The sequence below is a fragment of the Letharia columbiana genome (assembly GCF_014066305.1).
Source record: "Letharia columbiana isolate WasteWater2 chromosome Unknown Sc0000001_s0, whole genome shotgun sequence".
Taxonomy (NCBI): Eukaryota; Fungi; Ascomycota; class Lecanoromycetes; order Lecanorales; family Parmeliaceae; genus Letharia; species Letharia columbiana.
This window is the reverse complement of record NW_023501037.1, coordinates 1,280,209-1,402,104: the sequence shown is the minus strand read 5'-3', so window position 1 is coordinate 1,402,104 and position 121,896 is coordinate 1,280,209. Positions and strand designations below refer to the sequence as shown.

The 121,896-nt window shown below is 44.4% G+C and overlaps 40 protein-coding genes and 1 non-coding gene across 41 annotated transcripts in view; 23 read left to right on the top strand and 18 right to left on the bottom strand.

The window, feature by feature from the left end:
* Window positions 1-261: 261 nt before the first annotated feature.
* On the bottom strand, window positions 262-1,184 carry HO173_001016 (uncharacterized protein; the record flags this gene model as incomplete). Its single annotated transcript, XM_037302962.1, has 5 exons — window positions 262-457; window positions 606-692; window positions 741-825; window positions 880-923; window positions 1,060-1,184. 5 exons carry the CDS (start codon window positions 1,182-1,184, stop codon window positions 262-264), a joined length of 537 nt encoding a protein of 178 aa, XP_037170469.1.
* Window positions 1,185-1,520: 336 nt separating this feature from the next.
* On the top strand, window positions 1,521-3,904 carry HO173_001015 (uncharacterized protein; the record flags this gene model as incomplete). The annotated part of the gene is made up of 3 exons (XM_037302961.1): window positions 1,521-1,539; window positions 1,589-1,736; window positions 1,786-3,904. 3 exons carry the CDS (start codon window positions 1,521-1,523, stop codon window positions 3,902-3,904), a joined length of 2,286 nt encoding a protein of 761 aa, XP_037170468.1.
* A 243-nt stretch (window positions 3,905-4,147) lies between these two features.
* Window positions 4,148-4,256, top strand: HO173_001014. Its single transcript has one exon. It is a non-coding gene; the product is annotated as a tRNA-Ser (tRNA).
* A 300-nt stretch (window positions 4,257-4,556) lies between these two features.
* HO173_001013 (uncharacterized protein) lies at window positions 4,557-6,198 on the bottom strand (the record flags this gene model as incomplete). Its single annotated transcript, XM_037302960.1, has 2 exons — window positions 4,557-5,162; window positions 5,215-6,198. 2 exons carry the CDS (start codon window positions 6,196-6,198, stop codon window positions 4,557-4,559), a joined length of 1,590 nt encoding a protein of 529 aa, XP_037170467.1.
* Window positions 6,199-6,817: 619 nt separating this feature from the next.
* Window positions 6,818-7,420, top strand: HO173_001012 (uncharacterized protein; the record flags this gene model as incomplete). Its single annotated transcript, XM_037302959.1, has 1 exon — window positions 6,818-7,420. One exon carries the CDS (start codon window positions 6,818-6,820, stop codon window positions 7,418-7,420), a length of 603 nt encoding a protein of 200 aa, XP_037170466.1.
* A 468-nt stretch (window positions 7,421-7,888) lies between these two features.
* Window positions 7,889-10,778, bottom strand: HO173_001011 (uncharacterized protein; the record flags this gene model as incomplete). The annotated part of the gene is made up of 5 exons (XM_037302958.1): window positions 7,889-8,863; window positions 8,920-9,603; window positions 9,656-9,784; window positions 9,857-10,577; window positions 10,624-10,778. 5 exons carry the CDS (start codon window positions 10,776-10,778, stop codon window positions 7,889-7,891), a joined length of 2,664 nt encoding a protein of 887 aa, XP_037170465.1.
* Window positions 10,779-11,265: 487 nt separating this feature from the next.
* HO173_001010 (uncharacterized protein) lies at window positions 11,266-12,510 on the top strand (the record flags this gene model as incomplete). The annotated part of the gene is made up of 2 exons (XM_037302957.1): window positions 11,266-12,004; window positions 12,161-12,510. The coding sequence occupies 2 exons, from the start codon at window positions 11,266-11,268 to the stop codon at window positions 12,508-12,510; spliced, it is 1,089 nt and encodes a 362-aa protein (XP_037170464.1).
* A 193-nt stretch (window positions 12,511-12,703) lies between these two features.
* HO173_001009 (uncharacterized protein) lies at window positions 12,704-14,910 on the bottom strand (the record flags this gene model as incomplete). The annotated part of the gene is made up of 9 exons (XM_037302956.1): window positions 12,704-12,967; window positions 13,032-13,529; window positions 13,583-13,765; window positions 13,926-13,953; window positions 14,111-14,159; window positions 14,209-14,269; window positions 14,338-14,638; window positions 14,696-14,748; window positions 14,797-14,910. The coding sequence occupies 9 exons, from the start codon at window positions 14,908-14,910 to the stop codon at window positions 12,704-12,706; spliced, it is 1,551 nt and encodes a 516-aa protein (XP_037170463.1).
* Window positions 14,911-15,268: 358 nt separating this feature from the next.
* HO173_001008 (uncharacterized protein) lies at window positions 15,269-17,369 on the top strand (the record flags this gene model as incomplete). Its single annotated transcript, XM_037302955.1, has 10 exons — window positions 15,269-15,310; window positions 15,362-15,456; window positions 15,506-15,527; window positions 15,587-15,628; window positions 15,679-15,699; window positions 15,747-15,920; window positions 15,976-16,671; window positions 16,731-17,034; window positions 17,089-17,279; window positions 17,328-17,369. The coding sequence occupies 10 exons, from the start codon at window positions 15,269-15,271 to the stop codon at window positions 17,367-17,369; spliced, it is 1,629 nt and encodes a 542-aa protein (XP_037170462.1).
* A 699-nt stretch (window positions 17,370-18,068) lies between these two features.
* Window positions 18,069-21,403, top strand: HO173_001007 (uncharacterized protein; the record flags this gene model as incomplete). The annotated part of the gene is made up of 4 exons (XM_037302954.1): window positions 18,069-19,138; window positions 19,190-21,001; window positions 21,056-21,313; window positions 21,367-21,403. The coding sequence occupies 4 exons, from the start codon at window positions 18,069-18,071 to the stop codon at window positions 21,401-21,403; spliced, it is 3,177 nt and encodes a 1,058-aa protein (XP_037170461.1).
* A 379-nt stretch (window positions 21,404-21,782) lies between these two features.
* HO173_001006 (uncharacterized protein) lies at window positions 21,783-23,446 on the top strand (the record flags this gene model as incomplete). Its single annotated transcript, XM_037302953.1, has 5 exons — window positions 21,783-21,834; window positions 21,893-22,161; window positions 22,211-22,430; window positions 22,488-22,588; window positions 22,640-23,446. The coding sequence occupies 5 exons, from the start codon at window positions 21,783-21,785 to the stop codon at window positions 23,444-23,446; spliced, it is 1,449 nt and encodes a 482-aa protein (XP_037170460.1).
* A 463-nt stretch (window positions 23,447-23,909) lies between these two features.
* Window positions 23,910-25,158, bottom strand: HO173_001005 (uncharacterized protein; the record flags this gene model as incomplete). The annotated part of the gene is made up of 4 exons (XM_037302952.1): window positions 23,910-24,131; window positions 24,186-24,806; window positions 24,868-25,028; window positions 25,077-25,158. The coding sequence occupies 4 exons, from the start codon at window positions 25,156-25,158 to the stop codon at window positions 23,910-23,912; spliced, it is 1,086 nt and encodes a 361-aa protein (XP_037170459.1).
* Window positions 25,159-25,459: 301 nt separating this feature from the next.
* Window positions 25,460-26,188, bottom strand: HO173_001004 (uncharacterized protein; the record flags this gene model as incomplete). The annotated part of the gene is made up of 4 exons (XM_037302951.1): window positions 25,460-25,539; window positions 25,591-25,785; window positions 25,835-25,954; window positions 26,008-26,188. 4 exons carry the CDS (start codon window positions 26,186-26,188, stop codon window positions 25,460-25,462), a joined length of 576 nt encoding a protein of 191 aa, XP_037170458.1.
* Window positions 26,189-27,019: 831 nt separating this feature from the next.
* On the top strand, window positions 27,020-31,417 carry HO173_001003 (uncharacterized protein; the record flags this gene model as incomplete). The annotated part of the gene is made up of 9 exons (XM_037302950.1): window positions 27,020-27,727; window positions 27,781-27,985; window positions 28,043-28,100; window positions 28,157-28,542; window positions 28,599-28,687; window positions 28,802-29,339; window positions 29,387-30,630; window positions 30,682-30,832; window positions 30,885-31,417. 9 exons carry the CDS (start codon window positions 27,020-27,022, stop codon window positions 31,415-31,417), a joined length of 3,912 nt encoding a protein of 1,303 aa, XP_037170457.1.
* Window positions 31,418-32,246: 829 nt separating this feature from the next.
* HO173_001002 (uncharacterized protein) lies at window positions 32,247-34,053 on the top strand (the record flags this gene model as incomplete). Its single annotated transcript, XM_037302949.1, has 3 exons — window positions 32,247-32,279; window positions 32,343-32,426; window positions 32,503-34,053. 3 exons carry the CDS (start codon window positions 32,247-32,249, stop codon window positions 34,051-34,053), a joined length of 1,668 nt encoding a protein of 555 aa, XP_037170456.1.
* A 1,564-nt stretch (window positions 34,054-35,617) lies between these two features.
* HO173_001001 (uncharacterized protein) lies at window positions 35,618-36,958 on the bottom strand (the record flags this gene model as incomplete). Its single annotated transcript, XM_037302948.1, has 2 exons — window positions 35,618-36,830; window positions 36,885-36,958. 2 exons carry the CDS (start codon window positions 36,956-36,958, stop codon window positions 35,618-35,620), a joined length of 1,287 nt encoding a protein of 428 aa, XP_037170455.1.
* Window positions 36,959-40,859: 3,901 nt separating this feature from the next.
* HO173_001000 (uncharacterized protein) lies at window positions 40,860-42,104 on the bottom strand (the record flags this gene model as incomplete). The annotated part of the gene is made up of 4 exons (XM_037302947.1): window positions 40,860-40,910; window positions 40,967-41,460; window positions 41,521-41,767; window positions 41,826-42,104. 4 exons carry the CDS (start codon window positions 42,102-42,104, stop codon window positions 40,860-40,862), a joined length of 1,071 nt encoding a protein of 356 aa, XP_037170454.1.
* A 536-nt stretch (window positions 42,105-42,640) lies between these two features.
* HO173_000999 (uncharacterized protein) lies at window positions 42,641-43,327 on the bottom strand (the record flags this gene model as incomplete). The annotated part of the gene is made up of 6 exons (XM_037302946.1): window positions 42,641-42,648; window positions 42,702-42,740; window positions 42,794-42,842; window positions 42,895-42,975; window positions 43,028-43,045; window positions 43,103-43,327. The coding sequence occupies 6 exons, from the start codon at window positions 43,325-43,327 to the stop codon at window positions 42,641-42,643; spliced, it is 420 nt and encodes a 139-aa protein (XP_037170453.1).
* A 165-nt stretch (window positions 43,328-43,492) lies between these two features.
* HO173_000998 (uncharacterized protein) lies at window positions 43,493-44,241 on the top strand (the record flags this gene model as incomplete). The annotated part of the gene is made up of 2 exons (XM_037302945.1): window positions 43,493-44,045; window positions 44,111-44,241. 2 exons carry the CDS (start codon window positions 43,493-43,495, stop codon window positions 44,239-44,241), a joined length of 684 nt encoding a protein of 227 aa, XP_037170452.1.
* A 1,217-nt stretch (window positions 44,242-45,458) lies between these two features.
* Window positions 45,459-48,360, bottom strand: HO173_000997 (uncharacterized protein; the record flags this gene model as incomplete). Its single annotated transcript, XM_037302944.1, has 5 exons — window positions 45,459-45,730; window positions 45,877-46,734; window positions 47,183-47,388; window positions 47,533-47,711; window positions 47,818-48,360. 5 exons carry the CDS (start codon window positions 48,358-48,360, stop codon window positions 45,459-45,461), a joined length of 2,058 nt encoding a protein of 685 aa, XP_037170451.1.
* A 294-nt stretch (window positions 48,361-48,654) lies between these two features.
* On the top strand, window positions 48,655-51,513 carry HO173_000996 (uncharacterized protein; the record flags this gene model as incomplete). The annotated part of the gene is made up of 2 exons (XM_037302943.1): window positions 48,655-49,307; window positions 49,392-51,513. 2 exons carry the CDS (start codon window positions 48,655-48,657, stop codon window positions 51,511-51,513), a joined length of 2,775 nt encoding a protein of 924 aa, XP_037170450.1.
* A 1,899-nt stretch (window positions 51,514-53,412) lies between these two features.
* HO173_000995 (uncharacterized protein) lies at window positions 53,413-53,988 on the bottom strand (the record flags this gene model as incomplete). Its single annotated transcript, XM_037302942.1, has 1 exon — window positions 53,413-53,988. The coding sequence occupies one exon, from the start codon at window positions 53,986-53,988 to the stop codon at window positions 53,413-53,415; it is 576 nt and encodes a 191-aa protein (XP_037170449.1).
* Window positions 53,989-71,121: 17,133 nt separating this feature from the next.
* HO173_000994 (uncharacterized protein) lies at window positions 71,122-72,393 on the bottom strand (the record flags this gene model as incomplete). Its single annotated transcript, XM_037302941.1, has 3 exons — window positions 71,122-71,452; window positions 71,820-72,016; window positions 72,217-72,393. The coding sequence occupies 3 exons, from the start codon at window positions 72,391-72,393 to the stop codon at window positions 71,122-71,124; spliced, it is 705 nt and encodes a 234-aa protein (XP_037170448.1).
* A 9,836-nt stretch (window positions 72,394-82,229) lies between these two features.
* HO173_000993 (uncharacterized protein) lies at window positions 82,230-83,869 on the top strand (the record flags this gene model as incomplete). The annotated part of the gene is made up of 4 exons (XM_037302940.1): window positions 82,230-82,425; window positions 82,911-83,151; window positions 83,201-83,242; window positions 83,293-83,869. The coding sequence occupies 4 exons, from the start codon at window positions 82,230-82,232 to the stop codon at window positions 83,867-83,869; spliced, it is 1,056 nt and encodes a 351-aa protein (XP_037170447.1).
* A 522-nt stretch (window positions 83,870-84,391) lies between these two features.
* HO173_000992 (uncharacterized protein) lies at window positions 84,392-87,259 on the top strand (the record flags this gene model as incomplete). The annotated part of the gene is made up of 3 exons (XM_037302939.1): window positions 84,392-84,415; window positions 84,469-84,612; window positions 84,665-87,259. The coding sequence occupies 3 exons, from the start codon at window positions 84,392-84,394 to the stop codon at window positions 87,257-87,259; spliced, it is 2,763 nt and encodes a 920-aa protein (XP_037170446.1).
* Window positions 87,260-87,721: 462 nt separating this feature from the next.
* HO173_000991 (uncharacterized protein) lies at window positions 87,722-88,592 on the top strand (the record flags this gene model as incomplete). Its single annotated transcript, XM_037302938.1, has 2 exons — window positions 87,722-87,892; window positions 87,942-88,592. 2 exons carry the CDS (start codon window positions 87,722-87,724, stop codon window positions 88,590-88,592), a joined length of 822 nt encoding a protein of 273 aa, XP_037170445.1.
* Window positions 88,593-88,947: 355 nt separating this feature from the next.
* On the top strand, window positions 88,948-89,629 carry HO173_000990 (uncharacterized protein; the record flags this gene model as incomplete). The annotated part of the gene is made up of 2 exons (XM_037302937.1): window positions 88,948-89,148; window positions 89,198-89,629. 2 exons carry the CDS (start codon window positions 88,948-88,950, stop codon window positions 89,627-89,629), a joined length of 633 nt encoding a protein of 210 aa, XP_037170444.1.
* Window positions 89,630-90,017: 388 nt separating this feature from the next.
* HO173_000989 (uncharacterized protein) lies at window positions 90,018-91,703 on the top strand (the record flags this gene model as incomplete). Its single annotated transcript, XM_037302936.1, has 1 exon — window positions 90,018-91,703. The coding sequence occupies one exon, from the start codon at window positions 90,018-90,020 to the stop codon at window positions 91,701-91,703; it is 1,686 nt and encodes a 561-aa protein (XP_037170443.1).
* A 355-nt stretch (window positions 91,704-92,058) lies between these two features.
* HO173_000988 (uncharacterized protein) lies at window positions 92,059-96,919 on the bottom strand (the record flags this gene model as incomplete). The annotated part of the gene is made up of 13 exons (XM_037302935.1): window positions 92,059-92,346; window positions 92,396-92,490; window positions 92,536-92,997; window positions 93,060-94,194; window positions 94,245-94,336; window positions 94,432-94,465; window positions 94,523-94,615; window positions 94,677-94,705; window positions 94,820-94,835; window positions 95,219-95,247; window positions 95,297-96,183; window positions 96,232-96,763; window positions 96,823-96,919. The coding sequence occupies 13 exons, from the start codon at window positions 96,917-96,919 to the stop codon at window positions 92,059-92,061; spliced, it is 3,789 nt and encodes a 1,262-aa protein (XP_037170442.1).
* Window positions 96,920-97,077: 158 nt separating this feature from the next.
* On the top strand, window positions 97,078-99,045 carry HO173_000987 (uncharacterized protein; the record flags this gene model as incomplete). The annotated part of the gene is made up of 3 exons (XM_037302934.1): window positions 97,078-97,233; window positions 98,508-98,620; window positions 98,775-99,045. 3 exons carry the CDS (start codon window positions 97,078-97,080, stop codon window positions 99,043-99,045), a joined length of 540 nt encoding a protein of 179 aa, XP_037170441.1.
* A 516-nt stretch (window positions 99,046-99,561) lies between these two features.
* Window positions 99,562-100,227, bottom strand: HO173_000986 (uncharacterized protein; the record flags this gene model as incomplete). Its single annotated transcript, XM_037302933.1, has 1 exon — window positions 99,562-100,227. One exon carries the CDS (start codon window positions 100,225-100,227, stop codon window positions 99,562-99,564), a length of 666 nt encoding a protein of 221 aa, XP_037170440.1.
* A 723-nt stretch (window positions 100,228-100,950) lies between these two features.
* On the bottom strand, window positions 100,951-101,686 carry HO173_000985 (uncharacterized protein; the record flags this gene model as incomplete). Its single annotated transcript, XM_037302932.1, has 3 exons — window positions 100,951-101,025; window positions 101,180-101,350; window positions 101,504-101,686. 3 exons carry the CDS (start codon window positions 101,684-101,686, stop codon window positions 100,951-100,953), a joined length of 429 nt encoding a protein of 142 aa, XP_037170439.1.
* A 945-nt stretch (window positions 101,687-102,631) lies between these two features.
* Window positions 102,632-103,378, top strand: HO173_000984 (uncharacterized protein; the record flags this gene model as incomplete). The annotated part of the gene is made up of 3 exons (XM_037302931.1): window positions 102,632-102,663; window positions 102,741-102,939; window positions 103,160-103,378. The coding sequence occupies 3 exons, from the start codon at window positions 102,632-102,634 to the stop codon at window positions 103,376-103,378; spliced, it is 450 nt and encodes a 149-aa protein (XP_037170438.1).
* Window positions 103,379-103,601: 223 nt separating this feature from the next.
* HO173_000983 (uncharacterized protein) lies at window positions 103,602-105,237 on the bottom strand (the record flags this gene model as incomplete). The annotated part of the gene is made up of 5 exons (XM_037302930.1): window positions 103,602-104,213; window positions 104,264-104,324; window positions 104,370-104,482; window positions 104,532-104,878; window positions 104,943-105,237. 5 exons carry the CDS (start codon window positions 105,235-105,237, stop codon window positions 103,602-103,604), a joined length of 1,428 nt encoding a protein of 475 aa, XP_037170437.1.
* Window positions 105,238-105,505: 268 nt separating this feature from the next.
* HO173_000982 (uncharacterized protein) lies at window positions 105,506-109,425 on the top strand (the record flags this gene model as incomplete). The annotated part of the gene is made up of 6 exons (XM_037302929.1): window positions 105,506-106,328; window positions 106,379-106,502; window positions 106,558-106,699; window positions 106,753-108,110; window positions 108,167-109,202; window positions 109,255-109,425. 6 exons carry the CDS (start codon window positions 105,506-105,508, stop codon window positions 109,423-109,425), a joined length of 3,654 nt encoding a protein of 1,217 aa, XP_037170436.1.
* A 95-nt stretch (window positions 109,426-109,520) lies between these two features.
* On the bottom strand, window positions 109,521-110,184 carry HO173_000981 (uncharacterized protein; the record flags this gene model as incomplete). Its single annotated transcript, XM_037302928.1, has 3 exons — window positions 109,521-109,727; window positions 109,776-109,958; window positions 110,008-110,184. 3 exons carry the CDS (start codon window positions 110,182-110,184, stop codon window positions 109,521-109,523), a joined length of 567 nt encoding a protein of 188 aa, XP_037170435.1.
* Window positions 110,185-110,429: 245 nt separating this feature from the next.
* HO173_000980 (uncharacterized protein) lies at window positions 110,430-113,214 on the top strand (the record flags this gene model as incomplete). Its single annotated transcript, XM_037302927.1, has 9 exons — window positions 110,430-110,741; window positions 110,816-111,113; window positions 111,261-111,273; window positions 111,327-111,392; window positions 111,441-111,586; window positions 111,717-112,143; window positions 112,291-112,622; window positions 112,790-112,906; window positions 113,072-113,214. 9 exons carry the CDS (start codon window positions 110,430-110,432, stop codon window positions 113,212-113,214), a joined length of 1,854 nt encoding a protein of 617 aa, XP_037170434.1.
* A 742-nt stretch (window positions 113,215-113,956) lies between these two features.
* On the top strand, window positions 113,957-114,859 carry HO173_000979 (uncharacterized protein; the record flags this gene model as incomplete). Its single annotated transcript, XM_037302926.1, has 1 exon — window positions 113,957-114,859. One exon carries the CDS (start codon window positions 113,957-113,959, stop codon window positions 114,857-114,859), a length of 903 nt encoding a protein of 300 aa, XP_037170433.1.
* An 87-nt stretch (window positions 114,860-114,946) lies between these two features.
* HO173_000978 (uncharacterized protein) lies at window positions 114,947-118,153 on the top strand (the record flags this gene model as incomplete). Its single annotated transcript, XM_037302925.1, has 9 exons — window positions 114,947-115,571; window positions 115,622-115,740; window positions 115,788-115,859; window positions 115,907-116,131; window positions 116,178-116,281; window positions 116,331-116,589; window positions 116,646-116,788; window positions 116,841-117,442; window positions 117,495-118,153. 9 exons carry the CDS (start codon window positions 114,947-114,949, stop codon window positions 118,151-118,153), a joined length of 2,808 nt encoding a protein of 935 aa, XP_037170432.1.
* Window positions 118,154-118,346: 193 nt separating this feature from the next.
* On the bottom strand, window positions 118,347-119,097 carry HO173_000977 (uncharacterized protein; the record flags this gene model as incomplete). Its single annotated transcript, XM_037302924.1, has 4 exons — window positions 118,347-118,395; window positions 118,528-118,680; window positions 118,867-118,973; window positions 119,047-119,097. The coding sequence occupies 4 exons, from the start codon at window positions 119,095-119,097 to the stop codon at window positions 118,347-118,349; spliced, it is 360 nt and encodes a 119-aa protein (XP_037170431.1).
* A 1,834-nt stretch (window positions 119,098-120,931) lies between these two features.
* Window positions 120,932-121,896, top strand: part of HO173_000976 (uncharacterized protein) — a gene marked incomplete at both ends in the record, with an annotated part of 1,737 nt that continues 772 nt past the window's right edge. Inside the window, 3 exons of the mRNA XM_037302923.1 lie at window positions 120,932-121,223; window positions 121,278-121,647; window positions 121,700-121,896. The exon at window positions 121,700-121,896 is cut by the window's right edge and continues 174 nt beyond it. Of these exons, the coding sequence (XP_037170430.1) occupies window positions 120,932-121,223; window positions 121,278-121,647; window positions 121,700-121,896 (859 nt within the window). The remainder of the gene's footprint in view (window positions 121,224-121,277; window positions 121,648-121,699) is intronic.

The following is a 121,896-nucleotide window of genomic DNA, read 5'->3' as shown; positions in this document are numbered from 1 at the left end:
CTGCTATGCACAACCGCCAATATTGTGGCAAGTGCCATCTCACGTATGTTTTCGATGAGACTGCTGCTGGAAAGAAGTGATGGGATAGAGTAGGACGCCATGTCATAGCATTGAGGTTTCAGTACAGCTTGTGTATGTTGAACTCATGCGAGATAAGAACAAGATCTATGCTTCCGATGATCCCCCATTACCATCAATCGAATGAACGTTGAGTGAGGACACAATTGGGCCACTATTGTTGGACCAGATGATCATATTGTGTCAGGAAAGGCCCTTCGGAGGGAAGCTTGATTTCCGCATTGTGCCGTTTCTCGACAGCCTAACATACTTGAACGTATTTAGTGCAGTATACTGTCCGTTCCATTCGCGCAGTATCCTAAGATTCCCCTCATCTTGCATGTCTGGAATCCAAAATCCTCCATTATATTCTTGGTCCTCCGTCATCATGAACTGCTGTCTGGATTATGATCTCAGGGTCAGTACCGCTTGCTTGAGGGGGGTATAGTGAGCCTTGGAACACGTCGAGAGAGTGAACACTCGCAAGACATGTCTCAAGACTCAGCATTTGGTTCAAAAGAGGAAACACGGACTCCTAAGATACGCACAGTAGGTCTTCTCGAGTACTGGAAGGTCGGCCGGGTCTTCGCTGGCTCTTAATTTCTGCAAGCTCTTCGTCGTGACGACCAAGAAATCTGGTATTCATCAGCGAGAAACCCCAAGCTAGAGATATGTAGAAAAACCCCTTAACGAGACCATGGAGTTTCTCCGCCTCTAGGGGTGCAGTAGCTGCTCTTGCTGCTCCCTGGAAGTAGGCCACTCTTTTCACTTGGCGGAATCAGCATCTCGCATCGCATATTCATCTGGAAAGGGTTCCTGGACAATGAGGTTGGTTTGCCTTCGCTCTCGCTGCTGCGAGCTTATCCCTGGAGGATTTTGGAGTCAGCGTTGGAATTCTGAGTCGCGTGACACATCTTAGAAGCAGAGAACTATTTGAGACATGTCTGACGACCCATAAGACAGCATGAATGGGGAAGGATTGCTTCAGAAAGTATAGCGTACAGCTTCTCAGATCTGGCGCCTGCCCTCCTTAGTTTTTGAGCATCTCTGCTATTTTCGTGCAAACTGGTAGAGTTCCCCTTCTTCTTGGCGACTTTCTTCTGTACCTTGGCCAAACTTTTCGGCATCTTGACCCTGACAAGTCTCTTCCTTTAATTCTGGTGTGCTTCTTGAACAATGGAAAATTATTCGCAGGGCCTTCGGCGAAAGGTATCTCCGCTCACAGAACGCTAGAAGCGCGACGCGCTCTTAGCGCTCTCGAACCTCGAGGAAAATCAGTGTTGACCACGAAAGCACTAATCCGTGTTTGATAGACTTTTTTCCTTTACAAAATGCTATTTTAAGGATCGTGGCTCTCGAGTTGGCTACAGTTCCCAGGAAGCATACATATCTGGTCCCCTTCATGGATCAGGTAAACACGAGGAGGTGGGGACGTTGCTAACTTTATTGCTCGTACTTTTGCTATGAAAATGGGGATCTCTGGTATGTTTGGGAGCTCAATGATATACCGTACAGTTCTGACCTTTCTAAGGCTTGCTCCCACTCCTGAAATCCATCCAAAAGCCTTGCAATCTGAAGAAATTTGCCGGCCAGACCATTGGAGTTGATGCATATGGCTGGCTACATCGAGGGACGGTGGCCTGCGCCATTGATCTCGCCCTGGGCAAGCCGACAACCAAGTATACTCGACCATCCTGAGATATCCTTCCGTAGCTGACCCTGGTCTAGGCATATCGACTTTTCCATGCACCGAGTACGAATGCTGATCCACTTCGGTGTGATTCCGTACATAGTTTTCGATGGTGACTACCTGCCCAGTAAAGCAGCCACAGAAATTGAAAGGGCAAAGAAGCGTGAAGAGAGTAAGAGAAAGGGACTCGAGTTATACCGGCTCAACAAACCCTCCCAAGCGCACCTTGAGCTCCAAAAGGCAGTCGATGTTACCCCGGTAATGGCAATACAGTTGATAGAAGAGCTCAAGAAAGCTGGCGTTCAATATGTCGTTGCGCCTTACGAAGCAGATGCTCAGCTGGCTTACCTCGAGCGGCAAGGAATCATACAGGGCATGCTGTCTGAGGATTCGGATCTACTGGTATTTGGCGCCAAACGGCTTTTGACAAAACTTGACCAGTATGGTGACTGTATCGAGATCAATCGGGCCGACTTTACGGCTTGTCGAGAAATTAGCCTGGTTGGGTGGTCAGACGCTGAGTTCAGACGCATGGCCATTCTCAGTGGATGTGATTATCTGGCTAGGATAAACAGAATGGGCTTGAAGTCTGCTTACCGGCTTGTGCGAAAGCACAAGACCATAGAGAAGATTCTCCGAATGTTGTCATTCGACGGACAATATCATGTACCCCCAGGGTACCTCGAAGCTTTCTACAAGGCCGAGCTGACATTCCTCCACCAACGTGTCTTTTGCCCATTGAAAAGAGACGTTGTGATGATGAACGATCTTCAGGCCGACGCACAGCCTAGAGACTTCTCGTTCATTGGTGGCGAGGTAGAGCAAGAAATTGCCATTGGAGTCGCGAAGGGGGACCTTGACCCGATGACCAAACAACCCATTCGTGTCAAGGAAACAGTCAAGACCACCCCCAAAAACCAATGGGGTAATCCACGTAGGAGTACGGTCGACAAAGGTCCAGATACGAAAGCCGTCAAATCGATAGATTCATTTTTCAAGCCAAAAAGAACACCACTGGCAGAATTGGACCCCAACAGCTTTACGCCCTCGCCAACACAGGAAAGACTTCTGCGGCAAGCCAATGGATTGACGTGGGAGTCGATTTCAGCACCGGCCGGGCTGCCATCTCTCAGGCCGAGTGCTTCAGTGCCTTCTGGACCTCGATCTGCTTTGGCAAACAGAGTTACAGAGACTGTGACCAACGTAGGAGCTTCTCCTACTGGGCTCACTCCCTCAAAGCGACGAAGGCTTTGCATTGACCCGAGTGATAGCCTGGATCCGGGGAATGTAGTCGCATCAGAGTCCGGACGAAGCCGATTCTTCGCACCCAATATCACAGATCCTAGCCCATCAATAAAGAAAAGCAAGAAGAATCGAAAAGGAAAGAGCGCAGATATAACCATTTGGTCAGACGACTCCATCGAGGATGTAATGGCCGATTTGCCAGATGTGTCAGAATGTCCACAGCCATCGAGACAAGGAAGGATGGAAATATTCAAAAATGATAGTCAGGAGACGGCAGAGGACCCTCGCCGCCCGGGAACGCGGGATGAAGAGATATCGAGAGAGGATTCGCAACGTTCAACGTCCTCCAGAGGAACAGTAGAGTCAGGGATGCCTTCCAGTACATCCGCGACAAGCTTCAAAAGCTCCGCGCCATCTGTTGCTGCAACTTTGGACAAACATGTCAGCGCCGAATTGAAGGCCTTGACTCAGGAGTATACCTATCGGCCGGAGACAGAACGGATGGCATTACAAAGAAGTCAGATGGAGAACCCAAAGGAACATCCGGCGGCGGTCAGTGCAAGCCAAGCGATATCGAAGCCTCCAATGTTTAGACAGCGGAATACGACACCTCTAGAACGGCTTGGCTTGAGTGCCATGAATCGATCAAGATCCTGCAGCAGCCTCTTCAACAGTACTGTAAATTGCCCAGGAAGGGCTGAGGAAAGCGCGTCGATCCAAGATAGCACACCTGTGACAAAACCTATTATCGGGTTGCCGTTAGCTTACAGCATCGGACCTGACGCTTCCATCACGAAAGGTAGTGAGGACGCCATCATCCCGGATTCAGAAGACGAAGGCGGGACCGCAACCGAGGTAGAAGAGCGGGCGAAGCCAAGACTTGACCTCGGACGTTTCGCTTTCACAGGATAATTGCTTCAGCGTTTCGCATGTTGTTCTGGTAAAGCATGAGGGTTTGGGTCTGGGGATAATGTTGGCATAGCGTGTGGAGTCTCAGGCAAGAGGCAAAAATGAGTCATGGAGCCGCACGTCTTCTGTATTGTTCTCTGGTAGCATTAAATGTCCATGTGTCTAGCGAACGGATGAATCACAGCTGGCTTTCGATCTTGATCCATTGCCAAAATAGGTGCAAATAGTTGACAAATTATTCTCCAGGACACTTTGGCCGAGTGGTTAAGGCGACAGACTTGAATTTTATCTCCTCAGATATGATTTTCGACATCTGTTTCATTCGTGAGCGCAGGTTCGAACCCTGCAGGTGTCGTAGCAATTAGTTGTATTTTTTTTTGCTTTTCTTTATGGACATTGATTGTTGGTGAACTAAGTAAGTATTTGATCTTTTTAAACAAAAGAAAAAAAGGTGATGGAACTCTTGGGTGGGGAATATTATAGTGCTTTCGAGACAACAACCATTGGAAAGCATTACTTGGCATGGTGGAAAATCAACAATAGAGACAACACGAGTACTCCCTATGATTTCATGCTACAAAAGCGACTATGATTCTTCTCAGCTCTATTCGAGCGCTTGAGACTCCAAGCAATGTATGCACTCAATGCTTTCCGTTCAAAAGCCAAATCCATCAGGAAATTGGAATCCTCCTCCGCCTCCTCCACCCTGAAACTTGAACCCTCCACCTCCTCCACCACCCTGCTTGAAAAAGAATTGTTGACCCCCGGGCCCTTGCCCGAACGGACTTCCATGAAATGGTTGCCCTTGCTGTTCCGGATTATTAGGATCGTCACCCCTGTCAAACCTCGCCCTCAACTCCGGATCGCTAAGCACTTCGTAAGCCTCATTGATATTCGCCATCTTCTTCGCCGCCTGCTCTTCCGTTACGCCCAGGGAGCTTGCCTTGTCGGGGTGGTACTTCTTCGTCATTGTCCGATAGGCCTTTTTGATTGTGCGGTCGTCAGCGTCCGTAGAGACGCTTAGGACTTTGTAGTAGTCTTTTGTCTTGCTGCGTTTGAGCAGAGTGTGGGCCTTTTGCAGGAGAGGCTGTATATCTTGGGCAGCAGGGTGGTGTTCTTTTGCGAGATTGAGGGTGCCAATGGCGGCTTCGAAGTCTTCGGCATCAACTTGGCTTTGTGCTTGAGCGATGAGACCGGGGAGCGAGTGGACGTTCAACGTCAGAGCTTCGGTACAGTAGGGAGCAGCTTTCTTCTTGTTGATCTGGGATGTGTTAGTACAGATGTCGAACAACTTTTGGAATAAAGATCCGTACTTCTGTGTAGCATTCACAGGCCATCTCAACCAGACTGCTGTAGAGCTCATTCGGAGAGTTCTTGTTAATGTAGCCAGCCTCCTTAAAACCCTTGACGTCCTCTTTCACATCTTGCATCAGCCCTGGATCCTCACCTGTCCCCACCAGAAGCTTCACAGCGCTGTTGAATTGGCGCTTCTCCTTCAATGCGGAGGCTTGCTTCAACACCTTGTCGAGCTGCTTCTCCCGCCTAAAGAGCTTACTGCAAGCCTTCGAATCCGGATCCGATCTCAAACACTTCCTCATCTGCTCAATGCCTTTGTCTGTGTCCGCCACTGAGTAGAACATCATCGTCGATATCTGCATATGAGGCTCGATGGCCGAAGGCGATATCTGCAGTGCATGTGCCAGATCGCTGACCCCTTCCAGCGCTTCGCCCCTCTCAAACCGACACCGTGCCCTCAATTGCCTTAAATTCAAAGCGGTGCTTGCGACCATTATTGCTGTACCGGCGTGGCCAACACAACTCTCCCAGTCACCAGCCTTTTCCGCATCCGACGCTAGTGATGCGGCTCCCCATGCTTCCTCGAGCCGTATGAAGTCTGCGCTTCCTGTTTTCTCTGCCCTCACATAGTCCTCCTTTGCTGCCACCCAGTCCGCGTTCCGACTTTTGATCTTGGCCCTCTGTAATAGCGCTCCTTCAAAGTCAGGTTTGATGCTCAGTACCTTGTCAAAGTCCTGACTTGCTTTATCGTTCTTTCCTAATGAAAGGTACGTGGCACCACGCTGGAAGATTGTGAGGTAATTCCGAGGATCTCGCGAGATAGCAACGTCGAAGTATGTAAGCGCGTCATTTGCATTGCCTTGGGCGAGGTGGGATTTAGCGGAGGAGACGAGGGAGGCGATGGGGGTATCCGAGGGTATCTCTGAAGGGGATGTGCAATCAATAAGGGGCGAGGACAAGAGAACAGCTCCCAGAGCCAAGAATGATAATCGTGTAATCATTGTGAAAAGTTAAGGAGCATCGTGTCATCGAAGAGGGTGCTCAGAAAAAGAAGACGATACTTATTTGAACAATGGAAGAATTGGAAAGCCAAGTGGCATTATTCCCATACTCACCTTACTCATTACTTTACTTTACTCGGAAGATACAAGCGCCTGCCGCCTGCCGCCTGCGCCAAGCCTTTCATCCCGCTCGGCCAATTTTCCCCTTCTCCACATTCCTCGTTTTTCCCAAGCAATCATCCGCAAGGCTGCGGAGCTCAGGATACGAGTACTCTACAAGCTGACATCCTTTGCCATTCATTATCTCTACTATACTACACCACGACCACTCAAATTATCATCCACTCACAAGCGTCCTCCTTCATCTCGTCTTGAGATTGCTCACGTACATTGTTGGACGTGCTCCACTTGCCGTTGACATTGCCTTCTGCGTGCTATCAAAGCTTCGTGCGACGTGACGATTGCCTTGTTGCACCGGCGACACTCCTCTCCATAGGCACCGCCTCAACCAGTTGGCATCTTTATTCATCCTCTTCTGAAGCCCGTTAGAGCCTCGTTGAACGTCATACCCCCATAAGAACCCCACATCTCTCATCGCCTAACGGCCTTAGCCAATCCAATGAGCCCTATGGCTTTCCCTCTCACTCCCTCATCCGCCCCCGAATTCACTGCCCAGCTCCAGCGGGTTGAGATCTTGCACCAGCAATTGAAGACCGAACATGCACGTGCTCAAGAATTTCTCGCTAAGCTAAGACGCGGAGAAGAGATACAAGCACAAGCGCTACACTCACAGGCACCACCGCAGTCTGTGCAAACCCAAGCAACAGGCGGCCAGCAGAGACCGAAGCCAGCAGCAGTGAATGGGGCTCACTCTGGGCAGGAAAGCATGTGTTGCTGTCAACACCACCAGTCTAAGTCACTCACTGAGAAGGAGAAGAAAATGGCAGAGGAGTATAGAAAAGCGAGGTTGGGGTTACCGATTCTGCCTCCTCTGCCTACACACGTTGATGAGCGCGAGGTGCGAGATTTGGAGAAGAGGGTTCGGGGTCTAGAAGGCCGCGTGAGAGGATTCGAAGGGCTACCGCCAGACAGAGAGATGGCATTGCTAGAGGTAGAGAGACTGAGGAGGGAGCTGGAAGGATTGGCGAGAAGGAGAGAGGGACTGTTTGCGGGCTTGGGACAAGTTGAAGAGAAAGGGAAGGCCGGAAGAGGCAAAGCGTAGCGCATATGATGTAAGAGAAGGGCAATTGGCGCTAGAGGCTGCGGGATCAAAGGCTACCTTAGTGTTACGGTACTTTTCGACACTGGTCAGTGGACTCGATGAGTACATAGGCCAGTAATTGAAGCACGGGACGTTATGTTGTTACAGCGCTTTCCTCATTGCTGTGTCCGTCACCACTTTTATCAAGGTATATAATTCTATCCATAATGACCGAGGGCCAAAGATCTCCATTCGCCTTCAACTTTGGGTATCAACGCTGTTCAGCAGTGTAGCTCTGGACAGAAAGTCTGCAAGATGCCTCGGAGTCAGGCCAACACCTTTGGCCAGACCCCAGATGGATAGGGTATGAGAAAAGGAACATTGCTAATAATATCCTCATTCTGGGCAGAAAGGCGGGTGATGCTGTCACCAGAAAAGAAGTAGATATGGCCAAAGAAGCTCAAACTAGTGGCTTCAAGAACACTCTCCTCAAAACCTCGGATCCCAGTCGTCTTTGTAGATCCCGGTGTCACTGCATGAGGCTCTCGCTGCGTCCCAGCAGTTACTCTTGTGCTTAGTCTTCGCAATCTCTGCCTGACGCCTCTTCTCATCCGCTTGCACTTTAGCTAGCTTTTCCATTTCATACTTCTTGCCTTCACCCCAATGCTGGCCGTAGAGAGTCTGATAGATCTTGTCGGTGCCTTCCTGCATCTGTTCGTTCCATTTCCACAGTGCCTTCACGGTCAAGTCATTGACCTGCTGTTGCAAATCCCCAGCAACGCCATGTTTGGCCTTCTTCACTAGGAGCTGCGGCTGCTCTTCCTCTTCTACTGGGAGACCTTCCGCCTTCCGCTTTTCCTTCAGGGCCTTTTTCAGACGGATTTTTTCCGCCAGGTATTTGGCGGTGTGCCCGATAGCCGAGTGGGGTTTTGTGGGCGGTAGCGTATCCACTGGTGGCGAGGTGAACCAGAGCACATGACCATTGTCATCTTGTTGAAATTGATCGCGCGTATCTTCGGGAATGGCTAGATTTGCGTTTTCTGGTAAGTGGCCGACCTCCGGGAGACGCTGGGCAGGGATGCTGGGCCCAGCGACGCGCTGGTTGACGTAGCGATTTGGCGTGGCATAATGGTCAAGATGAGATGAGGTCGCGGCCGCAGGATGAGGCTGCGTATAGGAATTGGAGGCTTGCTGGGTGTACTGATGTGGATGATGGACCGGAGCTGGGGAGGCCGAGTGTTGATGGTACAGTGGTACAGATGAGCCGTAGGCTTGGGCGAGGTTGCCTTGAGGTTGGTTGAAAGATGTTGCGGGTGGTTGGTTATAGCCACCCATGATAGCATCACCCTGACCATCTCTTGGATAGCTGGGTGTATCGTAGGCCGTTGAATTATTGACAGGTTTTGCTACCGATGGTGCTGGTTGTGGGGGAGGTGATGGGGTGGGTTCTGGAGGTGGAGATTGCTTCAAATCGTGTCAGTGGCCGCAGTGATTCAAGTCAATGTATTATTAAAACTCACGTTTTCGTCGCGCGGCCCTTTGTACACCGCACCTACAGCAGGAGGAGCATTGTCAGCTCCCCATCTTGGCTTGGGTAACTCGTCCGTCTCCTTTGCATCCTCCTTGAGTAGATGCAAGATTGGACTTGGTACTTTCTTGATTTTTTTGACGCCCCCATCGAACATATCCATAGGATAGTCCTGGTCTCGAACCTCATCAGGTAAGCAGCTAGCCCAGGTCTTGATTTTGTTCAACTTGTGTTTCTCCTCATTGTATCTTGAGTCGCACACATAAACATCTTTGTCGGCTGAAGATCCTCGTGGCCTACCCTTGCTGTAACGCGTGATGAACATGACAAAGCATCGATCGATAATCTCGTCAACACGATGATCTCGGTACTGCCCTGTCTTGACCACCTCGTTGGGGTAGAAGTGCTTTTCATACTGATGGACAGTTTGTTCTGGCCGGTAATACCAGCATGCATTCACCCACTTTTCTCCGTCAGTATCTTGCCAAGTACGATAGATCTGGGCGACGATCGGCTTTGTCACGTCGTTCGGATTCTGTATGTGAATCCAGTCGCCAACTTTCCATAGCTGGCCATTGTGCAAGATGCCGCCTGGTAAGGGCAAACGACCTTCTTCCATTTGGAACTCTGTGTCTGGTTTTTCTTTCTCTGCATCTGCAAGCTTGTGTGTTTCGGTCTAACCAAATTGTCAGCATATATGGTGCTTGACTAGCGTTACAGAGACACACCTGGAGATACACAGCGTCTTTGTAGATCTGGCTCTCGTCTTGATTATAGCTCTTCGCGTTGTTGAACATGACATCGATATCGCGCATGAAATGATCAACGGATTGGTACTTCTTCCGCTTTTGTTTCTTCTGTGCAATGTTAGAAGTTGTCACCCTGTTGGGCTACCTGGGCAGCATCTTGGCAATATCCTTCCTACGTACCTTAATCTGCTCAACTGCAATTGGTTCTTTGATTTCTATGTAGTATTCCGGCATGGCGACCTTGTCCGGCAATTTCTCGAATTGATGGATGATGATGTTTCCATGCTCGTTCTTGTACTTGCGAATGGCTTTCAAGACCGCCTTGATTCTAGACTCCATCGGAGTATCCACACGAGGTGGTCGACCTCGCCTCTTCCTAGACTCGGCATCGTTGCCCTTCAGTCCCCCATCGTCCTTACCCCCTTCGCGCTTCGTGATGGCGGCCGTAGAGCGAGGACCACGCTTTCGCTTTCGCTTTGGACCATCCTCGTCAGAGTCTTCTTCGTCTTCCTCATCGTCTTCCTCGTCGTCCACATCGTCATCTTCCTCCTCCTCGACTGGTAAAGGAGACTCAACAGGAGGCAGCTCCCCTAAGTCAGGATAAGTTGCCACCTCTTGTGAGATAACACCCTGGTCAGCAAGAATTTTAAATTCTTTTTCAAACTCCCGTCTGAGGACCACGGCATCCTGGTATGCTCCCGACTCAGCTCTGTTGTACGTCTGGGCGTTGTGTGAAATTAGGGCGCAGTCACGAACGTATTCGGAGAAGCTTTTGTACTCTTTCGTCAAAAGTTTAGCCTTCAGCGTACTCAGGGCTACAGGCTCCTTGATCACATCGTAGTAGTCTGGCATTGATCGTTTATTAACTTTGCGGTGAAACAGCTTCGAAGGGTCGTAGCCACTGCGAGGTGTCAAGACTGTCACGGATACGAGGTGAGAATCCTTACTCTGGTTCCCTATATGCATAGATTCTTTCAGTGATGTTCTTCATCGCCCGTACTTGCTCGGTCGTGAGAGCACGGCCTTCTGGATTGCTATGCGCCGGGGTCTCGGTCGTCTCTATGGGCGTCTGGCTACTAAGAGAATCATTGGACCCTGCCATGGTCGTCGCGATCGGCTATAGGCCGTGACTGCCAGAGCGTCTTTGCGATTGAGTCTCGGTGTCGCAGGCACTCTGTAGGCTTGGATATCTTTGGCCTGATATCCACACTTGGTATGGGTTGACTTGGTTGCTTGGACTCGGATACTGTGTTTCTCGCAAGCAAAAGCACTTCTTACAGTCTGTTGTCAGCTTTGCAAAAAAGAGATTCGCTCGATAGATGCCAACTTCGAAGTTGACTGTCCTGAACGTCTCTTTGCTTGCAGGTCTGCTTCACTCCCACGGGAGGCTCACTTTTGGAGTTTTGCCCTAAACTCTTTCGGAACAGACGCTGAAGCGGCCTGGCGGGCCGCTGCGCTGGAGCTTCGATTCTCGGATCCCTCGGAATTAAAGTATTGTACGTCTGGAAGCGCGAGTTGACCATACAGATAGATCTCCGTACGAATTCCCCAACTCTTCCCAACACTTTTTATACTACTTTGCCAGACGGATGAGGGTCAGGATACGTGGACCGGCGGGCCAAGCTGCGATATCACTGTCCGAAACTGCGACCGTTGAAGATCTAAGGACTCAAATTACAGAAAGGACATCAATCTCCAAGTTTGATTTGAAACATGGCTATCCACCAACGCCGTTGTCGCTCGGCGAATTCGCAACGACGGCGAAGCTGTCAGATATTGGAATAAACCTGGATGGGGAACAGCTGATTGTCAGCGAGACTACACAAGCTCCCTCTGTCAATGGACTACCAAAACCCTTGGATCCAAGCCCCAGTCAAGTATTCGCAGACAAGGCTTTGAACCCGTCCTCCGCAGACACACCGTCCTCATTCTCCTTCGCAGATGTAGGCACTGCTCCTCCGTCGTCAACTCAAAAAACCAGCAAGCCCTTGTCTCTCACCCGCAAACCCACCTCCGCCTCCCTTGACGCCCCAGAGCTGCCTCTCCCTTCGCACGCTTCCACTTTAGTCCTTCGGATCATGCCCGATGATAATTCCTGCCTCTTTCGTGCCTTCAACACCGCTTTCTTCGGCGCCATGGATAACATGACTGAATTGCGCTCTATAATCGCTCAGAGTATTCAAGTGAATCCAGAGACGTATAGCGCCGTTGTGCTGGATCAACAGCCAGATGACTATTGCAGGTGGATCCAGACTGAGGATGCATGGGGTGGGGCCATTGAGCTAGACATCCTGAGCAAGCACTTTGATGTCGAAATTTCGTCCATCGGTGCGTACATTTCCGAGCTGATCCTTCCTATTTGGTATTTGGATTGAGTAATACGACATCTTTCGGGAGCAAAAGAAACCTTTGCGCTCCAGAAACTTATCTCGCAACTCCAATATCTGCCTCGAATACGCAACGCTGACCCCAAAATCTGCGTAGATGTGCAGACCTTACGGACCGACCGCTTCAATGAAGGAAGGCCGGAACGGTGTATATTAGTCTATTCCGGCATTCATTATGACGCTATCGCATTGTCACCCTCAGATGCGCCACACAAAACTGCATACGCGCCACCCGAACTTGATACCAAAATCTTTGACGCTCAAGATTTGGTTGTCCTGGAGGGCGCACTAGAATTGTGCAGGGTGTTGCAGGAAAGGCATTATTACACCGACACGGCAGCGTTTACTGTCAGGTGTAATATCTGCGGAAAAGTGAGCGTTGGTGAGAAAGGCGCGACCGAGCATGCAAGTGAAACTGGACATTACGACTTTGGGGAGGCTGCGTGACGCATAGCCAAATTATGCGTTATGGAGCGAATGGAACCATGGTCTGAAGCATAGCTTTTTGAAAGAATGGCCTCGTCCGGCATTTGTCAAAAGCCGCCTATCGATAGTCTGCAAGATACACTTAGCCTGACAGCGACGGTGCATCGTCTCATAGCACAATTAAACAGACTCATTGCATTAGGCAAGACTTGAGTTAACGCTTTGCTTTCTTTTCCTTCTTCCGTTCCTTGTCTCCGTTGACTTCACCGTGCTTCCGCTTCTTTTTCTTCTCGCCTTCTACGCTCTCTTCCCCCTTATCTCCTCTTTTCTCTTTCCTCTTCTCCTTCTTGTCTTTCTTCTGTTTCTCCTGCTTCTGCACTGCCCTCGGTGCCACATCAGCCATTTCCTCGTCACTGTCCACATCTGCAGTTGGATCCGCCAGGTCGATATCCGCAAGCACGCTGTCCATTGCATTACGCTGAAGCTTATGATTAGCACGACCTCAAAGCAGCTTTCTTACGATTGAGCAAGGCGATACGCACCATGGCCAGTTCGTTCTTCGTAGGCGCAGCTCCTGAGTCGTAGAATTTCAATCTCTCCTCAACTTGGCTCTTCAGCGCCTCACCAAACCTTGTGGTCGGCGCTTCACTAAAGTTGTCGATTCTAGATGCGATGGAACACTTGTTCGCCAGAAACCGAGATATCCTACCCTTGTTCTTCTGCGAGGCTCTGCCGATGGCAGACGCGTGGTAAATCAAGCCATATTTTGGTGTATTGCTTTTGGTCTTTAATGCTCGAAATAAGGCTTTTTCTGCACCAAGAATCTGAACCGTGGATGCTGGGTATTTGGATAAATTTGTAAGGCTACCGGCGTGTGATATCAATCGTGCTCCAACCATCTCACCAATCAGTACTCCCAGGTTAGGTGCTACTATGCCCATCTTTGAGACCAGGTAGCTGTGAAGTGTCTTCCGGTAGTTCGCTAGACTGACCACTTTTGATGCAAAGGTGGTGACATTGTCCATGTCAGCATCCGAAATCTAGACAAGTGAATCAGCATATTTGAGCTTACAGAAACTCGTGGGAAACTTACTGCCTGACCCATGCTGACTTTAGCCACGTCAATAATGCTTTGGGCTATCTCAGAATCGTCGTTCACTTGGGCGGCTAGCTCATTCAAATCTGCGTCCGATAACCTCTCTTTGGGTCCGATGAAGAGAGCCAGCTTTGCGTAAGTATGGTTATCGCTTACGATCCTAATAAGCTCTGGGAAATGCTAGAAAATTTTGCCGAATCAGCTCTTCCGTTGATCAATGTCAGGTGAGACGAGTCTAGTAAGTAAAAATGGCAGCCAGAATGCTACAATGTTCCCAAAAAAGCTGGTGCGACTCGAAGTGCGGTATTGCAGATGGGAGAACCACTCATGAAATACTTACCCAACTATACCACTCTCTGACTCTCATCCTGCAATTTTCGGAGTCAGCATGGCTTCTTTAAGGCGAAACACCTAGGTTATAGAACAGTTGTGAGGGTTGAGACCCGCCTACTGCTCGCGAGACACGAAGCGCGGCTCGAACCAAGGATTCGATTACAAAGGGTTTTCTCTGAAATGTGCACTCACGAGAACAAATTTACTGCCTTGTCCAGATTGTCTAACGTAGCAATAGCCTCTGCGAATAAGATTAGCGACGCAGTGACGGCGAAGGTGCGTTTACTGACGTATGATATGATTGTCGTTTTTCTGTACACTGAACTTAACCCTCGCCCTCGAATAGGCGTGCTGTAACACCATCACACTCCATCAGTCCATGTCTTCAACTGTCTTGGATCACATATAGGTAGCCTCACGCCCAGTCCCAAATTTGCGCGCTCGACATCTCCTTCCTGCAGTTGCTTCAAGAGCTTGTGTGCGTGCTGACGAATGCCGCGAAGCATTTCCTGTACAATCTCCGAAGTCTCGCCTGTTTCGCATTCGAGTCCAGGAAATGCACCCTTTATGGCACCAGCGAGGTTCTTGTCCGCTACCCCGAGCGTAATCTTGCTCTTCTTCCCCGACTTCGGTAGATTGACTTCAAGCAGTGAAAGTAGGAATTCAGAAGCTATGCCCTCGCTGACTTCGTTCGCATTTTGCAGAGCCTGAGCTGCACCTCTGAATAATGTAATTAACTTCTGGATTTTCAAATCAGGTCGTCGCTCGGCCGCTTACTGGAAGGGCGCGAAAGAGACCAGCTTGACCATCTTGCCGAACTTCTCAAGAAACTGAGAGGTCAGTATGTTTCTTACAAGAGCAAAGCAACAAGGGAGTACCTGGACTGAGTCCTGAACCTCTTTCAATCGAGCGCCGACAGTGTCCGGTTGTAGCATTGTACGAAATATAGCATAGCCAACAGAGCTTTCATGCAGAAGATAATCGACAGACATGTTGCATAGACGGTATTCGGACTCCCAAAACTTGGAGAAAGTGTGCGCTGGAACTCCTGAGAGGATGAGAAATCCTGTTCAGAGTTATACAAACGGTATGCGGAGTCCAATGCCTATGAGAGAGTGTGCGCATGAGCTTCTTAAGAGAATCGAGGTCACTGTTCAATCTTCATATTTTTACAAAAGCTCGTTCCTCTGTCAGTACTTTAATCTCTCGCCTAATTTAACCGCGTTTGCCGAAACAGGTGCCCGCGTTCTTGAATATTAGCGGCGCGTTGATACTTATTTGTGCAATCCATCTTAACGAAAATAAATTTCTCAAGGGTTTTTCTCTGTGTATTTTTTTCTTTCCATCACAATGTCTGCAGCGCAGCTCCTGAATCCAAAGGCGGAGTCACGGGTTAGCCATCTCCGCATTACTGAATCAGCATGCTTGCTAACGTGTATTTAGAGACGAGGTGAAGCTTTGAAAGTCAACATTTCTGCTGGAGAAGGCCTGCAAGATGTCCTCAAATCCAACCTCGGTCCGACGGGGACCATAAAAATGCACGTGTCTCCTTACAACCTCTGGAAAAAGAATACTGACACATCTCAGGCTGGTTGACGGAGCTGGAGCAGTATGTGTTGACCATCTGGCTATAGGGCCTTTGGAGCATATTAGCTCATGTGTTCATAGATCAAATTGACAAAGGATGGAAACGTACTGCTAAGAGAAATGGTATTGCATTGTTGATCACCTTTTACAGGGTACGGCTAAGAAATTTTCAGCAAATACAAAATCCTACCGCAGTACGTATGCCCGTTTCGGTCTGCGATTGAAACGCTTATTCGAAAAGGTTATGATAGCAAGAGCGGCTACTGCTCAGGATGACATTACAGGAGACGGCACAACCTCGGTGGTTCTGATGGTAGGAGAGCTACTCAAGCAGGCAGACAGGCATATATCTGAAGGTCTGCATCCCCGGATTATCACAGACGGCTACGAGATTGCGAAAACAGAGACTTTGAAGGTGGGTTCTGTGGCGTCTGCTGGAGAGGAAGGGGCTAAGTCTCGACTCGTTGCAGTTCCTCGACACCTTCAAATTGCAGAAAGAGGTTGATCGAGAGCTTCTTCTCTCCGTTGCCCGCACCTCACTCGCCACCAAGCTGAATGGTACACTGGCCGAAAAGCTTACTCCGGCCATTGTAGACGCAGTTTTGTCTATATACCATCCTCCTGCAAAACCAGATCTGTTCATGATTGAGATAATGAAGATGCAGCATCGGACAGCTTCAGATACATCCCTCATCCGTGGGCTTGCACTAGACCACGGAGCACGACACCCAGACATGCCCAAGCGCGTGGAAAATGCGTTTATCCTGACACTGAACGTCAGCTTAGAGTACGAGAAGTCAGAAGTAAATTCAGGCTTCTACTATTCGAGCGCAGACCAACGCGAGAAGCTCGTGGAGAGCGAAAGGAGATTCGTAGACGATAAACTTAGAAAAATCGTTGAACTCAAGAAGGAAGTTTGTGGCAATGACCCAAAAAAGGGATTTGTTATCATCAACCAGAAGGGGATTGATCCATTAAGTCTCGATGTCCTGGTTAAGAACGGCATCTTCGCACTTCGGAGAGCGAAGAGGAGGAATATGGAGAGGTTGCAGCTTGTTTGTGGCGGTACAGCTCAAAACAGTGTAGATGACCTGACCCCGGACGTCCTTGGATGGGCTGGACTTGTGTATGAACATCAGCTTGGGGAAGAGAAGTACACATTTGTCGTAAGTGGCCAATGCTTTGCTTGCGCGCACGAGAAGGTTTCTTACCAACCAATTAACAGGAGGATGTAAAAGACCCAAAATCGGTTACGCTCCTCATCAAAGGTCCCAACACACATACCATTATGCAAATTACAGATGCAGTCCGAGACGGACTGCGAAGCGTTTACAACATGATTGTCGACAAGAGCGTTGTGCCAGGTGCAGGAGCCTTTCAAATAGCGTGCGCTGCACACCTCTCAAGCGAAGCTTTCAGGAGGCAGGTAAGAGGAAAGGCGAAGTATGGAGTCTCAGCATTCGCAGACGCTCTTTTGGTAATACCAAAGACTCTTGCCGCAAATTCCGGTCATGACATCCAAGATTGTCGTAAGCTCAGGAACCCCACGTCCCCTACCTGTCAGTGCTGATCCTATCCAATAGTGGCTGCACTGCAGGACGAGCAAGTGGAGGGCAACATCGTTGGCCTGAACTTAGTGACGGGCGAGCCAATGGATCCAATTCAAGAAGGGGTATACGATTCGTTCCGTGTTTTGAGGAACTGTATTGCATCGAGTTCCGGCATAGCTTCCAACCTCCTACTGTGTGATGAGCTACTGAAAGCAAGGCAGATGGTGGGTAAAGAGGTGACACCGTTGAAAACAAAGGCTAATCGCACACAGGGGCGTCAACAAGGTCCTGGGCCCGGAGAAGGCGAGGGCTAGTAACTATTACAGAGAGCTTTCGGGTGGGAGTACTTGCATGTCTTCCATCTATGCAGCTACTTGGGATGACAGAAAGCATCAGCGTTTGTATTCTAGACATGTTCGCAATGCACCTACGCGGAAGCGAACAATAGATAGCAACTGTCAATGAAGATACCCCACATGAAGCCTCGACTGCTACAACATCCTTTTTTGCATGGAGTATCCATATACAGAGACCTTACCTCCAACGGACTGTATTCTGTTCCATAGCTTTGCTCCGCAATACCACCCGCCATGACCAGAATCGTCCGTTGAAGACGAAAATGCAAAGAAATCGCTCTGATGGATCATGGAGTGCCTGGTGAAAATCTGGCATGGGTGGTGTGGGCCTGGGGAAAGGTGAGTGGTAAGGTAGCCAAGCCCTACCTTAAATAACTTCCCGCAACTCTAGTCCTTCTGCGGCGCTGCGTGAAAAGTAAAAGACGTTGAAACTCGAAAAGGAGAGGAGATATCTAGCCAATCAATTTAGATCATTCTCATCTTTACCCACCAAGGTCTTGAGCAAAGTTGATCCCACTATCGTACTTCCATCTTTAAGTAGGCCTAGGTGTTGTCAATGGAACTTTCCTGTCCCTACCTGAAGGAATAACGCTCCGCGTGGGCGACTTTTGAGCCCGCCAGAGCTCAGGGGACACGGGACCACCTCCGGCCTTCAACATGTTTAGAATGCGCCGATACCGGGTTTTCCTGGTCTTTGCTGTCATTGCAGTCGGTGCATTATACCATTTCACAACCTTAGGCGGTCTCGAGAGCGCGGGTGCGGCGAGCGTCGAGGGGCTTAAGAACTTTGGCCAAAAGATTGAATCTTCCTCTCCACCAGCTTCGAAATCAGAGCAAGATTCAGATAGTGAAGAAAGATCGAATGCCAAAGATATCAATGCGCCCATAGCTGTGCATAGTCTCGCAGACTCGGGGACTGCAAGGCCATCTATTGCCGCAGCACAGGAGCCGGAGTCCCGAGCCAAACCAACATCTCTCGTGAAGTCAGCTTCTAGATATGGCGATTCGGTCGCTGGGGACAAGCCTCTATCAGCAGGCAAGGTTGCCCCAACTGCTACGTCTACACCCGCCAACAAGACAACAAAAGTCGAGACTGGCCCAGCAGACCCCATCATTGAACCCGAGAGTGGGAAAGGCAGAATGGAGATAATTGCGGAGACAGGCATCCCCAAGATTCACTGGAGCCAGCAGCCAGAGCACTTCCCTATCCCGACCGAGGACATTATACAACTACCTACAGGGAAGCCGAAAGCAATTCCACAGATTCAGCACAAATTCACAGCCGAATCTGCAAGCGATAAGGCAGCTCGAGAAGACAAAAGAGAAATCATCAAAAAGGCCTTCTCATTCTCTTGGGATGGATACAGATCGAAGGCGTGGAGGCAAGACGAGTTGTCCCCAATATCTGGCAAGCATCGCAACCCATTTTGCGGATGGGGCGCAACACTGGTAGATACTTTGGATACATTGTGGATGATGGACTTGAAGGACGAATTTGAGGAAGCTGTAGACGCTGTCAAGGAGATAGACTTCACTACAAGTGCGAGGAACGACATACCGCTGTTCGAGACCGTTATTCGATATCTTGGAGGCCTTGTTGCTGCGTATGACATAAGTGGTGGCACATATAAAGTACTTTTGGATAAAGCCGTGGAGTTGGCGGATATCCTCATGGGTGCCTTTGACACACCAAACCGCATGCCTATGACCTTCTATATGTGGAAGCCGTGAGTCTGCAAATGAGCTATTGCAATGTACATCCACTTACATTTTCGCAGCACCTTCGCCTCTCAGCCTCACCGAGCAAAAACGAGAGTCGTTCTTGCGGAGTTGGGGTCTCTATCAGTTGAATTCACGAGGCTTGCACAGATCACGAAAGAGGCAAGGTATTATGATGCAGTTGCTCGAATTACCAATGAGTTTGAGATCTGGCAGAATGACACCAGAATGCCTGGCCTATGGCCCCTGAAAGTCGATGCCTCGGGATGCAAGAAACCAGAGCAGGCTCCACAAACGAAATATGACCATCCGACAAGGAAAGGACCCACAAATTTGAAACCGCTGCTAATTGCCGAGGATAAAGCTGCAGCGGCAGATAGTCCGAGTCTCTTAGATGAAGGCCCGGCGAGGAGAATCAAGGCTGAGGAGGATCTCCAGTCAAAAAGTGAGGGTGGTCTTGTGGACGCAGTGGATGAGGTGAGGAAAGCGGGAGCAAAGAGTCCAGCAGAATCAAAAAGCGCATTTTTGCCTGAAGCTCCTGATAGTAGCGTCGAAGCAGCCACGCATGTCAACCACGAATCGCATGATTCCGCTCAGAAGTCTTCTGCCGCCAGTGCTTTGGTAAAGAGAGAGGTCTCCACGGACCCTGTTTCAAAACCCGCAGAGTGTGAGCCGCAAGGCCTCGCATCACCGCCGTACACATCGAGCGAAGAATTCGGAATTGGTGGCCAGGCGGATTCTATGTACGAATACCTGCCAAAAGAATACATGCTTCTTGGAGGCTTGGAAGAGAAGTATCGAGCTATGTACGAGATGGCGGCAGACAGCACCATCAAGAATCTCTTGTTTCGCCCCATGATACCCAACGAGAAAAGACATATTTTACATGCAGGTTTAGCCAAGGTCGCCGAGAGAAAGAATCCTACCGACGATAAGGTCGACCTAAAGCCGGAGGGAACACACCTCACTTGCTTTGCCGGGGCTATGTTCGCCATTGGTGCCAAGGTCTTCGATCGCGAGGATGACATGGACATCGCTTGGAAGCTTACAGACGGATGTGTGTGGGCCTATGAAGCAACGAACACAGGTATTATGCCCGAAAGCTATTTAGCTATTCCTTGCCCAGATGTGGACAGTTGTCCATGGAACGAAACGCTGTGGCATGAATCGCTCGACCCTTTCGGTGACTTGCGTGAGAAAAACCGAATCTCGAGGCAGCAAGCTGTCTTAAGCTCCAAGAAAAAAGCGCCCCTCGACGAACCTGTAGGAAAGGGAGATAAGACATCTCAGACTAAAGTCACCAAGGCCTCGTCCATTCCGGGACTGATCAGCTCTCAAACGAAAGGGTCAATTGGTAAGAAAGGTGATGCACAATTCGTTGAAAGTGCCATCTCCGAATCGAAAGTAGACAAGTCTATAAAGCCAAAAGCTGCTCTCTTGGAAGGAGAGATTGATGAGCTCATGACCAAGGCCGGAGAAGCTGACGCTTCTTCAAAGTATCTTCACAAAAGGCAACTTGGAGACTTCAATGAAGAGAACCCAATTGCCTCTGCAGGAGGAAAGGCTGTACCAACAGCGGCAGCGATTCCCAAAGAACCGAAGGACACAGTCACAGAATCGACTATCAAGACAAATGAAGAGTCCATGGTTGAGGAGACTTCCGCGGAACAACACTTGGACAAATCAAAGGCGCCTACCCTAGGTCTCAAGGACAAAGCAACAGGGTTGAAACACTCCAACGGCACAACCAAACCTACGGTTTACACCCCACCACCAATTCCTACACGCGAGGAGTTCGTGAAGGCTAGGATCAGCGATGAGAGATTACCAGCAGGGATGACCAAGGTTACGGGCGGCAGATATCTCCTCAGGTGAACTACCCTTCTCACTGTAAAGACGAAGTGTAGATGCTCACCAAACCTTAGACCAGAGGCGATTGAATCCGTTTTCGTCATGTACCGCACCACCGGCGACGAGTACTGGCGCGAAAAGGGTTGGGAGATGTTCAAGGCCATCGAAAAACATACCATTGCGACCTATGGCGCTTCCGCGATATCAGATGTTACGAGCAAGAAGCCAGTGGCCTTGGATGAAATGGAGAGCTTCTGGTTGGCGGAGACGCTCAAATATTTCTATCTCTTATTCAGTGAGCCTGATGTGGTCAGTCTGGATGATTATGTGCTGTGAGTACCGACCCTTTTCCCTCCCAACTCCTATTTCCTAATCTCTTGAGCAGGAACACAGAAGCACATCCATTCAAGAGGCCGACATGATAAGTCACTGTGTGATATGAGTAATGTCATGGATGCGTTGAAAGTATATTGGCATAAGCAAGCTATGCATTTGATGGCGTATGGTTTTGGTCTGAGCAAATTGGGCTGTCTCGGAGCCTGGAGGTTGTCATTCTTATGAGTCACTATACCAAGTAGATATGCGTATTTGTACTCTAGGACCCAAAGAATTCACCGAGAATTGAATGGCGAAAGAGCTGTGGACCGAATTTACTAGAGCTTTCATCCACGTTACTTAGTTCGTCGTGACCATTCGCCTGCCGCGCTTGTGAACCATGACACTAAGTAATCTTCCTGAGTCACGGAGACTGAACGACAATTGCTCCTTCAGCCTCTGATCATGACAGTCGTCACTTGAGCAATGGAGTTTGAGGTGTCTTACACCTTAGACAATGAGCAGCAGTTCTGGGATGGTGTGTAAGCCAGCGCCTCCACCATTCCACTAACGCACGCATTGACCCTGCTTTTCAGAACTTGAAGAGATAGTCTCCGTACAATGCCAGTCACACGAGCTCATAGACAATGCTCTACGGTCATACTTGACCTTTGTCACCAATTACAAGGGTCTGCGCTGTCCACTGTCCACAGAGAAAATGGGCGAAAGACTGAGTATCGGCACAGGAGAATACGTACAAACCGAATATGACATCGCCCGCTGCTCATACAGACTCCTCGAGTCCTCTCTCTTCATCGAGAATAAAGACTATGTCCGCAGACAGATTGTCTACAGCCTGCTGCAGGTATGGCGCGCTCACTCTTAATCCACAATCAGCTGCTCATGTGCAACAGGAAGATTCCCCAGACACGTTACACCTAATCATAGCATTTCTTCTCTTCGATGGCCAGCAAAACGACATCACGTTCGAGATGATGAAAGAGGAGGGTGGGTTCCCAAGGCTGCTTGAATTAATACAGGAGGGAAGAGACGATGATGCGGGCTTGCATCGAATGCTGCTTGAACTGCTTTACGAAATGTCACGAATACAGCGATTGCGAATAGAAGACTTAAGTCAGCGTTGTCCTCGGCTTTCCTCACGGGCTTGAGAATTCTGACGAGAAGCGATAGTACTAATCGAAGACGAATTCGTTGCGTACATGTTCCAGATCATCGAGGGCTTATCCGACGATGTGAACGATCCCTATCACTATCCAGTCATACGAGTCGTGGTATGTGGGTCCTGTTGAGGACAGAAGCGACCGTCTTGCTGATATGTTCAGCTTATATTGAACGAGCAATACATGTGCTCGGCTCACGACCCAAGCCCAAATCAAACCACCTCGCCAAGTACACCTCTGACAAACAAAGTCATGAAGATCCTTTCCGCTCAGGGGTCCGCTTACAAGACCTTCGGTGAGAATATCATCCTCCTCCTGAACCGAGAGAGCGAAACTTCCCTCCAGCTGCTCATTCTCAAACTTCTCTATCTCCTCTTCACCACACCGCCTACGTACGAGTACTTTTACACCAACGACCTCCACGTCCTCCTCGACATCATACTGCGGAATTTGCTCGACCTTCCTCCTTCCTCTACCGCTCTACGCCACACCTACCTCCGCGTCTTATACCCCCTCCTCGCCCACACACAGCTGAAGCATCCACCGCATTACAAGCGAAATGAGCTGGTCAGACTATTAGCTATGATGGCAGAGGATGATAATCAACATTTCGGGGCTGTAGACGAGACGACAAAGAGACTTGTGGAACGTTGCGGCAGAGTAGGATGGTTGAAGGATGAGGAAGCGTCTGGCTCGAGTCCGACTTGGATGAAGCAGCGATTGCTGAGTGTCGATCTGCCGAGCGCGATGAAGAGCAGTCTCAGCGTTGTGGAGGTGACTACTCATAGGGAGAAACCGGGGGTGAAGACTCCTAGTCGAATGGACGATGACAGGGCGAATGAAAACACTGGGAATATTGTGGACAGTTCAGGAACGATCAATAATGGTGCGGTAACGGCCGGTAATGATGGGATCGGGAAGGCAATGGGTGTGGAGAAGAGCCCGTTCGAGGTTGAGGGAGAGGCGTAATGCTCTCTATGGAGGGTAGGCTGCAATGCTAAAAAGCCAAAGGGAATTTGCTTTGGAAACAACCATCAGCTTATCAGCTTCCGAGTCCAAGGTTCCTAGCCTTTCGGGCTTCTTGTACACATGTTCACTATTCATATGTCTATCTTCCTGACTTGCTGCTTGTACATATGGCTCCCAACCCAATTCTAGGACGAGTGGGAATCCAGGAATAAAGAAGGAGTCGTACCATATTTCTTGGAAGTCTTTAGTGTGAGCAGGCATAGCGGGATATGTATCTGGGAAAGTAAATTGCTCTTTTCTGACAATGCGGGCTCTTTTCACTGGAGGTCTTCAGGGCATACTTGGTTCCAGACGGTTGGATCACTTCTGATGATGGCTGCTAACCCAGCGCCTTCGGCGTTCGAATGAACCATAAGGGTTAGCAGCTGCCAATCATACCCAGTCAACGGTCGAAAATTCCTTCTCATATCACCTTCGCAGCTCTGAGCAAGTCATCAAGCTCCGGGAGGGTACACCCAGTGGAAATGAACGATTTGATGGCCTCCCATGGCCCGCTCCCTATTGTACCTTCATCACCTGGCTGCAACGTACTCCAATTCGGACTATGCTCCGCTCTCAGCCACTTAAAATCATCGACTTGATCCCACATATTTGGAGACTTTGGCCGTGATGATTCAGTGGTATTCTAACGTCAAATCATGAACGAGAACAGCTAAAGTTTAACGAAGGGAATACTTACATAGACGGGCTGAAACGGCGTGAACCGTATACCCTTGCAGTCTTCGATGATCGGTCTACTGCCGCAACGCAAATACACAAGACAGCTCTTGCACTCATGCATACGCATTTGACGACTCCAAACGATCAGAGTGCTGTTCTCGACGCCTGTGATATGCGCGGCGCCACTGGTTCTGCCGCAGATTATGAGACTTTCGGTCACAGAATTGATGGCTAGCGTTGCAAAGGGTCTTGATAATGAGTCGGAGAGGTCGACGGCGCTGTGGTCAATTTTTGTGATTGATATCGATGAGCCCGGTTCTGAAGAAGCAGATTCGAGTCTGTGATGAGTGGATGAAAGTGATGTGATCGTGATAGCACCTGCAGCCCCTGAAACGGGCCCAGCATCGAGACTGTCCTGGTTTCCTTTCTGGTCGCTACTATCGTAATCAGGCTCGTTCAAGAAAGCTATCTTAGCACTGTCGCCAGTAGCTGCCCGGCTTTGGCCTGAGAAGTCTTCCGAAGGTTCATTGCTAGAGTTGGCGGAATTTTTCTGCGCAACGTTTTTCTTAAATGCAAACCTGCGCTTCGGAGCAGAAGCATTGCGTATTCCCTGTAATTCTTCATCAAGAGACCTGACCGCCTGTTAAGCTGCCCGCTCTATTAGCATCGCTCGAGGCTTGACAGAGAAACACTGTAAAGACCGTAGAATAAGTGCGTTGGTCGTAGGCTGGGAGATAAGCTGAGGCATCCTTGACCTCATTGGAAAGCTGGGATATGCTGGCTAGACATTGATCCGTTATGTTCACTCGCTCGACTGGCTGTAGGGCGGTTTCCTTCAAGCGGTTCATCTGCTCTTGGAGCGCTAGATTTGAATGTCAAAGACGTTCTTGAAGATGCGACTGATACTTACAGGTTTCCTCTTGCTTGAATCGGCGGCAGAAGTGCTCTTTGACATTTGAATCCGATGATCCTTTTCCAGCCTTGATTGACATGATTCTTATATGCCGAAACCGAATGAGTCTACTGGGAAGACTTTATTGCGGTGTGATTGCAGAGACTTTTGGATTTTCACGCTCTAAGGGATAATTGAGTTATCAGCGGGTTTGCTTTTCCTCATCTACTACTGTCTCTGCTATCGAAAGGCAGGCTCTACGTACTATCAATCATACCATAGACTTTCATGATTTGAAAGACTTTTACGTGCAGAGTAACCCGGCCTTAAACAGCCGATGAAAAACCATGATTTTCTATGTACAACTCTAGCAAATCGAATGGCGCCTGATACTGCATCAGTCAAGTTCGAGGTACATCTAAACCGTAATTCTGCTTAATTCTCTCGGCTCGTCTTTCTCGGTAGCCGGGACCATATACGCCTGCGATCATTAGTAACACTGACCCCCGTGGGAATTGAACAGGTGCCTCACCTCTGCCCTCGCCCAATTCTTCTAGCGTTTCTTGTATGGGTCTCCTCCTGTTCTTCTTTAATGCCTCCTTTCGCTCATACTCGTCGACGTTTGGATCCTTGTCGTAGCCTGAAAACTTTCCACCAGTATAGTCAAAAGCACCTTGCACGATTGCCAGACCAGCACCGAAACCCAAGACAGCGGGAAATGTTCGGACTGTGACTTGATCAGGACGTTTATCCATTGACAAAAAGGGCCGCCTAACATCTTAGTCCTAAGACACTACCTGACAGAAAGCCACCAATAGCAGGGTTCCAGCTGTCATCTTTCTCCCGAAGGTTCGCAGCCGCGGCTTTTGCGAATCCATAGGTTCCTCCCGATGCAGCTATATCTTATATTAGTGCTATGAATATAGGAGTAACACCAATAATAGCCTACCAAAGATTGCAATTATTCCCCCACCCCGCGTAAGAACTCCCCAGCCTGATACGTTTTGCTTGGTAAGAGTGTTTTGAATCGCAGCGACTGCAAGTCCAGCTGCCCCAGTGATCAATGTGGCTTCAATTGCAAGACCGACGGCGTCTTTCGGCATGTACGCTGCCTCATCCTCAGAAGCCATGGTGCAGTGAAGCAGAAGGGCTTCCCTTGCGCATGCAGCTTACGTTGATGCTGTCATAAGGAACCCTGATGTGGAGGAAGTACAGTATTGGTATGAGCTAAGAAGGTAAGCTCTACGAGTCCCCAAAAAGCGCTTGCCAAGCCTCGGCGAAATCAAATTCCGGTTCCGATGCATGTTCGGCCTGGCAGCTAGCAGCTGTTGATGATTGAAAACTATCTTCAAATTCAAGTTCCCATTCCTTTCTTGCAAGCCGGCTACTGTTGCCTGTTTTTAGCCACGTATATCCTCTTTGTTTTAACCGCCTGTACTCTACTCATATACGGTACCCCATTCTCAAACCCCCCAGCATCAGATCTTCCGGACAGAATCCACAGAGCTTCGCAGCGCTTTTTGCGGGCGCCATCTCCTCCGGCTACCCGGCCAGCATTGGAGCCTTCGTTGTCTTGCCTCTGTTTGTGGAGAACGAAGGTCTCACTATTGGCGCCCGAGACCAGGAAAGGACAAGACGGCGAGGAACTCCTTAGCCGCTCCAGCTTGAATGAAACACATAATGTCTAGATGGAATAGATGAGAAAAGGAAGTCTGCTTTAGGGCAGTTTCTAACACCACTTTGTCATACAACTGCGGCCTTGCCCCATTGCGGAAAGCCAACATCCGTCATCGAGGATGCTAGCCTGCCCAAAGACCTTACACACGCCATCATGAGGATCCTTCTTAGCGGAGGCGAGTACCACGAAAGCACTGAGAGAGTGGTATACTGATCATCCTCTTCTTTCAGGCAAGACCGCGCCCAGGCTCCTCAGCGATCTCTACGATTATGACCCTAGATATATGACACCGACAGCCTACAATATCCTCACCAGTCTTCCGTACTTTGACGAGGAGGAGCCAGAGGACCTCCCTTTGCTTCCTCCGGGGAAGAGCTGCAAGCATAAGTGGTCACTGAAAAAAAATCAGAGCAACCTCCCTGGCGATGGCTATAAGCCGGATTCGTCGACCGTGTGGAAAATCGCGCTATATTGCTCAGTATGTCGGTCTCATTTGGATCTCTTAATAGATTTTCAGGAAGGAAGCGCTTTTTCTTCACCGTGCCCGACTAGCTCTAGGCCGTTGCATCATTTCATACACCGACCAGGTTTATCGAAGCCTCGACAGCATGGCTTCCTTGCTCCAGATCCAGATACCGGGTTCCCATGGGTCGATGAGCAACATTTCCAATGCTCTGCGGTCGAATGTTCTGCAAAACTAGTTATTTGGTTCAAGCCACCCAGACTTGTCCCGGATTGGGTGAAACAGCTTACCGACAAATTTATGATCAAGACTCGAGCCGAGAAAGCAATGGCAGAGGACCCGAAACGGTTTGAGGGTCATGCTGTTCCACTGCCAATAAACGTCCTCAGCAATCTGCGGGTTTATATCTGGAACGCTGTTCAAACTCCAGAAAAGAGCAGGAAAATTCCAGGGCACAACAAACAGTTCCTATTGAGCTTAGGAGAGTCTTGTGCTGATTTGCTTGAGTATATTGGATTCACACGTGAGGTAATGTTTACATGTTGTATATGAAATTGACGGAGTTGATTTGGTGACTGTAGGGAGAGGATTGGCTACCACCAGAGCCTGAAGTCCCTTCGCCAGACTATTTGTCAAATTCACTCAACGTTCGCTTGGATGATCTACTTAGGGAACTGTATGTCCTTATCTTCGAGAGACCGGACGATGAGAGGATTACTATGAACTATCAGTACATCCCCGAATGGGCGAAGAAAGATTTAAGTGCCGTACTAGGTTGTCTGGACTGTAAGTGAAGCATTCTCTATTGAATTTTCGTAATTGACCAAAGCTCATCAATCTTAGTCCGGCAAAGCACACGCTCTCGGACCGTTGATCTGACCGAGGCCAAGGAAGAGCACCCGTAAGTCCAGGTCTGAAAACCAAAGTCCGTACATTCGCAGGCTTATGATTTCCAAGATGGCACGCCGGATTAGGTGCTACCGCCGACTTCCATGACGAGCTCATAGAATTCTCTTATGAGCGACAACTAGAAATCGATCCTTATAACACTCCATATTACTTGGAGTGTCTCCAGGGAATAGCAAGGGGGCGTCACAGCGAAACCCTTCACACTAAAGTTGCGATAGAGGCTTCCGAGAACCGAATTAGCTTGAAGGACGTCAGGGCCGCCTTCAAGGAGCTTGGTCTCGATTCTCGGTCTGACTACGAGGACGACACTATCATTGGCACGTTCCAGTCAAGAGTTTCTGATGCCCCTAAACAAGAGACAGAGATGCGAAGGGCTTTAAAGATAATTGGCCAAAGCCGCAGAAGTGAAAAGATCGAATTTGTAGCCTCCCAAGGTACGCTAAAATCTGCAATGAAATGTCTGGCCAATGAGTTACTGAGTGAATCATAGCTGTCACGAATTATGAACAAGCGCTTCTCTACCTCGAAGCGTCCGCCGATTTTACCGATGACTTTATTGTCTCGATGTACACTGTCAAGGTAAACCCGGTTGACTTTGTCCCCTAACACATGATTCACACTCACCTTCGCCTCGATTCAATTCTGAAATTGACGTCAATGCATTTGCTGATCGCATCCTTCTTCCCTACCTAGATCGATCAACCATCGTCAGAGGAATCTATAGCACGCCACGCCGTCGCCCTGATTGCCGATCACCGCAAGAGTAACGCTCTCAAGCATTGGCTTGAGACCGGTGCACTGGGCGAGGTGGAGATGGATGTGGGTCAGGCATACGTTCGCCTGGACATCAGTGACCGAACACTTGACGACGAAATTATTCTTGCTCAATACGAGTCCTTGATCGCAGACAGCCCATCTCAGGTTGGCGACCTGAAGAATGCTCTCGCGGCAATTGCAAAAGCGAAGAATTCTCGACGCCTCAAGGGCTTCCTGAATCTTGACATGAACTCATCGGAGCATCCTATATCCGAATGGCCAGTAGGACTAGAGAATATTGGCAATACATGCTACCTCAACAGCTTGTTACAATTTTACTTCACCATCAAGCCGCTAAGAGACCTTGTCTTGAAGATTAAGGAGTTCAAGATGCCGACAGATGGAGAGAGTCTCAAATCAAAACGAGTAGGATCTAGGAATGTGTCGAAAAAAGAAGTCGATCGTGCGCAGCAATGTGAGTAATATCGTTGACTTTGAATGAACGGCCATTGACTTGCACAGTCGTCGATCAACTGAAGAAACTTTTCGAAGATATGATCGCTTCTTCCAAAGCTTCAGTAACGCCAGAACCAGAACTTGCCCGCCTCACTCTTGTAAGTTCTTCCAAGGAGGAACACATACGTCGTCAGTCGATGCTCAGTCCTACCCGTCCTTCACTGGGGCAGATCAATGGCAGTCCTGTCTTTGGTCCCCTGGGTCCTCCAAGTCTATCTCAGAAAGACACAGAGATGTCTGATGAGGCCCCACTCGAAGCTAAAGACTCGAATGCCGTCAACAACGATCCCAGCGGCGATGACGCGAGCGATATAACTTTGGTTGATGGTCCGTCTGCGACAGAAGATGATGTTATGATCTTAGATGATGACGATGGTGAGAAAGGCGTACAACAGAAGTTCTTCGAGGATAAGGAGAACATGCCGCCCACCAAAGAATCAGTCAGAGAGACCTCGCCAGAGACATACTTGAGACCGCTTGGCGAGTCTTCCCCGTCCCGTGTGAATGAGCAGCAAGGCTCTTTAAATCTTTCGAATGGGATGGAGAGTGAGCCCCAAGATTTCAATAACGAAAACTCAAAGTCATCCGAGACTGGACAAGGTGATTCTGGAGATGAAAAAAAATCGATTCCTGCAGCGCCGCCGAACAGACCTCCGCCAGTCCCGCCAAGGCCAAAGCCAATAGAAACGAATGCTGTCCAAGAGGCCGAGTATGGCGCTCAACAGGACGTCACTGAAGTCATTACAAACGTACTGTTTCAATTACAATGTGCTATCAAGGCCGAATCCGTTGACGAATCTGGGGAACAGATTGACCAAGTCAAACGCCTATTCTTTGGGAAACAGAAATCTTACACGACTAACAGACAAGGGAGAATCAGGACCAAGGAAGAATATATGTCCGACATCAAGGTCGATGTAGCTACCGGTTCCCGTGATATCTACGCAGCTTTAGACGGCGCCTACGATGTCCAGGAAGTTGAAGTACGTGGAGACATCGAACCACAGTACACATCAATCAGTCAACTCCCGCCTATCCTGCAAGTACACGTTCAACGGGTCCAATTCGACATGGTGAAGAAGTCCGTGTTCAAGTCGAATCATCATCTGGAATTGAAAGAGACCATCTACATGGATAGGTACATGGATTCCTCTGATGCAGATTTAATGCAGAGACGTCGAGAATGCTGGGAATGGAAGAAGCAGCTCACTAAATTGGAATCGAGGAGGGTCGAGCTTGCCACTTCAGATGTAAGTGAGCCTTGCATCTCAGATTAGTTCATGACTAAAATGTGACCATAGATGGGGATGGACATGCCAGAAATTCTAGAAGCCACAAGTGACTTCTTGCGCCAAATTCCCGACTTGGACGACAAAGATCCCATCGAGGTTCCGCCCGGTTTACTGCAAGTGCTCGACAACGCTGCAACAGAGGCCAAAGTGGAACTAGAGTGTAAGTTTACAACATGGGATAGCGAAGCTCAAATGCTGACCCGTACTCCTAGCCCTTGACTTGCAGATCAGGGACCTGAAGTCCCACATTGCCAGCCAATTCAACGATCTTCAAAAGCTCCCATATCGATTGCAATCAGTTTTCATCCACAGGGGTTTCCATAACTCTGGTCATTATTGGATATACATCTACGATTTCACAAGGCAATTGTGGCGAAATTACAACGATGGTTATGTAACGGAGATCAAAGATACCAAGGAGATCTTCGAGCAAGAACCTGGGGATCGACCTGCTACGCCATACTTCTTAGTCTACGTCAAGGACGAATCGAAAGAAGACTTAGTCGATTCTGTATGCCGAGACGTCGTCGAGCCGCCGGCAGAGGAGCAGCAGGATACTGTGATGGAAGACTATAGTCAAGCTCAAGAAAGCCAAACAGATGGCAACACCTACAGGCCGGTCAATTCATCTATGGACTATGGCACAGTAGAATCCTACAATAGTCAAGGCTGGACTCGTGGTGAAGGCTGGGTAGATAGCAGTCCCTGGAATCAGAAGGAAGCTCAGGTGTATTCGAATTGGTAAAGGATCCATGTCCTAAAGGATCAAGGACCCAACGCTTATCGAGTGCAGACTATCATAGTCTACCACCGGTCCACCGGTGTTCTCCAATCCCAGTCCGCATTCTCGGGCGTTGTGGTGTCCATTCGATAATTTCTCTACGTGGGCAAACATATGTCGACATCACCAACGTACAGCAACTTTTTCGATTGGTTGCGGAGACACATGGATCCGGTACATTTTACCACGGCTCTTCTACAAGAAATCTTCACGAAGAAGCGATCTGTGATCTAAGAAAACCAAACAGCAGTGCAGAGCGGGGTTTGGCACTGGTGTTAGTCCACTTCTCTGTAAAGAATTAATATCAGCGTTTCAGCCTTTCCAGACCTCAGTCGGTCTGACTTTTTTATGCAAGTCAGCATAATTACCCAGCATAGCACCGGAGCCTTGGACCAGTGGACTCCAGGGAGTCAGATAGCACGGGTGGTTGTGCGTAATGATACCAATACAAATCGTTGATTTCTGTACCAATTCGATAATTGTCCCCGATGCCAATTGTAGAAATTGATCTCTTCAGCACACTTATGCTGGAATGACTGTATAGTCAAGGGCAGAGCATCGAAGAGAGAGACGGTATACCTTCATGTAGATGGACATCAGATACGAGTACACTAAAGACAATATAGCTAGCTCCAAAGAATGCCAAGATTTCACCCACTGGAACAATTTTGGAGTTCACCGCCATCCACATCAAAGATTTCTCTGGCTTTTCAGTGTCCTCTCCAACAAGCGGCCTGGCATGTGATAATACTCATGTTTCTAGTTGATCTCTCAAAATATTTCAGCAAGTACAATGGCACAAGAGTCTAGATCTGATAGCCTGGAGGTTTGTGCACGCTCAACCCCACAATATCCTGGTGTTTAGATTAACACTCACCGAAATCGACAGGAAAGACTCAAGAGCCATGCTAGATCATTTGATGGCCTCCTCTCTTTGATTCCTGCCAAGTACTATTACGGAGAAGACAACAGTGTAAGTTCCGCACCTTCAGGCTTTGTCGACTTGAGTCTTTGACCGGCTCCGAGCTGATCGTATACTCCAACTCTAGGACCAATGGCAGAGGAAAAAGCAAACAAAAGAAGAGGCACGAGCTGCTAAGCGTGCAAAGCTTGATCCGGACAACGCAAAGAGTGCAAAAGATGTGTTAGATGAGCAAGCCACAAAAGCTCGGAAAAGGAAGCGAGAAGAGGAGGGCGAGGTTTCAGAAGTGGATGATATGGAGGTCGAGAAGCCGATACCCAGTTCAGTCAAGAAAGGTAATCAGACGAAGAAGCAGAAGAGGGAGGAGAAGGAAACAGCCAGTGATCGCGCCGAACGGAAGCCGGTCAATGACACTGCAGTGGATGAGTATGAACCAGATCCCGAGACCCTGAGAAAAGCTACGGCAGAGAAGAAGAGGCAGAAGAGAGAACAGAAGAAGGCTAAAGAGAATGGAAAGGCTGCAAAGGCGAAAGCGAAGAAGGAGAGAAAGGCACAAGAGGCTGCGCTTGAGGAAGACTCTAAAGATGCTGCAGCCGGTGCAGACTTTAGCGATGAGGATTACGAGGCCGTTCAGAATGCGGTGATTGATCGGATTGAGATGGAAAACATCACAGACGAACCACAGATCGATCTTTCATCTACAGCTACACCGTCGACAAGCCACTCTCCTGCCTTCGACGCTTCAGCAAACCACTCGGGCTCCTCCTCCATCTCCTCAATCGCACTTCCCACCGCAAGAGAAGACCCTCAACCCGCAAAGCCGTTACATGAAGAACCACAAGAAGAACCACAGGAACCAAAATCCACCCCTGAAGATATCAAGGCTCGCTTCGCAGCCCGCATCGAAGCCATGAAACGAGCCCGCAACGCCGACGGTCTCAACGGTGCACCCGCTCGCAATCGACAAGAACTAATGGAAGCTCGCCGCCAAAAAGAAGAGCAACGGAGAGCCCAGAAGAAGGAGTTGCGTCAAAAAGCCAAAGAAGAAGAGCGGCGGAAACGCAACGAGACCCTAGCTCGCGGCTCTCCACTCCTTTCAGGGTCGCCTCTGCTCTCCCCAGATTCACCTCTTAACGCACCCTCATCACCAACCAGCAACCTCGCCTTCAGCCGTGTCGATTTCGCCGACGGCCAACATGCCTCCGCCAATCTGAATGCCATCATTGAGTCAAAGACCAAGCCAAAAGGCCCATCAGATCCCCGGACCGCACTTCTAGCGGCCCAGAAGAAGCAATCCCGCCTCAACGGCCTCGATGAGAGCCAAAGGGCCGACCTGGCGGAGAAAGACACGTGGCTCAACGCTCGTAAGCGAGCGCACGGTGAACGTATACGCGATGATACCTCTCTGCTCAAGAAAACGCTGAAGCGCAAGGAAAAGCAAAAGAAAAGGAGCTCAAAGGAGTGGAATGAACGGCTCGATGGCGTGAAGAAAAGCCAGGACATGAAGCAGAAGAAGCGAGAGGCCAATTTGCAGAAGCGGAAAGAAGAGAAGGGGAAGAAAGGTGGAAAACCGGGTGCGAAGAAAGGGAAAGGGAAACCCAAAGGAAGGCCAGGATTTGAAGGAAGTTTCAGAGCCAAGGCGCCGAGTGGAGGAGCGGACGGCGGGAGGAGAAGGTGACGAGCTTCCGGCAGCGATGAGGCGGCGTTTGACGCAGCGTTGACGACTCGGGCTCGATGGCATGGGAGTTGGAGACGCGCACGTGACCCGAGGGCTATGTAGGTGATTTCGAGACCGGCCAGCTCCATTGCACGGCTTTCTGCAACAGATCAGACGTCCTCCATGAAATCTGCAGCTGCCCGGCATGACGCGGACCCGAGGTTTCGAACCAAAGGAGACCGGACAGGAGCGGTGACGGGAAGTGTGTTTTTGAGCATATAACCTCGATGCCACGAGCATGCCAATCCTCTCATCCCCTCGCTCTTGCGTTTCCCTCCCATCCCAAGTAGCTGGCCGACATCTCCCCCATTCGACCCCCGAACCCGCCAGCTGCCCGTGGAAAACCCGCCTTCGCACTCCGGGGTGGACGACTGTAAAGTAGAGCTCATCCCAGTCATCGGCAGTATCGGTACTCTGACCAGCGATTGAAAACGTGAGCGACACCGGGGCCGGAAGGGACACCGCGCCCCCCCCCCAACCAATGGGGGGAAGGACCCGATCGATCGATCGAGTGGGCCGGACGAATCCTCGAGCCCAGCGCAAGATGGCCATCGTCGTCCTTTTCGTCCCGTAGTCCCCGACTCCGCGAGTTGGGAAAGCGGCACGGAAGCCTCCGATGAAGTTCGCATCGTTGGGAAGTTTGTTCAAATTTGGCGGTACGGACAGACTGAATGAATGACGGCTGGCTAATGAGACGGTAATCTAGGTTTCTGCTATCGAAAAGCACAAAGGACGGAGGGGCGGGAAGGGATTGGTATCCGGGCTGCTTTGGGAAGAGCTACAGTGAGGTTCGCGGCGATTGTTCAGACGGAGAATACTTAGTGGTAGCGAGGTAGCTTACGCGAAATGTCAATCAAAGCAGGCATGATGCTTGAAGGATGATGTTGATGACACGGGTAGGGCTCAGGCATGGGAGTTGCATGGATTAGATCATGTCAATTGATGCGGCGTCAGAAGGATCGAAATGGGACTGTGACAGCGCATGTGGTTTTTGCATGGCTTGATAGGCTAATCTGTATTGCTATCGTAAGATCTGACCACCCAAGCTCGCGCGAGGTTCCCAGATCACCTTCCCTGCCTCGAACCAATCGCAAAAATGGCCGAAACATGATGCGATGCAGCATGTCAAACTTCAGGTAGCCGAAACGTGCATCAAGATCTGGGGCTAGGCCCGGTCGTGGGTTGACCGACCAACGACATCCCAACAATGTGTGGAAGTGGAGACGGGTTTCCTTGTTTAATCAACATCTCGGAACATTGTGGTAGGAGAGGTATCGCACGCTTGCACCGAAAAGGTAGCAGGGGACTTTGGGTCGAAGCGATGATCGATTGATTAGGCTGGCAAACACGGAGCAGACCTCACCGGCCACAGGCTTTTCGGCAGATGGGAGGCCTGGCAGCGTTTCGCAAGATGATCTGCAAAGCGAGAAAGTAACGCCATGCTCATGGAGCTATGTACGAATGACGGTAGCTAAGACCAATGGAGGGTATCATATTTCAAGGAAAGGAAGCGACCGAGAGATGCTTAGGTGGTATTCTCAGTCCACGATGTGTCGTTGATGAAAGCATCCCAGCCTCCGTCGATACCGACAGGGGTGACTGTGCCGCTGCCAGATGCGCTGTTCCCACCGGCATACATCTGACACTTTGAGAAGTCATGGAGTGAAGCATCGTAGGGAAGCTGAAATGCTGGCGACGGTGCTGGCGATGCAGATATTGTCGTAGATGGCTGAGCGTAGATTTGATGGCGAGGTGACATGTCCAGAGCACTCGGTGCGAGCGTGGCGCTCATGCCATCATATGACTGATTGAAGCTTCGCGGCTTCTGAAAGGTAGATGGAGTCGTGTTGTAATTGTACGACTGTGGCAGGGTTTCGCTTCCAGCCATCAACATGGATGTAAATGAATCATTAGGATCCAAGGCCGGTCCTAAGAGCATTTGTGCTTCGGTCGGAAGCGATGTAGTGAAAGGGCTCATATTGGAAAATCCATTCATCGCACCGAATGAGTGCTGTCGTTGCACTGGGGAAGGCTGTTGGGGCGCCCTCATCTGCTGTGAGGTCTGACCTTCTTGTTTCACGTTGGACGTGGATGATGTTTGGGGAAGCGCAGGCATTGCATGCATGGACTGTGGTGTCACTGGTTGCCCCGTTGGCGAGTGCGACGATGACTTGGATGATGCTGATGTACGACGACGATCCATCTGGGGTACAGCCTGGATCGGACTCGGTGCAGGGATGTTCGGGGAATAGGTTGGGGTACCATGGGAACCGGAGGCTGAGCGTGCTTGATGGCTAGGTCGGTAACCAGGTGTTCCTGGTGTGGGATATGGCTGAGCGAATGATGGTGATTGCTGCTGAGGCATCTTGTGGGCCATGAATGGAGAAGGATATATGTTCTGATTATGCGCGAATTGTGGAGCGTTGGGGTATTGCTGGGCGTATGAGTTCGTGATGGCCTGATCCAAAGCAGACCTCATGGCGACATGGTTTGTGAGATATGCCGACAGGCGTCGATTAAAGTCGGCTGATCCAGTTTGCAGGTGGGCGGTAAGTCGTCGGTACTGCATGGGTAGGTCATCATCTTCCTCTTCATACATCTCCTCGTTGACCACATCTTGTTCGGTGACTCGTAGTGAACGACCGGTGCGTCTCTTGTGAATCTCCGAGGCTCGTCGTGCCGACTCGACCCTAGCCTCAAGACTGCGGTCACTTCTCCTGGAGGCGGCAATGTAGGCACTGTAATTCAATAAGAAAATGGTTCATAGAATGAGGTAAGAGAGCATGCCATACCGCTCTTGATTTTCCTCATGGGTCCGTTCAGTCTTCAAAGCCTTTGCAGGCGGAATGGTACGCTGGGGAGGCATGTTGATATGATTTGTTGATCGCCTTGCCTTGTGCAGAGAACAGAATCCGACAATACAGCTTGTAAGTAGAAACCGAAGCTCAGGCTCTGTCCGAGAGGAAAGGTGAGAAGGAAGAATCTGGGGGAAGAGAGGATTGTCGGCGGTTATGTGTTGCAGGCAGCGACCAGGCGTCTGGAATAATATCGCGTGTTTCGGAGGCTTGAACTTTATGGGTCCAGGGCTTTGGCGACAATCGAGTCGCACGGGCACAGAGCAGAGGGCAAAGGGTCGACGCGGGCGAGTGATGAGACAGCAGTTGAGGGAGAGTCGAAGAATAATTGGAGGATTGCTGTTGGGGGATGGAAGGAAGAGAATTGAAGAACTTGTTTGGTGTGAGGTGGGAGGGGCGGGCAATATCGATATAGAGACCCTGCGATGGTCAGGGCAGCGGACCGCGGGGATCGATCTGGAATTGCGGATTGGACCTGCGCCAAACTGCCGAGGGCGGGCGTTTCGTACTCGTGAGTGATGGGAAGAGTGATCGTCGGCTAATTGAAAAAGAGGACAATGATCAGATGTAAAGTATGGTAGAGTAAAGAGGAGTTTGGAGATCGGATGATATAGCGGTTGGGAGGAAGAGTGATTTGATGAAAGCCGGGAAGAAAAAGAGTAAGGGAGGAAGAAGAGGTTTTTTTTTTGATTTGGGAGGAGAGAATTAAGTCCTTAATTCATGGAGGAAGAAGAAAGAAGGAGAAGAAGAAGAGGAGGAAGAAGAAGTAGAAAGTAAGAGAGATGTGGGATGTGGGGATTTTATTACTTATTAATGGAAATCAATCAATCAAGTAGCGTAATTGAAGGAGGAAGGAAGAGGGAGTGAGGGAAAGGGTGAGGGAGAGGGAGAGGGAGAGAGACGCGACTACGTTTGATAAGAGACCAATCTATTGAGAGATGGAAGTACTCGGCTACGGCTCCGGTCGGGAAGCTAAGAAGGTAATAGGCCAAAGAAAGGAGAAGCAGGAGTGAATAATAAAGGAAAAGGTAAAGTAAAAGTGAAGTAGGGTCCAAGGCTTGTCAGTTGTCACTCACTTCAATCGTAATAATCGTAATCGTAAACAGCGACACGATACGCGACAACTTCTGACAAAGTCCCCTATACCCGAAAGGGTAGGCAATCGGATGATCGGGAGATCATTTCACGGAGCACACACCTGAATCTTGAGGAGCTTGCCCCACCAAGAAGGCTAAAAAGGTGAAAAGGAGGACTACACCCGGGCTCTTTTCTTTCCGAGAAGAAGAATGGAACGATGATTGGTCCATCTGAGATGAGAAACTTTCACTGCCAGATTAGCGAGACTAGCGCGATCTGAGGAAAAGGGTTCACAAGGGTTTCCCAAGGGTTCCCACTTTCTTAGGCTTTGGACCATGGCTTCGCTTGCAAGCTTTCTGCAACGCCTTCAAACGAGGTCAACCGCCGATTTGTCAATCTTCTTTCCTCTGCCTCATTCACCTCTGCCGGTTAGTTGGCTAAGTTCAAATTCAAATTCAAATTCAAATTCAAATATATGGAAGGCTTCGGACCCTGCACGTCACAGCGCAATCGCCCACAATTCCATCTCTCATCAGAATTCGCCGCTGAACAAATGCCCTGCTCGAGGGCTCATCTCCGCAACGCTAAAGATCGGCTGGCCAGCCAATGCAGCCCGAAGCAAGGTGGTGCAGCCATGCGTACCTCCAATGATTGTCGAACCGCAAAGGAAACGTAGTCAGCTGCTTCCCGATTTTTGGTCTCGGGTTTTCTCCATTCCACATGTCAAGTCAAAGGCAATAGGTAATAGGGACACTGTTCGTGGGCACATACCCCTTCTCCCTTGGCCTCAAATTGTAGTGGGGGCGAGCGGAGAAGAGACCGTGACCGTGTGTCAGGCTACCAGCAAGATAACCAGACGAAGCCAATGGAGAAAGCTAAGACACCCTACCGTTAATTTAGCGGTTGCTTGTTCCCTAAAGTACCTTAAGGTAGAGTAGGTAGTGCTACTGCTACGACGGAGGTAGCTCCTTTGCCACGACCGGATCGACCGATGGCAACGGTACTGCATGGGGAGCACATCGGACCTAGCCACATGCGATCAAAGCCACTGTGAGAAGAAAAGCATTCCGATTGACTTCTCCGAGTGCCGTAGATCTGACACTTTGGGTCGATCTGGATTCCTCTACTGACTCTACATACGAAGCACAGATTACGGATTCGATACAGTAGTAGTACGCATGCGATTGTGCTTCTGACAATCAGCCGCTTGTTCCATCTGGTGCAGATCCAAGGCCTTGCTCGGAGAAGCTGATTGGATCAATTCTCATTATTATAGTACGGTGTAGAGTAGAGTAGCCAACAGAGCTTGACTCGCCTTCGCTTCTTTTCGCCAGCTGGCAACTCCTGACCATTCATCGGCTTTGCTGAGAGTACCACGCAATAATAATGAATGGGTCTGACTTCCTCGGGCTCGCACATGGTGCCCTGCGTCACTGTAGAATCAAAAACCGCAAAGACGGGACATACTACTGTGAGAAGCATGATCAAAAGCGGCATCCTCAGTTTCAAGGGTCCAGAACACGATACGAGCATGGGTACTCAGTGATGCGGGATAAGGAAAATCTGCACTCTAAGGTACCGAGTGCGAGCGCGTGAATATGCCAGATCGACAGGTGTGCATCATGATCCATCTTAATCCTGGTGCATATCGCTTTCGGGCGAGACACATGAAATGATAAAGCCCAGGCCAGTCCGCGCACATTGCCGTTCCAATTATTCACCAGCAATGTATCTCGTACTCGACCGCTCCAAGCCGCCACTTCTTGCTCTGGCTGCTGCCAACTCCTTTCCTGCTCCTGGGTGAGTGCTGCGCTTTTCAAGAAAAACGACAATCCCTCGACATCTCAACACTCGGACCCTTCCTCTGCTTATTTGTCATCTGACGCAACTCCAGCGTGCAGATGCCCGGTTGGCAAATCTCTACCGAATGCAGGAGAAGCTCGTACAACTCCAAAAAGCAGTGAGACCCGCGTCCCTCCAATCAGAACCGGTCCGTCGAGCGCGGACCCCAAACGGTGAGACGGTGTTCTGGCGTCATACCGCGACGCCATGGCCAGATTACCGAGATCTTGCCCTTGGAGAAAATATGCCAGATGGACAGGTGCTTCGTGATCGGTACCCGTCCGTGGTCCATCCGTGGTCCCTGCATGACGCATGCCCTTTTTCTTCGAGGGCAAAGGCAAGGCACTTTTTAGCCACCTGCCCGATCGAGCGGACATGTTCGGTGTCGGCAGCCTGGCAACCCTTCCTCAGACCAACTGGCCGTTCGAGACGTTCGCCCAGCTGAAAATTTCCCAAGACTGAGCGGTGTTTCAGGGGGCGCAATGTGAGATCAACGTTCGATGGAGCGATGGTGAGTAGCCCCCCCCCCCCCCCAATTCGCAAGTCTTGAACCCGTCAGCAACAGCGAATCAGTCCTTTGAGATCGAGGGGTCGAGCCCAAAACACATCGTCATTGTGGTCAGGCACCTCAAAAGGGACGAATCCGCGACGTTTCGGCGGTTTGAAGGGAAACAATCCCACGCGAACTATGGCTTTGAGAGCTCGAGTGTGGAATCATCGTCGGCTTGGTAGGGATGGACTATTTTCATCATTTCTAAGTATCTCACACTGGGTTACATTATGCCATTCTGGACTGGCGTGTTATTGGAGTCGCTCCGCCAAATGTTTCAGGAGAAGCAAGTCTCTCGGCATCTGGGCATCTGTTATGATACGCAGACAATTTCCATCCGCCTCGTACCTGGTGAGTCGTGATGCGCCATGTTTTCCGCGAGAATACAGTAGGAACCGTGCAAAGAAATTCCCGTCCCTCTGCGCTTTCAAGTTTATGCGACCTTATAACAACGAATCCAGCCGGGTGAAAACGCTCAGGCAAGCAGCTACGACCTGTGTAATTATAAGAATCAGTATCCGTATAAAGTGTCAGCGACGGTAGAACATACCTCAAGCTGTAATTCTCTGTCCTTATTCTTATTGACCTCATCCGTAATCACTTGCCCCAAGTTTGCCCCTATCCCCTGGGCGCCCCCCGTCCGCTTCCCAAACGGCCACTGCGAGTATTCCGCCAATAGTTCATCGACCTGCGCGAACGCCCTTTCTCTGGCCTCATGACCTAGAGTTGCCAAAGCGTTCTCCAACACATTTGCCGCATAGGCCGCGCATACCATCGCAATCGTTCTGATGTATCGGAACTCCATTTCTTCGGGGAGGAACTGGCTGGGTGGAAGGACGACCGTCCGGTTCGTCAATACGTTGCGGACCCGCCTTCGAATCTCGTCCTTCGCGCCTCCATCCGCGACTGGGTGGGTGGCCATGTCGAAGAGGAGGAAGTTGCGCTTTTCGGTGCGCAGGATGCCTTTGTCTACAAGACCTTTGGCGAGGCGCTCTCGTACTTGCTTTAGCTGGTAGCCGATCTTCATGAGATTCCATGTCTCCCCTAGTGAAGACGTCAGTCCTAGGAGCTCTGCATGATAAGCGTAGATTTGCTGGCCCATACCACTCATCAGATCTATCCACGAACTAACGCTCATCTTCTCACTCGACTTCATCATCTTCAATGCCTCATCCAGGAGGACTTCTCCAGTCAAGTTGTCATCAATAACCTCAATGACCCTGTCTGCCAACGGGAAGCGCCGCCTCGACGAGTCCTTTTGCATGCTCACGCGGCCTCTGAAAGCTAACTCGATGACTATGCATCCTCTTAGAGCGTAGGAGATGTTATCGTTCCAGAACGACAGATAGCCCTTGCACACGGTCAATGTCAGTCTCGAATCGTCGAAAGCTCAGAAAGGCCAATTGTACCTGCTTGTCCTTCAACCCCATCAGCAGCACCTCCTCCATGAGCGTCAATTTAGGCTGCTTGCTCCGCTCCTCACTCTCACTTATATCCCGTGGATCGAAAGCTATCTTGTGTCCATTCTCTCCGCCTGTGTAGGATGTTTCTGGTGCACGGTCGTTGTAGGCTTTTGGCGCTGGGGAGCTGACTCGGCTTGCGTCTTCTCCATCCTCAGCGGTAGACGCGGAGGCTCCACCCCCTCCCCCAGCGCCACGGCGACGAGTCAAGCCGCCGGCTGACGCCATGGAGCTGTGACCTCGAGCTTAGGAAGAGTGTTGTCGATATTCTTGCAGATTGGTGACAGGACTGCGGAACGCGGGAGGTGAAAGCATCCGCTCGTGTCACCTTGGGTTCGGCGGCAAGAAATCTTTGATTCCTGAGCTGCGACTGAAGTCTCCCTTTACTTCGCTGTCAGTCAAGGCGCTGATATTTCAGATTGAGAATCCTTCGAATTCCTTTGCGGTGTTGGGTTGGGTACTCCGTTGCATAGGCTACGCTCCGTTTCAGGAGCTCGCTTACGCTTGCCGCAGCATTGGCGCCTACAAAAGAATAGTACTAGTAGTCCCATCCGAGATATGCCTCTAGGCATTCCGGGAAGCAAATGAAGTCCAAATTGTAAAAAAGGATTGGTAGAGTGTTTGTGTTTATTTGTACGCCAAAGTTAGACATGATTGGGCTCTAGAATAGTACAGCTACCGGGGCCTTCGAAACAAAACCCTCGGAATTGACAGAATCCCCTGGATGCTCCTCCACCTCCCATTATCCGGGATACTGATTGGCTTCAGTGAGCTGAAGGAATGTATCAGCAGCTGTATGTCATTCGTATTCTTCCACGTGCTTACCGTCTGGCTGGCCCAGTATGTAGTTTACTGCTTTGTCGACTGCAAAAAGATTAGCACCCGAAGAGCCATGCCTTTCCACAGAGAAAACATACTGCTCAAAAGCGAGTCTGCCTCCTTGTCCGGAATCTCAATGCTAAATTCCTGTGCGAAAGTCAGACCGGGCAAATCCGCTCCCTACCATATAGCATCTCACCTCCTCAATAGCCATAACCACCTCCACAGTGTCCAAACTGTCCAGACCTAGGTCATTCGAGAAGTGTGACGTGTTCGAGAGCTTGCACCAAGTCAGACATGCCGTTGTGACCCAAAATTATTGCCCACCATACCTTCGACGCATCTTTGACCTGAATTGTAATCATTTAGCCCACTTGTCCATATCTTAAAGCCACAGCCAGCCATACCTTGTCAAAGTTCTTCAGCAGATCCATTATTCTCCCCTCAACCTCTGGCTTCGACAATCCTGCTGGTGCTGAATAGTATCTGATGCCTGGGTATCGTGGAGCTGGAGTCGACCGGGTGGATGTGACGGAGAAGCAGGGAGCAATTGCTCGCGACGCTGGAAGCTGTGTCCTTGTCACGGACCTCGAGGCGCATCGGACGGACTGGATTAGAGCGGTACGGATCATCTTGATTTTGAACGTTCTAACGTCGGGTTATGGTCGTTGTAATGTTCTTGGTGACGAGCTCCGACCTCTTTCGCATCACTACACTAGCGACCGTTAGCGCCATTTCCATCACCTCCACCTCCCAATTCGCACCTCGCCACAGCATTCTTCTCTATACCCGCCACCATGGCTTCAGCACGCTCTCTCATGATGCTCGCCCGCGCGCGTCCCACCTCCATTCCCCTCACCTCCTTCCTCGCCACACGTACAACAATGCCATCCGCCACCTTCACCAGCACCTCCCGCCTAGCCGCAACTCCAGCTGGCCCACCACCCCAAGGCTTCCGGCTCGCACGAAAGGAGCGTTGGGATGAAAGCAAAGAGTCTGCCCTCGACAAAGCCGGTAAATACTTTCTCCTTACCGAGATGCTGCGAGGCATGTACGTTGTGCTAGAGCAGTTCTTTCGGCCGCCATATACGATCTACTATCCTTTTGAAAAGGGACCAATCTCTCCAAGATTCCGTGGGGAGCATGCTTTGAGGCGATATCCGACCGGGGAGGAGAGGTGTATTGCTTGCAAGCTGTGCGAGGCTATTTGCCCGGCGAGCGCTATTACGATTGAGGCCGAGGAGAGAGAGGATGGGAGTAGGAGGACTACAAGATACGATATTGATATGACAAAGTGCATTTACTGCGGGTTTTGTCAGGAGAGTTGCCCAGTGGACGCAATTGTCGAGTGTAAGTCACTTCCCTGAGATCACGGACTGTTTGTACGGGCAATGGCTAATTCGTCACTTTTATAGCTCCCAACGCAGAATACGCCACAGAGACGAGGGAAGAGCTGCTTTATAACAAGGAGAAGTTGCTGGCCAATGGGGATAAATGGGAGCCCGAGCTGGCTGCTGCTGCGCGGGCTGATGCTCCATACCGGTAAAACTCGAGAAGAAAACTTCAGGGAAGAGGGGGTTGTGTTGTATATAAAGGGTGTTTCAGCGTGTATACGGTTCGAAGCGTTGCGTGGCTCAGTGTCACAATTTTCAACTTTTGGGAGCATGCGCAAACACTTGCAGACTGCTGTTATGAAACGACTGAGGCTAAGCAGCAGCTATGGGCAATAATTTGAATTGATGACTACCAGTGTCCCTATCTATTCGGAAAGCCGTTCGATGAACTGTCAAAGTTTGAGTCCGGATATGATAATGTGTTGTTGCTACGATCATTCTTACCAAGCGCATGGACCACCTTTGATTCAAGTCAGCATTGCACTCAGAGAGACTCGTCTCGTTCGACGACTCACCGTCCCAATCAGGCTTTCCTCTACCTTCTTACCCCCGCTACTCTCCCACCAGATGGCGCTTCCCTCCCAGATTTTCTCCCTTAATGTATTCCACTCTCTGTACCGGCCAGCTCAGATAGCCCTTCGGGCTTCTCTTCACATCCTGGAGACCTAGCAGTGCACGAAGTACACGATAGCCTTGTGATCAGTACCGGCCCCCATGCCGAGCCTCGTGGTCGGAGAGATACGGTCGCTGGGAGAAACGGGTACGCTCGTGAGGTATGATATGAAGTGAAGTGAAGTGAAGTGACTCGTCAACAGTGCAAAGAAAGAGGCAACCGCGAGAGTGCAGTTGAAACAGAGACGGAAGGAGCGATCCAGCGTGAAGCTCCTCGAAATGAAACCCGCTTCAAGACTATTACGGGGATGATGTACTCTGGCTGCAAATGGGGACGCGAGTTGATTACAATGAGCTGAGCAGTTCAATTTTGCCAGTTCAAAATTGGCTGGTCGAGAACTTGCTAATGTTGTACACTCAAGTAATGCAGGTCACATATCTCCCAAATGCCATGACTTGTAGCGGTCTTGCTTAGAATCTTACAGGTCCACGATAATCTCCCCAAATTCCTGCAATCTGGGTGGTCCGGGTTGTAGCCCGTGGCATACTTTCTTTGCACAGTTCGAGCATGTCGTCCTGACTGCAACGTTCTTCCGTCGATCAAGATATCACAGTCGCCGTGTTATCAACGTCGTTGAGAGAATCAGTATGGTCTTAGAGCGTTTGCTCCAGGCCTACACCCCAAGGCAGAAGCGATATTGCAACTGCTAGCTTCTCACTCGTGCTTCTCCTCACGCCTCCCTTCATTCCCATCTTACTAGTTTGCATCTTGCTTGTTCTCGTACTTCTTTTCTTGCTTCTCTTCCGAATTCGAATCCTCCCCATGCTCACTTGACTTCTCAGACGATTCCGCTTCACCCTGTTGTGCATCAGACTGCTCTCGAGCCTTCTCGGCCTTCCCGCCGAACGGGTGGTCGACTTTCCAGGAGCCCTTGAAAAGATGCTGCACCAGCGCGGTATTTTCATCTGGGCTGCCGCTCTTCGAGTGCGCTTGACCCGATCCGAAAGCATTGATGGGCAGTATAAGCACTGTTAAACATTTCGGAATTAGCATTGCTACGTAAGACGGGACTTTCCAGCCTCGAAACATATCGGCAAAATCAACACTCCCAAGACAGGTCTCCAGACCCAGAATACGGTCCAGAAGAGGAATTCTGGTCTCCGAAAATACGTACCGTCACCAACAAGCTTCGACTCTGTGATACCAGTGATATTATGCCATGTGAAATTTGTCCCAGTGGTATGGGCCAGACCCTCGATAACGGCTCCAGTAAAAAGAGCGGGACCGGTTGTATTCAAGACCTCCATGAATGATGGGCGGATGCCAGAAATTGTCGTCTCCTGCTGTCGTGCTAGCGCCTTCAGACCAGCGACTACCCGGTCCACAGCCATCTCCATCAACAAGTGCCCAGGCTTTGCCAAGATTGTCCAAGTACAGAATTGTAGGTCAAGGCTCCAGTCTCCCCATCGCCCTCCATCGAGCGTATCGTATTCAACGCCAACAACTAGATTTACCTTATTGACGTAAGCTGAAGGCACCCAGTCCTCTATCGGTATCAGCGACGTAGTATCAATGTCACTATATACCCCGCCGTCTCCCAGAAGCACCAGATACCGAATGAAATCGGCGCGTAAGATGGGATCCTGGAGATCAACAAAGATCTCTTGGATGTCAGGCCTGTGCGAGAAGCGGTCTTTGACGTAGCTTTCGGCGCTGTACTGTGTAAGGATTTCGTATCGGTGCTTCTGATTGATCTTCACCCATGACTGAATGGCCTTGCGGTCCTTCTCATCTAATCCTGAAGGACCGGTTCTCGAGGTCTGCCATATTTTCCTGGGGAAAAGGGGGGAATGCTCCGAGGCATTCAATGCTAATGAAGCGAGAGGATGCGGGCAGTCAACTGGTGCAACAGCGTTGACTTTGGCCAAATGAATGAGGCGAAAGCAGAAGAGTGTGCTAATAACGCAATAGATGACCAAGAAGCGAGAAGATTTCAAATCTGGTGGTGATAGATATGGGATGGTACCCATGGCTGGTTGACATTAATGAGAGCAAGCACGAGAGGAGATTCAAGAGGATGTTCCATAGAGTCGAGAACAAGGGGATAGGTAGATAGCACATGGCCTCGTTATTGTTGGAGTCCTAGCTCACGCTTAGATATAAGTGAAACTGACGACTCGCAATTTGTCCCGGAACCTTGTTATGAAAGTCATTGCAAGTTGCAACATTATGATTGAAATTTGATACAAAGTTCGCAAAGCCGACTGGTAAGTAGTGATGAAGATGGAGGAAAGTGAAACAAGATATGCCATGAGATGTGGAAAGCCATCCTCAACGAACGAGACCAGCCCAATTACGAAGGAGCGTGGTAAAATACTTTACGCCCAAGAAAAGTATCATCGAAAACCAAAGATCGTGAAACACCAAAAAGCCGCGTTGTGTGCGCAGTTTTGATCCTGCCTGCGTAGAATTCGTCGGACCGCTCATCACCTTCCCCTGACCCAGGGTCCAGGGGCCTCTTAGGGTCACCGTCTGTCCCACATGGCCAGTCGTTTCATCTTGTGACATCCGGCGTCGTGGCGACACTCCACCTATTGCAGCGTCTGCTTTAACCACATAAGCCAATCGAGTCAAAGGTGAACCAGAAGCTGCAATAAAGCCAATTGGTTTGGAAGAGAGAAAAAACCTGTAGCCAAAACAGATTAGAGGTATCTGATCCATTAAAGGTTCGATTCCTATTGGCGCTGGTACAATGGTGTAGGGGTTTTTATCTTCAAAACAGACGTGGTGGGGGATGAGAATCATCGAATTATGCCTTTGCTACACAAACTCGAGTGGTCGTGGCTTGCCCCAGAAGTCGCACGGTGCAAATCGCCATGTGCCGGCATACTTGCAGCTGAACCAGTAGTGCACAATATAGGGTATGAAGAAAGGCACAGGCGGAAACTTGTGTCTGCCGCCTTCATATGTCGTGTCGGCCAGACCCAGTGCGAAAGGGAAGACTTCCTTCTACAGAACAGAGTCAGCCGTCTTGCGTTGTGGCTTCCGGTTCGGTGGGCGATGCCTTCGAGGCGCCAGTTGAGCGCGTCTTCGCACGGGCTTCAGCCTCAGATACCTTCCAAACTTGCATCAATCCCTCACTGTCATATTTTTTCAAAGTCAGCAAGGTATCGATCTCATCTACCAGATGCTCCTGCAGCGTCGGGCCAAAGCCGTCGATGATACTTTTCCTTTTGTCGCTGCTGTAGTCCTCCGGCGCTGTACTAGAAGCATAATTCTTGAGTGTCTGCAAGCCGGAATGAAACGCATGATGCTGCTCCACACTATGTTGCATCAGTCCTTTATCTCCCGTGAAGTTCTCGAGATCTGGGAAGATGGATTCTTCTTCTGTCTCGTGATGTCTGTCGACGAAATTTCCCCATAGTATCACGAAGTGTAGGAAGTCCTTGATGTCAGACGGGTTGCGGACATTGGGAGCTTGGAGGTAGATGCTGTTGACAGCGCATTCGCTGGCAGCGTGAATGGCGGCATGAGATTTCTGCAAAACACTAGCTGCGGGAATATCAGGATTTGAGGTAGCCGTTACTATATCTTGCGTTTTGGATGGAGTCCCGATGAGAGGATATGGGCCATCAGCCAATGGTTTTCCAGCGGCCATGATGCTTGGTTTCTCGGAATGTAAACGTGGTAGTGGGGGACAGGTTGTGGGGACATACGAGTATAAGCGCTTAAAGCAGGCCAGAAGTGAAGTTCTTTGATAGAGCGAGGACACCAAGAAATCCTTCCACTTAGCCGAATATCGATTAATCTCATTGCGTGTCCGAGTCACTCTATCCTTTAAAGAACATTCAACTATTGAAGCTTTACACAGTTTTAAGACAATGCAACGACAACTATCTTTGCCGCCACCCTTTTTTCCCCTAAAAATTTGTACAAGTTAGCCGAGTCATAAATGAGCGGCGCAGAGGCTCTTGTGGTCATCAACATCATCACAAATGTCGTAGCTCTAGTCGGCTTCAGCCGCAAAGTCGTCTCTCAAGTCAGAGAGTATGGCGAGAAGGCCGATGAAGTCCCAGAAGCTTTTCGGGATATTGAAACTACATTGCCGCTCTTCGCTAATACCCTAAGTCAAGTTCAATGGACAGTTGAACGCAAAGATGTTGGCGAAGACTCATGCAGGGCCCTGAGCCCCGTTCTGAAAGGGTGTGAGAGAAAACTAGAGCAGTTGAAGGCGATTTTTGAGGATGTCCTCGTGCAAAAGAACGCCTCCAAACTGGAACGTGGTTGGAAGGCAATCAAAAGCGCCAGAAAGGAGAAAGAGGTCAAAGAGATTGTCCAAACGCTTGACAGATTCGCCTTGCATTTAAACCCCTACAATCTCAGAGGACTAGTCGGTCTGGAAGATATGCAATTGTTGACATCGGCTATGGCTTCAACGAGTGTCGAGCAGCCGGCTGCAAAGCCTCCAAAGACTTATTTTATGGTCCCAGTCCAAGTTTCCAATGAGTTCACTGGTAGACAGGAGGTGATGGCATCTTTAGAAGAAAGTCTTTGCCTTGATGACCAATATTCTCGACTGGCCTTGATCGGCTTAGGTGGTATGGGGTAAGTGATCGAATAGAAGAGGGGAACCTGCGCCTCAGAATCTGCCTTCAAGCTCAGTCTTAGCTAATCAATCGGATCGAACAGAAAGACGAAGATCGCCTTGCAGTATGCTCAAAGATTTAAAAGCCATCTCAAGGTATCAGTGTTTTGGGTATATGCTGGAACCGTTGAACGTTTCAAAAATGCCTATCGCCAAATAGCACGAAAGCTAGGCATTCCAGGATCGGAAAGTCCAGAAGCCAATATCCTCGAGCTCGTGAAGGAAAGACTTGAGAGCGCCGACTTTGGCAAGTGGCTGATGATTCTCGATAATGCAGACGATGAAGAAATCATGTACGGACAAGGTTCTGCTCGTCTTTGTCAACATCTACCGCGATCATATCAGGGTTCAATCTTGTTGACTTCTCGTTTCGGCCATGTTGGGAGGAAGTTCGCGAAAACAAACATCATCGAACTTCCGTCAATGACTTTAGCTGACTCCACATCCCTCTTGATCTCGCTCCTTGGCAACAACTTTCCTTATACACCGAAGGAGTCGTGCATTGAGCTCGTAGAAGAGCTTTCGCGCACACCTTTGGCGATCGTACAAGCAGCGTCCTTCATGCTGGAAAATGACGTGTCTCTTAACAGCTACCTGGACATGTTCCGCCAGAGCGACACCTCACAAGTGCGACTGCTGAGTGAGGACTTTGAGGACGAAGTACGAGATTCTCAATCCAAAAACCCCATAGCAACCACCTGGGTCATCTCTTTTGAGTGTATCAGGTCGCATTTTCCACAAGCCGCAGAGTTGCTGTCAATGATGAGCATGGCTGATGCCCAAGCAATTCCCGAATTCTTGATACAGCGGGACGGGGAAGACGTCATTTCTTTCAGCAAGGCTATTGGCACTCTCCGAGCCTTTTGTTTCATTACTGAGAGACAGAAATCTGAGGACGCTGATCTACAAAGCCGGCTCTTCGATCTACACCGATTGGTTCGCCTTGCAATGCGGAATTGGCTCAAAACAAATCATGAGTTCCATCAGTGCTTACTACGGACAGTGGAAATTTTCACTTGCAAGTCCTACCACCGAGAAGAGAGCTTGAAATATAGCATCTCATCTTTGATCATGCCACATATCATGGAAATACTAAAAGCGGATCAACTACAGCCTTCCAATGGCACATTGCCTCTATCAGAAATACTTTCGAATTTGAACTTGTGGAACGATGGTCATCTTTTCGGGGATGCATGGAATGAAGATATGGGAATTGATGACAAAGACGAGGATGACCACTCTGAAAATGGTGATTCTGCGGAAGGCATCGACGACGCCGAAAACGACAACGACGCCGACAATGGCAAAAGCGACGACGACGTGGATACGAAGGCTCTCAATCATGCATCAGAACTACTCTGCTATGCTTCTCGGAGGCTTCTTGAGATTTCAAACCCTGCACAAGCGAAGATCTACGCGACCAAAAGCTTACAAATTAGTACTCAAGTTGGCCTTGAAGGTAGTGGTGCGATGTCTGACAGCATAGGGAGCTTAGCAAATATCTTAGAATACATGGGTGGGCTAAACGACGCAGAGCAGCTTCGAAGAATACATCTGCGATTCTCGGAAGCCAAGTATGGGAAATACGATGTGAGATCGTTGAGAAGTCTACGAAGATTATATCTCCTGATCACTATCAAGTCGAAAGAACAGGAAGCCTGCAAGGCTAGGGATCTTTTGCTAAAACGGTTGCAGAAGTATTTACTTCTCAACAGTGGTAAAGAGGATCCATTCATGCTACTGAATGCTGGAAATGGCCAAATCTTCTATGGAAACCTTGCCGAGGCTGAAAGCTATTTCGCATTGTCTCTACAACGCTTCCAGGCAATCCACAGTGATAGGGGTTACATGGCGCTGGACGGTCTGGCTGATACATATCGTCGTCAGTCCAAATTTAACGAAGCGGAAGGAACTCAAAGGCAAGCCTTAGAAGCTGCAATCAGGTTTAAAGGGCCAAAGTCCCTCTTAGCAATATTGTACAGAATTTCTTTGTCCAAAATTTTGGTTGCGGTGGGGAAGAATGAGGAAGCAAAAATCGAAGCATCGATCTCCCTCAATCTGACTCAGGAAATCCACGGTCCGACAAGTAAGAAATACCTGCTGGCATTGGATAAATACAGAAGTATACTCCAGACGGAACCCTCGGCCGACGAATCAGGGAAATAATATCGTAGGGCATAATCTCAATTGACCTTGGTAGCTCATCCATTTGCCGGTCTCGGCGAGTATGCCACATCGCAAAGCTGCAAATCTTACGATAGACAACAGAAGTTCTAGCAAAATTGCAGTCTCAGAGGCTGAAGTCAGAGGAGAACATCGAAATCATGCTTGAGGATCTCTCAAAGCTTTTCCAAACGCAGCTGTGAGCGGAAGGCCGAAGTCAGCGCTTGCCAGAAGTACAAAGATGTACTGTGTAGGGTTTGGTATTTTCATCTGAACAACCGTCTCACTATGGCAAAATGCCAAAGTGCAGATTTATGCCTCGAGTCTAATTGCACATGTTCTTGGAGCGGGGGTCTGGTACGGAGTGTATGAGATCACCAGATATGGTATTGTAGCTTTCGCGTGTACCGTCAAAGTCAATGTCGGACTTTGGGCTGGGCTTGGCCAGCTCCTAGCTCTTCTCAATGTGCTATGTGTTGGCAATATGATAGGCTATGTTCAATACAATTAGGGCTAGGGCTATATATGAATGCTATGTAAATAGATCGCATATATAGATAGGTAGAACATAAGGAAAGAACTTCATGCAGTGGGCATGGGCCTGATATAAATGCAAAAAGTCGCTTGCCAAATCACTGGAGATTCGTTCCTTCGAGTCATTCGAATGTTTGCCTATAGCTATATAACTATAGCCCTCAGCCACATTGTAACTAATGGTCATAAGCTGTGGCTAATGGTTATAAGCTATTAAAACTAATACTCTCTCTTTATTTAGCTATTGAAAAGATAGAAATAATAAAGTAAATAGTTAATATTACTTTTCGAAAAAATCTTTATAGAGAAAGTAGAGAAAGTAGAGAAATAACGTAAACTTTTAATACGGCTCTCTAGTTTATTCTCTTAGAATACGTAATAGCCCTTATATATAGTAAGATTATTTTAAGAAAGTAGATTTAAGTCTTATATAATATCGAATTTTCTCGATAGCGATCTTCTAATTAATTAAATAGCTATATATCTTAAATAGTTCTTTATACTATTTAAATAGCTTCTTATTTAGCGATTTAGTAAGAATATCTACTATTATTTAAACTATAAATATATAATCTATATTAACTATCTTATTCTTAACTAATTAATAAATATAATAATATTAAATATCGATATATTTAATTCTTTAATAATACTCGAGATTCTTTATAAGACTAATAATTCTCTTATTATCATCGAGTAATATTATAGAGCCTTTATCTAATACTCGAAAATAAACTTCTTATAATCACCGTATAATTTATACGATAATCTTATCTTCTTTTATTAGAGTTATATACTTAGCTTCTATAGTATATATAGCTACTTCTCGCTATTTTCGACTATATTATAAATATACTACTTATTTATATAGTAAGACGAATTTATAAATAAACTTATAATTCTTCTAATTATTATTATATACTAAATCCGCGAATTCTTTTAGTATTTCTATCTCTTAATAGCGTAATTCTAGAGATATAATATCTTATATATACTTAAATACTTAATTTATAATATTTATATAGTAAATAATAAGATTATTATTAAGGAATAGTTCTTAATATCATAATATTGGTGTGGTGTAAAGTTGTTCTATTAATCTATGTGGTCTGCAGGCACATATGTGCGGAGGGGAGGCGCGCTAAGGCCTAATGAGGAAGGTGTACCGAGTGTGAAGGATTGATCCGTAACAATTGCCCACAAAAAACAAGAAAAATGCCATGTCCTCATGGCAAGAAGTATGCATGCATGAATGAGTGAGTTTTCGAAATGCCGGAAAGGAATGGAGACGCCAGGCTAATTAGTGGTGTGCATCCCACGAGTTCTCTTGCCGCAGTGAAGCCCTTCGAATAGTACCGGAGCAAGACATCAGACGGTTTGATGTTCCTCCTGCAGAGGCCCAATTGGCTGTGATCGTCGCAGTAGATCCTTCTCTTGTGTGCTCATTGCAGTGATGTACCACAATGTGATATTGCCCAGGCATGTGGAGACAGTAGGCCAAATCGTAGTGGTGTTCTCCGCTTGCTGAGTGATGATTTGACGCGGGATCGTGGAGAGCTGAGCCATGTTCTTGACGATGGTGGCCTTGTTGCCGCTTGGTTTCTCCGCAGTGTTCTCCGTAATTGCCTGTAGTGGTTCCTCCTCTTGCTTTGACTGAGTGATTGGCTGAGGGGTTGACTGAGCGGCTGGCTGAGTGACTGGCTGAGTAGCTGGCTGAGTGGCTGGCTGAATGGCTGGCTGAATGACTGGCTGAGTGACTGGCTGAGTGATTGGCCGTGATTGAGGGTGTTCGACACTTGGAAGGATTTGACTTGGTTGCTGGCGAAACTCATTACGTAGTTGACCCATTTCAGTTCTTATTATGTCTTGAATTTGAGCTATTAGGCCCTGAACCTGATCTTTCGAGAAGCCGGGGATGAATGGAATGGAATCGAAAGTAGGCATAGTGATGGCCTATTGAAAGGTTCACTTGCTTGTGTGCTTGTTTGCGTGTAGTGACTCTGCGTGACGGGCTGAGTGCTGATAGATGAGCGCTATGGATGTTATTTGCGTGTAGTGACTCTGCGTGACAGGCTGAGTGCTGATAGGTGAGCGATGTGGGTGTTGAGGTAGGTAGAGGCGTAGCGTGATTGGCCAGCACTGTGGATGAGCGAATAAATTCAATAGACTCCTGTTGAGTGATCTTCAGGTGTTGCTACCATTTGTTAAGGAATAGTTCTTAATATCATAATATTGGTGTGGTGTAAAGTTGTTCTATTAATCTATGTGGTCTGCAGGCACATATGTGCGGAGGGGAGGCGCGCTAAGGCCTAATGAGGAAGGTGTACCGAGTGTAAAGGATTGATCCGTAACAATTATAATAGAATTAACTAAGCTTTTCTATAATAAAGACTAAGTTAATTCGTATATTAGTTATAAAAAATATAAAACTTTCTATCTACTTTTAATATTATAGCTAATTTATATATTCTTCTTCTAATTAATCTAGTTAAAGTAACTTATATTTATCGATAAAAATATAAATAAAAATCGCCTAATTTATTAAATATTCTTTAAGTATCTTTTTAATATACTATGCTTATTTAATAATTAAGATATAAGATTTTTAGTTATAGTAAATTTAAATATCGAGAATATAATTAACTAAGCCTACTTCGATAGCCTTAAATTCTTTATAAATTTAATACTTAATATAGTTTATAGTACTTTATAACTTAGCTTTAATAAGAATATCGTTTATATAAAATATTATAATAGCTATTCTCTTTAATAATACTCGAATAAAGATATAGCTATTAGCTATAGTAATTATAAATCTTATTTCTTAATAATATACTTATAAGAGCGTAGTTCACTAACGATTAGCTAGCGGGCATAGACTATAAAAGACGTAGTGTCGTTATAGAATTTAATAGTATATTTAATAGTAGAACTAATCTCTAAGAAACACCAAAACTCCGAGGTATACAAAGTAGACCTATGTCCGCCAAGCCCCTAAGCATATGAGATATATTATTAAAACTAAATTCTAAAAGGAACTCTAATATAAAATATACGATGTCGGAGTCTTAGCGTAAGTAGCGTTAAGGCCTATAACGTATTAAATTTAATAATTACCTCTCCTTTTAGACCTTAATTTTTAAGCGTCTAAGTAAAAATAGAACGCTTATTAAAAAACCTTTAAACTCTAGTAGGGAAATAAGAGAAAAGAGTTAATTCGTTAAGGTTATAATATCGTTTTAATAACGCGGTAAAATTAATTCTTACGCGTTATAAGCGCGTAACTAATATATTATATAATAATATTAATACTATCTTCGAGAATAACATCGCTATTATAATATTAATTAATAGTAATCTATAGTAAGTCGATACGCTTAATATTAGCGTTTTTATAGCGCTAGTTAATAGCCCCTATAGCGAATAATATTAGATTTAAAAATTTATAATAAAACCTCGAAAACTTAGTAGGTAAAGAAGGAAGAAGAGTTTCTCTATAAGTAACGTCGTTTTTATAACGTATTACGTTTATAGCGAAGCAACGTAATAATAACCTTTATTATAGGAATTCGAAGGGAGTAATTAATAGAGCGACGCGTCTGCGATAATGTTCTTAATTGTTAATTAATAATAATAGTAGAAATAATAACGATAGCTAGGCGATGCGATTCTATAGATAGTAGCGAAATATTATTACGTCGCTGTTATCTATATTACTAGATGCTACCCGCTAGTAATAGCGCTATAATAGAGAATATAAAAATTCCTTTCGAATTATTTATTTTTATTCTTCGCAACTTTTAATATCTCTCTTATAAGTACTTACTCTAACGCTATAACGTTAATATTAATACTAACGTAAATATAGTATATCTTATTATATTAATAGTCTACTTCTCATTATTATAAGTACCTTATTATTATTAATTACGTCGATACGTAGGCTAATAATTTTATAGTATCCTTTTTTAATAATAATAATAACTTTAATAGTAAGTATATAGTCGCCCTATAGGCGCGATTACTAATCCTTAACTATTTTTATTACTATCGCTTCGTATACGTAACTACTAATAAGTTCTAATATCTAATTTATTATATAGAACTTACTTTTATTAAGGCGACGATTTATATATTTAAGATAAGTCTTTCTTCTATGATAACTATAAGGCCGAAAGGCGCGGTATTAACCGCTATATTAAAATTCTTCTATATCTTTAGACGCAGATAAGGAAATTAATATAGCGCCATCGCCGCGCTAGATAATCTTGAAAGCTATCTCGCCGACGAGCTAAGCTTAGTAAGAAGATTATCTAATAGCGTAAGTTATAGAGATATACGATGGCGACGACTTCAGTCGCCCCTATTATAATTATAGATCTTTAAGGCCAGCTTATGACGGTATATAAGCGTATAGAGGAATTAAAGGGAATAAACGAGTTACTGAAGAAGAAGCTCGAGAGTCTTTATCGATATATGACGAACGTCGACGAGTATTAATATAAAGATTATACTTTAACTATCTCCTTATTAGAGAACTAAGTTAATAAACTTGACTCGAGATCTAATATTAAAATAGTGGAGAATATTTAAGTAGCGATCTTTTTTTAGTAGTAGCGCTGGCGTAAGGTCTCTAGATAGTTCTTTAATAGCTACTTTAAATAAAAATACGCCTATATTAATAGTATATACTTTAATATAATAAACCCCCTCTATAGTAGAATTTAGTAGATAATTAAATAATATAATTATTTTATTAATTTATATCTTAATAATAGTAATTATAGAGGAGTACGCGTATAGTATAAGTATTATCTAGAAATATATCTAACCTAGTCGATAGTTATATCTTATTTCATTATCTTTACTTACTTATTATTAATTTATATAATTAATTAAGCTCTTTAATAATAAGAGACTTATTATTTATTATTTAATACTTACGCTTACTATTCGCTTACTTATAGACTTAGATTAGCTTACTAGTATTAATAAATTCGTTATTTAATAATTATTAATTATACTCTTTACTCTAATTAATCTATTTAACTTTATACTAGATATCTTTCTTATACTTAATCTTATTAATAATTTCTTCGATCTCTTAAAGCTTATCGTTATTGATAAGATTAAGAGCTTATATAAAGGCTTTCGCTATATTATCGTAATCGCGAAGGTAATAAGACTTAAATAACGATATATAAAAGATATTATAGATTCTATATATCGGGGGTAGAAGTAGGCGGTACGCCTACGCCCCTACTTTATCTGTGATTCGAAATAATTCTACGAATTTATAAGATAACTTCTTACTTAGGCGTTTCTGCTTTAAATTCTTAATCGCTAATATTATTAAATCGTCTACTTTATAGCTTTAAGATTAATATATTTTATTATAATACTTAAACTAAGTCGTAACAGCGCTGCGAAGACGCTCTACTATCTTATCCCTTAATATTTATAACTTCTTTACCCTATTATTTATAGCGAGTACCTCCCCCTTAATAAAGTTATCCTCGATCTCTTAACGAATTTTAGAATAATATTTATATATTAGAAAGAATAATATCGTTTTGATAGAGGAATATTAATTATTTATATAAGCGAACTCTATTATTAATAGTTATTTCGCTTAAACGTTTTACTTATTATTAGCGAATACGCGTAAGAAATATTTTAATATTTAGTTTTACCGCTTAGTCTATTCGTTAATTTACGAGTAAAAGGCGATACTTAGATATCGCTTAATTTTAAAATAGAAGTAAATAATAGACTAGAAGCTACTAGTAAATATAGAGCCTCTATTACTAATAATATCGTTTAATATATTATAGCGATATACTATTTCGAAATAAAATACTTTTATTAGCTAAGCGATATCGATCGTAGTAGATATAGAAATATATCTTATTATTTTTATAAATCGATTTACTATAATTAGAATAGTATCGTAGATAATATTCTTATACTTACTCGCTAATAAGCCGATAATAAAGTTTATAGAAATTTCTTTTTATAGCTTAGTAATAATGGAAAGCGAGCTTAATTCGCTATATAGGCGATGCCGCGGAGCTTTAATTCGCTAATAAATATTATATATCTTAATATAATCAATAACTTACTTTAAGCTTTTATTTTAATAATATTTGCGGGTAAGTAACTTATACGTCTTTATAGCGTTAAAGTATCTTGATAATAGATTATTATAATATTTATTAATAAGCTCTTCTCTTAAGGCCTTATTTCTAGGGATATAAAGGCGATTATTATATCTTAATAGTTCTTTAAAGTCTAAGACCTATACTTAACTACGTACGCGACGCTTAACCGCGGGCTCATTAATATTAGTTTAAAAAGAGTTTACCCAATTATTATAGGCTTATAAATCTCGAATTAATATTTTTATTAGCCTTTAAAATACGTTATAAGTAATCTCTTATATAGTCTTAAACTTCCTTCTAGAAATAACTATCTAGACGCTAATAATATAAAATACAGGCGCTATAACCGCTATAAACTTCTTATTTCTTTATAACTACTCGCCGCTAGTTTAAAGTATGAGTTTATTCTATAGTATCGACAATAGTTTAGTATTTAACGACGAAGTTTTCTTATAATTAAGGCGTCGCGATAGCGAGTTAATAAGATTTAGTTTATCTATTTAATAAAAAATCTTAAAGTTATAAATAGCTAACTTTAGCGCCTAACGGGCTTATTTAAAATTTAGTTTCTTCTATTTTATAAAGTCTTTAAGATTATTATAGTCTATTAAAATCTTAATATAAAATATACTACCCTCTAGATAGTAACGCTATTACTTTATAGACGCTATAATAACGAGTAGCTCTTAATTATAGATCTTATAGTTTTACTTCGTAGAAATTATTTTCCTAGACTAGAATATTACTAATTATTAATAGTTATTCTTATTCGATTACGAAAGTATAGCTTTTATATCGAAGTTAAAAGCGTTAGTTTTAAGATATAACTTTAAATTTAAATCGTAGTAACGTAGAAATAGCGCGGTTATAAAAGTACTTTGAAGCTACTAAAACGCCTGCTCAGCGTCATCTATTCACTCTAACGATCTAGGTTTCTTATTATCCTTACTCCCTTTAAGTAAGTTAATAAGTAACGCTATTATACTAAAATAGTTATAGATAAATCACCGATAGAAATTAATAAAGCTTAAAAAGACTTATATATTCTAATAACTTTTTAATTTTAATTACTTCTTAATAATAGCGATATATTCTTAATTTATCGCGATACCTTCGATAAATACGATAAACTCTAGAAACTTAACCCGCTCGATATAGAATTAATACTTCTTTAGACTAGTGTATAGTTAAAACTAATATAGACGCTTAAGTACTTACTTAATATATCGCTAATACTTCGCTAGATTAATACTATAAATTAGAATATTATTTAAATATATTACACACGTTATATCTACTAGACCTATAAGGGCTCTATTAATATACGCTTAAAAAGTTATTAGTATATTAACGAGTTTAAAAGGTATAACTAAATATTCGAAGTGGCCGTAGCGACTGCGGAACGCTGTTTTTCACTTATTATCTTCTTTAATTCGAATTCGATAATAGATATCCTTAAGGTTTAGCTTCGTAAAGACTTTAACGCTATATAAGCGGTTTAGAGTCTTAGTAATTAGGGGTAGCGAATATCGATTTTTAATAGTTATCGCGTTTAGGTCTCGATAATCAATGTAAAGACGAAGCCTCTTATCCTTTTTAGGAATAAAAAGAATTAATATTCTAGCTAAGGAAGTTAAGTAATAAATTTAGTTTTTCTAAAGAGAATTCTTTAGATAGCGCCGTAGCTTCGTTAACTTCGTTTAAGATAGATTATATAAGAGATTATATAGCGGCTTCTTATCGCTCTCGATTTTAATAATATAGTTTCTCTACTTAAGCGTAGGTAAGATTTCTACTTTTTTATTAGAAAAAACGTTATTAAATTTTAGTAACTTCTAAGAGAGCTCTAGGCTACGCCCGTTTTCCGATTCGCTTTATATCACCGCGGCGCACACAATTACGAATACATTTAGCTTCTATTCGATAATTTAGATAAATTTAATTAATTCTTTAATTTATAATTTACCAGCGTTAACTTTAAACTATCATTACTCTATCGCTAGATTTAGTAGTACTTATAATTAACTTAGCTCGAGTATATCTAATATAATATTAAGGTCTTTTTAATTAACGGTATAGAAGAGTATATTATACTTTCTACTTTAATTTCAACTATTTACTAATTAGTAGTTTAGCTAATACGCGCTATAGTAATATATACTTTAATCGCTTAGCGCTTTCGATTGCGATAAGATGACGTCGTAAGGTTTTAAGTCCTATTGAACTACGAATTTTTGCGAAATTAAATTAATATGCGTTCTAGTATTAAGTAGAGTAACGAGTTACCTCTATTCACTCTAAAGCTTTATTTACCTCTTTGTAAAAATAGAAGAAATTATCTCTATTAATCGTTATTCTTATCTCGCTTCTAAGACGATTATAAGATCGAATCTTTTTTTGCTAACACTACGCCGACATAGATTATAAGCGATTTATCGAGGTCTAAATATTTAGATATCTAATAACCCTATTTTTTATAATAAAAATAACTATTCTTCTTATAGTTAGAGTTAAAGGATTCGGCTTTATACTTTACGCTATTATCTTAAATACGCGCTATATAAGCGCCGCCGTTTAAAGCTAATTTAGACTTCGAAATTCGATTCTTTAAAGACTTATCCTTAGCGAACCTTCTTAAAGATTTCGAATAAAAATCGCCGTTAAAGCGTATATATTCTAAAATCTTTTTCTGCATAATAGCCTAGATAAGAATTTCTTTCCGTTGTTTCGATATACTATTAATATTTAGAATCTTATTCTTAAGCTCTAATCTAAGCTTAGTTAAGAAGAAATTAATTTAATACTTCTTAGAAAATAGGGTTATATAGGCCTCTAGCTCCTTTAGATAGATTTTAAAAACAGATATCTTCTAATCAAAGCGTTATTTGACCTCCTTCCACTTTTCGTAGACGAGAAGATAACGGTTTACTAAATCCGCTACTAAATCAAGTAGAAACTGCTTAAAGAATTCGAAAGTTATATCCCCTAGGCCATAGGTTTAGTAGTATTCATATTATTAGATATTAGAGTTACCTTCTAAGAATTATATATAATAAATAATCCTTAATTAATTAATAGTAAAATACTTAGAACTTATAAGAAACTTAATTTCGACTTCGCGAAATTAGCGTAAATACTCTTCTTTACTAATACTCTTATAAAAACGTATTCTTTTAGAGCGAAGTATTTTCGCCTTAATTAATATATTTATTAGAGACACGATAATAATTGGCGTAGGTGAGCCCTCGCTGGTCGTAGATAATAAGTTAATATTACGAAGCTTACGATTACGAACCTTCAACGTAGTTAATTTATATTCTTATTTCAAGTAACGATTTTCGGCTCTAGTAATTATAAGACGTTATTTCACAATAAGATCTTTCACTAATAAAAAATTCTCGAACTTATTATCGGCGCTATAGCGGCTCTCGATATTACCTTTATTTTCTATTATATAATCTAGAGGTAAACCCGACATCGTAACGATAATAGGCCTTTTTCTTTAAAAGATAGAGAGATTAGAACTATAAGGGTGTAGTTTACTAATAATCAGCTAGCGGGCATAGACTACAAAAGACGTAGTATCGTTATAGAGTTTAATAGTATATTTAATAGTAGAACTAATCTCTAAAAAACACTAAAACTTCGAGGTATACGAAGTAAACCTATATCCGCTAAGCCCCTAAGTATACAAGGCACGTTATTAAAACTAGACCCTAAAAGGGACTCTGAAAGGGACCCTAACGTAGAATATGCGATGTCGGCGCCTTGGCGCAAGTAGCGCTAAGGCCTATAACGTATCAGGCCTAATAATACTTAAATTTCTCGTTTTAAATATAGGCTAATTATTTAAAATTATATAATTCTTTTTAAAGAAGTAATATCTTATTTTTAGTACTAGTTATTAATAGATAGTCTAATAATAAAATTATATAGATTTTCTTATAGAGGTCGCTATTAAAATAAATATTATTAATATTCATTTATTTTATTAGAAGATTTATTATTATTATATATAATAGAAATAAATATAAAGAGTTAAATCGTAAGATAAAAGTAAAGATCTTATAAAAGTCGATATTTTCTATTTACGTAAACTCTCTAATAATAAATCTAATCTTAAATTTATTAATAGTTTTATTACTATTATATTTAATCTTAAAAACTTATTTATAGATAACTAGACGTCTATTAATCGATAGAATAGCGAGTCTTTAAATCTCTTTAATAATTAAGATAATAATTTTCTTAATAATAGCTTACTTTTATTCGCGAGCGTTTAATTTATAAATAGCTTTTTAATAGATAAGAAATTTGATTATAATATTTATAAGCTTAGTCTTATTCTTTATATCGAAGTTATTATAAAACTTATAAAAATTATAATCTAATTTCTTAATATAAAACTATCGTATAGAAGTAGCGATTTAAGATATAAGACGTTATTTAATATAATTAGAAGGGTTAGAAATAGATATAGATATAATAAATTATTAAATATTAACCTTAAATATTATCTCTTAATTTATTATTTTCTTATTATTTAAGATATTAAAAGTTTCTCTAGCTTCGCGAAGATCTAGTAAAGATTTTGATTTACTTTAATATATATTTAAACTACTTAATCTTAAATCTCTATTATTATTTATATTCTTTAAGAAGTTAATAGAAACTTCTTTCTTTATTTAAGAATCTTATATATCTTTAATTTTTTCGATTTATAACGATAATATAATATTCGATATAGGTCTCTTATAGTCTTTTTCTTTATCGTCGTTATTAGATATAATCTTAATATTACTTTAAATAAAGATATTATTAAAATCGTTATCGTTCTAGCGAGTAAAGGTAATATCTACTTATATAGAGTTATAGACTATTAAGAACGAAGTTAGAGTTATTAATTAGACTCCCTTATAATTCTTATAAAAATAAATATTTATAGACTATTCAAATTAATTATTTTAAGAGTTATAAACTCGATATTAAGTAGATAAATAATAACAAGTAGAGGCCCATAAATTAAATTTATAAAGTTAAATTTTTCTAAGTTAAATCGAACTCTAATCGCTTGCTATACGTTTTTAATCTATATATAAATATATATATATAGAGAGAGGCGCGCTAAGGCCTAATTAGGAAGGTGTATCGAGTATAGAGAATTAATTCGTAATAATTACCTATAAAAAATAGAGAAAGGTTATATTCTTATAGTAAGAAGTATCGAAATATCGGAAAGAAATAGAGATAACATGTTAATTAGTGGTGTGAATCCCACATTATCTTCTATCGTAATAAAATCTTTCGAATAATGAAATAGCTATAGATATCGAACGATTTTAATTCGTTTAAATATATATCGTTTCGGAGTAATAATTTGATATAGAACCGTGGAGAGTATATAACATGAGATCTTGAAGAGCTAAGCCGTGTTCTTGACGATAATAGCCTTATTACCGCTTAATTTCTCCGTAATATTCTTCGCATTTATCTATTATAGTTCCTCCTCTTACTTTTTAATATAGTAGAAATAATAGATTAAGTTATAGTAATATTCTTCGCTTACTAAGTAATAATTTGATATAGAATTATAGAGAGTATATAATGTGGGATTTTGGAGAGCTAAGCCGTGTTCTTATGCTGAGAGCCTTATTGCCGCTTAATTTCTCCATAGTATTCTCCATAGTATTCTCCGCAGTGTTCTCCGCATTTATTTATTATAGTTTCTTCTCTTACTCCTTAATATAGTAGAGATAATAGACTAAGTTATAGTAATATTCTTCGCTTACTAAGTAATAATTTAATATAGAACCGTGAAGAGTATATAACGTGGGATCTTAAAGAGCTGAGTCGTGTTTTTGACGATGGTGGCCTTATTACCGCTTGATTTCTCCGTAGTATTCTCCGCAGTGTTCTCCGCATTTGCTTATTATAGTTCCTTCTCTTACTTCTTCTCTTATAGAGTATTAGATTAAGTAATTAGCTAAGTAACTAACTGAGTAGATAATTAATAACGTGGGATCTTAAAGAGCTAAGCCGTGTTCTTAACGATGATAGCCTTATTACCGCTTAATTTCTTCGTAGTATTCTCCGTAGTATTCTCCGCATTTATCTATTATAGTTTCTTCTCTTACTTTTTCTCTTATAGAGTATTAAACTAAATAACTAGCTAAGTAATTAATTAAGTAAATAATTAAGTAATTAATTAACGATTTAATTAAGTAGATTATTAAGCTAATAGAGTAGATAGTATTAATTAAGTAATTAAGAAATATAATTAAAATAGAGTAATAAAGAACGAATTAAGGAGGAAGACGCGTCTTAAAAGATAGTATCGCTGGGTTAAAAGATATTATCGCTAGCTTAAGAGGAGTATATAGAGGAGAACGATAGCTATAAATCCGTTCGGGCTCTTTTTAAGGATTTTCTAACGCGTTTATAAGTAGTAATAGATAGCTATTAGACTCGCTTACGGCCTCGATTATTAATAATAGCGAATTCGTCGAGAGGTAGTCTAGGGGCGTTAGTAAGGGGTTTAAAAGACGAAAGAGATACGTACCTTAGATATTTAGTAATATTTAAGCGAGGGGTATCGAGAGTAAATTTATTCATAATTGGTGGATTAGTAGAATTATAGAAGAAGAATAATTATATAAATAGATAAAAGGATTATTATTCGATCTCGAACGCGTTTAATATAACTATCATAACTATTATATTTGAATATTAATTTAATTTATTAATAGTAGACTAAACTTTATTATTTTTATAGCGTTAGAAAGCGTATATTAAGCTCTATAATTTAGAAAATTATAAAGAAATAGTATTCGTAGAGAGCTAGTTATTTCAGAGGATAAGATATCTACACATAGATTTTTATAGATTTTTGATAATTACGAACGCTAATTTATTTACCCGCGGTATCTAATTAAAAAGCGTAGATCTAACGAATTAATAATTAACTATATATATAAATTCAAGGTTTTCTAGTTTAACCCTACCTTATTCTTTTATATATATTAATTAATATATATACTCTAATAAGCTATAATATATAGCTTACTTTCTTATTTCTCTTTTAATAGATAAATTAAGTATAGATAATCGAAGACTTTTTCGTAATTTAGATTTAATTTCTTATTAAATTATAATTTATATAATAACTTACTCCCTCTATTATTATATAATAATCTATTTTTTAAATAGTTTATATAGATTACGACCTCTAATTAGAAGCTTATAAATAGATTTAACTAATTAAATATAAATCTTATAAATCTAATTAATATTCTATTAAATCGTTTTATAATATTATTTTAATATAAAATATAGATAATTGTAAATTCTATAGTAATACCTCGTTTTTTAAGTATATCCTTAACTAACTTATATTTTAATATATTATTAATTCTAATTAATACTACTTCTCTTATCTTAATTATTTTATTAATTATAATTATATTTCTAAGAATAAAGATATAAATCTATTTTTTTAATATAATAGACTCGAGGTTTAATTAATTAATAGCCTTATCGATAAGAGATATAAATTATTTACTATTCTTTATAATATTAGCTATAAAATATAATTTCTAGAAGTTAATATATATTTAAGCTTTTAATACTATTTTCTTTAGTCTAAGATTCTTATTAATTTATTAAATTATTTTCGTAGAGTTATATATATTATATTAAAATTCTTTTAATAATTTTATTTTCTCTATATCTCTTATATAGAGATATAGATTCTTTAGACGATATATATTAATATAGTCTAATTATTAATATATTAATTAAAAATAATCGATTTATTCTTATTTTATAACTATAGATATACTTTTAATAAAATATTTCGATTTTCTAAAAGTAAATACTCTATTAGATATCGATTTAATTAATTAATATAAGCTATTTCTTATATAATCTCTTACTATCGTCTCGTTTATAAATATATTAATAATTCTAATATATAGATTTTTAAATTATATCTTAAAATTCTTTCGATCTAGTACTATAATAGATAGTAGATTATTATTTATTCTCGAAATATATAGAGTATCTATTATAGTCTATATATAGTTACTTATATAAATTCGAATAGTTTCTCTTATCTATTACTATTAACTCGCCTTAATTATCGAATTTTACTTCTTTCGAATAAGACTATAAGTCGATAAATAGTTTCTTATTTAATATTATATAGCGAGTCGCTTCGAAGTCTATTAATTAGCTACTATCTTCTAAAAAATCTACTATTATAAAGAAGTTCTTTATTAATAATATATTATTTATAAGCTTTAGCTTTTCTCTAGCTATCTATAAGCCTTTCTTTTAATTATATATATCACTTATATCGCTAATATTATTATCGCTATTTAATTTATTCGCTATTACTATAGTATAGTTTAAGTATTCTCGCTTATTATCTTTAAATATCTTTAAATTCTTTAATTAATTCTTTAATTTACGATTTCGCTTATTTAAATCCTTCGCCCTATAATTCTTATTCTTTTTATTCTTCTTATTTAAATACTCTCTCTTATAATATTTAATTTTCTTATAGTTATAATATTCTATCTTACTTATATCTTTAAAAGATCTTTAATCTAATTAGCTCTTTTATTTATTATATATAAATAAGCCTTTATTCTTAGTCTATCTATCTTACTCTATAATTTATAGATATTTTATAGCTATTTCGATAGTAAGATTATTATTAATCTCTAAATTATATTTAATTATATTAAACTTACTTCTCTAATAAGCGTTTATAATTATCGTCGCTATAATAAGATTATATAGTATATAAACTAGATTTAAATTCGTAACTTTATTCTATAGATTTCGTAAATCTATTATTATTTAATCGATTATCTAATTTACTAACTTAATATATTTAAGAAACTTCTATAATATAATTAGAAGACGTTCTTTATTACTTATTTTATAAATTCGATAAAGCTTATCTTATATAAACTTAAAAGTAATAAGATAGACGATATAACTAGACTCTTCTAATTTTAGTTAACGTTATCTCTAATTAGTATAGTAATTTATTTATTTAAAATAATCTATTATTTAACTAGCTTTTTATCGAATTATATAAATATTAATAATTTCTTTAATATTATTTTAAAGATATCTTATCTCTCGAGAAATTATTAATAATCTTAGATTTATAAATAATAATTTAAATTCTTTAGAACTTTTATTTTAATATATAATTTACTAATAAGTTTCTTATTTAATTTCTTTAATAAATTAATTATTAATAAATTATCTAAATTAGATAGAAGGTCTTCTTCCTTCTCTTTCTTTTCTTTTAAATAAAAAAAGCCTTTAATTAATAACGCTATCTATTTAATAAATAAATAATCTTATTCTCTAATCTATTATAGCTTTACTCTTAAGTATTCTTCGATAAGATTTTTAAGATAACTATATTCTCTAATATTTAGAGAGATTATAGCGATAATAGATAGATATAATAAAAGATTAAAATCTCGATTAATAGTTAATTAAGTTTATAATCTATTAATAATATAATAGACTATATCTAATATAATTAGGACTAGGGCTATATATAAACATCTGCAAATCTAAAAAGTTCCTGCTAGATTTCAAATTGCTGATCTTGCGAATAGGGCTGAAATTAAGAATTCCGCCGGTTCAGCAACTATCTCAAAAATCAGCCAAAATTCCGCCGGTTCAATAACTATCCTAATCTTTTCCGCCAGTTCTACCAGTTTAGCAGCAATACGCATAAAAAAAAAAAATTCTAATAATCGACGTTGCGACGGCAAGGTTCTACGGCGACGAGTATCAACGCCAACTTAAATTTGGCTACGGAATTGGACGATTCAATGAAATTAGTCACGTAGGTGATGCTTTAATATAGCGCATAATAATGCGCATATACAATGATGCGCATATTGATGATAATATATATTGATGCCATATGTATATAGAATAATACTTAGAGTATATTAGAGTGCATTACGCAAAATTTTTGAAGTTACTGAAAATTTTAAAAGTTGCTAAACTGATAGAACTGGCGGAAAGGATTAAACATAGGCAAAGTCTACTTAATAGACTAAATCGTGCTTATGATGCGGACCCGCGGAAATTATACGAAAATTCACTTTTTAGATTTGCAGATAAATACTATATAAATAAATCGCATATATAGATAGATAGAATATAAGGAAAGAACTTTATATAGTAGATATAGGTCTAATATAAATATAAAAAGTCGCTTATCAAATTACTAGAGATTCGTCCCTTCGAGTTATTCGATTTCGGCTTACTCGTTTCCACCCCCATTTACACGTTACCCTCATTTACACGCTCTTAAAATCGATAAATCCGACGTAATACTAAAATGCCTACCTTTTATTAAATTTATATGGCAAACTAGCATAATAATAATAGTCTTTTATTTCTATTTAGACTTAAGATCGGAGAATCCAAATTACCGTTTTTTGGGCCTTATCGGCCTATTATATCTTGAAAAAACCGTCACTACCTCTTCTTCTACCTCTTCTATCTCTTCTTCTACTACCTCCTCTTCTACTATCTTCTTACCTCTTTCATCGCTTTTATCTTTTCCACCTCTTTCACCTCTTTTATCGCTTCTATCTCTTCTATCGCTTCTATCTTTTTTATCTTACTACGATAAAGCCTCTAATAAAGCCTCCGATGAAGCCGATAAAGCCCGCCACTATAGCGGAGTAGCTCCTCGTCTATCTCGCTATTATTACTATAATAGAGCGAGATTTAATAATATTAATAGATCTAATATAAGAGATATAGTAGCCTTTTTCTTAATAGAACTTCTATCTCTCTTCATATTTTAAAAAATAGCTGATTTAAGATAATATCTACTATGTTAAACCTATAGATGGCGACTATAGTACCGTAGTATAGCTATTATAATAGACTATAATAATAGATTATTTAAACGAGTAATAGTAATAGCTATAATATCTATATCGAATTTATCGAATTCAAGAGCGTGTAAATAGAAGTAACGTATAAATAAGAGTGGAAACGAGTATAACTTATAGTAAATCGAATTACTTCGAAGATTATATCTTAGTCTTCTAGGCGTATTAGTTTTATATATACGCTAAGTAAACTAATTACTCTAGTATATTATAGCTATAACTATATAGCTATTCTTTATAACTATATAATCTATAACTACTATTATTTATAGTTATATTACTTATAATTATATTTATCTATAACTATATAACTATAGCCCTTAGTTATATTATAACTAATGGTTATAAGTCGTAGCTAATAATCATAAGCCGTCAAAACCAACACTATGTCGCACTCTTTTTAGTTTAGATATAAGATTAATTAATCTCTTCTATGGAAATCTATAGCTAAGTATATCGCGCCAAGTATTTCCTTAACAGTAAAGAGCATATAAGCCCCACAAGGCAAGGGCAGGCAAGCTCAAGATATGTGCCCATAACAGATACCACGTTGTGCTGGAAATAAAGGAATCTAGAGAGAAGGCGTAACCTCACTAGCAAGTGTTCCTATCCCATAGTCGGTGATACCTCTGAAACGGGGCGTTGAAGCTAAAGTAGCAAGATTACGAGGATCTTATGTTGTCAGCTTCAAACACTGTCTCATATTCCGTTCTAGCGAAGAGGCTCATAAAACGTTCTTATAGTATGGGCTGGCCCCTGACAAAAGTTCGATTAAAGTAATAGATTCAGGACTATAGTTACTGATTACTGGAAGTATCTGACTACCTCCCCACCCAGTCCCCCTCCTCCTTTCCTTCTCCTGCCAAGAACGCCAAGAATTCTCCTGCACTGGCTTTCCACGCGGCTCCAAAAATGGCACTCTGTTTTTGAGTCCTTCCTTGTTCACGATGTTTAGCTTCCGAATCTCTTCTGGCTCCCGATGGAAATCTCGACCATCTTCTTCACCCTTGCCTCAAACAATATGGCAACCCCAAACCCTCCCTTCACCATCCAAGCCTTCACTGCCGTCGATTCGTTAGACTCAAGGTCTACATTCTAAAAAAGAGAAACCCTGATGGCTACATTTCGATCAAGTAACTTAGACCGTACGATGTATAGAACAAAGTGCCGGCAAAAACCTCAGAGCATATGTTGTAAGATCTGTTTATCCCTACGGAGTAGTATTGAGTGCTTTAAAGGCCTTGAAGTAACGAAGCTTGGGACCTTGATTGAGGCGGCCGACGTACGGCTCTGTACTTCAAAATTGATTCAAGTCCCATCCTTTGGGTTGCATATCATTTTGTTGTGACCTATCATTACGAGAGGATCTCGAGGACCGCGATGACCTGGCCGCATACGTATATCGTAGTTGTGAATCTTTGCGGCGTGACGGAGGAAGCTCTTTGGGCTCTTCAAAGGGTCTATCTCTCGACAAGCAGGTTAATCACACTTCCACGTAGGAGTCATCTCAGCCGCATGCTTATCTTCAACATGACGTCTTAACGAATCGATGCGATACAAGAGAGTAGAATCAGGTGCAGATGCTTCCATTAAAAATTCCATATTTGATTATACAGCAGCCCATTGGCTTTTCACATTCAACGACAACGGTATCAATGAAGCGGCTTGTCTACTCTCGAGGGCCGGTGCTGATTACAAGGCAGCTAACGAAAGCTCTCAATGCTTTCCAGCTTCCGTTGGGATGGCCATATTGTCCTTAGCTTCAAAATGCCCAGCCACTGTTACAGGACGACAGAAGAGTTAGCCGGCAACAGAAGCCGGTTGTATCATTGAAGCATCGGCCTTACCGAAAAGTTTCAGACTTCGAATGCGAAACGAAAAAGCCAAGGATGCACCCTTGAAGTTGAAACTTTTGGATGGATACTGCTCTTGCTGCAGAGAAGACAAAGGCAGTGATGGCAATTCTGAAATTACTCTGCAAAATCACTCCGATTTTTTTCGTCTCCGGTCTCCAATCCCGATTGCGTCGTCGAGTCGAACGCCTCTTCCGAGTCTTCTTCTTGGCCAAATTTCTTCATGACATATGCGAAGTACTCGAAAACGCCTCTTTCCCGATCAGGAAGTGTTTCAACACTCAGGTCCCAACCCTCTCGAGCAAGCAGTGACTTCATGAAATGTGGTTGTCGAGAACTGATGTACAGGAAAGTCCCTCCTGGCACCAATACGCGCACTACTTCTCGGAGATATCGGTCAATGTTTTCCCGGACATCGTCCGGTGGATCCCACACGGAACCATGGAACCTATAGGGTTGATGACGATCAGCATCAGCCAATCAATGGTCGGGGCTTGAGCCCCTAGCAGAATAGGAAGGTCGTTTGGGCTATGACCGCCGGCATGCACAGAATGTCGTCAAACGAAAGCCGACTTGGGGCTTGAGTCTTTCAAAAACACCCAAACCTGAGCTTCGAAGCTTAAATCAGCGGCTCCTTTGGGGATTAAACCTCTCAAATACAGAGACCTGAGTCGGAAACCTCAGATCGATATATGTTTTATAACCTGACCTTGCTCAACTTGACAGCGAAATTGACGGCTAATTGGGTGCCTAAGACTTCAGATTTACGAAGCGCAGGACTCAAACCCCGAAGATCGTTCTGGAATAACACTCACATAGAATCCATTGTGGCTTTGTCTATGGCGTAATCAAAGGAGTTGTCCAACAAGCCGTCCATTTGCCGTACATCCATGACTTTCCATACGGTATTAAGGTCTTTATATTTGGCATCCATGGCTGTTATCACTACGTCCGAGAAGTCAGTGTTCGTCTGGTGGGTAAATCCAAGCCTGTGCAGGTCCGAGGTCAGGGTCTATTGCTTGCCTTAGCTTCGATTTCTGATTTGCAGGCTAAGTGGGCAGGAAAAGTGGCAGCGGTATAAATCCTCAAAATGCCGACGAAGACAATTTCAACGAGGAATCAGTGGCACTGTTCAGTGCCCTCTCCGCAACAGATGATCACAGATGTCACGTTATTAAGGGTTGATACCCAAATCAGACATGGAAGACGTACACTGTTGCCGCATCCCAGGTGGAGGACTTTCGCATATGGTCGTGACAAATGGTCCTTGAACCATGCTCCCAGCTGTTCCCAATCACGGAACCAGTCGTACGCCTCCTCCACTCCGATCTCCTCATATCTATAATTCCAGTAGTCGGCAGAGGCAAGTTCGGCGTTGTCTATAGGCATTTTAGCTATACCCCAAATTGCCGTCTGTGCAAGCGGTGCGTTGTATCAAAAATTAATAATATGTGGGTTGACGTATGGTTCATTAAGCTAAAATATATTAGGGCTAAAAGTTGCATAGGTAAGGTAGGTACCCACGCGGGTAGCAAAAAAGCCCGTACACCCTAGCCCGCAAACGGCTAGGAGAAGCGAGGCCCTTCTGTTGGTTTTGACGGCTTATAGCCATTAGCCACGGCTTATGGCCATTAGCTATAATGTGGCTAGGGGCTACAGCCATATAGCTATAGGGAAACATAGCCATAGATAATATAGCCATAAATAACAGTAGCTATAGGTGATATAGTTATTAACAACAGTAGTTATAGATAATATAGCTATAGGTAATAGCTATATAGCTATAGCTATAGTATATTAAAGTAATTAGTTTACTTAGCGCATATATAAAATTAATATATCTGAAAGACTAAGATATAATCTTCGAAGTAATTCGATTTATTATAGATTATAAGTCGAAATTAAATAACTCGAAAAGACGAATCTTTAGTAATTTAATAAGCGACTTTTTATATTTATATTAGGCCTATATCTACTATATAAAGTTCTTTTCTTATATTCTATCTATCTATATATACGATCTATTTATATAGTATTTATATATAATCTTAATCTTAATTATATTAGATATAGTCTATTATATTATTAATAGATTATAAACTTAATTAGCTATTAATCGAGATTTTAATCTTTTATTATATTTATTTATTTTCGCTATAATCTCTCTAAATATTAGAGAATATAATTATCTCGAGGATTTTATCGAAGGATACTTAAAGATAAAGTTATAATAAATTAAGAAATAAGATTATTTATTCGCTAAATAGATAGCGTTATTAATTAGAGATCTTTTTTATTTAAAAAAAAAGAAAGAGAAGAAAGAAGATCTTTTATTCGATTTAAATAATTTATTAATAATCGATTTATTAAAGAAACTAAATAAGAGACTTATTAGTAAACTATATATTAAAATAAAAGTTCTAAAGAATTTAAACTATTATCTATAAATCTAGAATTATCGATAGTTTTTCGAGAGATAAAATATCTTTAAAATAGTATTAGAGAAATTATTAATATTTATTCGATTTAATAGAAAACTAGCTAAATAATAAATTATTTTAGATAAATAAATCGCTATATTAATTAGAGATAATATTAATTAAAATTAGAAGAGTTATATTATCTATCTTATTACTTTTAAATCTATATAAGATAAGCTTTATCGAATTTATAAAATAAGTAATAAAGAACGTCTTTTAATTATATTATAGAAGTTTCTTAAATATATTAAATTAGTAGACTAGACGATTAATTAAATAATAATAAATTTATAAAATCTATAAAACGAAGTTATAGATCTAAATTTAGTCTATATATTATATAATCTTATTATAGTAATAATAATTATAAACGCTTATTAGAGAAGTAAGTTTAATATAATTAAATATAACTTAAGAATTAACGATAATCTCACTATCGAAATAATTATAAAATATTTATAAATTATAAAGTAAGATAGATAGGTTAAGAATAAAGGCTTATTTATATATAATAAACGAAAGGGCTAGCTAAGCTAAAGATCTTTTAAAGATATAAATAAGATAGAATACTATAATTATAAAAAAATCGAGTATTATAAGAGAGAGTATTTAAATAAGAAGAATAAAAAGAATAAGAATTATAGGGCGAAGAATTTAGATAAATAAAATCGTAAATTAAAGAATTAATTAAAGAATTTAAAGATATTTAAAGATAGTAGATAAGAACGCTTAGATTATACTATAGTAATAATAAATAAATTAAATAGCGATAGTAATACTAGCGATATAAGCGATATATATAATTAAAAGAAAGACTTATAAATAGCTAGGGAAAAGCTAAAGCCTATAAATAATATATTATTAATAAAGAATTTCTTTATAATAGTAGACTTTTTAGAAGATAATAGCTAGCTAATAGATTTCGAAGCGACTCGCTATATAATATTAAATAAGAAACTATTTATTAACTTATAGTCTTATTTAAAAAAAAGTAAAATTTAATAATTAAGGCGAGTTAATAGCGATAGATAGAGAAATTATTTAAATTTATATAAATAATTATATATAGATTATAATAGATACTCTATATATTTTAGAAATAAATAATAATCTACTATCTATTATAGTATTAAATTGAAAAGATTTTAAAATATAATTCGAAAATCTATATATTAGAATTATTAATATATTTATAGATAAGATAATAGTAAGAGGTTATATAAGAAATAATCTATATTAATTAATTAAATCGATATCTAATAGAGTATTTACTTTTAGAAAGTCGAGATCTCTTAATAAAAGTATATCTATAATTACGAAATAAGAATAAGTCGATTATTTTCGATTAATATATTAACGATTAGACTATATCGAAGCGTATCGTCTAAAGAATCTATATCTCTATATAAGAGATATAGAGAAAATAAAATTATCGAAAGAATTTTAATATAATATATATGACTTTACGAAAATAATTTAATAGATTAATAAGAATTCTAAACTAAAGAAAATAGTATTAGAAGCTTAAATATATATTAATTTCTAGAAATTATATCTCGTAGCTAGTATTATAAGAGATAATAAATAATTTATATCTTTTATTAATAAGATTATTAATTAATTAAATCTTAAGTTTATTATATTAAAGAAATAGATCTATATCTTTATTCTTAGAAATATAATTATAATTAATAAAATAATTAAAATAAGAGAAGTAGTATTAGTTAAAATTAATAATATAGAAGAGTATAAGTTAGTCGAGAATATATTTAAGAAATAAGATATTATTATAGAATTTATAATTATCTATATCTTATATTAGAATAATATAATAGAATATTAATTAAATTTATAAGATCTATATTTAACTAGTTAAACTTACTTATAAGCTTCTAATTAAAAATCGTAATCTATATAAATTATCTAAAAAATAAATTATTATATAATAATAGAGAGAGTAAGTTACTCTATAAACTATAATTTAATAAGAAACTAAATCTAAATTATAAAAAAGTCTTTAATTATCTATACTTAGTTTATCTATTAAAAGAGAAATAAGAAAATAAGCTATATATTATAATCTATTAAAGTATATATATTAATTATTATTTATTTACTTAATATCGAGTTTATAACTCTTAAAATAATTAATTTAAATAGCTTATAAATATTTATTTTTATAAAAATCGTAAGAGAATTTAACTAATAACTCTAACTTCGTTTCTAATAGTCTATAACTTTATATAAGTAAATATTATCTTTACTTATTAGAACGATAATAATCTTAGTAATATCTTTATTTAGAGTAGTATTAAGATTATATCTAGCGACGACGATAATAAAAAGAATTATAGAAGGTTTATATCGAATATTATATCGTCGCTATAAATCGAAGAAATTAAAGATATATAAGATTTTTAAATAGAGAGAGAAGTTTCTATTAACTTCTTAGAAAATATAAATAATAATAAAGATTCGAGATTAAGTAGTTTAAACGTATATTAAATTAAATCGAAATTTCCGTTAGGCCTTCGCGAAATTAGAGAGACTCTTAATATCTTAAATAGTAAAGAAATAATAAATTAAGAGATAATATCTAAGAATACTATTTAATAATTTATTATATTTATATTTATTTTTAACTCTCTCGATTATACTAAATAACGTCTTATATCTTAGATTACTATCTTTATATAATAGTCTTATATTAAGAAGCTAAACTATAATCTCTATAAGTTCTATAATAACTTCGATATAAAGAATAAGACTAAGCTTATAAATATTATAATCGAATCTCTTATCTATTAGAAAGCTATTTATAAATTAAACGTATTAGAGATACTGTGTAAGAAGCATACATGTACTCCTGGAAAGGAGTTTCTCGAAGAAGGGAAAGGTGATTCTTGGTTCTGATTGTGATTGATTGATTCTAAAGCTATGAACGAAATCGAAGAAAGAAAGCGACATGCCAAGTCACGCTAGTCAGGTTTCTCACGCTATGCTGAGATCGAAGAAAGAGATCGAAGAAAGGAAGCGACATGCTGGGAACGTAACAAAACGCTCGCGAATAAAAGTAAGCTACTATTAAGAAAATTATTATCTTAATTATTAAAGAAATTTAAAAGCTCGCTACTCTATCGACTAATAAACACCTAGTTATCTATAAATAAATTTTTAAGATTAAATATAATAGTAATAGAACTATTAATAAATTTAAGATTAGACTCGTTATTAGAGAATTTATATAAATAAAAAATATCGACTTTTATAAGATCTTTACTTTTATCTTACGATTTAACTCTTTATATTTATTTCTATTATATATAATAATAATAAATCTTCTAATAGAATAAATAAATATTAATAATATTTATCTTAATAGCGATCTCTATAAAAAAATCTATATAATTTTATTATTAAATTATCTATTAATAATTAATACTAAGAATAAGATATTACTTTTTTAAAAAGAATTATATAATTTTAAGTAATTAGTCTATATCTAGAATAAGAAATTTAAGTATATTATTAAGAAAATAAGATTTATAGCTATTATAGCTAATAGCTATATCTTTATTTAAGTATTATTAAAGAAAATAATTATTATAGTACTTTATATAAATGATATTCTTATTAAAGCTAAGCTATAAAGTACTATAAATTATATTAAATATTAAATCTATAAAGAATTTAAGGCTATCGAAGTAGGCTTAATTAATTATATTCTCGATATTTAAGTTTATCGTAATTAGAAATCTTATATCTTAATTATTAAATAAGCTTAATACGTCGAAAAGGTACTCGAAGAATATTTAATAAACTAGGCGATTTTTATTTATATCTCTATCGATAGATATAAGTTAATTTAATTAAATTAATTAAAAGAAGAATATATAAATTAGTTATAATATTAGAAGCGAATAGAAAGTCTTATATTTCTTATAATTAATATATAAATCGATATAGTCTTTATTATAGAAAAGCTTAGTTAATTCTATTAAAATATTTAAGAAGAATAAATTAATTACTTTAGAAGCACTCTAAGACGAGATTCTATATATAGAATAAATTCAGATAGCTAATTTAATAAGGTGGCTGAGAAGGCTAGAAAGCTTAGGGGCTAAGAATTTTAATAATTTCAACACGCCTCTATAGCTAAGCGTATTAGCTCATTAATAAAAAATATATAATTATATAAATATCTTATCGCCCCTATAGCGTTATAGGCCCTTCAGGTCTTATATTATTCTAGTATTTATATCGTCTAATATTCGTAAGCTCTTTAGACTCTATATCGTTCTAATATTTATATCGTCTAGTATTTATAAGTCTTTAGACTCTATATCGTCTAATATTTAAAAAGAAAACGTAATCGCTATAGTAATCTCGTTCTCGATACGCTTTCGCTTTATATCTCTTATTATCTCATAATATTACTTTAAAGCTAATTTCGAATACTCGATATAATATACTAGTTTATATATCTTACTATACGTCTTATAACTCTTTCGATTATCACTCTTACTTATAACTCTCGTATTCGTAAATATATTAACTATCTTCTCCGCCTCCGTAAGCTTCAACTTTTTTCCCTTTCTCTCCTCTTTTAGAAGTATATTTATCGCTTTATAAGCCGTTATATTAAAGATAATAGTCTAGATTTTAATTAAGTATTAGAGATAATCGAAAAGAGATATTAATAGATAAAAGATCGTTTATTTATTAGATATAAGTTTAACGTTAATAATTATAATACGCTCTTCGAGTAACTTAATATAAGTAATATAGTTAATTACGAAGTTGAATTTATTATATTTAATAGTATAGTATTATATAATAAGACGTATGAATTCGTTATCTTCGATAGAACGATAGAGATTCGCGAGATAAGATATTATTTTAAAGCTATAATTAAACTTATTAGCTATAAGTCGTTACTTAATAGAGCTATTAATAGTAAGTATTATCGTATTAATAATCTCTTTAAAAGAATTCTTCTATTTAACTAGAACTATAACGGTTAATATCTCGAAAGAGATCTCTTAAGTATACTTTTATAACTTTTATTTACGTAATAAGATATATATATTAATAAGCTACTTCGAGTAATTTATTTTAATAAATTAACGAATAGATAACTTAAAGAATAGATCTAAGATAACTCGTTAGACTATAATTAATACTAGTACTAATATTAATACTAATATAATAGATACTTAAAATTAATAGAAATTAGAGCTAGAGTTTATAAAGATATATAATAATAATAATATATATAGTAGCGTTATAAAAGCGTTAGAATCGAGCTTATAATCTATTAAAATATTTAAGAAGAATAAATTAATTACTTCAGAAGTACTCTAAGACGAAGTTTTATATATAGAATAAATTTAGATAACTAATCTAATAAGGTAACTGAAAAGGCTAAAAAGCTTAAGGGCTAAGAATTCTAATAATTTTAATTAATTCTATTATAATCTTACTATTCGTTATATGAATATCGTAAATTAAGTATTTAAATATATACGGGATATTATATTCCTAGAACTACGCTATTAAGAGATAAGAATATCGAAAGAATTCGCGGATTCAGTATACGATAATAAATAGAAGAATTATAAGTTTATCTATAAATTCGTTTTACTATATAGATAAGTAGTATATTTATAATATAGCTAAAAATAGCGAGAAATAATTATATCTACTATAGAAGCTAAGTATATAACTCTAATAAAAGAAGATAAGATTATCGTATAAATTATACGGTGATTATAAGAAGTTTATTTTTAAGTATTAGATAAAGGCTCTATAATACTACTCGATAATAATAAGAGAGTTATTAATCTTATAAAGAACTTCGAGTATTATTAAAGAACTAAATATATTAATATCTAGTATTATTATATTTACTAATTAATTAAGAATAAGATAATTAATATAGACTATATATCTATAATCTAAATAATAGTAGATATTCTTATTAAATCGCTAAATAAGAAGCTATTTAAATAATATAGAGAGTTATTAGAGATATATTACTATTCAACTAATTAAAAAGTCGCTACTAAGAAAATTCGATATTATATAAGACTTAAATTTACTTTCTCGAAATAACCTTATTATATATAAGAGCTACTACGTATTCTAGGAGAATAAACTAAAGAGCCGTATTAAAAGTTTATATTATTTCTCTACTTTCTCTACTTTCTCTATAAAGATCTTTTCGAAGAGTAATATTAACTATTTACTCTACTATCTCTACCTTCTTAATAGTTAAATAAAGAGAGAGTATTAGTTTTAATAGCTTATAACTATTAGTTACGACTTATAACTATTAGTTATAATATAGCTAAAAACTATAGTTATATAGCTATAGATAAATATAACTATAAGTAATATAGTTATAGTTATTTTTTTTTTTTTTTTTTTTTTTTTTTTTTTTTTTTTTTTTTTTTTTTTTTTTTTTTTTTATATTTTTTTTTTATTTTTTTATTTTTTTTTTTTTTTTTTTTATTTTTTTTTTTTTTTTTTTAAATTTTTTTTTTATAATATTAAAATTTTTTTTTTTTTTTTTTTTTTTTTTTTTTTTTTTTTTTTTTTAATTTTAATTTTTAAAAAAAAAATTTTTTTTTTTTTTTTTTTTTGTTTTTTTTTTTTTTTTTTTTTTTTTTTTTTTTTTTATAAATTTTTTTTTTTTTTTTTTTTTTTTTTTTTTTTTTTATTTTTTTTTTTTTTTTTTTTTTTTTTTTTTTTCCCTTATTTTTTTTTGGGTTAGCCTATTTTATTTTTAATATCTTCCAACGGTTAGCGATAAGGCACGCTTTTCCGTGACAGGGATAAATTAAAGTCCTCTTCTCTCCATATATCTCTCCGAAGCGCTGAATACAAAATACTAATTTTTAAATTGAATGCTATTGGGGAGACAGGAATATTCTCAAGTTCGAGTAGACATTGATTTACACATGCCCAATCTCAAGTCAATTACCACGCCTTTGGATAATGTGGTTATGTCAAGTCTCCAAGCTGCGACCAGTCTGTTTCCCTTGATAGAGCCGCCATGCCTTTCTTTCATCGATTTGATTACCCCCCCTTCTACAGCTGAGGTGAAGGATCAACGTGGTTGCCTTTGACTTGGGAAACGGGCCAAAGGGTGACCTAAATATTAAAGTTCAAGCAATGGCATCCTTCCTCGGAGCGCGACTCAGAGCTTTCTTCTGATAGCTTCCATTATGCGTCATCCTTCCGAGACAAACCTGCTGCAGCGCCGCAGATAATACAACCATCAGCCAATAAACCGTGCTTACGCCTCATCTTACAAACATTTCCCGCCTCCTTTGGATATCATAGTCCCTGGAACAAGAAACTCTCTTGCGACGTAGGAAAACACCATGAATGTTCACAGCATCTGTTCACAGATGCCGCCTATTATCCGTGTGGTGTGTGTGTAATTCCTAATCGGAGGGCCGTGCCTCTGTTGTACACCTTCCCATTGAAAGGCGTAGCCTAGAGTGCAACCGTTTTTACCCACTCGGCCTTACGGCTATATCCGGCATCTGTACCATATTTAAGATACGGCAGATAATCGTGGTCCCGTAGAATCACGGCTATGTACATTATGTGGGAATTCCAAAGCCTCTATTATAACCAGATACTATTACACTCTATAATATACCCTAAAGCTTTTTCCTTATTTCTTCGGGCCGAGCTCTAGCCTCTCTATTCTATATACCCTCAGACACCTAGTACTTTATTATATATCGTCAGTAAGAGAGAATAGTAATATTTATTAAATCGAAGCCGGAAATACTCGAATTAAGCTCTTCTTCGATTCCCGTAGAGATATAAGATCTAATTAGATTTATTCGTAGTCGATAGCTGGCTAAAGGTATACGGCTATCACTTATTACTCGCTAACTCCGCTATTAAGAGGATATTTTCCAAGTATATTAGATTCAGCTCTCTTATCTAATCTCTTTCTATAGAAAACCTTCATAGAATTCTCGTAAACGAGCACGACTCGTTTGTGGTCGGAGTCGGGTACTTATAATATTTAGGGAAGAGTTATTAATTAGCGAGGGAGGGAGGTATTATTCGATCGAGAGGGGTAAGGCTCGCCGTTATATCGATAATATCGAATTCTTCGAGGGGGACGCGTTAACCCTCGATCTAACGCGTCTTATTATTCGATTTTCGCTTATACGTAGTTAACCGTTATCGTAATCGAAGAATCCGATCGTACACCTATGTGTAAATATACGCTCCCTTAAGATCTCTTGCTCCTCGACGTGCCGGACTAAGTTTACGCTCACTGCAGCTAACGAGTTGGGACCTAATCAACGCGTAGCAGCTGCTAAACAGATACAGAGCAGACTCCCGAAGGCATAGGAATCTTTGTTAGAGGGTTCGTAGCCGGCACCACGTACAGGTGGATCTCGTTGCCAGCCTCCTATTATCCGTAGTACCGAGCTGACACTGCTGACCTTGGGTCATCGTATCACACTAGGGTGAAAATGAATCCCACGTCGTGGCAAGGGTAGTGATGATCGAAGGGACAAAGAATTGAGCTGTCGGACCTGTGCCGTAACATAGCCATACCAAGTCACCATCAGCAAAGACAAATCATGGCAAATAAGATGTCTGTTGGGCCTCGGCGCCGGAAACATTGCTCTTCTTCCTCCCCTACCTCTCGTCATGAATATACGGTCCTTCGTTGTCCCACATCGATAGCATACATCTTGCGCCAACATGGCTGCTCTACCCCCTGCAGCGCTGGCATTTCAAAAAGCTCATATAAAAGAGAACCGCGGCCCTTCGGTAATTGGGGTCAGCGCAACCCTGATTGCCCTGGTCACCGCTGCTGTTTCATTCCGCTTCCTTGGAAGACGTGTTAGACACCTTCCGTTGTTGATGGATGATTTGTTGACGATACCGGCATTGGTTGGTAACAATGCGACTGCACGCGAGCCTTGATACTAACCTGTGCTCAGTTCTTCGTCCCCATGCTCTGTGTGACCAATTCTCTATGTATGTGCCGATCTGGTCTTTTTCCTGAGGCCGTTAACAGACTCTTAGGTGTGCATTATGGAGTCGGCAAACATCTAATTGCCATCAATCCGGCGACTGCATATGAGATATTGCACGTGAGCAAACACCGAGGGATGCTGAGATAGATATGCGCCATGGCACTGACTCTTATTTCAGATCGGATTCTTTGATTCTTTATGCTAGTTCTTTGCGCATCTCTTCATCAAATTCTCCATTCTCCTGTTTTATCAACGAGTTTTCACGACGCAGAAGAAATGATTTAGATGGGTTACCTACGGATTATTGGCGTATGTCGCTGCTTGGGTCTTAGCTTGCTTCATTCTGGTAATGGCGCAATGGTATGTGCTCGATCGAGCATCCCAGGGATTTGCGATGAACTAGGTCCTAACCCAAATGTAGTCAACCCGTCAGCTATTTTTGGCTCAGCTTGTCGCCAACGCCCATATCGGGAGCGTGTAGGGTGGGAACCAGCGCGTCCCAGCGCGTCAGATACTTCCACCAGTGTCTTCAACACCTTTGCCGATTTCGCATTGCTAATACTTCCGATGTTCGTGTTATGGAATTCGCATATGCCTTTGAATCGGAAAGGTGGCCTTATTGGAATCTTTTTGGTTGGTTCCTTGTGAGTATCTCGGACGGGCTTCCGTGAGTTGATCTGATCCGCGAAACAGAGCTTGTGCAGCGGGCTTGGTCCGCATATGGAGTACCGTAAAGTAAGCAAATCTCTGGCCTGTGCCGATACAAATGTTGACATTGTACCCAGCGCCCTGGGCAACGAAACCGATACCAGCTGGACAACAGCGGAACCACTAACCTGGACAGCCATTGAAGCGGGCGTATGCTTGGTCTGTGCTTGTTTCCCTGTCATGGCTCCACTCTTTGGCCAGTTCTTCCGCGAACATGTGGGTGCCGCGGAATCTGGCGGCAGCAATCAGAAGTCTCACAGCAGCAAAGGCAGTAAAGGCAGCTCCATTGTCCACAAATTCACAGGACGCCACAACCACAATAGCTATATTAAACAAGACGGCGAGGACAAAATACCCCTACATAACATTTCGTGGCCATTAGAGGCTCACGAAGCGGCAGCTGTGGACATTGAGGGCGAGCAAAGTGTGCCTACGGCAGCAACGCGAGTCGTGGATCAGGACCGCGGGCGAAGAGAACAGCTGCACCCAGGAGTGCAGGACCCAAGGGTCATCAATGAAGTCTATAGGGGAGTGAGCCCGGGCGAGATGGGAATGGATGAGGATGGGAAACCGCTACCGTCCAACGGGATCCTTGTGAAGAATGATCTCGAGTGGACAGCTGAGACCAGGCTTTGTCCTCCATCAACATCGTAGAGTAGACTTTCGCACAGCATGGAGTAGCATGGAGTCCGGTGTTGATTGGGTGCGCGAAAAAGAGAAAGTAGAATATACATACCAGATGCTCTCGGATGTAGATAGATCCAATCTGACGCACATGGTACGGACAGTCGATGCCTAACAACATCTTCATGCAGCTCATGCTTCGACCATTTTGCATCAAGTCGTCGTCTGACTTGAGCGGCTTATCGGCCCGCTCCCTCGTCTCTATCTCTTCGTAGATTGCTTTCGTAGGCCAAATTTAAGGGGCGATTGAAAATCGTGCGTGGAGGCGAGGAGATTTCTGAAAGCCTTGTCTGGCGTGTCTGGCTACCCTAGCGCGATTCTCAGCCCTATCATTCACGCGTAAAGTGGTTCGCGCTCAGACTGACAGAAAGCATCTTTCAAACAATATATTGTGCTTAAAAAGAAACTCTGTGCTGGGGTAGTTGACAGTCTCAACCGCTTCACTATTGGCGGAGAACGCAAAAAAGCTGTAACGAATACCCTGCAGCAGCTATGTCGTCGAGGCCTGAGTTGAAGGTAATGCAGTCTACAAATGCATCTGTAAATCGCAAGAGCTCATGTTCGACCAGGTCGATGACGAGATCGGCTTCATAAGCTTCTTCCGGAATCTCCCAAACACAGATGAAGAAACCATTCGAGTATTTAAACGAGGTACCAGTGGAGGCGACTTCTACACAGCACATGGCGATGATGCCGCCTTTATTGCAATGACAGTGAGTGAGCTCCTTATCATTACCAATCTGCTCGTCTAATCCAATAGAACAGATTTACAAGACTACCTCCGTTCTCCGCCAGCTAGGCAAGACAGACACCGGTTTGCCATCTGTCACCATGACCATCACGGTTTACCGTAACTTCCTACGGGAAGCCCTGTTCAAATTGGGTAAGAGGATAGAGATCTGGGAGACCACGGGCAAAATGCAATGGAAAGTGAAAAAGCAGGCATCTCCGGGAAATCTGCAGGATGTAGAAGACGAGCTTGGTGGACAAGTGGACTCGGCACCCATAATTCTCGCAGTCAAAGTCACCGCGAAGGCGTCAGAAGCGAGGAACGTTGGGGTATGCTTCGCAGATGCCAGCGTGCGGGAATTAGGAGTCAGCGAGTTTCTCGACAATGATCTATACTCGAATCTCGAATCGCTCCTGATTCAGCTCGGCGTCAAAGAGTGTCTGGTCCAAAGTGAGGGACAAAAGAAAGATAGCGAGTTGTCGAAGATAAGAGCGATTGCCGAAAACTGCGGTATAGCTATTGCGGAGCGCTCTGTTGGCGATTTTGGTGCGAAAGACATAGAGCAGGACCTAACCCGGCTTCTACGAGACGAGCGCGCGGCAGGAACTTTGCCTCAAACGGACTTGAAGCTGGCTATGAGCTCCGCAGCTGCTCTGATCAAGTACCTTGGACTTTTGTCAGATCCTTCCAATTTTGGGCAGTATCAGCTGTATCAGCACGACTTATCCCAGTACATGAAGCTGGATGCGTCGGCGCTCAAGGCTCTCAACCTCATGCCAGGTCCGCGAGATGGGTCAAAGAACATGAATCTATATGGTCTACTCAATCATTGCAAGACGCCTGTTGGCAGTCGGCTGCTCGCACAGTGGCTCAAACAGCCATTGATGAGCCTGGAAGGGATCGAACGACGTCAACAATTAGTGGAAGCTTTCGTGATGGATACAGAATTGCGGCAAACAATGCAGGAAGAGCATCTGAAATTCATCCCTGATCTATACAGGCTGGCCAAAAGATTTCAGAGGAAAATGGCAAGTCTAGAGGACGTCGTCAGGGCATATCAGCTTTCTATCCGGCTACCTCCGCTCATTGGCACGCTGGAAGGCATTATGGACGAGCAGTACAAAGACCCCTTGGACGCTGAGTACACTACGAAATTAATTGAGTATTCCAACAGCCTACTTAAATTGCAGGAGATGGTGGAATCGACCGTCGACCTTGATGCCCTTGACAGGCATGAGTACATCATCAAGCCCGAATTTGACGACAGCCTACGAATCCTGAGCAGGAAACTCGAGAAGGTTAAATACAACATGGACGTGGAGCACCGAAGAGTCAGCAATGATCTTGACCAGGAGATTGGGAAGAAATTGTTCCTTGAAAACCACAAGACACACGGCCATTGCTTCAGACTGACGAGGAATGAAGCAGGCAGCATACGCAACAAAAGAGAGTACCAAGAATGCTCAACGCAAAAGAACGGGGTCTACTTCACCACAAGTGAGATGACCAAACTGAGACGAGAACACGATCAACTCTCGGAAAACTACAACCGAACACAGACCGGTCTTGTTACCGAGGTTGTAGGCGTTACAGCGTCATACTGTCCCATTTTCGAGAAGTTGGCAGGCCTTCTTTCCCACCTTGATGTTATCGTCAGCTTTGCACATGTTTCAGTCCACGCGCCAACATCCTACGTACGTCCAAAAATGCATCCAAGAGGCGAAGGCAACACCATACTGAAAGAGGCTCGACATCCGTGCATGGAGATGCAAGACGATATTCAATTCATCACAAACGATGTCTCTCTAGTCCGAGGAAGCTCCGAGTTCCTGATCATCACGGGTCCCAACATGGGAGGCAAATCGACTTACATCCGGCAAATTGGCGTCATCGCCCTGATGGCGCAAGTAGGCTGCTTTGTGCCTTGCTTGGAGGCGGAGCTCACCCTGTTCGACAGCATCCTCGCTCGTGTTGGTGCCAGTGATTCGCAGCTTAAAGGCGTCTCGACATTCATGGCTGAGATGCTGGAAACTGCAAACATACTGAAATCTGCCACTTCAGACTCCCTCATCATCATTGACGAACTTGGACGCGGAACTAGCACATACGATGGCTTCGGCCTTGCGTGGGCGATCTCGGAGCACATAGTCAAGGAGATTGGATGTTTCGCCATGTTCGCCACACATTTCCATGAGCTGACTGCGCTGGTGGATGAGTATCCTCAGGTGCAGAATTTGCATGTTGTAGCGCACATTGGCGACACGACTGAGCAAGATCGAAGAGAAGTCACATTACTCTACAAAGTCGAAGAAGGCGTGTGCGATCAGAGTTTCGGAATTCACGTGGCTGAGCTCGTCAGATTCCCGGAGAAGGTCGTCAACATGGCCAAGCGTAAGGCAGATGAGCTGGAAGATTTTTCAACTAAGCACGAGGCCTCGCACATCAAGCACTCTAAGCAAGATGTGGAAGAGGGCAGTGCACTGTTAAAGGAGATGCTGGTGCAGTGGAAGAAGGAGATAGTAGGAAAGGGCATGACCACTGAGGACCAAGTGGGCAAGATGAAGGAACTGGTGATGGGCAACCAAAAGTTGCTCGAAAACCCTTTCTTCCAGTCGGTCAAAGCATTGTGATCTCACAGCAATTCATTGGAAGCATTCTCGCGATGGCATTGCATACATGTGCTTATACAGCCTTATCTAACTGTGAGGTTGCGTGGACTGTAGATAGATACCACCATGTCGGATTATCTTCTCATACACGAGACTTGTTTCACAGTTTGGTTTTCGGTTCGATTTGCTCGGCAGCCTTGGGAGGGTTTGCGGTCGCCCGGTGTGAAACCAAAGAAGAGACGCCTGGGCGGTACCACGAATTTCGTCTCGGCTACTCTCCCCCAGGTGATTGGTAAAACCATTCCATTGCAGCTGCAGGTGTTGTTACTGGCCCACGTTTCCGATCTAGCGTGGAATCCACCTTAACACACAGGCGTACATGTCCTGATGGCTGCCATGATCCCTCATTCTCCTCGTGACAAAACCTTTGCTCCATGCCGGACCCTTGCACTGACTCTCAGTAACCATCGTTGACCGGCCATCATGATCAGCCCGTACGATCCTTCTGGAAAGATCTACACCATACTCTCCGAAGAATGGACCACCCTCCTCTGGTTCTTTGAACCCGTATCCATACCACAAGTATTCCGCGAGCATCTGGTCCTCGTCCTCGGCTGGACAACCGGACGACGAGGCTACGTCAGCATCGCTATGGTCAGTACCGCTCTACCAAGCACCATAGCCACATTCTGACAGTCAGCAGATCGCTCCCAACATCCCCAACGGAGCGAACCCAGACCACTACTTTCGAATCAGGTCCCCACGCCGTAGAGCTGTTGCCAACGAGATCACAGTCACACTGCGGAAGAATAAAAGATTTTCGGCGCTCGTGGAACTATCATATGTCAGGCTCGACTTGGTGTGGGAGGTGCCATTCGCGATCCTGTTGGTTGTACCAAGAACGGGATTGCAGTTAATGCTTAGAGCCGTGTCGATGGAGAAGATCATGAGGTTTTATTCGAAGTGGGGATGGAATCAAGCCTGGGGGCAGACGTATCGGCCACTTCCGGACTGTCTTCAATGGGCAGGGTACTGTCATGACCAGAATACTTTGGGACCTCCGGGAAATGTCAAGCAGGGCGGAGAAGCTGAGTATCCTGAAATGACGAGGCAGCCATGTCATGTCTTGAACGGTTTAGCATCTTCGGGAACCGTGGAGCACGATAGAGATTTTAAGGATGAGGCACTTGCGGGATCAGACAGTACCCGAAGCTGGGGCTCGGCGCACAGGCCAGACGATGAAGAGGATGGATACTTGGATAAAGAGGCTTCTCCTTGCGCTCGGCAGGAAATGATCTATGCAGGGAATGCGCACTGTGCAGCGTTGGCAAAATTGCTTCGAGAAGCTCAGTGATGATTTTCTAGCAGGGATGCCCTGATATGAGTTTCAGCAAATACCCAGAGAAATGTACCTCTGATGTTAGCCCAAATCCTCTCCTTTGCAATCAGCTCTTCCGATGATTCCTTACCCTGCCTATGTGATGCAGTTGCTTGTCATAGATCACTTAGCCAAGTAGTATTCTAGAAGACTCCCCCACTTTAGGGCTAGCGAATGGCCTTCCGCGGTACATGCAGACATGTCAGTGCTCGATTCTTGATTCGTTACCATACTAGCCTCGCTGTTACCTCACCACCTAACCTCACCTCGAGGACACCATCAAGCACACAACTGAGAACATTCCCCAAGGCCGAAACGTAAGAGCAGCAACATGACTTTCAATATCAGCACGATCGTAAACGGCACTGTATACTCAATGAAGATCACGCAGAACCCGGAAGGCAAAATCTACACCATTGATCGCCAGAGTGCGAAGACGTACGACGTACCCATACCAGCAGGGTACAATGGACACATGGTTTTGGTGCTTGGAAGGGTACCATCCCAGCCCGGTTTGGTCAGGATAGTAACCGTCTGGATCCTAATCCAAGGTTTCAGGCCTCCGCTCACAGTTGACACAGATCACGTCGAGCGTTGATCCAAACGTGGATTGGAGAGACTACCTTCCCATTCGTCCATCGAAGAAGAACCGGAGAACGGGGATCCAGCTTTATCTGCGCAGCTCTGCTGACCGCTGGGTAGAGATGGATTTGAGGTCATACGCCAGGGTTGACACGGAGTGCACCGTTCCTCTCCAGATTGTGAAAAGACACCAGAAGAAGGGTTGCAATTTGAGCTTTCGAGCAAGTCTCGCCGATCCGTTCAACATTACCTCAATGGACGCCCAACCCAGGCTGCTTTGGAGCAGCCTCAACCAAACAACTAAAAGCAGACGGAGATGGAGAAGGCCAGGAAGGAAGTGGGGCCTTCTGATGATGCAGCTGTTTAGTACCCTAGCCTTCAAGCCTCCAAGGTATCGCGAAGAGATAGGCTTGCCGATACTTCAATGCTAGACAATGATCCCATCGATTGTTCTGGAAATGCTCCTTGCTGAAGGGTTGTACTCTTCACCCACGCCCTGTCGATTCTGCTTCATCGTTGTTTCGGATAGAAATACATTTATCTAACTCCCCTGGGAAGCGTTTCCTCGTTCAAGCATAATCTCTCATGAAGAAACATGACTGTTCACCTTAAGTCTTTGTCATGGTAGATGTTGAAGCCAGCATGTCGCCGTCACGCCTCCATGGTGAGTGAAGCGAACACTGCATGTAATCACCAAAACGTCAACACATGAGATGCACCCCACACAGTCTGCCACGAGTTGGCTCAAAACACCATCAACAAACAACGCGCAGATGACATTGCACCAACCAAGAACGTCAAAGACTTGATCGATCAGCCATGGCGCGTACCTGGTTCGCCGGCCCTCCTACCGCGCAGACGGTCCCGCCGTCCAAGAACCTCAAGGGTGCCGTGTCCAAAACGGGCGACCCAGCTCAATCAAACGAGGGCGTGTTATCCAAGAATCAGGTTGCGGTCAACGCCTTCGCTACTGCGCATCATATAACACCGACCAAAGCAATTCACTCGGACTCTGAGTTGGATGGATCTGTTACTTGGGCAACACCGTTCTCGTCGCCAGAGAAAGAGCTGAAGACCCAGCCAGCGAAGGAGGCGATTGAGGCGATTGAGGCGTCCGCTAATCTGGCAAAGCTCATACAACAGCACTCGAAGCCAAAGGACCCACAAGGGGCGACTCCCTCTGAGGAGCCGACGACCTCCAGGCCGGTGGAAACGATGAACACATTCACTCTCTCCTCATCGGAACCGCGCCGGGCACCGATAGCTCAAATGGTACCCCTTTCCCCAAATGTGGCAGTCACCACCACACCAGCAGCAAAAGCCGACCTGGTGAAATCGACAACGTCTCTTTTCGGTCCGTGTCCAAGCCCAACGAATGTGTCAAGTCCACAAGCATGCTTTCCCGTAACAGCTCCATCATCGCTACGATCATCATCAATCCTGCCATCTTCGCCAACAGCCTCACCGAAGAAAGCCACACCCACGAAGTTCACATCCAAAAACCCTCAAATCACACTAACGCCAGCACCGGCGACTGCGCCAAGCGCATTCAAAGACGCCGCTCTCGCAGCCCACGTCCAGGACAGGAAGTTCCTCTCTCCCGTGACGCAACAACCAACCGGAGTCAAAAAGCGCCAACACATCAGGACCTCCTCCCCACCCAAATCAGTCTTGACACCAGAATCCGTCCCTGAAGGAAAACCCAGACGCGGCCGCCCTCGCACGCGGCCTGAGGTGCAGCCTCTTCACCGCAACAGACAATACCGGCCTCCTGTTCAGCCGAGCACGCCAAGCCCTCAAACAGGGGTTCCCAATCGCTCCAACTCATCTGAGTTCGCCTCTCCCGCCTTCCCGCTCCAGCAACAGCAAGCCGTCACGTTCAACATCAATGGCGACTCGAAACCCAGTTTCTGCTCAGAAGAGCCTCGCCTGTGGCCTGGGCGCGGTGATTACGTTGCCACGCTCCTACGCTTCGACTCAAAGCCTGAAACAATACACTCAGAGCCTATTCAAGCTTGTACCAACCACGCGGCCCACCAAGACCCGCACGAACCTCCCGGTCACGGCGTTTGTGCAACCTGCCACCATGGTGCTCGTCGTCATATCAAAGCAACGAGGCCAGAGCTATTCGGTCCGGCCTGGTGGCCGCTATGCAAGGCCTGTGGCGACAATGAATTGCTGCATACTGATCCTAAGAAAAAAGGATGTTCTTGTGGCAAGCAATGGCTCTGCTTTGCGTGCCAAACCCAGGAGCTGGAGAGGCGTACTATGAAAAATTGCGTCGAGGCTGAGTTCAGGAGGAGAACTTTCATTGGGAAAGGAATGGATGGAGACGTCGAGACTGTGGTAATGGGTTGGGCTTGTGAGTGTGGAGGGGAGATCGGGCCAAACGCCACACTAGTTAAGTGTATTGGCTGTCAAGGGTTGGGTGTTGGAAAAATTGATTCGCTGGTGGCAATTGCCCGAGAAAGTGCTTTTATGAAGACTGCATTAGCATGGACATGAGCAGATTTCGAGGGTTTGGATACGGTGATCGAAACTGGATTCAACACGAAATGGAATGTGGTATGATATGCGCAGGATCCTGTGTCAAGGCGCCAGTTGTTCTCGCGCAGGATGTACAATGCTCAGCACAGCAAGTGTGGGAGACTCCATGTCTACTCAGTCCCAGTATTGGCACCTGCATGTTTTACTTCACTGTACATTCATTATATGCGAAAGAATCAAACTAGATTAGCCTTCGGGTACAGAATTGTGTCCAAACAAGTGTGGAGCATAATGAATCATGGGGCCATACACTGAACTTTGCTCAACGGCTAGACCTTGAACTCTATATGCACTAGTTGATATCGACTTTGCTTTAGGGACGACGGACCCGTTGCACAGATATGCCATTTGGCAATTTCGCAAAGGTGTTTCTTATGGCTGGAGACTGCTCTGTGAGCCGCTTCCATGCTTCGAGGACGCCCGCACGCTGGGCTGGCAGCATGCTGTATTGAAGGCTGTAGAGGCTCTTCCTGTGAATCGGCGGTAAAAATTGACCGGTGACTAGGCATAGAATAACACTAGGCGAGAAGTAGTGCTTATGAATACGGTGTCCGAGCTGGAAGTACTGATTGAACATGGCCCGCAAAGAGAGAGGGACAGACTACACCGCTAATCAGTGGCCCCCTCTTATTTCTTAGGAAGAATCTTACTTTGAGCATTATGTACGATGTCGGAGGGGCATCATTTAGATCGTTAAAAGGTGAAGAAACAGATGGGGTATCCCGAAGCTCGAAACAAATGCCACCTAGAACATGTTAGATTCAGTCAGGACTAAAGGCGAAACACTGACCAGGAAGACGCCTCGAGTCCTTCACTCGAAGCATTAATGCAAAGAGAGGGAAATGGTTCAGGCAAGCCAGCGACGTGTCTAAGGCGGCTTTGAGAAATATTATGGCCATCCTTGCGGAGGTGAATGTCAGGTAAAATACAGCCACAGTCGGCAGCAAGAAGAATAGCAAAGTGAACAGTATAGTTCCTAGAAGCAATTGGTCCAAGTCGTAGTCGCATGAGTCAATTCGATTGCGTAGCACATTGTGCTTTTTGCCCCTGAAGAGGTGGAAAAGAGACATTATGATGGTGAGCTGCCAGTGAAATATACGAGCTGATGCGGTATAGAAGCAGTAAATGTGTACAGTCAGTAGTGACAAAAGGTCGGAGAACATGGAGATGGGCATAGTGGCGCCGGCAAAACTTGAGAAGCCAATGAAGTAGATGACGTGAGGCAATAAAGGTTGTAGCCCAATCACACATTCTGTGTGAGTCAGCATGCGACATGTGAGACGAAAAGTGCATAGGGGCCATGTCCCAAGTTACCTTTCCAAAGGTCAATAACCCAGAGAAACAGGTCACCAAGAAAGATGGCTAGTTCAGTGTTGAGTTTTAGACCTGCAGGCCAATCCATGAGCCATAAGATCATGTCTCGCAAGCCTTCCACAGTCCAGCCCATAAGGACAGTGTTGATTTGCCAAGCGACCCACGCAGCATTGTCGATGATGTAGGAACCCAAGGCGATTCCTATAATCACATCATTTGCCACGAGCCAGAGGCTGTTGAAGAAGCGAATGTAGTCTGGGTGCCTGTCTGTAATACTTTCCCAGTCGTCCTTCCTTTTGCGTAAGGTCAGATACTGCATGGGCCAATAGCAAAACTGCTGCAGTCGGATATCCACCTGCTGCGCTGTAGCAGATATATCCTTCAACGCTGCTCTATCAGGGCGAGGTCTCCACTCAAGCACACGTAGTATCACCTCCGCAACTGTCCGATGAAATATGAGCGCCATCAAAAAGGTCCTGCTCAGAAGAGGCCACACCCAGATGGTGATAATACGCCATGCAACGTCGATAATATAGTCCCGGACAGTAGTGGCTGATTCTACGACTTTCTCGCTCACACTTAAGCTTCTTTTTTGCCGTGTCCTCAGAAGGTATGAATTTCTTGCCAGAAGTTTTGCCAATTCAGAGGAGCAATTGATCTGTGCCAAAATGGTTGGTAGCATGACCTCTTTTTGTGACAGCGCATGCCTGATCACGGTGTGCAGTTGAAGCTTCTTAACCAATCGTGGTGTATCGATACTCTCGGTCTCAGTATCCAGATCACCATTTCCCAGCTTGTGCGGCGCACCGTCACTTCCTAGATTCTTGTCTCCTAATACAAGCGAGATAGGGTCTAGGGACATATACTGCATTTGACGTGGAGACGGACGATCGAACATGATGACTTGGACACTGACATTGCAAGTCTTTGGACAGAATACACTAGGAAACGGACTAGAGGCTTCAGTGTATGCCAGGAGGTGATTAGGGTTGAAGCTGCCAGTCGCGACTGTTGGATTTACAGATCCTAAGACATGCAACGAGCTATTCCCACACAAATCGTATATCTGCCGCATGGGGTGCGGGCTATCTCGCACAAGAGTGCCTACTCGAAGAGCACTTTCGACCTTCCGCGCCTGAGCTGCGTTAGCGAGCCTCCAAATGTACAATTCTACAGCGGCTTTACCTCCACATCCTGTAATATAGCCACGACGAAGACATCCAAAGGAGAGTTTCTCCACCCTATTATAGTCCCTTGGCCCTTGTTTCTGGGAACATCTGACGGCCAGAAGATCCTGAGCAGTCCATTTGCCGGGACCATAGTGTCATTGTCGGTGCACTTCAGAAGGAGCCCCGACGCCTTAGCTGCTCGCGCGCGGAGATGCCGTCGATGGCAGAACGAGGGTGCTTGACATATAAATTAGCAAAATTACTTAGTATTCACAGACAAGGTTCGAGACTCACATCGTTTGTCTCGTGTGCTGCAAGGCGTTCAATGGGCAAGATAAGAAGGAAGAAGACCAATGAGAGAAGAGTGAAGCCTCCAGCCGCTCGAGTCTGTGAGATGTTAAAATGAGAGATCTGTGACCAAGAACAATATCAAGCTCCTCGAGCTTACCACGACACCGTGATCAGCTGCGAATATTGCTAGTTCGTAAAGTCTTGTTACTAGATCCCAACGTGCAGTGATATAACCAGCGACGAAGATGCCAAGAGTGAGAATGGAGAAAGGGTGCATTAATCGGCTCCTACTATACGTACAAATCAAACGGTAGGCCTAGTGAAATAAGCAAAAGAGTCGAGTTGCGGACGCTGCTGCTAAAAGTTAAGCTGTCACCAGCGGTTCTCCGCAAACACCTCCGCTCTCTGAATGCCAAGACTTTGCTGAACATTTACAAAGCACAAGGATTTCGATCCCTGTGGTGCCTGCAATACTGTGGTGCTGACATTTGATCATTTGAACTCCTTCACGTTTAGGACCCTCGCTATGGCAAGCTACGCTCACGCTATGATAGTACATATTGGAATGAGAAGAAACGCCACGTCTACCCACGAAGATGTTATACTCCATGCTAGACCTCCACCATCGCTCTTGCTCCATGAAAATGCTCACGATCGATACTCTTAGATGGTAATTACATCCTTGCCTCACGGTCCCACACCAATGTCTACATTGAATTTCCACACGCCTGTAGGATGTTAGAACGAGTCCGGTTGTTCTTCGGGGAGGCTACTCACCAGCTTTGAGGTTTTGGGCTGTGTCGTCCAGTAAGATGACTCTCCTCTTGTTGCAGTAAGATGTCTTGTCCATCATGTCGACCTTCAAAGCTGCCAGCTCAGTAGTAGGCTTTTCGAACATCTCACTGAGGCCCTCGACGGCCATCTCGAGATCTTTCTGATTGTCTTCAAAGATCTCGGTCAAGTTGTTTCGTTGAAGATAGTATGCAAACGCGTATGTCCACTTAAGCGTCTGCCGGCATTGCTGTAGTGCTTGCGATGCTGTCTCTAGAAATTGGACCTCGATCCACGACATTCCAGATGCCGTCTGCAGATTCATCATTTTCCTTTCGGTCTTCAGGTAGAGATCTTTGTCGAGCTTAGCTGACTGCTCGTGGTTGGCGTAGCGGTTGTAGTAATGTAGATATCTTTCGAGAGACTGTCGCGATTTGGCCTGGGCATCACGTCCATCGGTGCCTGATTTCTCCTCGAAACGGTTGCAGTTGTACCAGCTCGTGCCGTGCTCCGACCACAATCCCATGCACATCCAGCAGAACTCGTGTTTGCATTTCCGGCATGTCATATGATTACAACCGCCATTCTTCTCAATCGTTGAAGAGCATTTAGGGCACTCTTTAGTGTTTGCTGATATCCAATTCGCTGTTTCCGAATCGTCTTCGCATTTCTTGACCCATTGCTTTACCAGTGAGCATGGTGCCGGTTGGTGGTCGCTCAGGGTGCAGCCAAAGCAAAAGCGATGTTTGCATGAGCATGCAACTGTAGGGACTATTCGGCTGAGATCTTTTTTCTTAACGCCACATTCAATGGCATACTCGCAATTGGGGGCTGGGCACCACTTCAGGTTCTCTTTGTCGTCAACGTAGGTACGCGTGAGAAGCACTTGGTATCTGCATGTCGATCAGTAATATCATTTATCTAATTGCTGATCCAAATACCTTGACCTAAGCTCTGCTGCAACAAGCAAGTCCAACGACTTGGCGTCTACAATCCGATGGCAGCCGCGGGTTGGACACTGTATCCTTGCCGCCTCGCCTTCGTCCTTGATCTTCTGAGCGAGATACTGTCTGTAGCAATCGGTACAGTAGCGATGTCCACATTTCAATGCGTACGTCTCCAAGCCAGGCGTGTCTTCGCAGCAGATATCACACGTAAAGCCTCTGATCACCTTGGTCGTTGGCGTCTGAGCAGCGTCTGGCCCTAGTCCGGCAGCCTCTAAAATGGTATCAGGTTTGTCCATGTATGCCTCGATGAGTCGCTCTTTGTTCCATCGAAGGTGCCGTAGAAGTATAGCGGAAGCTTCCGATGGCTGGCCAAGGATCGCTGAGACTTCGTCGATTTGCTTGTCCTGATGTAATTGTATATCTGTTGGTGAGAAAACGTTGTATTCAACCTCGTAGGACTTCCTTGTGGGCTTGAGATCTTTGTCTTGCGAGAAGCCAACATCCGGCTCTTCCTCATCGTCGAACTCTGATGTCGAGGTCACAGGGTCAGCCCGATCTATGTGAGAGCACAAGACGAATACGTACCATCTCCTAGGCTTCCATCGTCACTCTCTTGAGCAGCTCCGAAATCATCTTCGTCTTGGCTTGATAGACCGCTCATAAACTCGTCGTCCGAATCCATGGTGGTCAATGGCGGGGTGTTGAGTGCTGCCCCGGACGAGGCTGTTGCGAAATCTTCACTGAGACCCTCGCTGAGCTTGGTTGTTTTGACGGGTATATTGGCTTCCCTGGTTGTCTGAATAGCTTTCCTCTTTCGTGTTAGAGGAGACGTGGTGGAAGATGGGGAGAAGCTCGGTGCTGGATCTCGCGGATGACGAGACCGATGCACGAGCTTCGAGGGAGATGAGGTTGGGATTAGGGGTGATGATTTGGTGTAGGCGAGGAAAGAAGAAGCAGCTATCCTGTTGCAGCCCAAATTGCAGTTTGAAGGTTCAAGTATGTGTCATAAAACCATTAACGCTTCGAGTCTCGAGGGGGTAAGGAAGTGGAACAACGATTAGTCATTCAATAACCCACGCCCTAGTGGCTTACGCCACACTAACACCTATGGTGCCTATATTACGCCGGAATTGCTCCTACGGTCTTTCATCTCTTTGACTACTGAACTATCAATGTACTGAACTATCAATGTGCTCTGAGCTTCACTCCATGTGTCGGTATCGCCTATCAATGTCTTACAGGTGGAGCAGGCGTCAAGAAAGTGTCGCTACCTTACCTTACTTGTACGTACTCTAGGTCCGGCTCCTTGCATACGAAACAGATCCAATGAATCACAAGTGCGAACCATCCAATCAGCAGCTTGCTCGTCATACTAAACCTCACACCTCATTGCTCTTGAAACGTCGTCTGCTTGGGTATATATTGCCCTGTCAGAATGCCCCATCTTGCGAGACTTTGCATCTCATTGGGCAATCTAGAGCTATTGCAGTATGGTAGTTTAATGTCGCATCAAGCCATCCACCTGTATCAGCACTATTTTCTGTTGGCTAGTCTCCTTCGAGTCACGGTCACGCATAAGGGACGGATCCTTTAATCGATTTCAAAGCAATCGTATGTATATACGCATTCGCCTTTTCTCCCCACTCCATAAAATTCCTTCTCCAGCTCCACCGACTCAAATACATCCTCTTTAGCCAGAGGAAACTGAACAGACGGTTACATCGCTACATGATGGCAAATCTACCAATTTGAATCTTCGCTGGAGTCCCAGTCCCCAACACACAATTGATAAACAAAGCTCTCGCTCTTTGCCGCAAGCATCTTAGTGACCTCGCTTATAACCGCAGCGTAAGAGCCTGGCTCTTCGGTTTTATCATTGTAATAAAGACACTTGGGCTCCAAGGTCGTGATCTCGAGGCTTATGTAATAGCTGTTATCTTGCACAACCTGGGTAGGGACGAGATCGGCGATCTCGTAGAAGCGCTTTAAAGTCGGGGCGTACATCTCGGACATGACTCTTGTTAGGTACTGAATTTGAGCTGCGAGACATGCTTCGCGAACAAAGTGACCTTTCATACTCCCGAGAAGTGTCTTGTAACTCAAATATCTACCTTGGAGAAGTAATGCTGACTTTAAAATGTGTGTATTCACGCACATTTTGGAGCTATCCATAGTCCGGTGGCAAAAACCTGCTCCTACTGCTGAAACTTGTTTCACTAATGTTGATTTCTTGCCTTGAATAAGCGATGCTGACTCCGAAATGTGCGTAGACAGCGCCAACGCTGCACGTGATTTTCTCCAAAGAGAAGCAGCCGACTAGGACGAGCACTGCCTACGGCTCGTATGGGATGCAACTGCGCCGCATGCCATCACGAGCATTGCTGTGAGCTGCCCCTACAGCCCATCATTTCTTATTTCATGCCGTATTTGGAGTCTTGAGACCCAATTCAGAAGTGAATACACTCGCGCAATGGTCTCACAACTCAATGCTCCCTTCAAAGCGGCATGCTAAGCGAGAGAATTTGCGGTGGCACAAGGAACCCGAGGTTGCTCGCCACGAGCTATGGTATCAACGCTGATCTCGCCGGACCAGACCGAGCAATTGGCGGGCATCTGACGTGGGACACATGGAAAGTTGTTGTCAAGGGATTGCCCAGATTGAGAATGAAGGAGGGCGTTCGAGAAATCTGTTGTAGGCTGTGCCGCACGAAGCCAGAGACTACGTACGACAACTTTGTGGGACGTATGGGGAACGCTATGTCGAGGGATACACTTTGGCTGGCACGAAAGACATCGACTTCATGGTAGCGAGCACGCTTGGTTGAAAGGTCTTTCGACGTTGTGTCGGCGCCCCTGTGCAGGTAGCGGACCCTTTGACTCATGTGCGGTGGCCTCGTACTCTTTCAGAGATTTCTGCCATAGGGTCACAAATGAATGACATAAAGTAAATTTTCTCTCAAAAACACAAGACCCTGGAGCGCACGCGTTTGGGCCGTTTTCAGCGAAATGGAGCATGAATCTCCTCTCGATCCCAAACGGTTATAGTACACTTCAGGAAAGATCGACGAAATACATCTCACACGCACACACACACACACACATGTTGTCATCAGCCATCAGCAAAGGCACTGTGTCGCAGACAACATCCCAAAACCTTTCGCCCTACAAAAGCGCATACCCTACCCAATGCATGCGTGTCACAAGCCTGTGTACGCCTAGACGACAGTCATATCATCAAGATCGGTGTAGCTCTCAAACGAGCTCTTTAGAGTCATCAACCGGTCATCCACACCTGGCAAGAACTTCTCCCACCCTCCCTCCGTATCACCTAGACATTTCGGAGTCAGCATAGTTTTTTTGAGGCAAAATGCCGACGTTATAAGACAGGCTTGGGCTTGAAACCGTTCGCGAGACTCCGCTCAATACCAAAGGTTCGACGACGGAGGGTGTGCCCCGAAATTTGCACTTACTCGCAACAATCTTCCCACCCACCTTGTCCCGGCATAAAGCAGCGCATTCATCCGGGGGAAACTCCCTGATACCGAAGTTTGGCAACCCTCTCTTCTGCCCGTTGAAGTAGTAATAGTCGTAGGGATCGCGAGTGTTCCCGAGTTCAAAGCAGAAAGTATCCCCAATGTTAGACCTGCTGCATTCTTTTCGTTTCTCTTTCCTCCATAAATCATGGGCATTCCAGCAGTCTGGCACCAGGAAATCAATTCGCTTGGAGCCGATCGTCCCCCAGCCTGTAGTGCGGACATCGGAGTCGCATGTCCATGCCAACGTGTATTCTTGCTCATTGTGATAGTTCCGGTAGTCGAATTGGTAGTAATGACCCACATTCCTGTCTTCATTTAGGCCTTGGCAGTAGCATTTCGTGATATTTAGCACGTCGCCCCAATAATAGGGTTGTTTTATAACAGGTGGCCAGACCGGGGGCGACCAGATGGCCTCAGCAGTGGCAAGCAGAGCGAGGAGCAGTGAGGCGATCATGGTGAGAATGGTGGTATGCATTTGTGGAGATCTGTTTTTTGATGAGTGTCGATGAGATCAAGATTGTGAACGGCGCCTTTGTGTCAAAGAAAAGATTATCATAGCAAATTTTTGTATATTGGATTAAAAGAAGGCTTGGCACATGAGCAAATTCGAGGCAGCGTTTCGATCGACAAATGCAAATTCCAAAGACAAGCATGTCATGATCTGACCTATTCTGGGTTCCCCAATATGCTGGAAAGAGACGGCGCTCGAAGCTGTAAGAGATACTGTGCGGAAGATTATGACCAGTACGTACCACTGTTGCTGGGAAGCGAGATATGTAGAATCTGTGTGGGAGAGAGAGAGAGGGCAAGGCCTCACGCGTTCTGGTCCTCGATTCAAGTACGACCTTCTTCCTTACAATGGTTTGAACTAGTTTTTATTGCGATATTCAAGGATTTATACTCAACACATGCCTGAAAACTAGTACAAGTTGAACGAACGCAGGAAGCATTTTCCAACTAGAGAGGGGTTTTATCCAGCTTATCCACGACTGACAGTATGGACTTCCCTGACAAGGAGCCTCGTGGTCGGGCCACCACTTGGGGGTTTTTTTAGGTATGTTGCTTCGTCGGGACATGTTTCGCAGGCTCTGTGTTCATTTGCAAGCTCAGTAAATCAGGCCTCGAATATTGCCCAACCACGTCGATCATCTGTTTGGCAAAATCAATCGTCGACAGGTCAATATCTGCGTAGAGTATACTCTTCATCTGGAGCTAAGAGTTCCACTAGTGGTGCGCCGTCAGGCCCGTAGATCTATGGAGGGCTCGGAGTCAGCATCGCCCTCGGTATGAGTACTCAAGTAGTGAGACGGCTTAAGTGGAGTAAAAGGACCGTTCAACTCCCGGAAATGTCTTGCAACTCAGAATGTGGTACAAAATGGGCATAAGTTGCTCCAGAATGTACAAACCATCGAAAAGCCCCTTCCTGGTGCTTCACAGAAGGGCCTGTCAGTCAACTTATTCCTGTCCTCGTTTTCCGCGGTCAACATCTGTGTGCAGACCAGGACGAAAGTGGCCCCCTCAAAGGCCGTGAACTGGTATGCACGAGATTCTGCTTCAGCGGTGACATGATATGGCCACTAGCACATTTCGGAGTCAGTATTTCCATTTCGGCATATATGTTCGAGTCACGAGTAAGTGTTCAGAACTTCAGGGAGTATTTGTTCCCGCAACATGTCTCGTTGGGAAACTTAGTGTCAAAGAGGAAGTCGCGATTCTAAACAATGCCTTACAGGTATGTCCTTTGGCTGTTTCCAGAAAGGCGACCGTCCCGTGACATGGATCTCCACACCCTGGGAATACTCGTAGTGACGAAGCAGAGGCTTTATGCGTTTCCAGCAATTGAGGCCTCCTACTTTGCCAAACGGGGTATCCACTACCGACTTCAGGGAGTCAGCCTGACCATTTATGCGCATTTCAGGGTCAGCGTTGCTTCTTCAAGGTAGATTTTCAGTCCGATATAGGAATAATCATCTCGTAAATGTACATACCGCCCCATAGTGATCTTTCGACGTGCGCGGCTTAATCTTGCGGCGGTGGAGGACGATCTCGCTAGCTGGGTTCATGAATGACTGTGCGAGGTTCGTCCTAATTTTTGTAGAGATCCTACTACGCCTAGGAACCAAAAACGGGCAGTCTCGTGACATACTTGAGCAATGTAGATACTACTCCTATCCCGCTCACTGTATCCCAATACTACATACAGGCTCGCTGCTTTGACAGCCTTCCTAATCTTCTCCATCTCCGGGGACTCCTTCATTAGGGAATTGTTGACATATTCATGAATGAATTGAGTGTGACTCAAAGGGCTGTGGTGCTAGATACTCCATGGATAGCCTGGATTGAATACTTTGGGGAAGCCCAGAACATTGGCCCCCTGGGCGCCAGCATCTTCAATCCAATGTGATGGTCTTGTCGACTGAGGTCTGAAGATTGTTCCAACCGGGTTCTGCCTGCACTGCAGCGACTTTGACAGGTCTTGCCATTGCTGTAGGTTGTGTTCTCTTTCTGCATTCTGATGCAAATGCTGTGGTTGAGGATGGAGTAGCTATCAGCTGGGATCATCATGAAAGACATGGCAACTGTATCCCCTCGTCCGCGTTAGCCAGGGACTTTGATCGACAGCCATCCTGATGAGGAGGGTCAAGGCCCGTGGACATGGACTGAAGCTCCGCAGCGAACTGATAAGAGAGTCCCAACTTTCAATAATCGCTGTCAAGGGCATGGAGGGGCAAGGTTGAAGAGCGTAGGGCTGATGATGAAGCCGCTAAAGAAGCGAGTCTTGGCACACACCTAAGATTGTATTTCGAGACTACCACTTCGACTACACCAAGAACATCACTCGTCCCTCAGTCGCAATAATGCCTACGCGACTGACCCAAACCCGCAAACAGTAAGTCGAATCCCTATATCAACCTCTACGGTCCTCAAGCATTTATCTGCCGCCACAGCTAACATTTTTTCTGTCAGCCGCGGCCATGTCTCCGCTGGTCACGGCCGCGTTGGCAAGCACCGAAAGCATCCTGGTGGACGTGGTATGGCGGGCGGGCAACATCACCATCGAACGAATATCGACAAATACCATCCCGGTTACTTCGGAAAAGTGGGCATGCGATACTTCCACAAGCTGCAGAATCAGTTCTGGAAGCCGGTTATCAATTTGGACAAGGTGAGCGAAGAGCGTTTCACATCTATCAGAGGACTTGGGATTTGAGACAATGCATTGGAGGTTGGCTAGAGGTTTGGGACCTCGGCTAAGCAAAGACCGGCAAGATATAACGCACAATGGGCGGTCCGGAGGGAGTGTAGGAGGGTCTTGCAAATTGGATATCAGAGATCCACTGTCCAGAATCAATGACTCAAAGCTAATCTCATGTCTCTCTCTACAGCTCTGGTCACTAGTTCCCGTCGAAAAGCGTGATGAATACCTATCGAAGGAAAAAGGCGACACAGCACCCGTTCTTGATCTGCTGCCATTAGGGTACTCGAAGGTCTTGGGCAAGGGACGGATTCCAGATATACCCATGGTGGTGCGAGCGAGGTTCTTCAGTCGGGAAGCGGAGAGGAAGATCAAGGAGGCAGGAGGAGTAGTCGAATTGGTGGCATAGTGTGATCTAAGAGAAGAGCGTTATGGTGACTTCCTATTGATGCTCGCTACCGGGCCATAGCATAATCAATGACTCGGCTTCAGAAAGCAAGTCGGATTCTAGACGTCTTGCATGCATAAATTTGCTAAAGCCCATCCGCAAAATACATTGTTTTATCAAGACCCAGAGGTATTTGATGCAACGCTAATGCCTTCAAGTGCGGAGCTTTGTTCTTGTGTTCTCACTACAACGCACCCACCTCTTCTACTTCAGTATCGGGGTATGTCTCCTCTGCCAAAAAGTCGCTCGCTAAAGCCGCTCTAGCAGACATTCGTTTGCTGGGATCTAATTGTAAACACTGCTCCAAGAATTTCACCGTCTCTTTAGTTTCCTGGTCCATGTGTTCTCCTACTTTCTCTGACGTCGACCACTGAACAATCTGAGACAATGGGAACCCTTTCTCACCGATGGTTGGGATGTTGCAGTCCCAGACAGCGCCATGCAAGTAAGCACATCCTCTCATCCTCTGTTTTCCAAATATCGTCGCGATTTCAATCATGGCTTCGACGTCATCCCCAGAGTGAAAGAACGGAAACCTTTGTGCCAGAATAGTTAGTAATATAACACCGGCTGACCAGATATCGATCTTCGTTGTTTGAGCAGTGCACTTGAAAAGGACTTCGGGTGCTCGAAAGCCTCTTGTTCCTGCTCTGTTGGCTCGACGAGATGGTCGTTGATCGTCCTTCGGGTATCCCGTTGGGGTTGGCATACTATATGCTCTGCTCGATTGGATTTTGGCTTTCCTGATGTTCACCTGTTCTTGACACAAACAGTGGGAGCATTCAGTTCCCTCTCGCTGTCGTTATATCAGCGACAAGCCAGTGAACATCTGTTTTGATCGTTTACCTCAGCGAGGCCAAAATCCACCAGCACTCCCCTCTGCCGCTCGACGTCAAACAAGAAATTCCTAGAATCGTGAGCGGCGCCCAAAATGCTCCTACTGATTGCTTACGTTGGCTTTATGTCTCGATGAATAATTCCATGTTTGTGCACTGCGGCAAGGGCCTCAAACAGAGACCGAAAGTATACCTTGATTTCATTATGGCCCATCGAATGATAGAAGGCCTACTTGCAATCAGCTACAGAACCGCACAGGGGCCACGAAGTGAGGTACCCGGAAATCTTGATGACGAAAATGTGGCAGCACGGCTACAACCTGGTCCTGATGCCTGCAAGCGGTGATCAAAGGGCAGACAGCTTTGCATCCTCTCAAGTCATGCAGCAGCTCGAGTTCATTCTGAATCCTCATTGGGCTGCTAGTAACATAGATTTTTTTTACGGCGACAAAGCGGCGCTTAGGCTGGCGGCATTGATCATGGCTGGTTTCCAAGGTTGAAGCGTTCTTCCTTCTTTTGAGAGGAGGGGATGTCCACTTCGAGGCATCCCTTTGTTCTACGTCCCAATCGTTCTGATAGTATTCGTAGTGCAAGTCTTCGGCCTTGTAGACGGTTGAGAAGGTTCCTGGAGAGATGAGTCAATGGGAAATTCGAGTAATACACCAACGACAAGAATATCCTAGCATTACCTTCCCCAATACGCGCAATCATGCGAAACCTCATCCCTATTTCTCGAAAAGTGTCTTCTAAACTGGCCATGTCTTCTCTGACTGTCTCGTCGACTGCATATTCGCTCTCTGCGGATTCTTCAGAACACTCAGAGCCCTCTTGCTCATCCTCGCCCTCCTCATATTCGTCTGTGTCATATTGCGATCCAGGACTGAATGCCAATTTGTGGCTTAAATTGTTTGCTGGCGTAAGGTGTTTGCTTGTAATGAAAGGGTTCTTTTCCGCAATTGGCACCGCGGGCCTCGCCAATGCCATCGTTTGAGTACCCAGAAACCAGTTCACTGACTCAGTCACCTCAGATGTCCATTAAAGCATCTTCCCGAGCATGCATACGGTGGTAATGTTTCACATCAATCGTATCATACGAAATTTCGATACAAAACAGGCTAGGTGGGGCAGGCGCGGTACGCGTCTAAAAGTAAATAAACATGGTCCGTGCACTAACGAACTACAACTTCATTCATGATGAAAGAATACACCGAACAGACCTTCGTCTTAGAGGGATCTTACGTATTGTTTTACTATGGGGGACGAAATGGATTTTGACATCAACGATGCGCTCAAGTACTATCTCAGTGACCCCGCTTCAGTAGCAACCCCCGAGGCCGATGGAGCGCTATTGGACTGCGAGAACGATCCAGAGTCGCTCACCAACTCTTTAGTAAATGGAGTGCTTAATCCGATCGTGGACTCAATCGCAGAGAATCCGGACGCCCTGACCAGAATCTCCACATTCGATTCCTTACAATTTTTACTCAAGTGTGCCCCCAATTTTCTTGCCTCTCAACGCAACTTCCATAGTGAACCAGACTCTGAACTTTTCAAACTTTCCAGATCAGCTTCCCTGCTGCCCACTCACTCCCTGAGCAAAATCTTCGATCTCTTAATTTCGGGCCTTTCGTCGGAGGCCGACGCCGTACACGTTGAGCTCGAGACCGACGAGCAAGATGCCTTTCGACATCAGAAACGTTTGTTAGAAATGTATGCATTTCTGTTGCAGTGGTCAGTATCCGTTGTGGAAGTGAAGGCCGCAGAAAAATCAAGCGGTGCACCTGCAAAGGGTCGAGGAGCTGGGAAGGGTGCAAAGTCAAAAGGGACAACAAAAGATGGCACTTGGGATTCCTCAGCACAATTACAGGTTGCTTTGGATACGATGTGCAAGGTCTTGAAGCTGAAGCTCGGGAAAGTATTTGTGACGACCTCTGAACGAGACACTTTCGTTGGCCTTTTCACAAGGCCCGTCTACTTAATCCTTGAGAGCGAGCAACGGATTAAGAACAGTGCTTTGCGAATGCATGCCTTCAAAGTGCTCTGCATTGCAGTTAAGCATCATGGACATGCTTTTGGTACTACCCAGCCGAGAGTGAAAATGGCCATTGTTACTGATGAATGGCAGGAGCGCAAACTTCAATTATCCAAAACCTTTCCTACTTCGAGCATCTTGCCGAACCAATGGCGGAATTTCTTCACATACTCTCAGAGCAATACGATTACCCACAATTGACAGACGAGGTCCTAAGGTAGCTTTGGTCCAGATGTATTGCTTCTATGTACGACATTGACAAGTCATTGTAGGGACCTGAGCAATAAAGAGTTCAACAACAATGACACAAGAGGCCCCAAATCTGTCTCGACGTTTATAGTCAAGCTCTCGGAACTCGCTCCTCGCCTTGTCATTAAGCAAATGACATTGCTTGTCAAGCAACTGGACAGCGAGGTAAGTTGGTTTGCCTTGTTTTTCCAGTGGACCTACTATATTGATACCATCAGGCTTACACGCTTCGATGCGCTGTTATCGAGGTATGCGGAAATCTAATAGCGGACCTCAGCAAGCAAGAAGAGCGAAATGAGAACTCTAAAACACAAATCAATGGCTTCTTTGACATTCTAGAAGAGCGATTCCTGGACACGAATCCCTATTGCCGTTGCAGAAATATTCAAGTCTACATGAAGCTGTGTGACTTGGAGCAGAAATTTCCCAAACGCCGTCAAGCAGCGGCAGAGCTTGCCGCTCGAAGTCTTGAAGATAAGAGTAGCAACGTTCGAAGAAATGCCATCAAATTGCTTGGCAAGCTTGTGTCGACTCACCCATTTAGCGTCATGCATGGTGGACAGCTATCATACAAAGAATGGGATGACCGACTGCAAGCCGTGGAGCATCAGCTCGACGCATCAAAACCTCCGGCTGATTCGCCTGGTCTTGGCGAGAAAAGTCTCCAGGCAGAAGCAACCGTTGACAGTGCTCTGTTGGACGATGCGACAACAACGGAGAGCCCTACAAAGGAGGCCGCCCCGATGAGCGAAAAACAGCAGGTGGCAGCACTAAAAAAAGCTCAAGATGATGCAGCAACATCTGAACTTATGACAAAGCTTCAGTTGACGCGGAAGTATTACATTGAAGCCATCCGCTTCATCGAAGTATTGCATGCTGGTACTCCCGTGGTCTGCCAACTTCTATCTTCGAAGAACAAAAGCGAAGTAATAGAAGCAATGGATTTCTTCGTTGTTGTGGACGCCTACAAAATTGAAGCGGCGAGGACGGGCATACGCAGAATGCTGCGCTTAATATGGACAAAAGGCAACAGTGACGAGGGAAAGGGGGTCCAGACACATCTCATCGACTGCTACCGAGGTCTCTTCTTCAGCGCTCCAGGTTCGTTCAGCGAGAACGACGCGGCGAACTATGTTGCGCGAAACATGATCAGCTTGACGTTCGGTGCTACTCCAGCAGAGCTGACGTCTCTCGAACAGCTTCTGAACACTATGGTCAAGGCCGACCACGTTTCGGATTTGGTAGTGGCCAAGCTGTGGCAGGTGTACGGAGTCCAAAAGCAAGAAATCTCTAAAAATCAAAGGCGTGGAGCGATCATAGTACTAGGAATGCTAGCTACTGCAGACCCCGATATTGTCGTCAAAGAGATGGGAGCCATGCTTCGTATTGGTCTGGGACCTTTGGGACGAGCCGACCTGGCGCTTGCAAAGTATACCTGTCTCGCTCTTCGACGTATGAATCCGACAAAACGTCAAGGCAAGGAAGATTCAACCGCAGCATCAAAGCTTCCCAATGATCATGCCATTCTTACTAAATTAGCCGCTATGACCGAAATCGTCTCTGATAGCAAAGAATGGTGCGTACAATACAAATCCCCAATCCTTGTTATTTGAGCGCTCATAGTGGGGTTAGGTTCGGTGTTGCCGAGCAAGCCATCGGCGCTATATACATGCTGTCAAAGCATCCCGATACACTCTGCTCGGATATACTTCGTAGAAAGACTAGACACATATTCGAGCCTCGAAATGTAGTACAGCCAGCTTCAGAGCCGATGGAGGGAATTGAGGGTCAAAGCGGGCTGCCCTCTCCGCCGCCCGAAGAGCCTGAAAGGAAGCAGAAAGCATCTCTAGCTCTATCTCAACTGCTCTTCATCGTTGGTCATATCGCGATCAAGCAAATCGTCCACCTGGAGCTTTGCGAGCTGGACTTCAAGCGGAGAAAGGCGGAGAAAGAAAAGTCGAAAACAGCCAATGCTTCTCCGGTCAAGTCGGCAGGAGTCGACCAAGATGAGCTGGACCTGATTGGCGGTACTACCGAAGATGATTTCACAGAAGCCATGACGCACATCCGTGAGCGAGAGCTTTTGTACGGAGAAAACTCGCTTTTATCGAACTTTGGGGCCATGGTAACAGAGATCTGTTCGAACAACACGGCCTACCAGGATGAGGATCTCCAAGCTGCCGCAACTCTCTGTATGGCTAAGCTGATGTGTGTCTCGTCCGAATATTGCGAAAAGAACTTACCTTTACTCATCACCATACTCGAAAAATCGCAGAATCCCGTCACTAGAAGTAACGTTGTCATCGCATTGGGAGACATGGCAGTCTGTTTCAATCATCTCATTGACGAGAACACGGACTTCCTCTACAGGCGACTTAATGACAGCGATGCTTCGGTCAAGCGAACTTGTCTAATGACCTTGACCTTCCTCATCCTAGCAGGTCAAGTCAAGGTCAAGGGTCAGCTGGGCGAGATGGCGAAGTGCCTAGAAGATTCGGACAAGCGCATCGCGGATCTTTCACGGATGTTCTTCACCGAGCTCGCAACAAAAGATAACGCGGTGTACAATCACTTCATAGACATGTTCTCATTGCTAAGTGCAGAGAGGGATCTAGAGGAGGATGCTCTGAAGAGGATTATTAAATTCTTATCCTCGTTTATCGAGAAGGTAAGCCTATGCAACGTCACATTTATACCACTTCCAATTAACCCGTTCACAGGACAAGCATGCGAAACAATTAGCCGACAAACTGGCTGCGAGATTGGCCCGCTGCGAGAGTGAGCGACAATGGAACGATGTCGCGTATGCCTTGTCACTACTTCAGCACAAGAACGAGGAGATCCAGAAAACCGTCAGCGGCGGCTTTCAATTCGTTCAAGCTGCTGCTTGATAAGCGTTTTCCTCTACGTGTTTCATGCGTCCGATCGGCATGGGCGTCTGGAGTCAGAGTCAAGGAATGATCATGTATATCTAGAGATACCCTGTTCATGTCGACGGTGGCCGGATGGGCAACTGGGGCTGTGCTTCGTCCTCGTATTCATATGCGGCCGATTTTTCCTTGATCAAGAGCATGAATCTGAAGGCAGAATTACCGTTCAGATAGTATCGATGCAGTCGCTTGCTCCTCAAAAACCCCAAGCGTTCATACAGCTTCATTGCGGCAGTATTGGTGACCTCAGTCTCGAGTGCGATCTGCGTGATTCTCAGCATCAATTAGCATCAGGTCTGGGACTGCAATACCTCATCGGCGTCCCGTTCGATCATGACGTCGAGGGTTTTTCGAACCAATTGCGTGGCAATCCCCTTCCCTCGATAACCCTCTCTAACGGCGAGCATGGCAATATAGCCTCTCATGGGTCCACCTCTATGAGGTTCCAGCTTGGAGATAACAACGCCGATCAGACTTTCATCCTCATCCAAAGCCTATCCTTTGGATCAAATACTGCATACGACCTTTGAAAATCCCGCTTACCATAAAACACAGATCGCCCCATTGGTAGAGGAAGTACCGGTAAACGTAGATGCTGTAAGGCTCGGAGAGATCATCTGATATGATTTGCCGTATGGCGGAAAGATATGTCTTTTCTTTGCTGCTATGATACTGGACATAACGAAGCTCTGCAGGCGCATCCAGGGTAGCTTTGCTCATTTTTCGATATCAATCAATGCGTGTGTCTGAAGCCTCTCTACTTTCCAGTATGTTGAGGATGTCCGGAGCATGTCAAAGCCGTTGACATGGTCAGCCCTACGAGGCGTAGACAGCAACACCGGAACGTGCCGGGAATTTCCGTCGCGAAGCTATTATGTACGAGCTATCTCTCCAATTCTCTACTTCTCCTCGGTCCATTCACCAAGCAGTTTCCTTGAGCTTCAACGTGGCTTATCTAAGACAGGATGTCGACCTTGAGGCGTCGCTTCTTGGGTGACACCTCTTCCTCCACAGAGCCTTCGTGCGAGCCATCACCAGCGAAGGGCGAACCCGTGACCTTGGTATCACATTCACGTCTCAAAGAGCTCAAAGGGAAGAGAGGCAAGCGATGGCAATTTTCTATCTTTGGTTTGGGGGGCCTCTTTGGTCTAGTCGTTGCTGCACTTTTTGCCAATCAGCATGATGTTATCAACCTCGAGGGTCTGGTAGATTTTAATATGGAATCTTTGCTCGATGTCATACCGGCGGGCATTTTAAAGGATGCGAAAGACATAACAGTACGTCATGCCTCGCTTGCAAGGTCTTTGGAGAAGGGCACAAGCTGAAGCTAATCTACAGCTCATGCTCACAGCGACATGAGCGCGAGACCGTCAATTACGATTCCTTCTCCGTCGGCCTACATCTACAATCGCAAGGCGTCCGGGCTTTGCATCCAGTCATTATGATACCGGGCGTCATATCGACTGGACTAGAAAGTTGGGGCACAGAAAAAGAATCGATACAGTATTTCCGGAAAAGGTTATGGGGCAGCTGGAGCATGATGAAGGCTCTGGTGTTGGATAAAGCGAGCTGGAAGAGGCACATCATGCTGGACAAGCTCACTGGACTCGATCCCCCGGGAGTGAAGCTTAGGGCTGCGCAAGGGTTCGGTGCGTTATGTTTTCCGAGCCGTTTCTTCCTAATGTGTATTGCATTTTGAATCGCAAGACTTGCGGCAGGAATAGATTACTCCTGGAACCTGTTACAAGACTCAGATGTGATCACAAAAGAGACCTGCTGACCCCGAAGTCACATAGATGCTGCAGATTTGTGAGGGTCTGTTCGAATGGGGTCGAAGAGCTGGAGCACTGACAGCCATGCAGCTTCATCACTGGGTATTGGATTTGGGGTAAGATTTTGGAGAACTTGGCGACTTTGGGATACGATCCGTAAGTACATCCTGAACGATGTGCGCAGGCAATACTCACACAGCCTAGAACGAATGCATTCACAGCTGCTTACGATTGGCGACTGTCTTGTGCCAATCTAGAGAATCGTGATCATTACTTCACCCGCTTGAGGTCTCACATAGAAACGGCAGTGCTAACATCAGACGAAAAAGTTGTACTCATTTCCCATAGCAGTATGTTATACTTTCCGAGGCAATTTCCCCCAACCACGCCGTCTTATGAGTCGTCAGACATGTCTCAAGAGTCAATCTCGCGATTCAGCAATCTTCTTGAAAGAGTAATGCTGACTCCGAAATCATCCAGTGGGTTCTCAGGTCCTCTTCTACTTTTATCATTGGGTTGAGGCTTCAGGGCACGGTGGGCCAGGTTGGGTCGATAAGTACGTGGACTCTTGGATCAACGTCAGTGGTTCCATGCTTGGCGCTCTTAAAGGCCTTCCGGCGGTCCTCTCCGGTGAAATGAAGGACACGGCGCAACTCAACGCCTTCGCTGTTTATGGTCTGGAGAAGTTCCTCGGCAAGGATGAGCGCTGCGAGATCTTTAGGTCCATGCCTGGCGTTTCAAGTATGCTACCCAAAGGTGGCAATGCGGTGTGGGGCAATAAAACTTGGGCACCTGATGATCAGCCTGATCAGACAGTCAGCTTTGGGACGTTCATTAATTTTAAAGAGAGCAACTCGACACAGTCACCCAGCAATCTCACTGTGGAGGAGAGTATATCATATCTCCTGTACGTTTTTCCAGAGGCCATGCTTCCTCCTTTGAACAAAGTCTTGGGTCTTGAAACATGTCTGTGGAGTGTCTATTCTGTAGATATGTTTCGTGACTCGGTATCTATCTCCTCAAAGGCAATACTGACTCCGAAGTCTTAATGCAGCGAACACAGTGATACTTGGTACAAAGACCAAATTCTCGATCATTACTCTCATGGAGTGGCACATACTAGCGCCGAAGTTGAAGACAATGAGAAGGACCACCGCAAGTGGATGAACCCCTTAGAAACCCGTCTTCCGCTCGCGCCGAACCTGAAGATATTCTGCTTCTATGGCGTCGGGAAATCCACAGAGCGTAGCTATTTCTATAGGGAAGACCAAGACCCTAACAGTAGTCTGAATGTCACGATGGATACATCTCTAACGATGGGGGCTGTCGATCATGGCGTTATTCCAGGAGAAGGTGACGGTACGGTGCCGCTGCTGAGTAACGGCTGTAAGGCACTTTTCAGATTTATGTGTCCCTGTTCGAGACTGCTCTTTGAGTCGCGAGGCATGTTGGAGGGATTAATTACCCTTTTGACACCTTGTTTACTCCTCAAACCTGTCTTAATACCAGGTCTTTATTTACGAATGGTATTGCTGACTCGGAAAATGTGCTAGATATGTGTGCTAAAGGATGGCATCTCAAGAGATTTAATCCAGCCGGCGTGAAGATAAAGGTTTATGAGATGCCGCATGAGCCTGATCGATTTTCACCCAGAGGTGGGCCAAACACTGGTGAATCTGACCCTGTCCTTTGATTTTATCGGATGGTGCGATTACCTCCACCGTTTTTCAATACCCCATGATCCGATGATCGGATGATCCTATCATACATGATCCGATGATCCTATGAAACAAGGACGTTGATTCGCCATGTTCTCGCATTGCTGACATCCATAGGCGACCACGTCGATATCCTGGGTCGGTCCTCACTAAACGATTTGATATTAAGGATTGCAGGCGGCAAAGGCGATCAGATCGAGGACAACTATGTTTCGAACGTCCGAGAGTACTCGGAGAAGGTGAAGATCTATGAGGAATAGGACGAAGCCAGTGATCCGAGCGAAGGGAAGACTTGGACGATCAGCCTAATCTTGGTTGCGCATTTAGACGGAGTTCTTAGGCATAGCTGGCAGACATGGGTTGATACCACGGGATTACCTAGAGCAGCTAAACAAGCTGGGACAAACTTGTGTATAAGAGTATGTAAGAGTATGTCCGTACGACCATGAGGAGAACAGAGCCTTGGCTCAAGTATATACTCTTTTCAATGTAGTTTCTCTGCTGCATGTCTACAAACTCGGAAGGGTTACTTTTAGCGTTGGTGCCATGATGGATCGTGCGGGGCATTCGGATGACCCCTCGTGCCCCTTAAGGTATTGGTTTAGGTCGGAGCTAAGTAAAGTAGGCTAGGCGGCAGGGGTGCCTCGTGCGTCGTAGCTTGGGGGGGTAATAGGCGCCCAATAAACGCCTGATACCGGGGCCTGAGAACCTTCCTCTCGTGAGTCGTGACCACTGGTTACTTACTTTAGATCTCAAGACGCTTAGTTGATTGGTTCCACTTACTGAATATTCAATAACACAGGAAAGAAAGTGTTATTCAACTCTTCAAAATGCTTCTCTTCAACATGTTACACTCTTGACCCAGATAGCAGTACTCTTCTAACACCAGAGTTACCGGCCTCAATGACTCTTACTCGTATTCACAGCACAAACCTCTTTCCGCGTTGGCCTCTCTTCTACACATGCGCTCCATGACAACCCTGAAGGCTTCGAGATTCCAAGATGAACGACAATGCGAGCGTAAACGGCCATGCGGGAGAGGGCAAGCCTGAGATACATACGCAGATATTACGAGCCTTGGAAATCATACACGAGCCCAGATCGTCCAATGCCCACCGCCAAGATGCATCCCGGTATCTTGAAGAGATCAGATCTGATGAACAGGCCCCATATCATGGCTTTGCGCTTGCCTCAGCAAAAGACCAGCCAGCTATTGTCCGTCATTATGGCTTATCCTTGATCGAATACGGTGTACGTCACAGATGGCCAGGGTATACGCCGGGGCAGAGTCAGGCCCTGCGAGACTGGGTGGTGACCCTATCACACAGTACAGCCGATTCCGATCCACCGTACATTACCAACAAGGTTGCCGAGATATGGGTGGAGATAGCCAAGAGAAGCTGGGGTCTGGACTGGCTGGACATGGACGAACTCCTATTTCAGCTGTGGGATGGCTCAATGGTGCAGAAGGCTTTGGTACTCATTATTCTGGAGACTCTGTCGGAGGAAGTCTTTGGGGACGACGACACCACAGCAGCTCTACGGGGCAGTGATCTCAACAGAGCCTGTGTAGAAATCTTTACTCCAGCTAATGTGCTGACGGAGGACTTTCCAATTCGAGAGACCGCTGCTAGTATGAGATATGGTGCAGATGGATGGCTATCTCGCATGGCAGATTTGCTTGAGTGGTGCATCAGAGACGCTAAGATTGATGAGAACCGACGTGCTTGCGGTGTGAAAATTCTCTCTACCTTCAAGTCTGTCATTAGCTGGATCATCCCCCGGTCTTTGGTCACAACCCATGCTTTAAATAGGATCTGTGCTTGTTTGGCAGCCTCAAACGTCCCTCTCCAGCTGGTGAGCAAGTCTGCCGAGTTGGCGCCTGGTAACTATGACATTGACTGAGAAGCCCAGGCCGCTGTCGACTCTTTATACTCTCTGTATAACCGTTCGAGGTTCTCTGAAAATGATTTTAGGGACCTAGTAGGCCCAATGTTCCAAGACGAGACTATCTACTTGCTAAAGCAGCTTTACGAGTGGTTGATCGTTGATCCGAATGACATCGATGAAGCCAAATACCTCCTTCTTAAGAGGTTCTCTGAGGCATATGCCACTCACCAAGGCTCTTTTCATTTGCTAATTATAAGGCAGATGGTATTCAATATTGGCAGACTACTGGAAGAAAGCCCTTCATTCGTACCAGAAGGGAGTAACTGGGGAGGCTTTTTCGACATTTTGCTCAACGTCATGAAGAATCAAAGTCTCCATGTCTCAATTCCGGCTCTACATCTATGGGTGAAGCTGCTTAGTTCCGACAAAATTGGTAACTCTCCTGCGATCATGGCTCTTGTTAGTGATTTGCTCGAAACATGCAGCCAACGCCTTGTACGATTCGAAGACTTACCAGTGGACTCAAGCAATCCAAGCATAGTCTTCCTTAACGAAGACGTTGACACAATGCCCGAAAGACATGCTTTTCTTGGTAATTATGCTAGGTTTTGCAATCAGATTGTTGAGCTCGTCGTTCAGAAACAACCCATAGACGCATTATATCATATTCTTGGACAAGCCGATAAGGTCCTGGATCACGTATATGACGGAGAGCCGCCCTTCCAAGGTATGGAAGCAATCAGAATTGTTCATGAATGCTATTCACATACTGTATAGCTTCAAACTACACGAAGACATCTGTCCCTTACTTGCGGATCGATGCCCAATTCACGGTTATCGAGGCTGCGCTGAAGGGCTGCTTGAAATGGCTGACCGCTTCGGGTAATCCTCAAACAGTAAGTCGATCCTTGGTGCTAGCTGTCAGAATTTGACGTATGAATAGGAGCATGAGCATGAGGTCATGACTTCAAATCTCCAAGTGTGGTGCGATAGGCTATTAGGTCTGATGTTTGAGGTACGCCAGGCATGTCCTACGAAGAATTCCAAACTCACATAGTGAAGGACCCTATGATCAAACAGCGAGTGATTCAACTTGCAGTAGGATTTGCTATAGGACCATTGAAACGTAATGCACAGTTTGCATTGAAGATCTTCGACTACATTCTAGACACAAGGTGTTCTGCGCATCCTGCCTGCCTGGCATATACGGATGCCGTCAAGGATCTCCAAGCTGTCTCCCTTCACCAATTGCAGAGGCTTGCTATGCGATTCCCTGACTATCTTGTTGTAAGTAAAACCTTCAGAACGCTTTGAAATGTGCTTACGTCTCTAGATCATATTCGACGAAGTGGAGAGGAAGGTTATGTCAGTCAGTCAGTCAGTGGCTTCAGATGAGCAGACACGCGCCCGCTACTCCTCAGTGCTCTTCATCATCATGTGAGTTGCTAGTAGCGTGTAACCGGAATTGGAAAGCTGAATCGTTAAGGCATCGTGCGACCAGTGTGGACGTGAGGCCGCGCGAAGAACGACTGGATCAGTTCCTCCAGCCAATGATCGACCAGTGGCAAGACAGAACCCTGAGCAACTCCTTGTCGTCTTTCGAGAATTTTAGCAGACTACTCGGACTCGAAAACCTCCAGCAATATCTATGTTCTCGAGCGGTGAATAAACTGCGAAACTGGTCAGAGCATCCACTCGACGACCAGGGCAAGGCCCTTCAAACACAAATGCAGAATGCACTCGATGTCAGTTTGTATCCTACACTTTACCAGCATTGATGCTTGTGGCTAACATTCTGTAGGCTCTTCCACTACGAGCCACAAAAACCGTAATGAACATCAGCGTGGAAAGACTGGAGCAAGGATCACAGCCCTACGACATGGCATGCCGTCTGTGGCATAAGAATATTCCCCTGATTCTGCCCAATCTACTCAAATTCATCAGGTGAGGAGGCATCGTATAATGAAAGAGACGTGCCAATCACTGACCTCGGTAGTCAATCGCAAGCCTTCCACGATCCGTCCAACTGGCCTGCTCTGCCCCCCGAGATGCAGGATGTTGTTCGCAGGATCCTCACAGACCGTTTTTGGCAAGTTGGCATCTCCCAAGGCAGCCGAGATGAGTTTTACGCCAGCGTTGGAGATACCAAGACAACTCTGGAGGGATTTGCCTCGTCCATCAGAGCTACTGTAAGGACGGTCCGCGAAACAGGATACAGGCTACTGAATTATATGAGCCTCCTTGGAGAGCACTTTTACAGCTTCGCAGAGCTGCCGGGTCCACTAGCTCAGGCTCTGTTCGCTGATGCATGCGCATTGTCCCCACATCAAATGGCTATCCTGGTCGATACAATTCGGCCGATCATCGACAACTGTCCGGAGAAATATCGAAGTCACTTTCTTCCCCCAATTCTGTCGGCACTATTTGAGCAACTCGATCGCAAAGCAAGCTTGGAGTGGGAAAGGATCGAAGAGAGAAGCAAAGCAGCCTCAGAGGATGATGACTTGACGAGCGAGATGAAAGATGAAAGTATACTGCGGCAATTGACAATGGCTTCGGTGATGTTGGTAGTCGGGCTTCTCGAGCCAGCAAGACCGAGTAAGTCGCGGCACGTCCTTTGATTACCTTGATAATAATCCACGATCAATAGACCCCCCAGCTGCTCCAGAAGTACCCGATAAGGTCGATGGCGATGCAGCAGGTCCAAGTGCAAACACACCAAGATCGTTCATACTGCGGACCCCAGAAATACTGAAGCCCGTCATACTATTCTGCACCCATGCGTTGCGTATGCGTGACACCCGAGCATGCTCTCTCATCGCCAAAGTCCTGCGTTCGATAGTTCCTGAGTTTGCTGGCGATGGCCCTGTTGAACCAGATGTACGAGAATTCATCTCCACGGAAGTCCTCAAAGCATGCATTACGTCGTTGCATGACCCCTACTTTGTGGAGCTGCAGAAGGACTTCGCTCAGCTGATTGCAAGCATCCTCATCTCCTACACACCACGCACAGAAAGGCCGAAAGAGATCCTTCTCTCCTTGCCTGAGATGGCCCCTGAGAAGCTAGATCGTGCCACACGCCATCTCTTCAGGGCACAGCAGAATACTCGACAGCAAAGAGCCATCATTCTAGACCTCCTAGAAGGCTTCAGAGGCATTGCCATCCACGAACAGGGCAAGCTTCCAAAGCCTGATGCAAAGAAATTGAGATCGGCTTTACAAGAGAAATACATGACGGTCGACGTCCAAGCGAGCGATAAAAGGGAACTGAGCCCAGATCTAGGAGGAGTTGCTGCTATGTTTGGATAATGGGACACAAGGAAGTGGCGTTTACTGCGCTGCGCAATAGCCTGGCGGCGGGAACTTCTCACGTCACGCAGCGTGCATTGTGCCAATTTAAGCGATACCCACAATTTTCGATCAGGTGGTGGTTTCAAAATTATGTACAAATAGTACATGGGTGGACGCCATGACTCCATCGATCCTCTCCACAGTGATTGTTCTACTTCGTAACGTTCTTGGGCGTGATTGTATACGTAGGGCGAACGAATCTGTAGGCCAAAGGTGTCAGCGAATCCCATGCTCAAAGCCCGGTCACCCCCGGCTCTCATGATTGGAGCCAAGCACACTCCTAGCTCTCCCCCTCCGCCTTCACACCCACGGAAAGGACAAGCAAAGCTCACCTGTCCGAATGATAGACCTTCGACTCCCCACCCATCAGCTCCTTCTCCCTCGCCTTGTCAGCCCACGTCCGCCGCACCAGATCCCGGTCCTCCTCCGCTTGAAGCATGGGTATCAGGTGTATGCGTGCCCACATCTTCTCCCGAGCGAGTTCACTGTACCGGGACCAACGAGTCAGCCCGCTGTAAACCCCATTGACGCCGAATGCCCCTTCCGATCCTTCCTGCTATCCCCGCACAGGGGGGAAGACGGAAAGCCCAAGCCCCAAATCCCGTCTCCGTACGCCCTCGTCGACTGCCGACGCTGGGTGGAAAGGGTCGGAGGAGATGACGACGACGTACTTTTGCTCTCTGATTCCCTTGCCGGTTTTGTAGAGTCCGTAGGTGCAGATGAGGCCCATCGCGAAGAGGTAGTAGGAAGGGCGGAAACCGCGCGCGGGGAGGTTGCGCTGTTGGATGGGACATTCGGTCAGCTTGTTTTTCCTGGCGTCAGTTGGCAATGGGTATAAGCGGTAGGCTGACCTTGTACTGTACGGGCTCGTAGCCGCCGGATGGCGGGAGGTCCTGAGCCATGGCTTTGAGGGTGGTTGAGATGCTCGAGCTACGGTGAACCTGGGAGGAAGGTTGAGGATGGGGCTAGACTGGTTTAGGTATAATCACTCCTGAAAATCAAATGCGACGACTTGAGACGGAACAAAATGCCTTGTCTCTCAGTGATAGAATGCTACTGATTTTCTAATTCCTGCATATATTCCATACCCCAAAGTTTCCGCTAGAATGCAACAAATCTTCATCCTACGTTGTAGAGATGCCGCTGCCCGGCCGCAAAAGTCATAATTGCTAGGCTCTCCTCCAAGACTCGAGGAGAGTAGTATGCAAGAGACGTATTCCCAATTGAGTTGTGGATTTAGTTGAATTATGAAGATACTCCCATCCCGTCTTTGCTTGATGGGGGGACGGGCTAAGAAGAGATGACCGAGCAGGAACGCATGATGGCGTGCAAAGCACTGGAGGTGTATGCAGGTTCAGTTGAGTGTCATGATCATAATGTGAGGAGAATCGTAGATCATCTGGAAAGTGCAGGCGAGTAGGAGGACCCCTGTATCATATCTGTGAGTGACGATTGAGCCAAAGGGGCAGCTTATGAGGCATATCCGATGGTGGAAGGGCCACTGATGGAGCATTTGGGTCAGTACTATAACAGCGGCATAGAGAATATCGGCCACCAGGCCTCTTTCGTTTGGTACGGACCTCGGTGGGCGCAAGCTGCTACAGCACCTTCGCGCCTATAGAAAGCGTATACAATTGAGGGAGGTGTCCGAGTGCCCTGCATTACCCATTTCCCAGGACTGCGAACCAAAGAGGTCGTCGATACTTTCTGCGACCGCGATGGACATTGCTCCTATCATCCTGGAGACAGCAAGTATCCAACATCCTGCACCAAGTTTCCAGGGCTGCAAGGCAGTGCTCGTGCGAGGGAAGAGCATGTCTCAATGGCTCAAAGGGCACGAAGAGCAATTGCACGAGCAAAGCTGGGATTGTTACCGCCGAGGTGCTATCCGGAAATGCAACTGAAAAGTACACTCCATCTCGAAGCCGAAAGGTACGGAAGCCTGGCAGCTGTACGATCTGTCGAAATATCCTGGTGAGATCGAAGACCTCGCTGAGAAGTGACCGCAGAAGCTCGAGGCGCAGCTGGGACACTGGGAGAAGTATGTCACGGATTGCGGTGTGAGAGCGTTGTAGCCAGGGCTGGGAAGGTATAAGATGGCTCCCAAGGATTAAGTGGCCTAGACGTGACCTGTTTGCTTAGAAGTGATATAAAAGGTTGATTTTGACTGAGCCTTTAGGAAAATGCGTTGATGGAGTATCATCGAATGAGTGCTTAGCTGAGCGGGACATTGCCAGTAGTTCAGTCAAATTGTAAGTCCGGCGATTGACCAGCGGGGAGGATCGGTCAACAATTGCCACCATTTTTCATTCTTCATTCTCATTTTCGAGAAATGTTCAATCTTGCACCGCAACTACTTTTTCTGACCGAGTATCAAATGCCAAATTGAAGACTGAAGAGTAGCAATATGATCAATACATGATGATCAGGCTCATGCTTCCTTCCCACGGTAGTCAGCATAGCTATGCACTTGCCCAAAATTACCAATCCAATTCAATTCAACTCAATTCAGCGCTCGTCATTTCCCATTCGGACGGTCCCTAAGTCGGTGCCGGCGATGTTTCCTCCCCTTAGTTACCATGTAAAATCGCTTACCTCACCTCACATTCGTCTGTCCCACTCCATCATACAACCACCATTATCTTTACCCTTGAGAGTGTCTTCAATCCTTCATATTCTTTCCACACCATTTCTTCAAACGACTGCGTGCATCATCTCCCGTCTGTCGCTTCCATCATGGCTTCTCCCGAGCGTGCTCCTCGTCTTCTGATGGTCTCTAACAAAACTCCTGTCGTCATCAAGCTGTCCACGGAAGGGTCGTACAGCTTTTCTCAAGGCTCAGGTGGTTTGATAAGCGGTGTAAGTGGCCTATCGCAGACAATACCATACACCTGGTACGGCTGGCCCGGCCTAGAGATTCCTGAAGCAGAGACTGCTGCCCTGTCCAGTCGGTTGAGAGACGACTTCGCATCTGTACCAGTCTTTCTCGACGACGAGCTTGCAGACCGCTACTACAACGGCTTCGCGAGTAGGGTTCCCCTAGCCTGACACACACGGACATGAGCTGATCGCCTTTCACTAGATTCCATTCTATGGCCTATCTTCCACTATCACCCGGGTGAGATGAACTTCAGCGAGGATGCCTGGTCAGCATACAAGAAGGTCAACCGGATATTTGCTAAGACCGTTGCCAAAGATGTGAAGGACGGAGATATTGTCTGGATCCATGACTTCCATCTTTTCCTTGTGCCATCCATGCTGCGAGAGGAAATCGGTCCCAATGTGAACGTCAAGATTGGATTCTTCCTCCACACGACCTTCCCTTCCTCGGAAGTCTACCGCATTCTGCCTGTCCGGAATGAGATTTTGCTTGGAGTCTTGCACAGCGATCTGATTGGGTTCCACACAAATTCCTATGCACGCCACTTTTTGAGCAGTTGCTCTAGCGTCCTGTAAGCATGATTTTTGGGCAAAGAGGAAAATGATGGCTAACAAGCAACCAAGTGGTCTGCCTACGACGAGTCGAAACGTTACATTCCAGGGCAGGATCGTAAATGTTGGGACATTTCCTATCGGGATACAACCAGAGCGATTCACTCAAACTCTTGCCGAGACCAAAGTTCAGGAGCGGATAGCAGCGCTCGAACGCGAGTTTAAGGGACGCAAGCTCATGGTTGGCGTCGATCGGTTGGACTATGTCA